Below are 144,179 nucleotides of genomic sequence, written 5' to 3'. Positions count from 1 at the left end.
TTACCTGCTCTCTCCTCTCTCCTGCCCTTTAAGCATCAGCTTCATTCTTCTCTCTTCTTTTCTGACAAACTACTTCTCGGTACTGTGTCCGCCCCAGTTCCATCACCACTGACAAGTGAACTATCATCTCTGTGCCTTAATTTCAGCTCATGGGAAAGACAGCCGGATTCACACAGTCCATCCAGTAGACTGGCCTATTCCCCTCCACTCCCATGACAAGATGTGTCCAAGGGGTGATGGAGTCAGAAACTATAAGGAGCTCATCTTGAGGGGAGGGGCATATGGAGAAAGGGCAGTTCTCAGAGGGAAGAGGGGACGTGCATTGAGCATATACCATAAAAGATGTATAATCCACATTTATCTACATTTTTAATAGTATTTTTATGATTTAAAATTTTCCATATATCTGAAATCAATCTTTGTGTAAGCCATGCTTTAGATCTATTGCTTTATTTTACACTTAATTGCAAAAGGCTAGTCACTTGTCCCACAAAATTTGATAGAAAAGAAGTTAAACTGGTGCCAAAATTGCTATAGAAGTGAAGCAGATGTCTTATATCTCAGATCACTTAAAGTACTTTGATGGCCACTGCTATTTAAATAATGTTTATCTCAATGTCAGAAATTCCTCTTGGTTATTGTTTTGTTGTTACTGTTCATTACCGACTCAAAAATAGATGAAAGGATAGAATCAAACAAACATGTTTATTCTACCTAAATCTACCTAACGGCTCATTGACACGAGGAGGATGGGAGCAACCACCAGGCTCTCATGCTTGAGGAATCCTTGTCCAGACCTTGGTAGAGAAACAGCTGCATGCAGAAAGGCACATCTTTCCAATCCCTTTAACCTTTAGTACTTATTATGTAGGGGCTTGTTATTTTTGTCCAGTAACATAATTTTTAAATTACTTATATCATGATTTTTATAAACCCACCAAATAACTACAGGTAAATTATTTTTTGATTCTCAATTTTTTCACTTACTATATGTCATAGTTGAATCAGGTGATTTCTAATGTTCCTACAAACAGAAAAATTCTGATTACTAATTTATTAGTTTCCTGTGTAGAAATGTGTTGTGCTGTATGAAACCTTTAACTAAATGCTGTATTCCCCCAAGGCCTTTCATGTCCACTAGAGTCAATACTTCCAAAGACTAGCTTACCAAAAGCACATTAAAAAAATTAGCCTACACTTAATAATTTCTCCAGTTGTGGTAATTGGGAGAGGAGGATTATCCTCTCTTTTCCAAATGTGTAATCAACTCTTTAAAAGAGAGAGCATTCTTAACAGCATTTTTTGAGATATACCTGACATGACAAACTGCATATTTAAAATACACACTTTGATACATTTGGACATATGTATATACCCATGAAACCATCACCACAATCAAAATTATAAACATAGTCATCACCCCAATTTTCTCGTTCTCTTGGGTAATTCCCTCCTCTAGCTGCTCACCCCAGAAAACCATTGATCTCCTTTCTGTCACTATAAATTAGCTTGCACTTTTTAGAATTTTGTATCAACTGAATCTTATACTATGTAACCTTTCTTGGCTGGCTGCTTTCATTCAGCATAGTTTTTTTAGATTGATCTATGTCATTGTGTGCATAAATAGTTTTTTCCTTTTTATTGCTGAGTAGTATTCCATTGTGGAGACATACTAGTTCATTTACCCACTCACCTTTTCATGGGCATTTGTGTGGTTTCCAGTTTGGGGCTGTTATGACCAAAGAGCTATAAACATTCATGACCAAGTCTTAGTATACACACATGCTGCCATTTCTCTTGGGTAAATACCTACTAGTAGAATGGTTGGGTCAGATGATAAATACATGCTTAACTCTTTAAGAAATAGCCAAACTGTTTTGTAAAGTGGATGAGCAATTTTACATTCCCAACGATGGTGTATGCGAGCTTCTATTCCTCCACATGCTCACCAACACTTGGTACGGTCAGTCTTTTTAATTTTAGCCCTTCTAATAGGTATAGAGAGGTATCTCATTAATCTTGACTGGAGAAAAATGAGAAGAACAAAGACTGGTGCTGATTTGTTCTAGGGAAGATGTTAATCTGTGCTACTAGGATACCTTAAGCTGCTCTAGTTCTCGTTCCTGATGAGCTTGATTCTTCAGCTGATTTTATGATTCTAGAAACCACCCCATGCCTTCTAATATATTTCCTTTACCTTTGAGGTAGCCAGAATAGACCTCTGTTGCAAAGACCTCCGTCTGCTAGAGGTGGCTTTTCTGTACCTCTGCTGGGGAGGCTTTCCCTCATCTGCTCTTGGTAGCAAATCCACCCAACCCCTAACCACAGCAACTTTGCCTCTAGATCTTATTGCCTTTCAACCAAGGTATATTCTTCCTGAACTTTGGATATAAGACAGTCAACACCCATTTTTGGCTTCATATAATTTGAGCCAGGTTTCTGTCACAACTCAAATCACTGTACCCCACTTTCCCCTCATTTGTCCCAAGTATGGGGCAGAAGGCTCAGTGAGGATGTGCTCTTTACTCATGAGGGCTGTCTGGGGATGCAGACAGCTGCCTTGCCCTTGACCCTGAGAGGATCTGGCTGAATGCAGCCTTCAGGACACATTAATAGAGAATCATAAATGTGGGAGAGAATGATAATTTCACATCCTAGAAATGCATGACTATTTTTATTGAGAGTTTGATTTTTAGATTTGAAGGAAGTTAGCCAACACCACACCAATGAATTGCAATTTTTGAAAAGTAGAAGCAGCTGCATCTATCGGATGCCTTTTGCTCTAAGGGTGGCATGGAAGGAAAAAGACCCACGGCTAACTCCCAGGGCAGATTGTCCCCAGCTAGTCCCATCTTCAGGACTGTATCCATGTAGTTAGCAATGAGCCTACTCTCACTATTCCTGACACTCGAAACCACAGTATCTGTAGGACCCAAAAGAAACAATGGTCCTGTCATCTGTGATGTTAAGATGAAACCCTGTGAATCCATCTGATTGTAGTTTTTCATTTTGGTTGCTTTCCTCAGTCCTGGAGGCGTAGAAGACAGAGTGGATAGTGCAAATCCTGTGCAAGTGTATTTCTTTGTAAAGAGGTGCCAGAATAGTTGCTCACAGAGCAACCACTGGCTAGTGGGGCCCATGCTAAATAAATACCAAGGAATTAAAATGACTCAGACGAGCAGAATTACTCTGTTTATTTCACAGTGAAAATGGTTGTGGGGAAGTTGGGGTTCCTATGGCCAGGATCCTCACTGAACTTAAACCACCTGATGATGTAACTGGCCTGTTGCTAGGCTACCGCTTCCACACCTTTAGGCAATAAGCTATTATTGCGCTCCATCGAGAGCTTGTCCCAGTGCTCTGGGCTGAGGCAGAGATGCTAGTGCTCGACCTACTGCCAGGAGAACAAGCTGGGTAATAAACCATTTCACCCCAAAGAATGTTTGTTGTCATTTTCTTTTGGTCACATTGAATCCATAGCGAACTTGCCCAGGGCTGAAACCCATTGGCAATACAGTAAGTCCTTACCACATAATAGAGCCTCAATGTCATAGTTACCACTTACTATGTGCAAAGACTAGTTATCTTGACTCATTAATCCTCAAAATAATTCTCCAATTATCATTATTGTTATTTTTCCCATTTTATAATTGGGGAAATTTATAAGTGATTCAAATCTCATTTTGGCAACAGAGCTAATGATTTTCCTACAACAACCTACTGCATAATAATCTAGCTATATTCTGCCTGAAGTTTTCTTTTTGACCTCTCTAAAATGGAGCAGGGAGATATTTGATATTAAGTTCTGAGGGTTATACTACAAAACAGAAATAATAGAATGCTGGCCCATGTCAGGGCCTTTATCTCTATGAAGCTGGGTTTTATTACTCATGAGGTAATAGTGTTAGTTCTAGTAATGTATTCCTATTTTTAACACATTTTTTTTGTTATTACCCATTGAAATCTTTGCAAAAATTACAAAGTAAACCCATCCCTATACTTTTACCACTCCATCCTTCTCCACTGGGTAAATATTCAGCTGTTCAAGGGAATTCAAGTCTTTCTTGCAGAGTGGGCCTCCCCTATTACCACCCCCTTCAAAAACAGAACGCGTCTACACTCAGCCTCTGCACCTCCTGCCCCTACCACCGAAGACAACCAGTTTTTTAGAATGCCAAAGGCACAGCCAGCATCTGTCAGAGATGCATGCATGTAGCATATTCCACTTAACCCAACTACCTTAGCAAAGGCATGACCTCCTGAGAAATCAGTTAATTAGTCGCATGTGACTCATGGAGGGGGCTTAGAGCACTGTCTTCTGCTTTGCCAAAAAAGGCAAGAGGTTATTTTGACCAAAATGTCAGTGTTTTGGTGGCTTGATAAATTGCACAGTTCTTACACTAAGGAAAAAAAGTATGAAAAGCACACATTTTAATTGCAAGCCATAATTATTCTAAGGTAGGGGACATTCCTTTAAAATCTCCACATCGTGGGCTTACAGCGTGTCTAACAGTTTACACTCTCCATGTAGATCCTGTGACTTTTTCCCAACTCCACATGACTCACAAACCCCCATCAACCTCTGTTCATACTGAATTAATTTTTCTTTTTAAAAAAAGGAGCAAGGGATGGATACATTAGACCAGGACTTCTCAACCTCAGCACTAAAGGTCCAGGTAACTCTTGTTGGGGAGGGACAGCTGTCCTGGGCATTGCAGGAAGCAGCATTTCTGACTTCTGTCTACTGAACAGAAGCAACCTGCCAGTTGTGGTAACCAAAAGGTCTCCAGATGTTGCAGAATATCCTACAGGGGGCAAAATCACCCCTGGTTAACAACCATGGCTTTAGGCTCAGTTATCGAAATATTTCAGGTGAAGCTATCTCTCCTGGGACAATCTCCTAATGATACCCACCCACTTTATTATAAAGTTGTACTTTTGTGGATTTTGCATTTCATTTTGGTATGTTGTCATGTTGGCTTGTGGCTTCTATACTGCATGGATATTTTTCTAAGATGTCTTATATTCTTTTCTAACCTTATAAGCCATGTAGGTTGAGCATCAATGAACTATTTCCTTATAGCCTAGAGTCATCACTAGAACCATCAGAAGTTATACTGCACCATAATGCAGTGAACATCCTCCTGGCCTAGGAATGGTGCAAAATGGTCATTCTTTGCCAAGGGGCCCTGGATTCTTATGCTGCTGAAATTCTTGTGTCTGCTTTTTATTGTTTTTCCATATCCCTTCTTTCCTCTGGCAGTTGAATACCCTTTCTCTCCCTCCCCTCCAGTTTCTTTCTTTCTTTTCCTTTTTTTTAAATGTATACAGTGTCTTCTTCCTACTTAGAGTGTACCTGCTGTATCAGGCATATTCTTCCCTTCCACTCACTTTTCTGAACCAGGTATTGACTTATTAACCAGACTTCTGATCAAAGTATATGCTGTTCTGGTGGGAATGTAAATTGGTACAGCCACTATGGAAAACAGTTCCTCAAAAAATTGAGAATAAAACTATGATATGATCCAGCAATTCACCTTCTGGGGACTTGTGCAAAGGAAATGAACACAGGATATCGAAGAGCTATCCGTGCTCCCATGTTCACTGCAGCCTTAGTCACAATAACCAATATGTGGAAGTAACCTAAGGGCCTATCTACAACTGACGAATGGGTAGAGAAGGCATTTATATATTTATATCTATATCCCTGTGTATATAGAGAGACTCAGCTATGAGATACACCTTGAAAGCATGAAACAAGCTGGACAGGGAAAAACAAACACTACGTGGTATCACCAGTGTGCAGAATCTAAAAAAGGAAAAAGTCAAACTCAGAGAAACAAAGTAGAAAGATGGCTGCCAGGGGCTGAGGGGTGGGAGAAACAGAAGTTGGTAAAAGGGTAAAAACAAAACAAAAACAAGCAAACAAACAAAGTTTATTTTGTTCTTTATTTGGATACCTGCTCCCTCCTCATTCCTTGTCACATTATGAAAGTTGAGTTTTCTATTTACCCAAGTTCAACAAAGGTAACTCTATATTACTATATAAGAATGATCATTATAATGATGAACCTGAATCATTACAAAAAATTGAGTGGACTTTATTTTGTAACTGAACTATTAAAGAATTTAAGTAAGAAAGTGACCCAATCAGATATCACTCTGGCAATAAATAGCATGTTAGAAGGTCCAAGGCCAATCTGAAGCCTGGTAAAGCATAGCCGCTGTCATCTCACATTTATATCCACCCAGGATTGTGTGCTGTGTAGTTGGTAGCATAATTTTAGAACTTAAGAAGATGTGTTTTATTCAAGGTTTATTTTCACTTTGGGGAGAAAAAGCAATAATGGTTGATTTACTAAAGACAGTAAAGCTTCACTGCAAAAGCAGCACATATCTGGGTGTGTGTGTGTACATCTCTGCACCACAAAGGGCTCCTGGGAGGGAAGCCTCCCTATGAGCTACATGGGTAGAGAGGAGATAGCAAGGGAAGTAAAAAACTTTGAGGAGGAAACCATGATATTTGATCCATAGATTCTGCTGGAAAGTTGTTAGCAGAGGTTGACTATGAAAAATCACTCAGGCTCTGATTTGCAAAGAGAGCTAGCTCTTCAGGAATGGTGTGTTCTGAACAAAAAGGGAAGCCATCAAGTACTTCTACCTGCACTGGAAGCCAGTATTTTGACTCCTGAAGATGGACTTTTATAATCACTATATAGAACTAAATAGAATCAATCATATACTGTAAGACATCTGGGTATTTTTTCAACAGTGTGTTCAAATCTTGGTAAGATTTGTTTATTCCACTTAACAAATATTCATGGAACACATTCTGAGCCATTATGCTGGGGGTGCCACTGACTGCGACAGGGGAAACGAGGAAAGATCTATGAGGGAGGATGATGGGTTCAGTTGATAAGCACAGTAAGTCTAAGGTGCCTGGGTGATGCTCAAGTGGAGGTGCTCATTAGGCAGTTAGCACTCAGGAGAGATCTGGGACAGGGATACAGATGCAGGAATCATCAGTATATAGATAATTGGAGCATTAGGGGTGGAAAAGAGCAACCAGGGAGAGTGTCTAGAAAAAAAAGAAGGGTCTCAGAATAGGGACTTTGGGAATATAAGAATAGAAGCCTATCAAGGAGACTTGAGAGAAGTAGAAGAACAGTAAGGAGAGTATAGTGATCTAGATATCAAAAGAAGAGATTGCCTTAAGAAAGGAAGGCAATGGTATGAAATGTTTCCAACACGCCAAGAGTAATAAAGAATGGAAAAGGTTCGATAGATTTAGTAACATGAAAGCAATTGGAAATCGTGGCAATGACAGGTTCAGTGGAAGGGTGTTGATAAAGGCCTGATTGGAGTGGGCTCATGAATATAAAGGGTGGATAATGGAAGATAGTAGAAGCAGATCCCTTTAAAGTTGTTTAAGAAGGGAAGAAGTAATAGGGTGGCAGTGGGTGTGGACACTACTTTGGGGGAAGGCTTTTTTTTGTTCAGGAAAAGAGAGAACAGGAATGATTTACATAATCAAGGGAAAGGATTGAGGATATCATCTAGCGGTCAGCCTACACGGGTGTTCACGTCACAGGAGCCAGCCTTCTTTGGGTGTGGAGCTGCTGTTCGTGCTCCCAGGGAGCACTGGGAGGTAGGCACGTGAGTGGAACACAGTGTTGGGGTTCTGCCAAGCAGGGCAGTAGCAGTTTAAGGCACACGAGTTTAGAAGAGTATGATAGAAGTGACAGATGCGGTGTCTTAGATAGAGAAGACAGGGAAGGCAGAGGAAGAGGGGGTGATGGAGAGTGCATAAGGGGACTGTATGTGGTCGGAATGATTGAAGTGAAGTGTGGACAGAATCTGAGTTTAGGGCCAGAGAGAAGGATTTTGAACATAAGAGTTTCAAAGTGGAGCAGTTTCAGGTAAGGATGGCCTACAGTGCGGCCAAGGAAGGGTAAACTGAGATCTCAGGTTGGAGGTAACTTCCCAGTTATCAATCTACACTTTAGGGTTAGAGAGAGAGAATCTTCAGGTCCCAAGGGACATAATAAAAAGACAGCCAACCTGGTACGTATGGACTCAATATTGTCCAAAGGCTGAAAGAGATACTGTTGTGTTGTACTGTGTCCCTCCAAAGTTCATATATTGAAGTCCTGACCTCCATTACCTCAGAATGTACCTTATTTAGAGGTGCAGTCTTTACAGAGGTAATCAAGTTACAATAAGGTCAGTAGGATGGAACCTAATTCAACATGATGGTGTCCTTAAAATGGGGAATTTGGACATGGAGAAACACACAGAAGGAAGAAAATGGGAAGACACAGAAAGAAAGCCATTTGAGCATGAAGCTTATGGTTGTCTGCATGTTGAGGACAGAAGTGTGAAACACATTCTCCTCACGGCCCGTGGAAGGAACCGACCCTGCCAGCATCCTGATTTTGGACTAATAATACCAGGACAATGAGACAATAAATTTTGTTATTTGAGCCACCCAGCTTATAATCATTTATTACAGCAACCCTAGCAAATGAATACAGATGCCAACCCTAAACTGTCCCAGGACTCCCAACAGCCCTTGCATTAGAGGTTAATGGACAGAATTTAGCCCATGGCTAAAATAATCACTTGCAAAGGGCCTGGGATTACAGTGATTGATTTAGGCAGGGGCCAGAGTTGCTGGGAGCACATGTATGCCTCCTACTAGCGAAGTCAGGAGTGAATGGACAAAAATAGAAGGGTGGGAACGCTAGTGGGCGGGCAGGACCATGTCTGCTGCGCCTCCGGAAGAGTCTGCTTCTTATGACTCACTCTGCTTGCTGGTTCCATATTGTCCTGATCACCCAGGTTCCTCTGAGGACCTGTGAGGAATACACATGCACAGATTACTTACACTGATGAAAAGTTCAGCAAGGATACTCTAGAACCTAAACTAGAAGGGGAGCCTAGTATTTTAGGAAAGGATTCAATGGACACTGAGAGGAGTCAGTCCCTTCTACTTTATTTTGAATTGTTAGATTATATCCAAAATGCTTTGTATTAATTAGCTTTTAAACTTTCTTTCTCACCACCCCAAAAGTACTTTTGACCCCCAATCTCCCAAAGAAAGAATAAAATGAGGAAAAAGCAAACACAACATGAACAGCAGTGGTGAGCATCCATTCCAGCTATTTTCTGGACAGTTGTCCATGGGGCTTTCTGTGACTGGAGACTCCAAAGCAGAAAAACAGGTCCAGAGGACATCTGGTGTGGGGAACTTGCCCATGGCCTGACAGTCCCATGCCTGGACTCTTACTCCCTCCTGACTTCCTCTCTCCCAAGCACCAGCCTGCTGTTAATTAGGCTTCTTTGGTGTGAGTGTTCCATCTTTCAGGGGATTTGCCCACCTCCATTCTGTTCCTCCCAAGGGACATTTTGACTCAGAGGGAACCTCAAATTACATCACGGCAACAATGAAGGATGGCCAAGTTTTTGAGCTGCCATCCTGTCTTTGCTGGCACCCCCTGGGCTCTTGACCCTGTTGCAGGCTAGAACCACCTGGCCTTTGATTATTGTCACAAGCTGCTAGTCAAGGGACACAATCACTTCAGTAAGGAAGGAATGACCACATGAAGCAGGTTTGCAGAGGCGGGTCCGGACTCCATCTGGTTGTGGAATGAATGGCAGATAAAGACTTGAGGACAGCAAGTGCAGACACCTGCAAGGCGGGAAATAGGACTAAAGAGAGAGGAGGCCACTGAGTAAGTCTAAGGTTTGTCTGCTTTTAGGGTGAGAGAGATACCTTAGGAAGCGGGGAGTGAGTCAGCAGGGAGGGAATGGAGACGCGCGTAGAGAGCATCCTGGCGGGCCTGCTGGAGACGCCCAGGTGCAGGGGGGATCATCGGGCTCCCGCTCAGACGGGAGGATAAGATCTACCCGGAGGGGAGGGCTGAGCTGGGCCCGGCTGTCAGAGCGCCTACTTGGTGGCAGAAGCCAGATGAGGTCCCAAACAATGGCTTCTGTTTTCTCTGTGAAGTAATAGGCAGGCTCACCTTCTTCAGAGATGGGCACGTGGAGAGAGGTCTGAGAAGAGCGGAGGTGACTACCAGGGCCATTCAGAGAAGGTGCGTTGCAGGCGTCTCCAGATAGCTACTAAAGCAAGCTCTCACCCCACGGTTTGAAAATGAAAAATCTGAAATGTGGTAAGGATATTTTTCTGGGCTTCAACGTGGAGACTATATTTCTCACCTTGGCTATACACACGGTATGTGAACACATGCAGTACGAAAGGAATATTCTGTGACATTTGGGGCGTGAGGATTTCTATCTGCCCGGCTTTTTACAAGACTCCAAACATGTAAGGCCTTTAATATTTTAATACAAAGTTAACTAAGAAAATAAATGGATAGTGAATCAATTCCAAATTTTCTACAAGAAAATGTTCTCTTCAGTTTTAAAATATTTTCAACTACCACTAGGTGGTGTTTTGTTCAATTAATTCAAAAGGGAAAATTTCTTTTGACTCCCATTTCAGAAGGAAATGTACTGAAAAGTAAACATGCTACCGCTGCTTTTCAGTCCTAATATTTACTTTCCAACTAATTCCAATTTTCTAGACTAGCTATGGTATAAATGAAAACTGCTTTTCTCGAGAGTTACACACTGTTCCATTTGTCTTTAAATGGAATGGAAATGAGAAGGTCTTTCTTTTTCTCCCCTTAAAAGGAGCCTGGGCCTGGAATGATGCAGGCGGCAAGTCCTATATGGGAGAGAAGTATGAATGTTTGTCTTATTGAGAAATCACTTTGTATTTACATTTCTCATAAAATTTCTTTTAAAATGTCGTTTTTGAAAATCAAATTCCCTTTTAAAGATACTAGCTTTTTTAGTCTCCTTACTTCATAGTGCCGACCACACCTATGCTAAACATACTAAGTCTTCTGCAAATTCATTACTAGAAACACTTCGTTAAAAACTAAAATTATGGATCTCTTATGAAAATACACCCAACAATGATTTAAGTAAATAAATACATTTTTTTCCTCTCATTAGAAATGGTAAAATAGGATTTTATGTGTCAACCTAAAGCCTTTCTTTCCCTCTATGTCCAACCTGGGTTTAAACCCTGATTCTGCTGCCTACCAGCTCTGTGACCGTGGACGAGCCCCTTTACCTCTCAACTGAGGCTTTCTCACCTCTAACACTGACACCTGCCTCCCAGGGTTGTTAAGGTGAGCAGTGGAAATCTTGTCATTTACAGATTGCTTGATAAACGGCAGATATTAAGTCTAAGGGCATTCTCTCTCTCAGATGCCAAAGCTAGAGAATGTCCGGGGATTGTGCAGGTATCTTGCCCGCTGTCCCTCCCTTGCCCCAGGTCTAGTGGCGACCTGTTTCCACCCTGTTTTCTGCTCAGGACGGTTGACTTGTATAGAGCCTACATGAAGAGGTTCCTTTGTCCTCTGGCATCTGGTTGAGTTTGGCCAGTGGACAGGAGATGGGAGGGAGGGTGGAGAAGGGGTTGGGTGTTTCTTGGTCCAGGCCCCTTCCTGTGGGGTCACTGGGGGCTGGCCACAGCTCTCAGCTGAATTCACAGGCTCTGCTGGGTGGTCCTCTCCACACAGCTCACTCTCTGCCTCTGGGTTTCGGTAACTACTCCTTCTCCTCACTCTGGATACAACCAGCCCCAGTAACTGAGCTTACACGATCTCTGTGCTTACCCCTTTTTATATAGTCCCTTTAATAAATTCTCCTCACATTTCCTAGTTTAAGTGTGTGCCATCATTTTCCTGCTTGGTCCCTGGGAGCTAATTTGGGGGCCCTTACAAGAAATATCCTTAGACTATTCATCCTTAGAATTCTGCGTGTCCCCAGAAATCCTGATGAAACTGGGCCTGAACCCAGTTCAGGGATCTGTGAAATTCAAAGGCCTCCTCACTACTTTCACCCACTGCTTTCTCCTGCTGTTATCAATGCTCTTGAATCTAGATCTTCTTGGTTCACTGTGGATCAGGGCCAGAGATGAAGCTCATCCCTTCCCCATTGTCCTAAGAACTCAGAGCCCATTAATATTTGGTGATGCTCTGTGACTTTGCTGAAGAGTCGGGGTGACAAGGGCAGGGACCCCAGAGCCCCACCCAGGCTTCAGACATCTTTACTGCTTTCCAAACGTGTTCCCCTCCCAAGTGAGCCCTGCTTGTCTGTCATCTCATGTCCTCCAACTCCCCGGCCCCATGTTCCCCCTGTTTCTCTGCTCACTTTCTCTTTCCACTGGCCTCCCTCTGGAATTCCATCTTGTCTTGTGACCCTCGGGGAAGCAGCCAGCTCAGCAAAGCCCCGAAGTGGGCCAGGGTGCTGCACATTTCTGCTGACTCCTCACCTGACCCGCCAGTGATGATTCTCCTGAGGTCCCACGGTGCAGGCTAGAAGAGTGGAAGGTTGGGAAGCAGTTGGCAAGAAACAAACCAGAGGACTTCAGGGGCCAGACGTTTGCCCAGGACCCTACCTGGGGAGACCGCAGGCTTGGCGGGCTGGGGCTCTCCCTCCTGTGTACCCAAGCGCCACTCTTCCAGTTGAAAGAGCTCTGCTAAGTCAATGATTAAGTACCAACACCAACACCCGCGTGGTCCCCGCACCCCAAAAAATGAGCAAAGAACAAGATCTGCCTATAAAAGGAGTTCCAGCCGAGGGCTGTGGGCACTTCGCCTGCTGCCCCGTCCTCTTGATGAAGAAGGTGGATTGCTGGTGAGCTCCTACACCTGGAGTCTCTGGCCAGGGTGATGGCAGACCCCTGCCCACCCCGAGCTTCAGGGCTAGCCGGTGACAACCACATCTGGTGACGGGGTCCAAAGAGGGCCCTGGACGGTGTGGGAGCTGAGCGGTTGCCAGGGCTCTGCAGGGCACTGGCCCCCTCAGGCTGCTGTGCTGTCCCTGCTCCAGCACCGCCCCAGACCTCCACAGCAAAGGCTGAGGCCAGTTGGGAACATTTAACAAGCCTTAATGACACTTTCCTGAAGGTCCAGGGGTAATGGGGAACTCCATACAGAGAAAACCCTAAAAGCTCAAGGCAGTAACAGCGGAGATCTTTCCTGAGCGCCCTCCCAGGCCCGCCCGCCGGGCCCCCTCACTCTCAGCCTTCTGAGCTGGGAGTTGATCACCCCGGCATTTCCAAGCCTCAGATCCCAGCCTCCCGTTTCCTGGGACACTTGTCCTTCCAGCCCATGGCCTTGTCTCTGTCCCTGGCCGAGCTCCTCCCCTAACCACTTGCCAGGCATGTTCATCCGCCAGGGAGCACCCCGTCTCCGCACAAAGACTCAAATAGACTAATACCCAATAATTGCTAAAATATTTCTCAAATCCTGGGTTAGTTTATCTAATATATGAGTATGTTTATAACATCAGATTGAACTGAAATTGGGTTGGACAACAAATAAGCTAAGTCTAATTCCTTTTGAGATTCTCTTCAAGAATTAAAAATTCTTATGATGCATTTTATCTATGGTTTGCTTTCTTACCACATATTTTGGTGATGTGTCATTCAGAATGAGAAGGCCATTTATATTTTTGATAGACTTTTACCATTTTTGATATAAACGCTTTTGTCTTCTATAATACTTTAGACTTTGAATGCCATTTTGGCCAATGTTAATTGACACGGTCCGGCCGCGCCAAGTCAAGCAGGTCCTGAAGTGTGGAAGGGGGGCGAAGAAAACAAAGAAAAACAGAAAGAACTGGGAGGGCTGACACTTCTGTGCGTCGCCAGCAAAGCTTTATTAGAGTTCAGAGTATTTATACAGCAAAGAAGCACACTATCCCAGGAAATAGCATTATCCAATAGACAATCAAGCACAGTATTGACGTCAGCGGTAGCCGGGCAAAGGTAGGCACAGCAGGGCTCCTTCAGTTGCTCATGGAATGCATAAATAGGATGTTCTTTGTTCTCCATTCCCACCACATCAGCAAATGGGGGAAAAGGCATAGCCTGCTCCCCACATCTCCCCTTTTTTTATTTTATAATATGAAGACAGTGCCTGTTGTAGGTGCCCCAAGGCAGCAACTCTGATCTTACCTGTCATTGGTACTCCCACTCCAATGTGGAAGCCCTGTCTTAGGTTGCCAGAGGCTCCAGGGTGCTTACCTGTCATTGGCTATCCTGTCTTTCTTCGATAGTACCATACGGGGGGTGTTGTTTCAGGTGAAACATGAATTTCCGAACCCAGATTTAAGAGGGATTTTAACCCAAGCTTGATAACACAAGGTATCAATAATATCATTATAAGAAGACATAGTAGAGCAGTCACAATGGATAACAGAAAATGGGGCAAGTATCCCAACTTGACGAAAGGAGAGGCTGCGTGCTTGAGGGTGGCTTGAGGGTGTCTAGGATATCTTGAGCGGTTTTAACAGGATCAAACCACAGTTCGGTCAAACCATTGACATAGATTGCAGTTTGTACATTCTCAGTTAATGCTACAGCTGCTACAGTAGAAGATACAATAAAGGAAATTAAAGATAACAACCCTACAATAATGAGGTCCACAGCTCTCTTAGGACGGTCTAGAGCTTTCTTCAATTCTACCAACACTTGCAGGCCCTTATCATCATACCAAGGTCCCGTGTGGTTCACGGGAATCAAAAGGAAAGGGGGTTGCTTAAGTAAAAGAACCATGGTATTGTTGGACACAGAAGAGATGCAGCTAGTGAGACTGCAATTTTTACAGGCAATGTGAAACAAATTTTTCTGATAAGTCATATTAATAGAAATAGACTCTACCAACAGCGCATGGGGGGGCGGGCAATGCAAGCCGCCACGTGTGTCATTGTTTACATTAACGCTTGTACTATTATCCCAATCTAACCCTCCCATAGCCACCCCTATTTTCCACCAAGAGGTTTGAGGGTACCCATCTGGAGTATACCAAAGTCCCATAGAGAGTCCTCTGTATTGTGGGGCCGGCGTCTTTGAATTTTGTCCTAAAGACCAGTCCACAATGTAAAGTTCTTTAGTGATGTTCATTTGCTGTGGCCATTCACCACCTGCACCCGCAAGTGAAGGGAAGCCCTTGCACTTTGTCCAGGGTAGTGGCAATGTGTCATTTTTAAGTGAAGATGAAGATGTAAGCACACTGCACACAGGGTGGTCAGAAGGCAAGGTGCTCCTATTGTTAGGTGTTCTGATGGGCCTCCCAAAATGTCGGAATCATTGGAGTAAATCTGTACCTCGGGAGACTTCCAACTGACTGGATGGAGCAGAGGAGGGTCAGGAACATACGCCCAATATATGCGCTGAACTGCTTGCTCCGCTACTTGCTCTTCAGCTGGGGTCCTCCAAAGCTGGAGCAGGATCAGGAGGAATATGTTCTGCATGACGCACCAGCCTTTCTGGCAACCACCTCGGGCCCTCAGCATCCTGTGGAAAGACACGAACGTGTCCTCGCCCCCAAAGAAGGACGGGATCTGGACCTTGCCACGTTCCGGTCAGAGGATCTTTCCATTGCACCTGTGTGAGGGGGGGACGACCGCCAGAGCACCAAAAGCGCTCTGCGGAACTGTGTCCCACAAGGTCTAGAGTTAAAAAATTTTAAATATAGAGTGCATGGGATAAATAATTCAAAGGTATAACGGGGTATAACTCCCCCTTCTTAATTTTATTAAGCTGGGCTTTCAAAGTGCCATGGGCTCTTTCAACAATGCCTTGGCCCTGGGGATTATAGGGGATGCCTGTCTTGTGGGCAATACCCCATTGCGCACAAAATGTGCAAAAGCAGCTACTGGTATAGCCAGATCCATTGTCTGTTTTAATCAGCTTGGGAAAGTCCATAACAGCAAAGCAAGAGAGGCAATGGCAAATAACTTGTGAAGTGGATTCTCCAGAGAGAGCGGTAGCATGCAAGAAACCTGAATAGGTGTCAATGGTAACATGAACATATTTTAATTTTCCAAATTCAGGAATTTGCATGACATCCATCTGCCACAGGTGATTTGGCAGAAGGCCACGGGGGTTGACACCAAGCTGTGGAAGGTTGAAATGCTCAGGACAGGTTGAGAATCATTTAACAATTTGTCTCGCAGCTTCTCTAGTGATGTGAAAATATTTGTGAAGACTATGACTGTTTTGATAATGTAATGAGTGAGAGTGCATAGCCTTTTCTATTTGTGTAAGGCCTACGCAGCGCGTGGCTGCATCAGCTAATTTCCATAACAGATAATCTCCCCCCTTAAGACATGCATGTGCTAAGGACTTCCAGTCTCCCACGGGCAAAGCCTCTGTAGTCATAACTTCTAAGGTGGTTAATGTAAACAGAGCAGTGGGGCCATATTTATTGCAGGCCTCTTTCAGCTCTTTCAACTGTTTGAAAGGAAATGGCCCATGTTGTCTGAATACCTCTCCGTTGTCACCTGGCCGTTCTAACACTGGATAGGCAAAAAATTCTTGTGTGTCCTCTCCCTGATCTTGAGCTTGTTGTAGTACTGCCTCAAGAGGAGTAACCTTTCTCTGTCTCTTCTGCATATTAACTGGGAGCACACAAGGCTTTTTCTTCCTTAGACTCTACGGGCTGTTTTTCTTTCTGTTCTAAACCCTTCTCTGTCTTTTGCTCCACTGTTTTCTCTTTAGTTTGTTCTGAGGATATAGGCTGAACAGGATCAAAACCTGCCCTTTCAAGGGGAGCTGTTTCAGCCTTACCCACAGGGGAGTCTCTTCTCTCAGGGTGTGGCTGTCCCATCTTTTGCTGCTCTTCTAAGGCTAAAGTAAGCCGCTTCAGGGTGCCCTGAATTTTATTCCACCGCTCTTCGAAAGGTAGTCCAGATGGGTCTGCAGCGACTGTCCGCGTTGCTGTGAGCAGGGATGGATAAACTTTCTTGCTAGAGCCTATGGAGGCTATCTCTATTGTTTGCATCTCCTTATCACAAAGTTGAACTAAAGCTTCCTCCACTAGAGGGCTCTGTTCCTCCTCCATCTCCCCGTCCAAGCTGCTGCCCCGTTCGTGATAAGATGGCTCCCGCCCTTCCGGCACTTCTAATGGTGGAGCAGATGGGGAGATTGCTGGAGAAGCAAGATTGCTTTCATTTTCCTTAGTGGCTCGACCCGTACCAAGGGCATGCTCTTTCACATTTTCTATCTTAAATCCTTCATGCCTAAGATCTAAAGAATCTCTAACCAAGGTCCACAGTCCAAAAGTATCTACTGGAACCTTCTTTGGTCCATTGGCAGAATAATAAATTTGTAATCCCTCTCCTACCTTATTCCATAAATCTATGCCTACTGTCCCTTCTCCTGGAAACCACAGGCAGACTTCCTTAATAAAGTCTAAAAATCTTTCTAATTGGGGCTTCCCTACTATAATTCCCCTAATAGCCAATAATTTCTTCAACCTGCAGACATAAAGCTGTTTGCTTCCTGCCTGTCCCATATTGGACTCCCAGAAAAATTACTTACCACGTCCATGTTGCTTGCGTGCCTCTTCTCTCGTGCGTCTTCTCTAGTTACCCTGGCCAGGGCTTTCTCTTCTCTACGTGGTAGCCGTCACCTTCTCTCTCTCTCCTTCAGGTCCCTGTTCGGGCGCCACTTAACGCTGTCCGGCCGTGCCAAGTCAAGCAGGTCCTGAAGTGCGGAAGGGGGGTGAAGAAAACAAAGAAAGACAGAAAGAACTGGGAGGGCTGACACTTCTGCGCATCGCCAGCAAAGCTTTATTAGAGTACAGAGTATTTATACAGCAAAGAAGCACACTATCCCAGGAAATAGCATTATCCAATAGACAATCAAGCACAGTATTGACGTCAGCGGTAGCCGGGCAAAGGTAGGCACAGCAGGGCTCCTTCAGTTGCTCATGGAATGCGTAAACAGGATATTCTTTGTTCTCCATTCCCGCCACATCAGCAAGTGGGGGAAAGGGCATAGCCCGCTCCCCACAGTTAATATTGCTTGACCTCTAGTTTTACTAGCTGGCATTTCCCTAGCATCTTTTATCATCTCTTTATTTTCAATCATTCTGTCTTGTTTCATATGCATCTCTTATATAGAGAATAGAGTTAGAGGCTGGTTGCTTTTTCACTCAACTGTGTGTTTATTATGTTCTATTGTTATTTCCCCTTTCACTCAATTTCACGATTTCTGCTGTATTTTTTTCCCTTTTCTCCTTTTCTAAATTGCCTTTAAGTTTCAACAAACCTGTATAAGTCTGTTTCTTCATCAATGTATGGTGACTCTGGGATTTTTACTCTGGTTGTTTCACTATTTGTTGAAGTGTGAGCCTCCCCTGCGTGGCCACTGGGGCTCACCTCCATGGTGGACACTGGTGAGCTCTCAGGGAGCCTTTGGTTCTAGAACTTGAGTTTCTGTTCATTCCTCTAGCCTTAAGAGTTGTAGCTGCTTCCTGAGGTTATTACCTGTTTTACCACAAAACTCCCTCTTTGATTTTTAGTTTTCCAATAATTGTTAAACTAATTCCCCCTATTAAATTCTCTCCACTTAAATACCTAGAATGGTTTTGGTTTTCCTGAATGACCACTGCCTGACAGATACATTAATCTGTAGCTAGATGGCCAATTGCCATGAAAATTTTTATTGCTATTTAAGAAGGGAAGAATGGATACTGGGAGCAACTATTAGTCCTCAGAACAAAATAAGAATTGAGTACAATTTAATTCTTCCCCTATGCCCCACCATTCCTTTGAAGATTTGTTGAAACCATCTTGAGCTTTTGCTCTAGATCATTCATTTTTATGCTTTATGCCCATAGCATTTTAAGACTTCCTTAAATAGTTCTACTTAAACTCACAAATACAGTATCATGAATTATTTGGACTTCACTGTACATTTTATTGGTTTTATTTGTCACAACTCTATCTGGTATAACATCTTCCTGTTTTACAGATTATTTATTCTGATTCTTTCTCCTTCCCTGTGTAATTTTTTAAAGACAGGTTCTATGGGGGTTGTGGGCATATATTCTAGGTTCCTGGGTGTTCCAGACACATTCTGAATAGGTACAGATATCACTAGTGCTGTGACACAGAATAAAATTATTTTGCTGAGAGAAAGCTACAGACAGAAGTAGCACAGGGCACACATGCCCTGAGCTCTCACTGTTCCACAGAAGGGTAATCTTGGGGCAGTATAGTTGGACCTCATGCCAGTGGACCAGTTTCTAGGAGGGGAGGTCCCAAAGTGCTTTCATATTTATAGGGAAGAAGGGAGTGAGGAACACAGTGGATTGTAACAGTTGGCTTCCCACTTGCAGAGGCTGATGAAGAGACAGCCTCTGCTCTTAACCTGTTCTACTGCACTGACTTAGACCTGCTGAGTGGGCCTCCTGCTAAGCTGTTGAAGGAAGTGAGGGAAGATTTCTGGTGTGTTTGGATTTTCATCTCCTCTGGGAGGTTTGTGCTAACAGAGAAAAGATAAAAAAGGATAGGCCTGGAGATCTAGGGTCAGAACACTATAAACATTACTTAGATAGTAGCTGGGGTTTCTTGTGTCCTTGAGAACTATATGAGATGAATCTGAATTCTGATTTCACATCTTGCACATCCAATGCACTGCCCAAGATTTCTTCAAATTCCCAGGGGATTTGTGTAGCCAAGCCAAACGACTGTACTCAAATTCTGACTCTGTTGCTTGTATAACCATGTGACATTGGTTACTTAAACTTTCATTGCTTTATCTGTAAAGGAGGAAAATAATACATCAACTCTGCTGCCTGAATCTTTGCAGCTCTCCACTTCTGGTCCCCTTGTGCCTGCATCGAGTTACATGACTAGTTCTTGGTTGTGCATAGAGACATTCATGGTCTCCGGAATTGCTGGTTTGAGACCTTCAAGAATTCTCTTCCCCCACTTTGATGCAATGACAAGCAACGTTCAAGGTGATAAAAATTGACCAGTCGACACACACAAATGAAAGGGAATGACGGGAATCTTGAAATTTGAGGCCTTGTAGGTAGGCCTGCCTATAACATTTCTGAGGAAAAGAGACAGAGTACAAAAAGGGGGTATATATGACAGCTGTCTAGATATTTGCAGCTTATAAACTGATAATAAACCATTAAATGAAATATGTTCTACCCTCCTGCCTTGACAAATACATTTCCATAATGGAAAAAATAAAGATCAGGTAAAGCTATTTTTTTATGAGCAGAGTCAGCAAAATATCAAAGATGCTATATTTAATAATTATTACACATATTTTGGGTGTTCTCTGATGGATCAATATTTATATGAGTAAGAAAATGACAAAATTTATGATATCTGATATATTTAGTCTTGCCTTCATTTTAATAACATCACTAATTCAGTGGCTGTAATGAGATTTTTCACATCATTTCTGTTCTCTTGACAGTAGTGACATAAAGGGTTAAAAACAAAGTATTCAAACTATGAAATTTAAATATAATTTCATCAAAATGGAAAATGATACAATGCAAAAATCAAAAATCAAAATTTTATTTTCAAGAAACACTTTCTCCCACAATAGTAAAATTATAGTAACTAAATTATAATTAATGAATATATCAAACTTACAAATCAAACTATTAAAACATAATTTTAATATATTGAAATTTTAATTAAATTTTATTGATATTTTTATCATTTTAATTGCAATCCCAGTGTTCTGTGTCCATCTAGTTGCCAATATAAATGAACTGGTAAAACTTGACATGTGCAGCTGGACCTGATGTTCACAAATTTAAGAGTAATGAGCATTATTAATATTGAAAAATGTTTCTCTGGCCCCCTCCCTGTGCATCTTTTGACGATACTATAAATTAGAACAAGAAAACAAAATGGGCATTTGACATTACTGGGAAATGATACTTTGTTGTGTGTTGAACCTATTGTGTTGTGGAAGAATCTATTGCATTCATGTTGAGAGGAAAGACTTGACAAGTTAATTTGCCTCTTTTCTTACCTAAGCATTTCCAAGTACTCCAATCTTGCCTGCACTACAAACTACTGTTCATCTCTGACGTCAGCAGTGACACAGCCCGCAGAAATTTATCACACTCCCATGCAGTCACTTTTGTTTAGATGACAAATGAAAGAGATGTGAAGAGGTGTTTTCCTTAAACCTGAATGGTCTGTCATGAGAGTAACTGGTTAAGTTTATGGGTTATACTATGCCAGGACTGAGTATCAGATATCTAGTAATAGAGGAACTCTCTAAAGTATGGGGCTCCAGGCGTGTCCCCTCCTGTCCACGTCTGACAGGACTAGGGTGGCACAGTTGGAGAAATCACCTGCTCCTAAGCTTTAAAGAAGAGACATTAAGAAAAGCTTTGAATGTCAAAGGTCAACCAAGACTGAAAACAGCAGCAAAGAATTGAGTTTTCTCACTTAAGTCTGATGACTTCAAGCTGCCATTTAGTAGAGAGAAGGAGGCCTGGGAGTGAGGCAATGTAACAAATCAGACTTGATCACACTTTTTCAGCTCTGGCTTTATAATGGGAGCCCAGTGGCAGCCCCTGGCTTGTGGCCTTGATCCCTCCCCCGTCTAATTGTAAGGTATGTATTAAAAATCTTTCCTGTAAGGTCAGGTGAGCTCCAAAGGACATCTAACTTCAAATCCAACTCTCTGCTGTGGGTGTCTTTTTTATTTATAGTGCTCTTCTTGTTTTATAGCTCAGCTATATATTAAAATATTTCAAATATTATATATAGCATTTTTGTGTATTTGGAGAAGGTAGGATTGCATACCACATGAGCTCTATTTGCCATCCTGAAGTTCTCCCAAACAACAGCTAATTTCCTAAAAGAGAACTCCAAAATTCCAAAAAGTAAATGTTTAATCACTGGAAAAGCAGAAGCCTTAGTTTTACTTTTCTTTTAAAATATATTTATTTCATCTTATCCTATGCATCTTTCTACATGGTTGTAATTAGAACATAAATCATGATTTTTTAATGCTTGCATAATACTCATTGAGTTCCCATGCAATATTTTTGCAGTGAATTTCTTAGTGGCTTCAGCTTATTATTCATCAAGTAGAACATAAATATAATCTACTAATTTACAGTTAGATCTGATGTTAACATCATAAAATTGTTTTTTGAATTCCTAACTATGGCTTTCCTTCTAAATATAATTTTTCCCAATAGACTTTGCATATAATAAGTCATGGTATTTGTTGTTCTTCTAAATTTTAGAAAGAAATTCTGTATTTTGAGATGAGTTGTTTAAATTGGGTCCATTTTAGTTTGTCTTGAAAGAGTGTAATGTAGGACTGGATCGGTATCTTTTCTCTGTTCAGAGGAGTATTTATATTTCATTTAAGTGAGCAGAACCTCAGAGGCATACTGAATATGAAAAAAACTGGTCAGTGATGATATTTTAGGGTAAAAAAAATCACTGGCCACTTGTTTTAAATACTAGTCAACTAAATCTGTTTTTGATGTAAAGATTTGAGTATATTTAAGATTACAAATAGCCTTAAAAAGAAGTGACACATGGGGTCTGGGACTTGGTCATGGTGTTTTAAAAAGCAGATTGTTATGAGGAAAAACTGGTAGTTAACCACTCAAAAAATTCAGTGTAATTTTGGTAAAATCGTTTCTTTCTATCATTGCTGAATATTTTCATTTTTAGATTTAATTTTAAATTATGAAACATTGGCAGATAAGGAAAATTAGATATGAGAAGTGAAATTGCTGAGTGGTAGTATGTGTATGTCTTCAGCTTCATAAAGTTTTGCAAATTTGCTCTTCAAAATCATTATACAAACTTATGCTTCCATCAGCAATATATGGGAGTCCCAGTTTTCTCATACTGTCCCCCAGTAATTGGCCACATCTGATTTATTTTTCTAATTTGATGATAAATTTTTAAGTCCTTTTATTTTTATTGATACTTCTCTGCTTATTATTAGGGTTAAATATTCTTGAACTTCCTGTCTTTATTAGCCTTTGGGGCTTCATTTTCTGTTTGTCTTTGTCCTTGTCTTTTTTTGTTGTTGTAATATTTGTCTTTCCACATTCATTTATAGTTTATAAGAGTTCTTTAAAGAGGATATTATTTATACCATTTTTTTAAGAGGTTGCCCTAGAATCTACAATATTCATCTTTCCCTAAACACAGTCTGTCTTTACATGATATCCTACTACTGCACCTATAGTATAAGAAACTTACACCGGTATTACCCCACTTTCTCCTTCCATCTTTTGTGGTATTGTGGTTATATATATTATTTTTGCATATGCTATAAACCTGCAATGCATTGCAGTTATTGCTGCTTTAGATAGTCAATGATTAGACATTTAAAATGTCTTTTATATTTATCTTCATTTTAACGATTTCTGGAAGTTTTTGTTTCTTTTTGTCAAGCCAAGCTTCTGTTATTATGTACCTTCTTCCTGAAGGACTTCCTTTGACATTTCTAGCAGTGCAACTTTGCTGGTAACTCTCTCAGTATTTGTCTATAAGAGTCTTTTTTCTTCAGCTTTGAAAGACATTTCATTGAATATAGAATTCTAGTTTCATCAATTTCTCTCCCAGTTCTGTAAAGGAATCATTAAGGAGGCTTGCTTAGTTTTTAGACAAGATGTCTGCTGTATCTTATCATTTTACTCTATGTGCAACTTGTTTTTTCAGGTTGCATTTAAGATTTAATTTTCAACAGTTTGTATATGCTATGTCTAGATGTGATATATATATATATATCTGCTTGGATTTCTCCATGTTTCTTGGATTGATGGTTTGTTCATTATTTTTGGAAAACTCTTGGTTTTTTTCTCTTCAAATAATACTGTCAAGTTCTCAGTATGGTCTTTTCCACAGCTCTTGGCTGCTATTTTTATTCTTTTTTATATTATTATATACAGGGTAGTATATCATGTATAGCATACTCCTCTTGAGTGTGAGTGGGACCTGTGAATGTGATGAGCTATTCCTCCCATGGTTGTATTACCTACATGGCAGATGGAATTTTGCATGTGCAATTATGGTCCCTAATCAGTTGGCCTGGAATTACTCAAAACTGAGATTACTCTGAGTGTTCCTGACCTAATCAAATGAGCCCTTAGAGGAGGTTGGATTCAAAGTAAGTGAGACTCTAGTACTGGAGTCTCCTTGAAGGAGCAAGCTGCCACACTGTGAAGGGGACCACGTGGCAGTGCATGGTGGGCAGCCTCTAGGTGCTGAGAATAGTCTCGTTAATGGCCATCAAGAAAGCAGTTTCCTCAGTCCTACTGCTGTAAGAGACTGAATTCCTTAGATAACCAGAGAGCTTGGAAGAGGATGTGGAGCCTCAAAAAAGACCGCAAGGCAAGCCAACACCTTGGTTTCAGTCTTGGGAGACTCTAAGCAGAGAAGCTGGGTATAAACGCCCAGACTTCTGACCTAACGAAACTGTGAGATAATATTATAACAGTTATTGCTGTAAGCTGGTGTTAACTTCTTGTACAGATAGAAACAAGTGGTTTTTTCCTTGTGATTTTTTTGAGGTACAATTGACAAAAATGTTTCAGGTGTAAAACATAATGATTTGATACTTGGATATATTGTGAAGTGATCACCACAATAACTCTAGATAACATCTGTCACAATATACAGAGTTATAAAAATTTTTATTCTGGTGATATGAACTTTTAAGATTTACTCTCTTAGCAACTTTCCAATATGCCAACAGGATTATTAGTAGTCACCATGCTGTATATTACACCCCCCCATAACTCATTTACTTTACAACTGGATTAGAAGTTTGTACCTTTAGACCACCTTCTCCACTTCACCCTCCAGCCCCCATAACACCCCCTGGGACAACCAATCTGTTTTCTGTATTTTTAAGTTCTTTGTTTTTAAAGATTCTACATATAACTGAGATTATATGGTCTTTGTCTCTCTCTGACTTATTTCATTTAGCATAATGTCCTGAAGGTCATTCTGTGTTGTCACAAATGGCAAGATTTCTTTCTTTTATGGCTGAATAATATTCTATTGTCTATATGTACTACATTTTCTTTATCCATTCATCATCAGTAGACACTTAGGTTGTTTCTGTATCTTAGCTATTGTGAACAATGTTTTGGTGAACAAGGGGGTGCATATATCTTTTTTAGTTAGTATTTTTATTTTCTCATTTTCTCCAAATATATATCCAGAAGTCAAATTGCTCGATTATATGGTAGTTCTAAATTTTTTAAGGAATCTCCATACTGTTTTCCATACTGGCTGCACACCAGTTTACATTCCCACCAACAGTGACAATGGTTCACTTTTTGCCACATCTTCACCAATACTTATTATTTATCTTTTTGATACTAGCTATCCTAAGGTGATATCTCATTAGTTTTAATTTTCATTTCCTTAATGAGTCATGATGTTGAGCTCCTTTTCATGTACCTGATAGCTTATCTATATGTTTTTTTTGGAAAAATGTCTGTTTCCTCTGCCCATTTTCAACTCAGACTGTTTTTTGCCATTGAATTTTATGAATTTTTATGTATTTTGCATATTAACCCTTTATCAGGTATATTATTTGGTAATATCGTCTCCCTCTTGGTAGGTTGCCTATACATTTTGTTGATCATTTCCTGTGCTATATAGAAGCTTTTTAGATTGATATAATCCCAATTATTTTTGCTTTTGTTACATTTTCTTCTGGTGTTAAATGCAAAAATCATCATTAATACCAATAAGGAACTTACTGCCTATGCTTTCTTATAGGAGTTCTATGGTTTCAGGTCTTAAGTTCAAGTCGTTAATACATTGTGAATTAATTTTTGTGTATGGTGTAAGATAGTGGTCCAGTTTTGTTCCTTTCTGTGTGTCTATTCAGCTTTCCCAAAACTATTTATTGAAGAGACTGTCCTTTCCCCATTATATATTCTTGGCACAGTTTTTCATAAACTACCTGACCATACATATGTGGGTTTATTTCTGTGCTCTCAATTCTGTTCCATCGATCTGAGTGTTTTTTTTTAACTTTTATTTTTTTATTTTGGTATCATTAATCTACAATTACATGAGGAACATTATGTTTACTAGACTCCCCCTATCACCAAGTTCCCCCGACATATCCCATTACAGTCACTGTCCATCAGCGTAGTAAGATGTTGTAGAACCACTATTTGTCTTCTCTGTGTTGCACAGCCTTCCCTGTGCCCCTCCACACTATACATGCTAATTGTAATGCCCCCTTTCTTTCTGCCCCACCCCCCTTATCCCACCCTTCCCACCCATCCTCTTCAGTCCCTTTTTCCCTTTGCTAACTATTAGTCCATTTTTGGGTTCTGTGAGTCTGCTGCTGTTTTGCTCCTTCAGTTTTTTCTTTGTTTTTATACTCCACAGATGAGTGAAATCATTTGATACTTGTTTTTCTCCACCTGGCATATTTCACTGAGCATAATACCCTCCAGCTCCATCCATGTTGTTGCAAATGATAGAATTTGTTTTCTTCTTATGGCTGAATAATATTCCATTGTGTATATGTACCACATCTTCTTTATCCATTCATCTACTGATGGACACTTAGGTTGCTTCCATTTCTTGGCTATTGTGAATAGTGCTGAGATAAACATAGGGGCACATATGTCTTTTTCAAACTGGGCTGCTGCATTCTTAGGGTAAATTCCTAGGAGTGGAATTCCTGGGTCAAATGGTATTTCTTTTTTTTTTCCCATTTATTTATTTATTATTATTATTTTTAAACTTATGTTGGTATCATTAATCTACAATTACATGAAGGACATTATGTTTAATAGGCTCCCCCCTTCACCAAGTACCCCCCCAACATCCCTGTTCACAGGGATGTCCATCAACATAGTAAGATGCTGTAGAATCACTACTTGTCTTCTCTGTGTTGCACAGCCCTTCCCATGCCCCCCCAACACTATCGTGCTAATCGTAATGCCCCCTTTCTTTTCTTCCTGCCCTTATCCCTCTCTTCCCACCCATCCTCCCCAGTCCCTTTCCCTTTGGTAACTATTAGTCCAATCTTGAGTTCTGTGCTTCTGCTGCTGTTTTGTTCTTTCAGTTTTCTTTTGTTCTTATACTCCACATATGAGTGAGATCATTTGGTACTTGTCTTTCTCTGCCTGGCTTATTTCACTGAGCATAATACCCTCTAGCTCCATCCATGTTGTTGCAAATGGTAGGATTTGTTTTTTTCTTAGGGCTGCGTAATATTCCATTGGTATATGTACCACATCTTCTTTATTTAATCATCTACTGATGGACATTTAGGTTGCTTCCATATCTTGGCTATTGTAAATAGTGCAGTGATAAACATAGGGATGTATCTCTCTTTTTCAAACTGGAGTACTGCATGCTTAGGGTAAATTCCGAGAAGTGGAATTCCTGGGTCAAATGGTATTTCTATTTTGAGCATTTTGAGGAACCTCCATACTGCTTTCCATAATGGTTGAACTAATTTACATTCCCACCAGGTGTAAGAAGGTTCCCCTTTATCCACAACCTCGCCAACCTTTGTTGTTGTTTGTCTTTTGGGTGGTAGCCATCCTTACTGGTGTGAGATGATATCTTGTTGTGGTTTTAATTTGCATTTCTCGGATGACAAGCGATGTGGAGCATCTTTTCATGTGTCTCTTGGCCATCTGAATTTCTTCTTTGGAGAACTGTCTATTCAGCTCCTCTGCCCATTTTTTAATTGGATTATTTGCTTTTTGTTTGTTGAGGTGTGTGAGCTCTTTATATATTTTGGATGTCAACCCTTTATTGGATCTGTCATATATGAATATATTCTCCCATACTGTAGGATACGTTTTTGTTCTATTGATGGTGTCCTTTGCTGTACAGAAGCTTTTCAGCTTGATATAGTCCCTTCTTGTTCATTTTTGCTTTTGTTTCCCGTGCCTGGGGAGATATGTTCAAGAAGAGGTCACTCATGTTTATGTCTAAGAGATTTTTGCCTATGTTTTTTTCTAAGAGTTTTATGGTTTCATGACTTACATTCAAGTCTTTGATCCATTTCGAATTTACTTTTGTGTATGGGGTTAGACAGTGATCCAGTTTCTTTCTCTTACATGTAGCTGTCCAGTTTTGCCAGCACCATCTGTTGAAGAGACTGTCATTTCCCCATTGTATGTCCATGGCCCCTTTATCGAATATTAGTTGACCATATATGTTTTGGTTAATGTTTGGACTCTCTATTCTGTTCCATTGGTCTGTGGCTCTGTTCTTCTGCCAGTACCAAATTGTCTTGATTACTATGGCTTTGCAGTAGAGCTTAAAGTTGGGGAGTGAGATCTCCCCCACTTTATTCTTCCTTCTCAGGATTGCTTAAGCTATTCGAGGTCTTTGGTGTTTCCATATGAATTTTTGAACTATGTGTTCCAGTTCATTGAAGAAAGCTGTTGGTAATTTGATAGGGATTGCATCGAATCTGTATATTCCTTTGGGCAGGATGGTCATTTTGATGACATTAATTCTTCCTAGCCAAGAGCATGGGATGAGTTTCCATTTGTTAGTGACTTCTTTAATTTCTCTTAAGAGTGTCTTATAGTTTTCAGGGTATAGGTCTTTCACTTCCTTGGTTAGGTTTATTCCTAGGTATTTTATTCTTTTTGATGCTATTGTGAATGGAATTGTCTTCCTGACTTCTCTTTCCATTAGTTTATTGTTAGTGTATAGGAAAGCCACAGATTTCTGTGTGTTAATTTTGTATCCTGCAACTTTGCTGAATTCCAATATTAGCTCTAGTAGTTTCGGAGTGGAGTCTTTAGGGTTTTTTATGTACAATATCATGTCATCTGCAAATAGTGACAGTTTAACTTCTTCTTTACCAATCTGGATTCCTTGTATTTGTTTTGTCTAATTGCGGTGGCTAGGACCTCCAGTACTATGTTAAATAACAGTGGGGAGAGTGGGCATTGCTGTCTTGTTCCCGATCTTAAAGGAAAAGCTTTCAGCTTCTCGCTGTTCAGTATGATGTTGGCTGTGGGTTTATCATATATGGCCTTTATTATGTTGAGATACTTGGCCTCTATACCCATTTTGTTGAGAGTTTTTATCATGAATGGATGTTGAATTTTATCGAATGCTTTTTCAGCATCTATGGAGATGATCATGTGGTTTTTTTGTCTTTCTTTTTGTTGATGTGGTGGATGATGTTGATGGACTTTCGAATGTTGTGCCATCCTTGCATCCCTGGGATGAATCCCACTTGGTCATGGTGTATGATCCTTTTGATGCATTTTTGAATTCGGTTTGCTAATATTTTGTCGAGTATTTTTGCATCTACGTTCATCAGGGATATTGGTCTGTAGTTTTCTTTTTTGGTGGGGTCTTTGCCTGGTTTTGGTATTAGGGTGATGTTGGCTTCATAGAATGAGTTTGGGAGTATCCCTTCCTCTTCTATTTTTTGGAAAACTTTAAGGAGAATGGGTAATATGTCTTCCCTGTATGTCTGATAAAATTCCGAGGTAAATCCATCTGGCCCGGGGTTTTTGTTCTTTGGTAGTTTTTTGATTACCGCTTCAATTTCGTTGCTGGTAATTGGTCTGTTTAGATTTTCTGTTTCTTTCTGCGTCAGTCTTGGAAGGTTGTATTTTTCTAGGAAGTTGTCCATTTCTCCTAGGTTTCCCAGCTTGTTAGCGTATAGGTTTTCATAGTATTCTCCAATAATTCTGTGTATTTCTGTGGGGTCCGTCGTGATTTTTCCTTTCTCATTTCTGATTCTGTTGATTTGTGTTGACTCTCTTTTCCTCTTAATAAGTCTGGCTAGAGGCCTATCTATTTTGTTTATTTTCTCGAAGAACCAGCTCTTGGTTTCATTGATTTTTGCTATTGTTTTATTCTTCTCAATTTTATTTATTTCTTCTCTGATCTTTATTATGTCCCTCCTTCTGCTGACCTTAGGCCTCATTTGTTCTTCTTTTTCCAATTTTAATAATTGTGACATTAGACCATTCATTTGGGATTCTTCTTCCTTCTTTAAATATGCTTGGATTGCTATATACTTTCCTCTTAAGACTGCTTTTGCTGTGTCCCACAGAACTTGGGGCTTTGTGTTGTTGTTGTCGTTTGTTTCCATAAATTGCTGGATCTCCATTTTGATTTTGTCATTGATCCATTGAGTATTTAGGAGCGTGTTGTTAAGCGTCCATGTGTTTATGAGCCTTTTTGCTTTCTTTGTACAGTTTATTTCTAGTTTTATGCCTTTGTGGTCTGAAAAGTTGGTTGGTAGGATTTCAATCTTTTGGAATTTACTGAGGCTCTTTTTGTGGCCTAGTATGTGGTCTATTCTGGAGAATGTTCCATGTGCACTTGAGAAGAATGTGTATCCTGTTGCTTTTGGATGTAGAGTTCTGTAGATGTCTATTAGGTCCATCTGTTCTAGTGTGTTGTTCAGTGCCTCTGTGTCCTTACTTATTTTCTGTCTGGTGGATCTGTCCTTTGGAGTGAGTGGTGTGTTGAAGTCTCCTATAATGAATGCATTACATTCTATTTCTTCCTTTAGTTCTGTTAGTATTTGTTTCACATATGTTGGTGCTCCTGTATTGGGTGCATATATATTTATAATGGTTATATCCTCTTGTTTGACTGAGCCCTTTATCATTATGTAATGTTCTTCTTTATCTTTTGTTACTTTCTTTATTTTGAAGTCTGTTTTGTCTGATATTAGTATTGCAACACCTGCTTTCTTCTCTCTGTTGTTTGCATGAAATATCTTTTTCTATCCCTTGACTTTAAGTCTGTGCATGTCTTTGGGTTTGAGGTGAGTCTCTTGTAAGCAGCATATGGATGGATCTTGCTTTTTTATGCATTCTATTACTCTGTGTTTTGATTGGTGCATTCAGGGGTGATTATTGAAAGGTATGTACTTATTGCCATTGCAGGCTTTAAGTTTGTGGTTACCAAAGGTTCAGGGTTAGCTTCTTTACTATCTTACTCTCTAACTTAACTCGCTTGTTGAGCTATTATAAATGCGGTCTGATGATTCTTTATTTCTCTCCCTTCTTATTCCTCCTCATCCCTTCTTCATATGTTGGGTGTTTTGTTCTGTGCTCTTTTTAGGAGTGCTCCCATCTAGAGCAGTCCCTGTAAGATGCCCTGTAGAGGTGGTTTGTGGGAGGCAAATTCCCTCAACTTTTGCTTGTCTGGGAATTGTTTAATCCCTCCTTCATATTTAAATGATAATCGTGCTCAATACAGTGTTCTTGGTTCGAGGCCCTTCTGTTTCATTGAATTAAGTATATCATGCCATTCTCTTCTGGCCTGTTGGGTTTCTGTTGAGAAGTCTGATGATAGCCTGATGGGTTTTCCTTTGTAGGTGACCTTTTTTTCTCTCTGGCTGCCTTTAATACTTTGTCCTTGTCTTTGATCTTTGCCATTTTAATTATTATGTGTCTTGGTGTTGCCCTCCTTAGATCCCTTGTCATGGGAGTTCTGTGTACCTCTGTGATCTGAGAGGCCATTTCCTCCTCTTGTTTGGGTAGTTTTCAGCAATTGTTTCTTCAAAGAAACTTTCTATCCCCTTTTCTCTCTCTTCTTCTTCTGGTTCCCCTATAATGCGGATATTGTTCCATTTCAATTGGTCACTCAGCTCTCTTAGAATTCTTTCATTCCTGGAGATCCTTTTATCTCTCTCTGCATCAGCTTCTCTGCGTTCCTGTTCTCTGTTTTCTAGTCCATTAATGGTCTCTTGCATCTCGTCCATTCTGTTTTGAAGTCCTTCCAGAGCTTGTTTTATTTCTGTATTCTCCTTCCTTAGTTCTTGCATATTTCTCTGCAAGTCCATCAGCATGGTTATGACTTTTGTTTTGAATTCTTTTTCAGGAAGACTGGTTAAATCTATCTCCCCAGGTTCCTTCTCAGGGGAAGATGTAGCAGATGCCGAAGCTGTCTGGGTTAGTCTTGTCTGGATCAAATTTTTTTGCCTTTTCATGTTGATATGTGCAGTGGAGTGCTATTGATGCGTCTATCAGCTTTCCACTTGGCTCCTGGCCTTTCTTTACTGGGAAAACTGCGAACCCTAGTGGCTTGTGTTGGGCAATTGCGTGTAGACTGGGTCTTTGTATCTTGCCTGGCTGATATGGAGGAAGCTTCCTTGCTGAGGGCATGGCCAGCCTCAGGCTGCTAATCTGCTAGGGCAGGGCCCCGGAGGGGTAATGGATGGGGGGCTATTTGGCTGTTTACCTCTGTGAGGGGTCTCAGAGCTGTTGCCCAGGGGTTAGTGCGCCCGGAGTGCCCTGGAATTTCCAGCTGTTGGACTGTGACCTGGGATGTTTCCATCCAGCTGTGGCATCCCTGTCCCTTTAAGACTTTCAAAAAGCACTCGCTTTTCTTTGTCACAGGGGCATCGGCTTCGGGACCCGGTCAGAGGTCTTCCTGGCCTGTTTCCCTAGTTTCCAGCAACCCACGCATGCCCTGTGTCTGCGCTCTGGTGCGGATGGCTAGGGCTGGGTGTTTAGCAGTCCTGGGCTCCCTCTCCCTACCCACTCCAACTCCTCTCCTCCCACCAGGAGCTGGGGTGAGGGGAGCTCGGTCCCGCCTTGTATCTTACCCCTTTCACCAGGCACTCGGCTCTCGCAGGTGTGGATGTAGTCTGGCTGTTGTCCTGTGTCTTCTGGTCTCTCTTTTAGGATTAGTTGTATTTATTGTATTTTCAAAAATATATATGTTTTTGGGAGGAGATTCCCACTGTTCTACTCACGCCGCTATCTTGGCTCCGCCCCCCTCAAATGGTATTTCTATTTTGAGTATTTGAGGAACCTCCATACTGCTTTCCACAATTGTTGAACTAAGTTAATTCCCACCAGCAGTGTAGGAGGGTTTCTCTTTCTCCACAACCTCACCAACATTTGTTATTGTTTGCCTTCGGATGGTGGCGATCCTTACTGGTGTAAGGTGATATCTCATTTTGGTTTTAATTTTCATTTCTCTGATGACTAGCGATGTGGAGCAGCTTTTCATGTGTCTGTTGGCCATCTGAATTTCTTCTTTGGAGAACTGTTCAGCTCCTCTGACCATTTTTTGATTTGATTATTTGCTTTTTTGTTTGTTGAGGTGCATGAGCTCTTTATATATTTTGGTTGTCAACCCTTTATTGGATCTGTCATTTATGAATATATTCTCCCATACTGTAGGATACGTTTTTGTTCTATTGATGGTGTCCTTTGCTGTACAGAAGCTTTTCAGCTTGATATAGTCCCTTCTTGTTCATTTTTGCTTTTGTTTCCCGTGCCTGGGGAGATATGTTCATGAAGAAGTCACTCATGTTTTATGTCTAAGAGATTTTTGCCTATGTTTTTTTCTAAGAGTTTTACGGTTTCTTGACTTACATTCAGGTCTTCAATCCATTTCAAATTTACTTTTGTGTATGGGGTTAGACAGTGATCCAGTTTCATTCTCTTACATGTAGCTGTCCAGTTTTGCCAGCACCATCTGTTGAAGAGGCTGTCAATTCCCCATTGTATGTCCATAGCTCCTTTATATTAATTGACTATATGTCTTTGGGTTAATATCTGGACTCTCTATTCTGTTCCATTGGTCTGTGGGTCTGTTCTTGTGCCAGTACCAAATTGTCTTGATTACTATGGCTTTGTAGTAGAACTTGAAGTTGGGGAGCAAGATCCCCCCCCACTTTATTCTTCCTTCTCCGGATTGCTTTGGCTATTTGGGGTCTTTGGTGTTTCCATATGAATTTTAGAACTATTTGTTCCAGTTTGTTGAGGAATGCTGTGAGTAATTTGATAGGGATTGCATTGAATCTGTATATTGCTTTGGGCAGGATGACCTTTTTGATGATATTAAATCTTCCTAGCCAGGATCATGGGATGAGTTTCCATTTGTTAGTGTCCTCTTTAATTTCTGTTAAAAGTGTCTTATAGTTTTCAGGTTATAGGTCTTTCACTTCCTTTGTTAGGTTTATTCCTAGGTATTTTATTATTTTTAATGCAATTGTGAATGGAATTGTTTTCCTGATTTTTCTTTGTGCTAGTTCATTGTTAGTGTATAGGAAAGCAACAGATTTCTGTGTATTAATTTTGTATCCTGCAACTTTGCTGATTTCAGATATTAGTTGTAGTAGTTTTGGAGTGGAGTCTTTAGGGTTTTTTATATACAATATCATATCATCTGAAAATAGTGACAGTTTGACTTCTTCTTTACCAATCTGGATGCCTTGTATTTCTTTGTTCTGTCTGACTGCCGTGGCTAGGACCTCCAGTACTATGTTGAATAACAGTGGGGAGAGTGGGCATTGCTGTCTTGTTCCCGATCTTAAAGGAAAAGCTTTCAGCTTCTCACTATTAAGTATGATGTTGGCTGTGGGTTTGTCGTAAATGGCCTTTATTATGTTGAGGTACTTGGCCTCTATACCCATTTTGTTGAGAGTTTTTATCATGAATGGATGTTGAATTTTGTCGAATGCTTTTTCAGTGTCTATGGAGATGATCATGTGGTTTTTGTCCTTCTTTTTGTTGATGTGGTGGATGATGTTGATGGATTTTCGAATGTGGTACATCCTTGCATCCCTGAGATGAATCCCACTTGATCCTGGTGTATGATGATCCTCTTGATGTATTTTTGAATTCAGTTTGGTAATATTTTGTTGAGTATTTTTGCATCTAAGTTCATCAGGGATATTGGTCTGTAATTTTCTCTTTTGGTGGGGTTTTTGCCTGGTTTTGGTATTAGGGTGGTGCTGACTTCATAGAATGAGTTTGGGAGTATTACCTCCTATTCTAGTTGTTGGAAAACTTTAAGGAGAATGGGTATTATGTCTTCTCTATATCTCTGATAAAATTCAGCAGTGAATCCACATCACCTGGGGGTTTTGTTCTTGGGTATTTTATTGATTACTGATTCAATTTCTTTGCTGGTATTTGGTCTGTTTAGATTTTCTGTTTCTTCCTTGGTCAGTCTTGATAGGTTGTATTTTTCTAGGAAGTTGTCCATTTCTTCTAAGTTTTCCAGCTTTTTAGCATATAGATTTTCATAGTATTCTCTAATAATTTTTCGTATTTCTGTGGGGTCTGTTATGAATTTTCCTTTCTCATTTCTGATTTTGTTTATGTGTGTACATTCTCTTTTTCTCTTAATAAGTTTGGCTAGGGGCTTATCTCCTTTGTTTATTTTCTAAAAGAACCAGCTCTTGGTTTCACTGATTTTTTTCTATCGTTTTATTCTTCTCAATTTTATTTGTTTCTTCCCTGATCTTTATTATGTCCCTCCTTCTGCTGACTTTGGGCCTCATTTGTTCTTCTTTTTCCAGTTTCAATAATTGTGAATTTAGACTATTCAGTTGGGATTGTTCTTCCTTCTTTAAATATGCCTGGATTGCTATATACTTTCCTCTTAGAACTGCCTTTGCTGTGTCCCACTGAAGTTGGGGCTTTGTGCTGTTGTTGTCATTTGTCTGCATATATTGCTTGATCTCTGTTTTAATTTGGTCATTGATCCATTGATTATTTAGGACCATGGTGTTAAGCCTCCATGTGTTCGTGAGCCTTTTTGTTTTGTTTGTACAATTTATTTCTAGTTTTATGCCTTTGTGGTCTGAGAAGTTATTTGGTAGAATTTCAGTCTTTTTTAATTTACTGAGGCTCTTTTTGTGGCTCAGTGTGTGTTCTATTCTGGAAAACGTTCCATGTGCACTTAAGAAGAATGTGTATCCTGCTGCTTTTGGGTGTAGAGTTCTGTAGATGTCTGTTAACTCCATCTGTTCTAGTGTGTTGTTCAGTGCCTCTGTGTTCTCATTTATTTTCTATCTGGTGCATCTGTCCTTTGGAGTGAGTGGTGTGTTAAAGTCTCCTAGAATGAATGCATTGCATTCTATTTTCTCCTTTAATTCTCTTAGTATTTGTTTCACATATGTTGGTGCTCCTGTATTGGGTGCATATATATTTATAATAGTTATATCCTCTTGTGGGACTGACCCCTTTTTTTTAATGTAATGCACTTCTTTATCTCGTTACTGTTGTTGTTTTGAAGTCTATTTTGTCTGATACAAGTACTGCAACATCTGCTTTTTTCTCCCTATTGTTCGCATGGTATATCTTTTTCCATCCCTTGACTTTTAGTCTGTGTATGTCTTTGGGTTTGAGGTGTGTCTCTTGTAAGTAGCATATAGATGGGTCTTGCTTTTTTATCCACTCTATTACTCTGTGTCTTTTGATTGGTGCATTCAGTCCATTTACATTTAGGGTGATTATTGAAAGATATGTACTTATGGCCACTGTAGGCTTTAGATTCATGGTTACCAAAGGTTCAAGGTAGCTTCTTAACTATCTAACTGTCTAACGTAGCTCTTATCAAGCTATTATAAACACAGTCTGATCATTCTTTGTTTCTATCCCTTCTTATTCCTCCTCCTCCAGTCTTTATATGTTAGGTGTTTTATGTGTGTCTGTTTTTAATGCAGTAACATACTGTTCTGATTACTATTGCTTTGTAGTATAGTTTGAAATCAGAAAACACAATGCCCCCAGCTTTGTTCTTTCTCAATTGTGTTGGCTATTCAGGGTCTTTAGTGGTTCCAACAGACTTAAGACTTTTTTGTTCTATTTCTATGAGAAATGCAATTGGAATTTTGACAGGTATTCCATTGAATCTGTAGATTGTTTTGGATAGTGTGGGCAATTTAGTAATAATTCTTCCAATCCATGAACATGGAATATCTTTCCATTTGTCTTCTTCAAATTCTTTCATCAATGTATTGTAGTTTTCAATATCCAGGTCCTTCTCCTCCTTGGTTAAGTTTATTCCTCGGTATTTTATTCTTTTTGTTACAACTGTAAATGGGATTCTTTTAATTTATCTTTCTGACAGTTCCCTATTATTTTATAGAAACACATCAGATTTTGTTTATTGAATTTTGTATCTTGTAGGTTTATTGAATTGATTAGTTCTAATTTTTTTGGGGGAGAGTCTTTTCAGTCGGCTTGTCAACTTACAGCTTTTCACCATTGACTGTGATGTTAACTATGGTTTTCTTATAGAGCCTTTGTTAATTATTTGTACCTGTTGAGGTACATTCCCCTAGTCCCACTTTGTTGGGAGTTTTTTTTCATAAATGTATGCTGAGTATTGCCAAATATTTTTTCTGCATCTATTGAGATGATGTGATTCTTATCCTTCATTTTGGAAATGTGGTGTGTAACATTGACTAATTTGCAGATGTTGAACCATCTTTGCATCCTTGGTGTAAAACCCACTTGATCATGATGTATAATCCTTTTAATGTATTGTTGAATTCAGTATGCTAATATTTTGCTGAGGCTTTTTGCCTGTGTATGTTCATTAGGGGGACTGGATTGTAATTTCCTTTTCTTGAGGCATCCTTGTCTGGTTTGCTGGATGATGCTGGCCTCATAAAATGAGTTTGTAAATATTTCCTCTTCTGTTTTTTGGAAGAGTTTGAGAAGGATCGGTATTAATTCTTCATTAATTGTTGGGAGAATTCACCAGTGATGCCATCCTGTCCTGGACTTTGGTTTGTTGGGTAGTTTTTGATTACTAGTTCAATCACCTTATGAGTTACTGGTCTATTCATATTTTTTTTCTTTATGATTCAGTCTTGGTAGGTTGTATGTTTCTAGAACTTTATTCCTTCTAGGTTGTCAAATTTATTGGTGTATAATTTATAATTGTTCACAATAGCCTCTTAGGATCCTTTGTATTTCTGTGGTCTCAGTTGTAATGTCTCCTCTTTCATTTCTGATTTTCTTGAGTCTTCTCTTTTTGGTGGTGAATCTAGCTAAAAGTTTGTCCATTTGGTATAGTTTCACTGATCTTTTGTGTAGTTTCTCAGTCTGTTTATTTCCACCCTGATCTTTATTTCCTTCCTTCTACTAAGTCTGGGCTTCATTTGTTTTCTTTTTCTAGTTCTTGGGGTGTAAGTTTGGATTATTTGAGGTTTTTCATTTCTTGAGGTAGGCACTTATCACTACAACTTCCCTCTGAGCACTCCTTTTGCTGCATCCTGTTGGTATGTTGCTTTTCCATTTTCGTTTTTCTCAAGGTATTTTTCTCTTTTGATTTCTTCTTTGACCCATTGGTTGTTCGATAGCATTTTGCTTAATCTCAAGGTTATTTGTGAATTTTAAATGTTACATTTTCCAATTACTTTATCGAGTTTTAAAGTTATTACTATAGAGCTGTTAATTTTCTTTTCAATTCTACTTAATTTAATCTGCTTATCCTTCCTTTGTTTTTTTTTTCCTTTTTTGGTTATAATTTAAAACCTTTACTTAAGTTTAACATTATATATAGAAAAACACACTAATCATATCCCTTCTTTTCCTTTTCCTGTTTACTAGTCTAAATGGACTTTCAAGGCCCTTTATAATTTAGTCCTATGCTAGCTATGCAACATTTCTCATTCCTGACCCTTCCTTTCTCCATTGTTCTAGGAACCTAACACATTTGTTTATCTAAGCTTTTGTCTCTACCTTTTTCTTTCTATCCCAATTCTATTCATAATTTAAGGTGAAGCTTAAATCTAATGTGCTTTATCCTTTTTCTGAACTTGTAAAACCTGCTTCACAAATTGTAGACTCTTATTTCCTGTCATAGGTATAAAAAGTATGTTGTCTTTCTAAGTGGATCCTACATTAAGGTAGGATCCTGGTCTTCACGTCTACTGTGGTCCCTACAGTCCAGCACCTCAGCACAGAGTAGGTGCTCACTGGGTACTTACTAACCAAAGTCTTCTCTGTCATTTATTGGACAATATTCTTAAGTATTTTCATCAGCAAGAAAAATTAGAGAAACATTTTTTAAGTGTTAGGAATTCTAGTATAAGATTGGGGGAAAGTTAAATAAGAGGTTAAATACTTCATAATTTTAAATTATACATGTCTATGCATTGCTACATATTGTAGGTATACAGTATCTTTTGTGCAACTTCTGATAGATCAGTGTCATGTTCAATAATAAGCTAACAACATTTGAGGCACTTATACAGCTTCTACAGATAAAGAGGACACTTAATGAAATATGACGCTGGAAACAAATCTTACATATTTCTGAAAATCATCTAATGTTGTCATAAATACACTCTAGTGCATAAAACAGAATTGTAACCAATTTTATTTGGTCTTCAATGTCATGAAAAAGATCTGAAGAGCTTTGTTTGCAGTATGTTGTTAGGCTACTGACATGGTTGTTTATGATTCAGCAGATTGCCTCATGGTGCTGGAACTCACCTCAGAAACCACTAGCTGAACTAAATAAATAATTTTCCTAAAAATTTAGCAACTGAGAAAAGTCAATAATTATTTGAGTAATTTTTTAAATGTCCAAATTCTAGGATAGTTTTATTACTTAACTCATTTTTCACTGATGTCCTAACAATTAATTTTAACAAGCACACCTCCCAGAAAATGGACAGAGGAACTTAGCTACATGTTTAAATTACAGAGATTAAAAAATTGATTGGTTAAAATAAGATAATACAGTATTAATGGATAATACAAAAGGGTTTACTTTTAAAGGTAATGTGGTATTGACAAATTTTCCCATTTCCTTATAAACATCACATCCTGCATGTTCCCAATTTTGAGAAACTCACAATAGATAACTCTTATCTTAAATTGTTATGCAAATCCCATTAAATAATTTTGCCTAATTTTTGTGTCAGCCTATGGAAAACAGCATTTCTTAATTTACAGGCTTTTAAAAAAATTAAGGCAAAAATAATCTTAAAATGTGCTCTAGGGATAACATTCTCCTCGTCTACTTTTACAGAAAGCAAAACCTACTGTAAAATTAAGTAAATAATGTAAACCCTTATTTGACATAATAAAAATGAGATTTAGAATCAGTAATACTTTCCCAAATGATTGAGGTAATGTGATAAACCTGTGGCAACTGTTTAACAAAAAAATTCTAGCTCAAGGAATTGTATCTTAAATGTAAAATCTAATGCGAGAGGCAAGAGAAGGCATTGTGACCATGGTATGGGTGCACGGATGACCTCCTCTCCTCAGAAAGCCAGTGCAAAAATCTCATGTGCATTTGAGGGAAAACAATGGAACTCACTGGCCCATTATTGAATAACAAAACCCTTCTAATTTGCTGTGACATATTTGATAATTTATTTTACAATTGTTTTATTTGGTGGATTGCTAACAGAAGCAAATTATAAAATACATCTATTTTATATTATAGATTTCAATGTCACATGGCCTTTGTTATTTCAGAACTAGGAAGTCCTTTTATTTTGAAAACATTTTCACTGATTGTACCTTTTCTATGGCACTCTATGTAATTGGCAACTCACAATTTATTTAAATGATAGGACTATTTATTTCTCCAGAAAGGTCTTTGCCTCAAAGAACATACAAGTTTATGGTTAGATAGTCCAGGAGGACTTGAACTTTTATAAAAACACATATGAGAGAATTACAGAAAAAAACTTGTACTTATTAAAAGTTTAATTACTTTTCATAGCTATGCCAGAAACAACAAAAATGGCATGTTTGTTTTAGAAATATTATCCTGTGGTCAAGATAACCTAGAAATGTCAAATTAAAAAGTTTTTTCTTCTAAACATCTTTGTTTTATAACTGTTTTGGTAAACTGTGTTCTCCAGGTTTTTTTTTTTTTTTACATGTGTATATTTATCTAAGATGAAGGTCGAGGAGTAAATAGGATTCTCCAATAATTACATTCTCACCAATTAGTGTCAAACATCAAACTCCAGTCTCAGAGATGCAGAATTAGCAAAACAACATACAAGCTAAATACAAGCCAGAGACAAGATTATCTTTCCTGTCTGAAATAAATCATAAGGTGAAGTCTAATGTGCTTTATTCCTTTTTCTGAACTTATAAAACCTGCTTCACAAATTGTACACTATTTCCTGTCATAGGTATAAAAAGTATGTCATCTTTCCAAGTGGATCAAACTAGTCTCAGAGATGCAGAATTAGCAAAACTACATACAAGCTAAATCAGATCCTTTAACATATAATTTGTCAAACTTTGTTTCAGAAATAAATCAGCTTGTCTTCATAAAATCTTTCATCTAATATCATGTGCTCTTAAGCTATTTGTTAGAATGTATACCTTAAAAAATAGCCATGTGATTCTTTTTGAATCTTTTCAGATTGGTCCAATCTAAGAAGACTGAAATGTCATTTAACTTGCTCTCCAGCAAAACTGGTATGTCTGTTTCTGGTACTTACTAGGTCTAACATAATATACAATATATTTTGTTAATTTTGTTTCCCCATACCTCCCCTTCCACCTTTGTTAGAATGTGACAAAGGCAGAGAATTTTGTGTTGTGGCTATTGGGGTATTCCAAGTGCTTATAACAATGACTGATACCCTTAGTAGCACTCAAACATGCACTGAATAAAAACTGTATAGGAGACGAGGTCAGTGATGTAATAAGCTGGGGATGGGGACAAGGTCATCTTGGAGGCCACGGTAAGAACTCCAGCTCTGAGTACAAAGAAGAGTCACTCCAGGATCAGGGGCAGAGGAATGCTGTCACCTGACTTCTGTTTGAAAAGCATCACTCTAGTTGTTCTGAGGGGCTGTAGTAGGCATGGGGGAAGCAAGGAGATAGGCAGATACAGTAATCTGGGTGAAGAATGATAAGGCACAGGTCAGGGAGATAATAATGGAAACAGTGGAAGTGACTGAATTCTGGTTTATTTTGAAGGTAGCAAACAGCATTTCCTGGAATAGGCTGGATGTTGAGAAAAGGGGAATCATGGGTGACAAGATTCTTCTGGCTTAAGCAACTGGAAGAATGGAATTGTCATCAAGTGATTTGTAAAAGATTGTGAGAGAAGTATGTTTGTGGGTAGGGTGGGGCAAGATAGAGTTGCATTAGGACATGTTTTGTTGAGCAGCCACCAAGAGACCCCAAAGGCCATTGGGTATGTGTATGGCTGAATGGGATGGTATGTGTGGTGCTGGGGACATAAATTATAAAGGTTCATTGCATAAGAATGGGGTTTAAAGTGAATGCAGAAGAGAGGAACAAGGCCTATGTACTCTGCAGTTAAAAGGTCTTTGAGAAGGAATGGATTGTATCACAGAAACATAAAGACTATCAGGTCCTTCTCAGGTAATAAATGCCCTGAAAGAAAGAACATTATCAGATAATGTTACTTTCTGACAGATAGGTAAGAACAAGCAAATTATGAACATAATTTAAAGATAGAATTTATTCTCTGATGGTTTACTCATGCAAACTGCACATAAAAGAAAACAGTACAGTTTGTGTAACATTGCAAATATAAGGACTCAAAATGCTAGGTACAGAAGTAGTGTGACATCCTGAAAGTCAAAATGGAATTTGTTTATACAACTAATAATGATTTTTATTTGCTGAGTACAGACTGATTTACAATGAAAGTTTTGCTAACCTTGGTAAGCTCATTAACCGTTTACATGACTTCTTACATCTATGTAGTTTTATTTTACAGTTGCAAGAATTCTTGTTACCAAAAACTTTAACTTGCATAAATAATAAAATAAAAATGCACTGAAGGACTTAGGAGAGTGAAAAATTGAGGCTTTTTCTAACCCATCCAAGCTACAATAAAAAATAGCCTTCTTGCAGAATTCATGTTTTGTGCCTTTGAGATCAACTCCTCAGCATAACTATGGCAAAATCATGATTAGACATTGATCACTTTAAAATTATAAAATCAGTTAAAAAAATTTAGAAGAATTATCAACTAAAATGCTCCCATTTTTAACAAGCCGGACAATAAAATTCCTATTATCTTCATACTTGAAAGTCCTGAAATGTCATTTGTATAATTGAATATTTCCCAGTTTGGAACTTAGGCAGGTGGGATATTTCCTTGAATTATCAAGGATATTCCATGTAGGTTTTTAAAATGTCAGTCTCATTACATGACGGCACTGAGACTTAAGCAAATAGTGTAGTATAGATGCAGAACAAACTGCACAACTTATTATAAATGCATTACAGATATTTACATAATGGAATCCTGCATGAATGCCAGAAGTTGCTACTGGGTAGGACTCATAGCTATTTTACAAAGTCGTCTTACACACACGTACTACATTTTAATTTTTAACAATTTAGTCTATTTTAAAATATTGTACTGTATTCTGAACATAACTGCAGAATAAAAATAGGTAATGGCACATTAGAAAAATCAGTGTCCCACAGATAATTGGATAATGAGAAAAGTATACCTACAATCATCTCATCAGAAACAAACTACATCATGGAATGTTAGTTATCCAAGCCTGCACAGTAATGACATTTTAAATTGCAATCATCTATTGGCCAGCATCACACTGAAGGCATTGTTAAACATTCAAGCAAAGATTGCTGGCATAAACTATTGAAAGATAAACACACACACACACACACATTCTCTCTCTCTTATTCACTCTTGCTTCCCACATTATAATTATATTGTTCTAAAGATAGATACTGATTTTTTCCCACGAGAAACATTATCAAAATTTGCTACTAAAAGATGACAGTGCTTTCACAATAAGTACAAGTTAGCTTGCAAGTACAAGACAATGGGGGTAAACAGTCTTAAATTTTATAAGTAGTAATTTTTAGACTTTTCTGGCAACCACACCATACTTGACTATGCATAAACCTCAGTTCGTAACCTGAAATCTGCAAAAAAAAGAAAAAAAACCAAAAATCCTAATTAAAAAAATTATTAGATATCTGATTAACCCTGTTATACATTATATCACTTCCTACTTTTTTTAGCTTCAAACATAGGGTTGAAAATACTGAATTTAAGACTTGAAAAATAGTCATTTTTGAAATGACAAAGGATTCCAAAATCCATGTCTACTGAAAGGAAGAAAATGCACTATTAGTAATGATCTTGATTTAGTTGATAAAGAGTGTGCATAAAAGCACTGTATGTCTTTTACCATGTTTCACTCTAAAAATGTTCTCTCATGTTCTTCCTTTTGCATAATGTGCAAAATAAAAGGCAAAAAGATTAGAAGCAAATTTCTATCTTTCTCTTGCTAGTGCTTTATGACCTTGTTTACATTACAAAGCCAATAGGGACTATCCAGAACTTTGGTATAAATGATAACAATACTACCATCACAGTTGAGGGTTAAGAGGTGGTTAAAAGAAATGGAAGTGGGAAGAGATTCAGTAACACCCCCATTTATTAAAACACCACCAAATTAAACGTGAAATAAACCACAATGAATTATAATACAATTTACACAGTGAGCACAGAAAAATTAATAAATCTAACAGTATTTATAAAAAAAGCAAAATCAGTCTTTTTCCAGAGACTAAAAGCTGTTGTTCAGTCTGATCATCAACTGCTGTTATACCAACTTTAGAGCCAAATTTGATTTCAAGTAAAAAAAAAATTTACGACCACAGATTTCGCATAAATGGAAACCAGTCTTTCCTTGATTTCCCTTTTAAGTCACTAATGAGTATCTAAAACTGCTGCACTGCAGACTTTTTTAATCAGCTTCCTGAGGGCTGTGCCTGGGAGCCGGGAGCCATGACAATCTGTGAAAGCGCGGGCTCGGAACTCTGGTCCGCCATCTGGGTGAGGACTGAGGTGGCTACAGCTTCCGCCTTGGAGGTTGTACTGACGCCATTGGATGTGCTCACGGAACTGTGCTGTATAGCTTCAGCATGTGGACTACTTGGCACTGACAGGTCTTCTGAACTATCATCTTTATCAGCAGCTGAGTGGGAAAAAGAAAAATTACTCAGTTTCTTAAAATATCTGTAAGAATGTATCAGTAGGTTCAGTCAATACACAGAGTAAAAGTTAGAAGGTATCTGACAAAATTATTTAGGTAAGTTGCAGTAATTGAAAGATGGCTGTTAAGTTGCCTAGTAGACAATTTTACCTGTGACGGGTCAAATGAACACATCTGGGTGCCCAGTGCCTCGTGAATAGAGCTGAAGAAATATTTGCTTAATTAGTGTTAAGAAAATGCGGTAGGAATTTGGGAAATAGCCTCTTACAGATGTAATCAAACATGTACCAAGCAACACATTTAACAAAACAAGTCTGTTTGCCTACATGCCATTCTTATTAAAAGACAAAAATATTCATAGCCACATGCTTAAACAGAATGAATTCTTACATTTACATTCTATCTTTCAAATTATTCCCTCTGCATTCTCCAGAACTATATTTATTCTGGCTGCTGAATTTCCATCTACTACAGCAATGGATGATTACAACACCTGATTCTAATGATGCATACACATGAGAATGAGCAATATTTAGAATCCAAATGCCACCAGCTGTTATAGTCACATGAATTAAGTGGGATTCAACTATAACTTCACGTAAAACTCTAGATACTGCTATTCAAAATATACCCAGGAAGGGCATTCTAAATATTTATGAAAATAAACCTACCTATTTTTAGGCCTGAACAATTAATCTCTTACATCTTTCTCATTTTAACAGAATAAAATTCAGTAATTTATTAAATGTGATATGTACAACACATACAAATAGTTATATTGTATGTAAGTTACAAGACCCAGTGATAAAATGAACACCTGTGACCCCAGCCCAAACTTAAGAGAACACTGCCAATAACACTTATGCTTCTTGGAGGTTCCCCTTCTCACCAAAGGTAATCACCATTCTGATACTTCTTCAAACCATTCCCTTTTTTCTTTGAAGTTTAACCAACCAGGTATGTATTCCCTAACAATACTGTTTAGCTGTATTTTTGAACATTCCAAAAACAGTATCACACCGGATGGATTCTTTGGTACCTTGCTTTTTTCACTGTGTATTAAAATAATTTTTATTTAGTGTTCAGAAGTGGCAATAAGCAGGCTTCTATTAAATCTGAGAATGCATGCTGGCCTGCTTACTGGTGGCCGGGTGCCCATTCTGAAAGTCAGTTATTAAAAGATTGCAGACCCTATGAAGCAGGACTTCTAGCATGATTTGTAATGAAGAAGATGGAGGGGGAGGAATTTGGCAAGCATGACTTTCATTCAAATAAAATGAGTTTTTAGAGTTTTCTGGAATACAGTAGTTCATACAGAATTTCGACACATTTGCCTCAAATCCACATGTTTTTGAAAAGTAGGTTTTAAAATAATGAGATAGAATCCCATATTCTCTATAAATCTGCTCTAAATGCAAAACCACATCCCTGGAAAAAATCTGACCTCAAGATAAAATTTAAAAATTATAATTGGTAATCCTCTTAAAATTATATAAAGCAGAAAGGATACTTTTCTGATGAAGCAATAATGAAATGTTATAAAATATTTATAATTCAGTTAAATAGCCAATATAATAGCTACATGTTCAAGGGAAGGAGAATACTGCAGTGATAGTTGAAGTGTAGGGAATGCCAAAAGGTCCTCTTTATTTCACTGCTTTTCTTCAACAGGAAAACAAACTGACCTTTTTCTCAATGTTAAGCTCTAGGGATACACCAGTTTTCAAAACTCAAGAGGAAGATCTGTGATATTTATCAGAAAATGTTAAGTATATAGTGGAGGCAGTGACTAAACAAAACTGTATTTTAAAGGACAAGTGCTTATCTTCAGACTTTCACAATTAGGTAAAGCAAATCTCTGGGCTACACAAAGACTCAGGTACATATACATAAAATACTTTTATAGTATGATGTATCTGCAACTATGTCCCCTTCTAGAGATAAGGGGTGGAAAACTATAATTACAAGCACTAGAAATACACAAGAGATCATCTTACTGCCCTCAAAGAGCCATTTTCAATCCTACTTAAGCTCAAAGAAAACAACTGTTTGACAACTCTGTCTAAAGTTCTTTACCTATGTTCATACATATTTTCCTTATTAAAAATAAAAACTCTCAGTTACATTTAGGGCCCAAGAAGCTTTCCTGCCCACTTACAGAAACAATTATAATACAATATTATGTCCAAAGACCTAAAAAATATGAATTAACAGCAATAAGCTAACTTGTGATTTATTCAAGGAACTCAAACATTAAAAATGTATTCATATTTTCATTCATGTTTTATGGACTATTTATTTGACTGTTAACATGACCAACTGTCATGGTTTTCCCATGACTGAGGGGTTTCTAGGGTGCCGGACTTTCAGAGTTAATACCAAGACCCTATGATTGTGGGACTTTATACTGTCACCTTTACCTGAAAGATTTGATAATATTCCTTAATTTCTATTAAACCTTAGTTTTCTTTCACAAATATTTTGTAAGAGTAGTAGTATAGCTCACCACCATTAGCAATTATTGTGTGCTACATACAACTTACTTGTTGTATGGTCTGAATTGATGAATACTGTTGTGGGTCTGAATTTCCCCACATTTCTTAAGGTTTAAATATTCACTTAGTCAATATACATATTTACCTTGACTATTAAACACAGAAGTCACATTTTTTCTCCAAACACTTCAAATTTGAAAGTAGAATTACTTTAAAATTTCTACAAAATTCAGTAATCTCCCAAAAGCTGAAGAGAACTAATTTTATGCTAGAACTATAGTTTACTTTAGTCAATTTGGTTAGATGACTAGACAGGAAAAAAGGCAGAAAATAGTTCCAAAAGCTGAAAATATCTGATTTCCTGCATTCTCACAATCTAGTATAATATATACTCACTAAAAAACATATTAATCTAGACTTTCAGTCAGTTTATTTAAAGGTATAGTACATAAATCCATGTACCTATACACACATACAAAATCTTTATGAAAAATTGCTTAAATTTTTTAATTGGCTTGTGTTTGCTGAGCACACACTGCCTGGATAATAGAAAGACATTGTGATTATCCAATAAATTACTAAGATTTAAAAAACTGCAGATAATTTTTAATTGAATGCAATTTAAGAGTTAATTTTCCTTCTAATTTTATATAACCATTTGTATATTTCTTTTAGAACTATCAAAATTCAAAAGAGCTGTCTTGTTAAGAAAATCACGTATGCATAACGCTGAACTCAGTAGCTTCTATAGGAAATTATGTTGTTAAGTCAGATGGGAGCCATAATGGCCTCATCCCTGCAGCGATCATTGTTAATACAAACCCCAAACATATTTCTATATGGTTCCAATTTACTCCACAATGTGTTTCACCATCCTGTGAAAATGACGAGATATCAAAGGACTGAGATTTATTTGTTCAAAAGTGACAAAAATCAATGTTCTAAGTATATATGGCAATAGAGAGTTGCTAAATCTACTGAATCTTTTAAATTAAAAAATATTGCCCATTCTGATGAAATGCTTACAATGACTACAAGTAAAGATGGTGGCCATTAAGTTTTATCGTGAGCACCTGAGGAACTGTTTGCATCCAATACAAAATGTTCCTTTCTTTTGAATTACTGACACTGGCAAATTAAAATGAAGTGGATACATATGGTTGAAACAATCTCCACATTTACAAATATCCTGAAATATCACTAAATCATAAAAACGAAAGCTGTGGGTTATATATTATGAATGTTGCCTAACACATTCCCAGCTCTGTTATTTGTTATAAATTTGTAGACAATGGACAAAATTGGCCATTTATTCAAGAGTAACAGCTGGTTCCAACATTGTGCATCTTATCAAAACAGGACATTATAAGAAGAAAAAAGCACAATTAACCTCTAAAATGCTGAAAACGGAAGAAACTCATTTTTGGGAAAAACATTTCAGAGTAAACATCCAGACAATTTAAATACCGTTCTAATTTAGCATTTTTACAACTAAAAGACTCTAATATAAAGAAAGGTTCACAACATTTAAAAAACTGCACAATGCTGATATCTAAGAACCATAGAATCTGATACTGTAAATGGATAATACATATTGTTAAGTGAAGACAGTTGATTGGAAAAAACATTACTGAATGTAGGCTAGAAAAATATTAGTGTTTCCCCCATTGATCTACAAACTGTTACTCTGGGAAGATAAAATATTATCAGTACTTACAGAATATTTTAAACTATTAGCTGGCCAATTTTGTTGATGTATAATAATCCCTAGAAAAAAGCTAGAAATGGGAAAATTCAAAAATTCTCTATATTCTAAGAAGTATAATACTCCCTATTTCACAATAACCTTGCAGAAGTTCCAAAATTTAATATTAAATATTAGAACTGCAGTCTCTGTTTTCTTAATGGTAGCTTGGTTCATTCTGGCAGTAGTTCACTGATGCAGCCTGAGGCTATAGGTAATGGACCATTACTCACTATGATAGCCAGATTTCTTCTGCATGGCGGTTACAGGGCAATCTTTATGAGCCAGAAGAAGCTGTTTCAGCTGTGCCACTTCATTTCTCAGCAGGGTGACTTCACTCTGGAGAAGAAACAACTTAAGTACCTTGCCAGCATCAGACTAAACCTTTCTTACTGTTTAAAACAAATGAAGATTAAGATGGTAAAACTCAGACATCTTTAACAGTACTGCAGAATAAAATATACTGCTTAAATATATTTAACCAGTATACATCAGTTTTTATATTTTAACATTTTACAAAAACTACAACTTCTATAAAAATTTAAGTAAGATAACACAACTGGATAGCATATTTCCAAGTTTTTATATTACCATTTGCCTTGGGACTATTTATATATCACAGGTTACCTGTTGAAGTTATTTTTTATGTTTAAAAAATGATAAATATCAGGGGAGTCAAGATAAATTATTACTCACTTTTTTCACTTGAAAATGAAAAATTTATCCTGGAAACTCAATTAATCACGTTTCTAGTTTTCTAGAAACTAGGAGAAATAACCAAAGAATCATGGATACCCAAAATGCACTGGACAAGGAACCAATGAAAGTCGATGTAATATCTAAAAGGCTTAGTTGCCTTTGACATAGGCAATCTGTACATACCTAAATTTAAATCTGATAAATCAGTGGTGATTTGTCCTACTCCTTATTACAGAATGAACACTTCAGCCTTTGTTTTGGGTGCATTAATCTGGTAGATTCTATGTAAAAGATCCAAATTGAGAGAGTCCAATTAATTCCTTTGGGCCACCCCCAAACATTAAAGACATGTAAATTAGTGATAATTACAAATACTTGAGTTACAAATAATATGAATTTAATAAATTGGTAACATTAAAAAAATCTTAATTTATGAATACCTTCTGCATATTTGGACTTACAACCGTAACCAGACTTCACCCCTGAACCCAAAATTAAATGAAGAAATATTGCAAACCAGGTACACATAAAAACTCAGATACTTCATTTTCCATCCTTCAGTCTCTTAACCAGAAGGCTGGAATGTAAAATAATTTGGCAGATTAGACTCACTAGGTCCCTTAAGTGATCAATGACAGAAACATAAAAATCTTAAGAGTACAATTTAGGCAATCTAAAGGCCAATCTATTGGGCCAAATAGTTCCTAACACCCCAATAACAACAAACTGTGACACTGTATTAAAGCATAGAACTAAAATTGATGCTCACAGGAATTTTGAACCATTAATAAAAACGTTAAATTATGTTTAGAATACTGTATTTGATTCAAGAATGGATGTAAAGTGATCAAAGTACAAAAGGGAAAATTTTCAAGTTTTGCTTTAAAAAAATAAGCTGTTATTTATAAAACTCATCTATCTCTATGGAACACTGCAGTCATTAGTGTCACTAATTATACCACTAATTATAACTCTTTATTAATGATACTGTTGTTGACAAATCATGTTATGAATAATCCAATATACATTATCCAAAAAAGTTTCTCATATCAACTTTATTTTGAGACTCATGTCTACAAGTTTCTCTCAATTTCTGTAGTATGAAATAGGACTAGATATATATTTTTAGTCAAGAATACACAATCTTTTATAATCTGGCACTTGTGACCACCCTTTCACATTAGCATGAACCTATGGAATAATCAATATTTAATCATTTTGAATTATAAAAATAAGCTTGGTATGGACAGCTAAATATGGTATTTGTTGGCTCTACCTAGAATACCTTTCCTTTTTGCCTTGCTATTTCACTCATCTTTAAGAGTCAACTCAGTACAGTATAAATTTGTATAGGAAAAGATGTTGGGTTTCCATTTCTGTACTCCCACAGCCACACACAGTGTGTATTTACATAGTACTAATCACAGGATTGTAATTTCTGGTTCACTTGTCACCTCAACCAGATTGGGAATTTCTTAAGGGCAGGGATTACCCTACCTACTTTGTATTCAAGTATGGCACATGGCCTGGCAGAGACTATTTATTTTAAAATAAAATAAAATGATTGTTTTAAAGAAGACATTGTAACTATGTGTGAGGGTAAAAAATACCAAAAAAGGTAAAATAAAATACTCAAATAATAATAAAACTGGTCAGAGATCCTTTTTTCATTATTTATGCCAATAACTTCACCAACATACCTACATTAATTTTCTCAGTCATGAAATGAAAATCGACATATTTACAGCATCATCTCAATTACAGAATTAAAAAATATAAAAAATGCATTCTCTCCTATAATTGTATACAGTCATCATAAACCTATAAATCTATATAGACAGTCATTATGAAACAAAATGCTGTATTAGATAAAATTCCTTCATGTTATGTTATGTTATGAGGTGAATATCTGATAAAATAGCTGATTTAAATAATTCTGAGGATTAACAATTAAAATATTCCTATGCACTCAAAATTAGTTACGTAAATATATATATTCAAAATCTGTTTTTAAAAAGGCAGGTTTGAAACTGATGAATGGAAAATCAGTTTCTATATTTCATATTTAACAGCTGGTGGGATTAGGACTATTCATCTAATTAACTACCTGGTCCATTAACAAATCAACAAATGTGAAGATGCCACTAGCTAACCATAAGTAGTAAACACTAAGGACTGAAGAGGTAAGGCATGGTAGTCCTTATGTAATACATGCATGTCCTTGTAAGTAACCCAACTTATGTCGTGTTAACTGAATTGTTAACTGAATTTTAATTGGAATTACACTTAACAGAGCAAACAACTGAAAGGACCAAGAGGAGAGGAATCGAAAACTTCTGAACATTTAAATATAATTTTCATATACTTAAAAGATATAATACACCAGTATGTTGCTCTTTATCTAAAATTCAAATAATTGAAATTTTTTGTATCTTAAAAGGACAGAAATGGTAAGAAAAAGAAATACCAGCAGGTTCAAGGTATGCTCAATACAAATTCAGTCCCATCTTTTACATCATCTGATCTAAGTTTTACAATAAAAGATTTTCCTAATGATGATGGTGAAAGCTGAGGAGTGATTTTTGACTGAAAGGTCAAATTAATAATTTGTATTATTATTCTATCCTAATATTTGATTCTTTAAATGCTGCTATCAGCACTAAACTGAAAGCAGCAAATGGGACACGGTTACTAGCAAGGAAATAGGAGCAAGAGAAATCCTGCAGAGCAAACACAGTTGTGCTGATTAGGAATGAGTGGACTGAGCCTTGAAGGAAGTGGATTTAGTTGAGCTGTGGAGTCAGAAGTGTAAAAGCATGTGCTAATGGTCAAGATCAACTTAAGCAGGGGCTGAAAATGGGAGGCTTATACAGGTAAAAGTTTTATGACTGAGTGAGGCAAAAAAGGTTAAAGCCCAGCAGGTTTTAAGTCATTATGATAAAGGTAGTAAAATTTGACAAATTATTCCAGACATTGAAGGACTGGAGTCTCATACCCGTACGTACATGGTAAAGGACTTAAACATAAAGACAAGCAGGACTGTACTAACAATATTTAGGTAAAATGGTTGCATACACCATGACTTTAATTCTGAAATTTTTCTGTGGAGAACAGAAGACAGACTCAGAAAGGCCTACATACATATAATGAAAAGATGCCTGAAAATTCTGGAGACCTTAGAATGAAAAAAAAAAAAAAAAAGTGGTCACACATGCACAAACACTATCTATATAAATAAATATATAAATATTATATTGGATAATTATTACTGTTATTTGGATTACTTTGGACTGGATTTTAATTGGATTCAGCCTCAAAGGCCCATCTGGTAGTATTACTACTATTTGTTAGTAAGTATATTTGCACAGTTAATTTTATCTTCCTCTTCGTGGGTCATTTTGAAGATGTGAAATAAGGGAGATGAAAACATTCTGAAAACATAAAAGTCCCATTTAAATGTGAGCAATTATTGATTTTCTTCATCAGAGTAAAACATAATTGGAAGATAAAGCAGATAGTGAAAAATATTATTCTGGTTTAAAACAAAATGTAAATTATTTTGGCATTATTTGTATCATTGCTCCACTCTGTAGCTACCCAAAGGTTAATCACATACTAATAATGAACAAATAATTTTTTTTACAGTTTATCTGAAGCAGATTAAGACTGATGAGATTGCCAATTAATCAATCAAATTTTTCATGGATATCCAGCCATAAATTGATGACCAGGTATTCCATAAATTTGTGATCTTTGACTCCTAGCTCAATTATTCCCAATAATTAAAGAAATAATACTGGATAATTTCTCCTTTGGGGAATTTCTCATTGCTAAAGATACTTCATGTTTAGTCGACCAAAAATCCATGATTAAGTAAGTATCAAGATTCCCGTCACACAGTTCCAAGGGTTGTCATGGATGCAACACCTTACACTTGAGAACAAAATAGTTCTTTATGTCTACAACAACAGAAAAAAAAATGACAAGGTTCTTAATATTTTGGAAATACTTCACAAAATAAATGGGAATGGCTCTTCTATTCTCATACTTTACTGCTTGTTTCATGTCTGTCTCCTCTGCTGGGCCACAAATTCTGTAAGTGCAATTTTTCACTTTTTCTCGTTATCTCCTGTGTCTAATAATTTTCCCTGCACAACAGATGCTTAAGACAAAATGAGTAATAAATAAGTAGAATTTGCATAGTGTTGTTACAATACACTTTTCTATACCCTTTCTCATTTGATCTTCAGAATAGTACTTTATGAGTTTGACAGACAGTGAAGTAAAGGCTCAGAAGGATTTTTAGCAAAGCCTAGTAAAAAGAAGTACTAGGTCTCAAACTCACGAGTAAAGGTGACATCATTATTAACCTTTCTCGCTCTAGAACACAGTTAAAAATTCAGGGGAAAAAAAGGAAGACCATTATATCACAGAATACTATTTTTTTTTCAGGAAGTATAAAACAAACAGGTATTGTATAGTTGCTATTCCTTTTTTATTTCAAGTGATACATACTGAAATAAAATATTTTTTAGGTCTGGGAAAAAAAGATTTGATCCTATTCCCTTTAAGTCAATGGACAATACACAAAACGTTTTCCGTGTCATTAACTTATGAGTTAAAACTCATGTATCCACCTACCAAACAATGCTTCTATTATTAATTTATTGAGCTTCCACAACACACACATTTCGCAATACCTAAGTTTTAAGACAAAATCCACAATAAATCTCCAAGTTTTATCCACAAGCCATTGTTATAGAGCTACTGTTAGTAGTTTTTGGTCATAAAGGAAACATGATGAAATTGTAAACTGAAAACTGAACTTCAAAATGAGTATAAATGAAAGACAAACCCATAAAGAGGTTAAAATCGTTTCAAGTAAAATACAACAAAATCATATATTACCTCTAAAACTATAATTATGTATAACCAACTGTATCCAATTCTTGGTTTAGTTACCATAAATGTCTCTAACATAATATGATGGAAAATTGCCATTTTAGCAACAATTATAGAAAGCTAAAATATAACTGAGCACTAAGGTTGAATAATTAATGTTTTCTTGAAAACCTAATATATATTTGGTAAAAATATGAAGTCTCACCTCACTCATTAAACCTTTTATTTTATATAATACATAAACAACCATAGGTCATCCCTGCCCACCACACTGATCAGACTAAGCCTGTATGTCACGTGATGATTAAGGAAATGTAGAACTGATGAATGTTTTCACATAAAGTAGAGTTTAATTATTTCTTTGACATTCAATTTTCTTCACAAGTCATTCTGTTCTTCACAGTTAATGGTTTTGCTGCTGGCAGAATGAAAGAATCCCCGCCCCCACCCCAATCTACTATAAGCATGTTAACTCTTCACACTGTGAAAACTAGAATCTGTCACTTACTTTTTAAGAACGGATTTTATTTGACAAATAATTAATAACAGTAACAAATTAAAATTGTACATCTACCTGAAACAACAGAAAGTCACAACTGAGGTATCCTTCCTTCCCAAACCATCCATGCTTCCCAATATCCTCCTTTTCACCACTGCTACATCCCGGTACATGTCATTCCTAAAATTTTACCTACATTTAGGAATTCATTTCTATACCACTTTCCACAACTACACTTACACATTTATCCATCTACATATAAAACTTTTCTTAATCAAAAAGAATTATGCTATACGTTCTAGTATGTAACTTTTTTTTTTGAGTCATTTGTTGAGGTAAAATACCTATAATATAAAATTAAACATTTTATCTGGGTGAATGTTAAAACCACAATGTTACTCATGTGGAACCTTCATAAGATTGTATATCAATACCTTAATTAAGAAAAAATTAACCATTTTAAAGTGAACAGTTCAGTGGCAGTTTAGTACATTTACAATGTTGTGCAACCCCCTCCACTAGTTTATAAAACAACTCTGTTGCTCTAAAGTGAAACCCTTTACCCATTAACAAGTTTCTCCCTATTTTCCCCTCCCTGCCAGTCCTCAGCAACTGCCAATTTGCATTCTGTCTCTATGGACTTATCTGTTCTAGATACTTTATATAAATGGAGTCACCTAAGTGACTTTGTATCTGGCTTCTGTCAGTTAAGCATATGTTCTGAGGTTCATCCATGTAGCATGTACTTTCACTCTTTTTAATGCTGAAAAAAAGTTCCACTGTTATGTATATATCATTTTATTTCCATTCATCCATTGATGACTATCTGGGCTGTTTCTAGCAACTTTCTTCTTGTCCTTAAAAAGACACTATAGATATTTTCCCAGGCTAATACAAGGACCTTATTAGTTTTTCGCTTAAGCGTTTTTAAAAAATCTCTGGTAAAACATCATTTCACCTATCTTTGTATTTTGATATGCATCTCTAAAACTAAGAACACTTACTAACAATGATGCCGTTATCGCTCAGATTTTAATCATTAAAAGTACTAATTTTACTTGTTCTGTTTGTAATTTGAGGTATTACCTAAAGTTATATTCAACTGTAGAACCTTTTCAGTGATCTCTTGAATTTGACTTCTATTTAAATTTTATGCCTTGAAAATGATGAGTTAGCTAAATTTACCTAAGTGATAAATCTTGCCTTTATTCCTCCAAGAAATTTCTACACAAATTAGGAAACATAAAAATGTAACACATTTTATAATATTTTGATTAGTCTGTATGGTGGAAAAAAATCATGAGATTAATGAAGTAAAGACTACATGTATTTTGAATACTGAATTTTTCCAAGTTTTCTGAAAAAATAAAGCACTGTTGCTATCAATAATGGTGACCAGTACTGCAGTATAATTAAAGAACTAGCCCTATCTCATTAAAAGCTGTTAGTATTGCTATAACTTGGGTCAAAGTAAAAACCGGTCCAACCTAAAAAGGATCTCCTGTGATATTATATATATTACTTTACAGTATTTAAGCATTTTCACTTCTTAAAAAGGTACAATAAGCCAACTTACAAAGGAAAATACTGATGTTTATATTATTAAAATAAATTTATGTCTTCAAAAATACTTGCACTCATTCCAAATCAACTCCTTTATTTAACATATAAATATGGATTTAACATGGATATGGATTTAACATATCCAGAGAAGTATGGCTCACAAGTATTATTTTCTCTAATTCACAGATGAGACAACTGAAGCCAACAAAAATGGCATGTTTAATGTCATACAGCTATAAAATAGGCAAGTCATTCAGAAGACTGATTTTGTTAGTTATAAAAAGAAAAACAGAGGTAACTAAATCACTTTGTTAAATGTAATATATTTGAAAATTTAAACAATAGTTAATATTCTAACAGAGATACCTGGTAAAGAACAGCTATTTTTATAGTAAATAAATATACTGGTACCTAAAATCTGTTTCATTTTATCTAAGAGGAAAAAAATTCATGTTTTTTTCCTAAAAAATTATGAAAATAGTTCTTGAATTAGAATTCATCTATCAGACAATAATAATAGTGTATATCTGACGTCTCTGTGATGTGGTACATCATGTTTAAATTTTTTCTAAATGGTGAAAAGTTTTGCAAGACAATTCATTTGTTATAAAGCTTGCATGTCAATATTCAAAGCAAAACAATCTTAAAAGATGTCTGACTCACCTATGACAAAATTTTAATCCAACTTCGAGTTAAAGCCATGCATGATACTAAAAATCTTTTCCTAAACTTTAAACATACATTTTAATTGGTGGCATCTTCAAAGACTGATTCACAAAGAAAGCAGGTGCCGTCACCAATTATGATTATACAGCAAGATTCACTTTTCCTCCCCTGCACCTATTTTTCCCATTTTTAACTATGAATGGATAACTCAGAGGATAACCAATAAAGACTACAATTCATTAACATCAATTTTCTAGTTGATGCTCATCAGTTGGTAGTTTAGAAGATTTTACTGGAGAATATTCACTACATTAAAAAAAAAACCAACAAAAACAAAAGAAAAAACAGAAGTAAGGAAATAGACTTGGTGCTGTCCAGTACAGTCACTGGAAATCTTACCTAAGGCTGAACGAGAAGGAGCCTCAAAGCGTTTATACCCCATGAGGTTCCTGAGAAATGTATCCGAGGCACACTGGCAGGGCATTATGAAGTGATTTCTACTGCCACTGGCCATATTGTACCTGTGCTGTGGATATTTAGAGTCCAGTTTCCAAAGCTGTCAATTTGGCACCTTTCCCAAGCACTACATTCACTTAAAATAAAACAAAACAAAATTTATAATTCAAAGAACAAAAGAACACAGAAACTGCTACTGAAGCAACTTCACAGTTGTGATACAAACCAAAAATAAATAAGAATAGTGAAAGACCAGTGATATTTTTTATTTTAAGATTCTTTGTTTAAACTTTATATCCAACTTTATATAAAGTTTAAGCCAGATAGTTTAGGTACTTTTGTACTACACAAGTAAACACTTCTGTTTAAAATGTCTTCATTGTATTTTATACTATTTAATCTCAGTATTCAAATAGATTTAAGAAACTATGCTTTACTAATGATTCCATACATACCCAATATTGTGCCCTGAAATATCTAAATGGCAAACTGGAAAAACCGGGAGAAGCTATGTTCACAATTATTAAAAATAAATTTAAAGAATTTATATACCTGTAGCTGACCATTTAATGAACTCAAGTCTTCTGCTTTCTTCTCTAAAGACTGAACCCAGACTTTCCTTTTTTGTCGGCATCTTGAAGCTGCTGCTCTATTTCGCTCCAGAAACTTCCTCCTTTTTTCATCAGGATCTTCATTAGCTGCTCTTCTTCGACGACCACTTGTATTTTGGGTCTGTGGAGTTGTGTGAGCTGGAGAAGCCTATGATAAACACAAATGGAAGCGTTTTATAAACCTGTAAAGTACTAAAGTAAAAAATTTAGTGACTTCTTATTTGAATTCACTATGGGAAGCCATGTTTTCTATAATATTTTTGAAATAAAGTGTTACATTTGTAAATTTTCTTTAAAAATTGATTTCTCTAAAATTAAGAAGTATAGAAGTTCCCTCTTATCTTCAAGGAATATGTCCTGAGACCCCCAGGGGGTCATGAAACTGCAGTAGTACCGAACCCTACCTATACCTTTTTCCTACATATATGTATATATGATAAACTTTAATTTATAATTTAGGAACAGAAAGAGATACACAACAATAAAAGAGAACAATTTTAACAATATGCTGTAATTAAAGTTATGTGAATGCAGTCTAAGTATCTTATTTTACCAAACTCACCCTTTTTCTTATGATGATGTGAGACAATAAAATACCTATGTGATATGAAGTGAAGTGAGTGAATGACACAGGCATTGTGATGTAATGTTAGACTACTACTGACCTGACCATTAGTCAGAAGGATCATGTGCTTTCAGACTGCAGATGACTGCAGGTAAGCCACACTGTGGAAACAAAACTGTGGATAAAGGGCAACTACTACTATACATCCTTTGGTATACTCAACTTTTAATTTTTTGAAATTTAGAATCAGTCTTTTTCTAAAAAGGTCAGATTCATATAATTATCAATACTCATTTCTTGGTGAGCAGAATCTCACAAGAGTCCACAATTTTCATTTTAATTGATGCCCTCTTCTCTGGCCCCTCAACAGATAACCTAAACAGATCAGTAGGAGACAGAAATCTTCAGTCACTAGTGATAGTGTTTATAGAGACATTCTGTTGACTACAGAACAGTAACTTTTTCCACACCTCTCATAAATTCCAAAATTGTGCCACAGAACACTTGACTATGGGAGACAGGAAATGCACCCTTGGAAATAGTGCAAAGGAAATAGTACTTTTTGGCCCCATGCACATGATCCCAAGAAGCTTGAAATCAGTTGTTCATATATAACTAGATTTAAAATAATTATGAACAAATAAAACTTCTATCTTCTAATCTATATGATAAACAATATCTTATATATAAGCTCAAGGTTAAGTTCTGCAAGAAAATCACCAAAGTAGTTCCCTACAAACTCCAAAAAATACAAAGCTATCATTTAATTCCTTTACCAAGTAACTAGCATTAAAAATTATGAGGGTGTTATTTCATTCATACTGTATTTTCATTATAATAAAGAACAAATATTAGATTGTTTATTTTACCTACGTAATTGCAAGTTAATTCTAGAAAAATATTTGGCTGGCTTCAAGAATCGCAACTTTAAAATATTTTCTTCTTTTCATCCTCTTATTAGTGGCAGGTTTTTTTCTTTTACTCATTTGGCTGAATAGGAGAGAACAGTTTTTGTTTTTAAATTTACGACTCAGTTATTACAACACAGGTTAATGACAAGTAGAAGCAGAAATTATTACTGAGTTACATGTGTATATTTTTTTGCCTAACAAGGATTTGAGGCTACTTAGAGGCATATATTCCTTCTCTCTGTCCTTCCATTGAGTCATTCATTCCACTTAATTAAAAAAGACATAGTAAAACTATTCTAGAAGCTAGAGAAACCTCAGTGAACAAACAGATAAAGTCCTGCCCTCCTGGAGTTCCCATCCAATACAGTAAAATAAAAAGATATCAATAAAAAATAGATCAAGGGAAACTAGAGCTAGTATAAGAAAATAAACTCTATTCATTTCTTTTCTTTTTTAAATTAATTTATAAAGGTGTAAAAGCCATAGTTAGCTTGCAGACCATGCAATGGAACAGCCATGGGCTGGCATTTGGCCCGTGAGCCAGTTTGCTAACCCCTGAATTATGACATTAAAATACATACTTACTCACTTTCTTTCTTCCTCTGTACCTACGTAAAGTTAAAGTTGTTTAGTGGATGACAACCACAGCTATGTTCCACTTTATCTTAAGTTTGTGAAATAAAATAGTTATCTAAATTTCTATGCTTAGGAGGCAATCTAAAACTTGCTCTTTTCCTGTTTCTCTAATTGTAAAGTTTTGCTTTAAAGGCCAATGCTAATATTCTTTAAGTAGAGAAAAGTTCTAAATAGAGTTCTGAAACATTTAACAGAAATATATCAAACCCTTTAGTGTAGAAATATACTAAGGACATATAGAAATATCAATCATCCAATAGGCAGTGACAAGCTAGAGATTGAATTAGAAGCACCTCTAGTATGAACAGCTCCCATAAAACATAACTGTTCCTTTGGTTACGTTTCACAAATTTTAACTCAAGAATCATTTGATTTATATTAGTAATATAATGCATAAATACATTACTTGTTGAATCCAATCAACAGAAAAAAATATTTTATTTAAAAAGTACTGATAGATATTGTGCGCCATCTCAGACCAACATACATAGTTACATACAGAATCACTTATAGGATGTCCTCAGCAGTAACAACTGCTTAACTACCTACATTTATTAACTACCTACATTTATTTATTCATTTTTGGGTATCACTATTTTTACACTGAACTACCTACCTTTCCTAAGGTTTCTGATATACTTTTGAAATAGCAATATGACCAGAAATTACTTTTTCAAAGTATATAAAGTAGTCATTTAAGTTACACTGTACTGTTTTTTTAAGGATGATAACAAAGTGCTGAATGACAAAAACAACACACATACCGGAGTTTCTGTAGTAGACGTGGCTGGCTGTTGTAATGACTGTGGTCGAGATTCCTCTGACTGAGTCCTAACCAATCCGCTACCATGACCTTTGACAGTATCACCATTAGTAACTGGAGGATGTTGCTGAGTCAAAGCAGCTTTTAATCTCTGAAATGAAAATACAAATTTTTCAAAAAGTTCCCTCCTTCCAACCAAATCCAGTTCCCAGCATGCTTTGGTTAACCAAAAAAGCTATTTGTTAAGGAGTACATAAATACATTCAGCTGTAAAATTCATTTTGACTTATTGTATTCCATTGCATTTCATAAGATCATTACAAATATCAATAAGAGAATACGACCTTTGGAAAGCTTCCCAAAGTCTTTTTGTCTAGTACTACTAGAGGATTCTAAAGATGGCTGTTCCTAATCAATTCTGAGAAAATAAAAATTTTCAATTTTTTTTCCTTCTCCAACAGAGACACTGTTGAGTGAAAATAACTAGCTTTGTTCAACTAAAATAATGACACAAGTTGATGATGGATACTTTTACCTTTTTCTCCCATTTTTACATTCCAATCTTCTCAGACTCTGCCTAGATTCTGAGACCTAAATCTCTTCTTCCAGATTTGGTCCATTTGGTTTCTGCTTGTAGGTTTGAGGTCAGTGCTTACTCGGACATTGACCTGAGGTTGCTTTTTTGGCCACTATACTGTCAGACTAAACCCCCTTCCTAGAACCTACAGCTGGGCTTGCTATCACTTAGGTCTTCCCTGCCTTCAGTAAACAGACCTAGTTCCAAGTCTATTCCTTCCACTATGTTCCATTTTGCGAGTTAACTGAACTGCACCTGACTGGATGTCCAAGTATGACAGGTCTAGCATTCAAATGAGGCCACAGATATTCACGACTATCTTTTTTATAAAGACATAATTTGAATAATGCTTTTTATTCTATCAGCAAACGTGTCATATGTGAGTATCTTACCTCCCCAATCAGACAGTAAGCTCTTTAAGTGCAGGGGGTTGTCTTGGATTGCTTTGTATCCTTTAGCAACTGATACATTGCTTTGCTTACAGTGGTGAAAACAAATATATTTGCTAACATAGAAAATGGTTTCTTTGATGAAAATGGCCCATGTGATCTTTGGGGGAAGTTTTATTGTAATGATCTGTAAATATAAAATAATTAGCAGAAGATAATCATACTACAATATCTTAGCAATGAAAAGGGACCTTAGGGACCCGAGAGACCTGGGGCTATTATTGTTGATATTGATCTTAGTAACTGAGACATAGTCCTTGAGGCCAAAATGAAGTTTTATCAGAAAATTTAATGCAGAGATACATCCATTACATTTTCTTAAGATCCACATTCAGGTGCGTATTTGTGGGGAGACAGACTACAAAAATGATAGGAAAACTATGCCAAAATCTACCCAATGCTTACCAAACTTCCCAGAAGTAAATAAAACTGCCTGGGTATTATGTATTAAAAACATATTCTTGTACAATCTTTCCTATCTTCCTTCCCTGGATACAGCAGAAAATGGTAGGTAAGAGAGAGAAGAGCTTTGAAAAGGCCCCCAACATGATTTTAGTACAACTGCTTTCATTCATTCCAACTAAGAACAATGTAGAAAATTCTACAACTATTCAAAAATTTGTAACTTCTTTTATTCTCATCTAAATATTATCTTCTTGTCATCTATAAAGTGGTTCAGATGCCTTAAAAACTGAAGCACACATGAAGAGGTCACCAAAATTTTCACTGAGGCAGTTAACTAAACCTAGACAATTGTTAGATATTTCTCTTCACTGTTAATCATCGCAGATTCTGTGTATGATTTTAAAAACAAAGTTGGTAGTTTAAGAAAAGTTTTACTGAAATATGTTACATACAGTAAGATCAACTCTTTTCAGTGTACAGTTCAATGAGTTTTAAGAAGCACCCCCTACAATCAGGATATATAACAGTTCTATCAGTACCCCCAAATTACTTCATGCTCCTTTTCTGTCACTTTCCTCCCATCTCTGACCCCTAGAAAGCACTAATATGTTTTCTGATCCCCAAAGTTTTGCCTTTTCTAGAATACCATCAAAATGGAATCACATGGTGTATATTAGCCTTTTGAATCTGGCTTCTTTCCTTCAGCATAATGCACTGGAGATGTGTGCTGTGTTTTCAGTAGTTTTTCAATGAGTATCCCTATTTTACAGGTTAGGAAAAGAAACCAAAGATCATCTGCCCAAGGTCAATGGTAGCTAACACACAGCTAACTGATGGGGTATGTGGAAATGGGTGGACTAAAAATAGAATTAGATAAATGACCAAAGAGGTAGTTGGCTTCAATCAGGTAGGAATATTTATGCTAAATGGTCAAAGAACTGAAAGTAGAAAGACAGGAAGTTTGGAAGTGTGGATCATATAGAAAGAACAAAGGAGGACAATCTGCATAATTATGTATTTTAAAAACAGAATGTTACAGACATCAAATTACAATGCACATGTCTCCCTCAATCAATTGTTTAACATTACCAAATCCTAGTTTTCATAACTGTCAAACCCAGTGCATGACCTAAGATTGCACTGAGTGAATTTTAGGAACTACAGAGTAGCAAAATGTAAGCTTAAATAAGGGTCTGGGAAAAAAAAGAAAATATAATGCACAGTGCCTAGTAGTCTACACTGTTAGGTTAGGACTTTTATTTCGGGGTCTAAAATGTACATAAATATAAAATATAAGCAGTGGTTGAGATGTGGAACTTGGTAAATTATGTATTGGTAAAACATTTTTAAGTCCTTAGGTAGAAAACATCATAGAACTGAAGAGCATTTAAAGTTTTATAGCGAAGAGCTTAACTCTCAGAATTAATGAAATACAGTAACTGCACATAGGGGAGTCTGAAGTACATAAACATCAGTCTCTTGAATAATCTTTAGTAGGGCAAGTTACTACCTTATAGAGCACTTAAAAGCAGCATCAGTATTCATTCATTATCCTCTCTTGACTGCCCTAGTGTATACCATACTCATCCAGTGAGGAATCTCTAATGTTTGCTCCATGCTGTTACACTGATTACAACCGGTCTGACTTGGAAAGCGTGCAAATGGGTACAAAATGTAAGAAAAAGATCTTCAAGGGTTAATTAACACTGTTCTGAATTGCATTTATTATAAACAAAAATAGATGTATGCCAGAAAATATTAGAATAAGATGAAAAAAGTTCACTAAATGATTCATGTAAATTTTTTCATTAATAGAAAGTTATTTAAAATATCCACCTATATATATTTGCTGGAGACATTTTATAGGAGGACAAATAGTTTTGTTCAAAAAACATTAATGAAAACATATATAAATGTAATGGAGATTTACTTTACAAAAGAATTTTGGAGCTTGCAGAGATATTGGAAATAATTAATCTACAGATACTAGGAAGGCCCAAAAAGACTGAAGTTCCTTCCCAGAATGACAGCGTTCATTAGAAGCAGAGCTAGGACCAGAAATTCCCTGTTGACTCCTCATTCGCTGAAAATATTTTAAACAAAAGTTTTGCTTCACTAGCGCTTTAATCTAATAATAGGTATTCTAAGTGTATTAGTAATCAAAAAGAAGAGTTATCAGATATTGGTGACTCCATTACTAAGATCAAAACTTCTCTTAATAGAGAAATTTAATATAAGTAAATAAAGATTGAGTACTCAGAGAAATAAAGATGTTAAAAAGATCTGAAGTCACCAAAAGGTACAATAAAACTTAGGCATAATTTTAATTTTAAACTAAAAGTATACATTGTTTGAAAGAAAACTAAAATATCTTTATTACCATATTTCTAAGCAGACTAGTGTTTTAATATTTGAAATTAACTTTTGGTGATGTAAAATTCAACATGTATACTGAAATTTGTTTTTTTAGAGAGATACAGACTTGTGTCAATTAATTAGAGGGTGAACAGTTTGTTGTGACCAATCTGACACACTCATTCTAATGGCTAATCTACAAAAACTGATTTGCTATCCAAATACTATGCTGTATGTTGCACCCTTGAAAACAAATTTTATCACATCTGTCAGAACTTAGTAAGAACAAACTACTACATCATAGTTCAAAGAAAAAACATAATGCTCTCTAGAAACAAATTATGAAAAAGTCAGATCCATATTTCATATGTGCCACAAAAGCTCATCAGAGTAATAACCATCCTTCTCCTGGGTGTTATCCTACCATCTGCTGCTGTATTACTTATCTTTATTTTGCAACTAATTAACAGCATAATCTTCTAAATTCAGCAAGTTAATTATCATTATTGTGGTCTTTGCAGCTTCATCAGTCCTCATGAAGTCTTGTCTCCCCACCCCCAGAGAACATATGAAAATGAAGTAGGTTGGGAGAGAGTCTGTTTCTTTAGAGTGGGCTCATTAGGTGTTTGCTGATTAGCTTGGCATGCAGAGGCAGGTCAGAAGAATTCTGCTGAACATGAGGTTCCATGCAGGGCCCAACTAAGTTAAGGTAGGTTTCTGAACATTCGCCAAGATGCCCTCTGTCAGCTCTCAGTAGAAACCCCCTGCAGAAAAACCTACTCACTACCCACTGTGTGCAAAGATATTTATTAGTTTGTCACACAAGTCTTGAAGGAATGATTCTGGAAAACAGTACTTAAATACATAACTAAATATTAAACAAAACTCCTAGATAATTAACATTTCCTTATTCAGAAGAGTTACTTTGGATATAAATATTACATAAGAAAATTGTTTTATTAGAAGAGTACCACAGATAACAAATATCTATGGTTTATGTGTTTAATGACAAACAAAACCTCTAAACCTAAATTTGGTAAGATCCAGTAAAATTATACAGAAAACAGCAGATCCTAGGAATTTTTTCTGTAGCATTAAAAAGAACCAGATAATTTTGTATCTGTGAATCCCCACCTACTTTTTAAACCACATTCTTACTTTTCTCCAAAGACTTAAAAGTTCTTTAAATAAAACAACAAGCTTGTTCTGAATTCTTTAGTAACAAAGAAGGATCTTTTTCATATTTACATAGTAGACATAAACACAATACATATATATCATCTCTAAGAACTGGGCACTGGCACTGAAAATCAGGAAACCACAAAAGCATCCTGGGTTACCTTAGGGTACGAATAACTTTCTCTTTAGCTGTATTGTGCTACTCATTCTTGTGTGTTCCAATGCTGCAATTTCTTTTACATTATTATTATTTTTTTTGGTATCACGAATCTACAATTACATGATGAACATTATGTCTATCAGACTACCCCCCCACCAAGTCCCCCCCACAAACCCCATCACAGTCACTACCCATCAGCGCAACAAGATGCCACAGTCACCACCTGTCCTCTCTGCGTTGCACAGCGCTCCCAGTGCCTCCCCCCACATTATACATGCTAATCGTAATGCCCCCTTTCTTCCCACACCCCCTTATCCCACCCTTCCCACCCACCCTCTCCAGTCCCTTTCCCTTTGGTAACTGCTAGTCAGTCCATTCTTGGGTTCTCTGATTCTGCTGCTGTTTTGTTCCTTCAGTTTACCTTTGTTCTTATACTCCACATATGAGTGAAATCATTTGGTACTTGTCTTTCTCCACCTGGCTTATTTCACTGAGCATAATAGCCTCCAGCTCCAACCATGTTGTTGCAAATGGTAGGATTTGTCTACTTTTTATGGATGAATAATATTCCATTATGTATATGGACCACTTCTTCTTTATCCATTCATCTACTGATGGACACTTAGGTTGCTTCCATTTCTTGGCTTTTGTGAATAGTGCTGTGACAAACATAGGGGTGCATCTGTCTTTTTCAAACTGGGCTGCTACATTCTTAGGGTAAATTGCTAGCGGTGGAAATCCTGGGTCAAATGGTATTCCTATTTTGACTTTTTTGAGAAACCTCCATATGGCTTTCTACAATGGTTGAACTAATTTACATTCCCACCGGCAGTGTAGGAGGGTTCCCCTTTCTCCACAACCTCACCATTTGTTGTTACTTGTCTTTTGGATGGTGGCGACCCTTACTGGTGTAAGGTGATATCTCATTGTGGTTTTAATTTGCATTTCTCTGATGATTAGCAATGTGGAGCATCTTTTCATGTGTCTGTTGGCCATCTGAATTTCTTCTTTGGAGAACTGTCCACCTCCTCTGACCATTTTTCAATTGGCTTATTTGCTTTTTGTTTGTTGAGGTATGTGAGCCCTTTATATATTTTGGATGTCAACCCTTTATCGGCTCTGTCATTTATGAGTATATTCTCCCATACTGTAGGATGACTTTTTGTTATATTGATGGTGTCCTTTGCTGTACAGCTTTTCAGCTTGATATAGTCCCACTTGTTCATTTTTGCTTTTGTTTCCCGTGCCAGGGAAGATATGTTCATGAAGAAGTCGCTCATGTTTATGTCCATGAGATTTTTGCCTATGTTTTTTTCTAAGAGTTTTATGGTTTCATGACTTACATTCAGGTCTTAGATCCATTTCAAATTTACTTTTGTGTATGGTGTTAGACAACAATCCAGTTTCATTCTCTTACATGTAGCTGTCCAATTTTGCCAACACCAGCGGTTGAAGAGGCTGTCATTGCACCATTGTATGTCCATAGCTCATTTATATTAATTGACCATATGTGTTTGGGTTAATATCTGGACTCTCTATTCTGTTCCACTGGTCTGTGGGTCTGTTCTTGTGCCAGTATCAAATTGTCTTGATTACTGTGGCTTTGTAGTAGAGCTTGAAGTTGGGGAGCGAGATCCTCCCTGCTTTATTCTTCCTTCTCCGGATTGCTTTGGCTATTCGGGGTCTTTGATGGTTCCATATCAATTTTAAAACTATTTGTTCCAGTTTGTTGAAGAATGCTGTTGGTATTTTGATAGGCATTGCACTGAATCTGTAGATTGCATTAGGCAGGATGACCATTTTGACAATATTAATTTTTCCTACCCGAGAGCATGGGATCCGTTTCCAATTGTTAGTGTTCTCTTTAATTTCTCTTAAAAGCGTCTTGTAGTTTTCAGGGTATAGGTCTTTCACTTCCTTCGTTAGGTTTATTCCTAGGTATTTTATTCTTTTTGATGCAATTGTGAATGGAATTGTTTTCCTGATTTCTTTCTGCTAGCTCATCATTAGTGTATAGGAAGCCACAGATTTCTGTTTGTTTATTTTGTTTCCTGCAACTTTGCAGAATACCGGTATTAGTTCTAGTAGTATTGGTGTGGATTCTTTAGGGATTTTTATGTACAATATCATCTCACCTGCAAATAGTGACAGTTTGACTTCTTCTTTACCAACCTGGATGCCGTGTATTTCTTTGTTTTGTCTAATTGCCGTGACTTGGACCTCCGGTACTCTGCAGTGGGGAGAGTGGGCATCCCTGCCTTGTTTCCAATCTTGGAGGAAAAGCTTTCAGCTTCTTGCTGTTAAGTATGGTGTTGGCTGTGGGTTTATCATATATGGTCTTTATTATGTTGAGGTACTTGCCCTCTATACCCATTTTGCTGAGAGTTTTTATCATGAATGGATGTTGAATTTTGTCAAATGCTTTTTCAGCATCTATGGAGATGATCATGTGGTTTTTGTCCTTCTTTTTGTTTATATGGTGGATGATGTTGATGGATTTTCAAATGTTTTACAATCCTTGTATCGCTGGGATGAATCCCACTTGGTCATGGTGTATGAACCAATTGATGTACTTTTGAATTCGGATTGCTAATATTTTGTTGACCATTTTGGCATCTAAGTTCATCAGGGATATTGGTCTGTAATTTTCTCTTTTGGTGGGGTCTTTGCCTAGTTTTGGTATTAGGGTGATGTTGGCTTCATAGAATGAGTTTGGGAGTATTCCCTCCTCTTCTGTTTTTTGGAAAACTTTAAGGAGAATGGGTATTATGACTTCTCTGTATGTCTGATAAAATTCCGAGGTAAAGATGCACCTCAAACCCAAAGACATACACAGACTAAAAGTCAAGGCATGGAAAAAGATATTTCATGCAAACAACAGGGAGAAAAAAGCAGGTGTTGCAGTACTAGTATCAGACAAAACAGATTACAAAAGAAGGAAAGTAACAAGAAATATAAAAGGACATTACATAATGATACAGGGGTCAGTCCAACAAGAGGATATAACCATTATAAATATATATGCACCCAATACAGGAGCAACAACATATGTGAAAAAGATACTAAGAGAATTAAAGGAGGAAATAGAATGCAGTGCATTCGTTCTAGGAGACTTCAACACACCACTCACTCCAAAGGACAGATCTACCAGACAGAAAATAAGTAAGGACACAGAGGCACTGAACAACACACTAGAACAGATGGACCTAATAGACATTTATAGAACTCTACACCCAAAAGCAACAGGATACACATTCTTCTCAAGTGCACATGGAACATTCTCCAGAATAGACCACATTCTAGACGACAAAAAGAGCCTCAGTAAATTCAAGAAGATTGAAATTCTACCAACCAACTTTTCAGACCACAAAGGGATAATACTAGAAATAAATTTTACAAAGAAAGCAAAAAGGCTCACAAACACATGGAGGCTTAACAACATGCTCCTCAATACTCAAAGGATCAATGACAAAATCAAAATGGAGATCCAGCAATATATGGAAACAAATGACAACAACAACACAAAGCCCGAACGTCTGTGGGACGCAGCAAAAGAAGTCTTTAGAGGAAAATATATAGTAATCCAGGCATATTTAAAGAAGGAAGAACAATCCCAAATGAATAGTCTAATGTCACTATTATCGAAATTGGAAAAAAAGAACAAATGAGGCCTAAAGTCAGCAGAAGGAGGGACATAATAAAGATCAGAGAAGAAATAAACAAAATTGAGAAGAAGAAAAACAATAGAAAAAAATCAATGAAACCAAGAGCTGGTTCTTTGAGAAAATAAGCAAAATAGATGAGCCCCTAGCCAGACTTATTAAGAGAAAAAGAGAGTCAACACACATCAACAGAATCAGAAACAAGAAAGGAAAAATCACGACAGACCCCACAGACATACAAAGAATTATTAGAAAATACTATGAAACCCTATAAGCTAACAACCTGGAAATCCTAGAAGAAACGGACAACTTCCTAGAAAAATACAACCGTCCAAGAGTGACAAAGGAAGAAAAAGAAAATCTAAACAGACCAAATACCAGCAAAGAAATTGAAGCAGTAATCAAAAAACTACCCAAGAGCAAAACCCCCATGTGAGATGGATTTACCTCGGAATTTTATCAGACATACAGAGAAGACATAATACCCATTCTCCTTAAAAGTTTTCCAAAAAACAGAAGAGGAGGGAATACTCCCAAACTCATTCTATGAAGCCAACATCACCCTAATACCAAAACTAGGCAAAGACCCCACCAAAAGAGAAAATTACAGACCAATATCCCTGATGAACTTAGATGCCAAAATGGTCAACAAAATATTAGCAATCCGAATTCAAAAGTACATCAATTGGTTCATACACCATGACCAAGTGGGATTCATCCCAGCGATACAAGGATTGTAAAACATTTGAAAATCCATCAACATCATCCACCATATAAACAAAAAGAAGGACAAAAACCACATGATCATCTCCATAGATGCTGAAAAAGCATTTGACAAAATTCAACATCCATTCATGATAAAAACTCTCAGCAAAATGGGTATAGAGGGCAAGTACCTCAACATAATAAAGACCATATATGATAAACCCACAGCCAACACCATACTTAACAGCAAGAAGCTGAAAGCTTTTCCTCCAAGATTGGAAACAAGGCAGGGATGCCCACTCTCCCCACTGCAGAGTACCGGAGGTCCAAGTCACGGCAATTAGACAAAACAAAGAAATACATGGCATCCAGGTTGGTAAAGAAGTCAAACTGTCACTATCTGCAGATGAGATGATACTGTACACAAAAATCCCTAAAGAATCCACACCAATACTACTAGAACTAATATTGGAATTCAGCAACGTTGCAGGACACAAGATTAACACACAGAAACCTGTGGCTTTCCTATACACTAACGATGAACTAGCACAAAGAGAAATCAGGAAAATAATTCCATTCACAATAGCATCAAAAAGAATAAAATATCTAGGAATAAACCTAACGAAGGAAGTGAAAGACCTATACCCTGAAAACTATAAGACACTTTTATCAGAAATTAAAGAGGACACTAATAAATGGAAACTAATGCCCATGCTCCTGGCTAGGAAGATTTAATATCACCAAAATGGCTATCCTGCCCAAAGCAATATACAGATTCGATGCAATCCCTATCAAATTACCCACAGCATTCTTCAATGAACTGGAACAAATATTTCTAAAATTCATATGGAACCACCAAAGACCCCAAATAGCCAAAGCAATCTAGAGAAGGAAGAATAAAGTGGGGGGGATCTTGCTCCCCAACTTCAAGCTCTACTACAAAACCACAGTAATCAAGACAATTTGGTAGTGGCACAAGAACAGATCCACAGACCAGTGGAACAGAACAGACATTAACCCAAACATACATGGTCAATTAATATACGATAAAGGAGCCATGGACATACAATGGGGAAATGACAGTCTCTTCAACAGATGGTGCTAAAACTGGACAGCTACATATAAGAGAATGAAACTGGATCACTGTCTAACCCCATACACAAAAGTAAATTTGAAATGGATCAAAGACTTGAATGTAAGTCATGAAACCATAAAACTCTTAGAAAAAAAGTAGGCAAAAATCTCATGGACATAAACATGAGCGACTTCTTCATGAACATATCTCCCCTGGCATGGGAAACAAAAGCAAAAATGAACAAGTGGGACTATATCAAGGTGAAAAGCTTCTTTACAGCAAAGGACACCATCAATAGAACATGAAGTTTTCCTATGGTATGAGAGAATATATTCATAAATGACAGATACAATAAAGGGCTGACATCCAAAATATATAAAGAGCTCACACACCTCAACAAACAAAAAGTAAATAATCCAATTAAAAAATGGGCAGAGGAGATGAATAGACAGTTCTCTAAAGAAGAAATTCAGATGGCCAACAGACACATGAAAAGATATTCCACATCCCTAATCATCAGAGAAATGCAAATTAAAACCACAATGAGATATCACCTAACCCCAGTAAGGATTGTCACCATTGAAAAGCCAAACAAGAACAAATGTTGGCCAGGCTGCAGAGAAAGGGGAACTCTCCTACACTGCTGGTGGGAATGTAAATTAGTTCAACCATTGTGGAAAGCTGTATGGAGGTTCCTCAAATACTCAAAATAGAAATACCATTTGACCCAGGAATTCCACTTCTAGGAATTTACCCTAAGAATGCAGCAGCCTAGTTTGAAAAAGACAGCTGCACCCCTATGTTTATCGCAGTACTACTTACAATAGCCAAGAAATGGAAGCAACCTAAGTGTCCATCAGTAGATGAATGTATAAAGAAGATGTGGTACATATACACAATGGAATATTATTCAACCATAAGAAGAAGACAGATCCTACCATTTACAACAATATGGATGGAGCTAGAGGGTATTATGCTCAGTGAAATAAGCCAGGTGGAGAAAGACAAGTACCAAATGATTTCACTAACATGTGGAGTATAAGAACAAAGAAAAACTGAAGGAACAAAACAGCAGCAGAATCAAAGAACCCAAGAATGGACTGACTAGCAGTTACCAAAGGGAAAGGGACTGAGGAGGATTGGTGGGAAGGGAGGGATAAAGGCAGGGAAAACAAAAGGGGACATTATGATTAGCATGTATAGTGTGTGTGGGGGCACGGGGAGGGCTGTACAACACAGAGAAGACGAGTAGGGATTCTGCAGCATCTTACTACACTGATGGACAGTGACTATAATGGGGTTTGTCAGGGGAGAATGGGTCAAGGGGGGAGCCTCGTAAACATAATGTTCTTCACTAATTGTAGATTAATGATACGCAAAAAAAGAAGAAGAAAGAAAACCGCTCACTTTTTTTTTGTCTCTGGAACACCGGCTGCGGGGACCCGCTCGCAGGTTTTACTGTTCTGTTTCCCTAATATCCAGCACACCACACACTGTGTCTGCGCTCTGGTACAGATGGCTAGGGCTGGGTAGTTAGCAGTCCTGGGCTCCCTCTCCCACCCTGCTCTGACTCCTTTCCTCCCGCAGGGGAGCTGGTGTGGGAGGGCGCTTGGGTCCTGCTGCTGGGCTGCAGCTTGTATCTTACCCCCTCCATGAGGTGCTGAGTTCTACCAGATGTAGATGTAGCCTGGCTGTTGTACTGTATCTTCTGGTCTCTCTTTTAGGAGTAGTTGTATTTGTTGTATTTTGAGAAATATATATAGTTTTGGGAGGAGACTTCTGCTGCCCTACTTACGCCGCCATCTTGGCTCCTTCCTCTCTTTTACATTATTTTTTAACCACCAGTCGTTTTAGCAGAATCACTATTTAGCATGTCATTGATAGACTGTGACCTCAAAATCAAATAAATCCTTAAGAGAGAAGCAGAACCAAACAGGGAGGATGTTTAAATACTTCCAAAGAGTTGAGAATAAAAATCCAACTGAAGCAGTGAAAGAAGAAATTGTAAATTTTCTTGGGGGACTGCAGACTAGTGAAAATCAGAAAAAGTATTTAATGTATGATAAAATGTGCTGGAAACCACTTGTTTGAAAATCATGAATTTGGAGTTCTGTCATTGATGGAAAAAAGAATCAAGTTCCATGATCATATATCTGGTTACTAAGAAACCTCCATGGACTATAATATGAACCCTGTCGCAATTTCCTTCAGTTGGGATGATATAATTATTTCTTTATTTGTTAAGTCTTTTTTGGCCCTTGAAGCTTAATAAAGTAAATCAATGACATTGACAGTTTAATTCAAATTTAGAAATATCAACTTGGTATTTTATGTTTTAAAAGTACCTAAGATAACTTGCCATATAGATTACCTTTGGATTTCAACTTAAAATATTTTAAGAAATTGATTTAGCCCTGTGATTATTTATTAACCTTTAAAAAATGCAGGAATATTTAAGAAATCCAAACCCTATTATATCTGTAAATTTAACTACATTTGAAAGTTACTGAAGTATTTGATAAAGTTGATTAGACAACTGAGGCACCTATAGGGGAAACAGGGTGTATTAAGTTTAAAATGAAATATAGCATTTTTAAGGTTTATATTATTATACTTTAAGTCCTTTAAAAGCAGTCACTTTGTAAGTGGAATTGTAAATTGGCCTTGAGGAATTAGGGACAAACTTAAGTGTTTTCATTTGTAACTGTAGTAAATCTAGTAGTTTTAAAAAGTAGCCCCTGAATAATGATTCTGTGCACAAGTCACCATGCAGGGCATCAAATATCAAGAACAAAAACAAACACCTCATTGATATGATGTAATCCTAACTGCTGTAGTGCCTGTTGAAAAAAAAAATCAGTAACAGCCTTCTTAGAAGGTAAGAAGACTTTTGACTCTCTTGATGATCACCAGAAACATTGTGCAAGAAAAATCCCAAAACTTAACTTCTCATTTGCTGAAATTTCTTAGTATCCAAGAAATTTTTGTAAAATAAGTAACAACCAATCAATAAAAATAATTGTTAAATGAGGCTGAGAGATAATATGTGAACATGAATTAAATTACTAAAGCCAAACTATTTACAGGTTACTCCATAAGGTCAGTTAGATGTGTTCTGTACTTATAACAATATATAAGTATAGTTTATGATGATAATTACATGCACTGAAAATTCTTGAATCAAACAAGTACTAAATAATGTTCATTCTATAACATATTAAGAAAGGGAAAATAGACTCGTAATAAAAATATAAAACCAATAGTCCAGTGTAGAATTTCTGTACAAGAAAAAAATCCCAATAAACCATAATTCCCTTAACATTCCAAGGCAACTGATATCTTGTTACCAGTTTACAATATCTGAATAGCATGGTAATATCTATTGTTTGCCCAAATGAGCTGAACAGCTATAATTAGAAAATAGACACACAGGACAATCAAATACGCTCACGGTGGTATGTACGAAGCACAACGCAATTTAAAAAAGGAAACAAAAAGAAAAAGAAAGAGAAAAGCCCCCAAATATTTGGAAATTGTACAACACACTTTTAAAAACCCATAGCTCAAAGAGGAAACCATGGGAAAATTAGAAAACGAATGATAATGAAAAGATAGCATATCAAAATTTGTGCATGAAGAGAAATATGCAGCTCCAAATGCCTGTACTAGAAAGGTAAAAAGATTCAAATTAATAAGCTTCTGCTTTAAGAAGCTAAAAAAATGTCAGCAAATTAAACCCAATTAAGTAGGAAAAAGACAATAAGAAAGATAAAAGTAGCAATCAATGATACTATAACTATACTATAAAGAAAGACAAACTAAAGACTAAGGGAAAAAATTGATTTTATATATATATATATATAAAACAAAAAATTCATATATAGTATATATATAAAGAATTCCTATACCACCATCATGAATGACAAGTAACTGAATTGAAAAATGGACAAAAGTTATCATAAAAGATTCTGGCCAAATCAGACATCAAATTAAAACCATAACATATTGCTAAATACTCCCAGAAGGTCTGCAATTAAAATGACACACAAAACCAAATGCGGGCAAATATGTGGGAATAACTGGAATTCCTATACACTCACTGCTGGTGAGAATGTAAACCTCTGGCAAAAGGTCAGGCAGTTTCTTATAAAGTTAAGTATATACATACCCTCTGACTCAGCAATTCTCTCTTTGGCAAACAAAGAAAATATATGTCCACAAAAAGAAACTGTACAAGAATGTGCACAGTAGGTTTATTTACGATAGCTAAACACTAAAAACCCATCAGTATCCATTCAATAGGAGAATGAATAAACAAATTGTGGCATACTTACACAATGTAATACTTATCAATAAAAAGACCAAACACTTTCTAAAGTAGAAAGTGTTAAATTTCTGGTTCTTTCATAGTGTATAATACAGTCCATAACATGGATAAATCTCACAGATAAATGCTTAGCTGGACACAAGAGTATATACTGATTCCATTTACAAAATGAAATTCTAGAATTAATTGCTGGTGACAAATATCAGAACAGTCAGGGAGGGTGGACTGACTGGGAAGGGAAATAAACTTTCTAGCTAGGTGTTAATTCTATACCATAATAGGGGTGTGAGTTACATGAATGCACTTATTTATCAAAACTGTACAGTTAAAATCAGTCTATTTCAATGTATATAAATTTTACATTAAGAAAGGCCTATTACAATATAATTGAGTGCAAGAAGGCAGTGGTCTGAGGTATGGATAAAACAAGAATGGCAGTTATATTGCTAATAAGTGAAGCTGGGTGATGGACACATGTGGGTTCATTATACTACACTTTGTGTATGTTTGACATTTTCCATAGTGAAAAGTCAGAAGAAAAAAAAAAAAGGAAATAGACTAATTTCTGAGTCCTTTTCATTAAAAACAGGACAATCTTATTTACTATCCCAATTAAAACAGGCAATCACCTAAATATTTTATATTAACAAAATTCTAGTAAGAAATCTAACTGGGTTGTTAAATTTAAACAGGGCAATCTGTGACTCCCTATGCTGTTTTGGGGTCTTCAACCAAAGATTGTTTTTCATATAAAAATCTGTGAAAGTTATACCACTGGTATTTTTTAACATACAAGCATATGAAACATTTTTATTTTTACTGATTAAATATCCTCATGACCTAAAAAAAAGTTATTCAGAAAAGTGTTAAATTTAATAGTTTCTACAAATGTGGTGTACTCTTGTAGCCAAAAGTATTTCTTTAAATCTGATTTGTTCCCTTTGAATTAATTTGTAGGACAAAAGTCCATTGAAGATGTAAAACTATTTTTAGATACAGCAGAATCTCTTTTTCTTCTTTACTCAGTTCTCACTCTAATTACTTCTCACTAATTGAATTCCTCAGTATTAGTACAGTGTGTTTAAAGTAGAAAGTGTAAAAACCATTCCAATGAAGCTCTTGTATTATCAAGTGAGTAAGATTCATCTTAGTTATCAAAGCTTTGACCTAAATAAACATGATGCTATGTAAAAAATTTCCCTCTTGGGTTTTCAAATTTTCTCCCCACAATCAATAACTATCTAATTTTTCTACCTCTCAACCAACTATTGTTAATCCAGCTGTTCATTTGTACATTCATTGTAAAAAAAGTCACATTCCAATTTCAGATTATTCACACTAGTAGAGAACACCAGTACAAAATTTCAAGGCTTACAATACATAATGGTTTTTATGCATCCAAATTTATATTGTTAGTAGTATACTGCCTAGCACAGAACAGATGCAAATAATAGGTGTCTAATAATTATTTATTGTTCCTAAGGATACATTCATTAACTGAAGTTAAGAAGAATTAGCTCTGAAGTGTGTCAGATGGTAGAAGGGGAATTACACTGATTAAAAAAAAAAAGCAGCAGCTTTAGGTCTTCTAGAAAGACCTCAGAAAATTAGTAAGTTTATAGGATTTGGGGCTAAGAGAGACCTCAGAAATCAAAGTTTAATCCATTTATTTTACCTATGAGGAAGCTGAGTCTCAGAAAAGCTAAAGTGACTTAATTAAGATTTGTGAGCATCAGAATTAGGACTAAAAAATACCTGTCTCCTGGCTCCTAGTCTATAGTTCATCTCTTAAAGAATACCAACTTCTTAGCATCTGAAACACAACTCAAAAATATGGTTTTCCTTTATATATTATGTACAATGTTTACTAACTTGTATGCGATTTTACAATTCTTGTTAATGCTGTTCTAGTAATTTGTGTCACTGTTTAAAACCACTCATTTTATCAGCACTGCCTTTAGACATTTACATAGTTTCAGCTGTAATATTCCTAGTCTCCACAAGGTGGAGAGTTTGTTTAAAAAGCCACAGCCAAAAGACAAACCAACAAGGACTAGAACATTACTCCCAATCTATTCATTTATTTTCAAGTTCCACTAAGTAGCCCCTATGTTAATGGTGGCGTTCCTCTTCCAAATTTTCTGGTTCTTTCATAGTGTATAATACAGTCCATAATTTTATAAAGTCTGATCTCAACTGTGCACCTGAAGTGGGTTTTAATAGAAAAAAAAAATTTAAAACAGGCTCAAGAAATATATAGGATAAGTAAAATCTTCCTTACCATTTTTGCTTCTGACTGTACTGGTTGAGGGGAGGAAGGACCTGGAATTCCTGGAACACTAGGCACCATGGTGACTGGTCTAACAAGCTATGTAAAATACACAGAAAAATAATTGCTAGATAATATATGCAAAACGAGACTTGTACTTTATTAACACAATGGATGCTATTACAATCTGGGACTTAACAATCAGAAAACTGTATCTCTACCCTGGACCCTTACTGATCTCAAATTCTGATTTATCCTTCAAATCTTCTCAATTTCTCTGAGACGCTTGCTTCTCTAATCTTCAATTTTCACAATTTCTTTTTTAAAAGTTCATTCTTACAGAAACTCCTAATATTCAAAGTGATGCAAAATTTCTCACAGATTTGTCACACTTCCATTTTTTAATGCGAAAGGAAAGAATGTCAAAACTTGTGACTACCAGGCATAAAACATAATTTCACTGATGAATTTTGCTTTTTAAAAAATATGTATATATAAAATTTCTAATATATATAAAAGTTCTTTGATCTATTTATACTGCATAATGACAAAGAACTTCATTACCTCTAATAATTTCTCTAATAATAATAATGATCTGGAACAGATTTTTCCATTTTTTTTTAAAACCTAGTATCAACGCTGGGGGATCAGTTATTGTATAATTTAAGTGTATTTCTTCTTTCATTTCAGTTTCTTTTATCACTACACCTAACAGGATAAGCCATGTAATCTCAAAATTAGCATCAGAAAAGAGGAAGTAGTCACCTTATATTTGAGTCCTCAAATAATGAATGCATTTTGAACAGCAAAGTTCTGTTTGAAGATAACACATCTTGAAATTATTTCAATCAATGTCCATTTTAGATACTTATAAAGATCACTTGGAAGAATTAGTTAACAGAACAGTATGTATTTAACATTAATTTTAGTAATATTCCTGGGGATATAATCTCACCAAAAGTGTTTAGATTGCTACTATAAGTAGGCTTTTAGAAATACTTGTTAAAAGCTATACAATAAATGATTATATTGTACTGATCAGAAATACCTATCTACAAGGTAAAAGAAGAAACTATCTTTTTATTATGAATGAGTATTAGGGCTTGGGATAAGATTCTCAGGAAGAAAATGACAGATTGAAAAGGTGTTACATTGAAATTACTCAGGTGAAAATAAAAATAACATGCTTTGGAATACTGTGTTAGATGTCTTAAAAGTTGTTACAATAATGAAATTTGAATGTTGCAGACTTATTTGTAGATTTGAATAATGTAGTTATATGAAATGTAAATAGGAAAAAAAGCATTATTTCTAACTTAAATTATTCCAATGTGCTTTTAAATATTCACTAAATTATTAAATATTGTAAGTAGATACTAACTGTTATCTTTCAAAACTTATATATTTAACATGCCCCTCAAAAAACTTCTTTTGGATATTACATTCCCATCCTTCAAAGGTTGTCAATTTCTCTGAGATATTTGCATTAGGAAAGTGGGGGACTATCATTTTAGACCATTTAGATTTTCACATGCTTGAGACAGCTAAGGAATTCTGTAAACCCAACATTACAGTAGAAGCTCAAGAATGTTTTTATAAACAATTTCTACAATAATCAAAATCCATGGAGTTACCTAACAAGTATTCTAGTATAAATATCTTCTTAAAAAATAGAAATCTGTATTAATTTTTGAATCTACAAATCTAGTCAAATTGAAACAGTTTGAATTAGGAGTGAAGTTCTTAATATTAAAAATACAAGGAAAACAGTTAATATTTTGGGAAGATGGAAAAATGTTTTCTATCCAATTATGTTTGCCTCCAATGGTATATGCTATCACTATAAATATAATGAGTAAGTACTTGTCACCACTAATAAGCGTTTTGTTGAATTCAGTTTCATAAAACAGGCAAGCAGCCTCAAGTATCAAAGATAAGTTTTACTATATAGAAAAGATTTAAATAGTCTAAATTTCAGACTTACTGGGACTGCAGCTGGAACATGCACATTAGAACTTGTAATTGATGCAGGAATAGCAACAGGCATGGTTTGTCCATTGGGAAGATGTAAAAGAAGAGGAAATGGGCCTGGTACAGGACTAAGAAAAACAAAAAGGAAGTTAAAGAAAAGAAATCTGTAGCAATTATTTCTAAATATACAATAGTTTTTAACTAATATTATGTGAAAATAAACTTTCTAACCACTGCAAAGCAAGTTACATTTTTAATTATTTCTTATTGCAACCTAAATGTATAATGTATGCAGCAGTGTGGAAAATATGAAACAAGTTATGGATTTACTTAGGACATTTCCTAATGTCCTAGGACATCTCCAATGTGCTAAATGAGAAAAATTTTTATCAGAGAGCTCTTGACAGCTACCTGAAATATCATGAAACTGAAAGAAATGTCATCCAGTGATGGAGTAATTTTATGTGTTTGTGTGAAATAGCATGAAAATAAGAGACCCCCTTAAATTCACATTCCATGTTGTTTTTAAAATTAAATTTTAAATAATTTATTTTCTAATCATTAGATAATATTTACATTAAAATCTACCCAAGTACCTTTCCCAAAATCAAAGCATGCTGAATATGATTCACACACACAGGCCACAATTTGAATAACGAAATGTCTTAAGAAAAAATCACAGTAAGGAAAACTTAATTCATAAACAGTTCAATGACTGGCCCAAAATCCTTACACAATTGGCCGGTTGGAGGATGGTGCCTGGGTGATTACAGAACTTGAGGTTGGTGAAGGTACTGCCTGCTGAATAATTACACTTGAGTCAGAACTTGTAAGCAGCACATTGGGAACCTGTAATGATGCTGGACGAACAATAGCTGACGTAGGCTGTGCAGGCTGTGCCAATGGTACTTCCTATTTAATAATGAGACAGAGAAAGGGTATTATTTAAAAATGCAAGTCAGTTCATGTATGCATACTTCTAAAAGCTCCCATAAAATACTTAATACTCTCTAAAGTAAAATTAATATCTAGAGTTATTTAAAAGAACATTTTAGACACAGCTATAAAGTTTCAAACGCAATGTTCATACTTTGATTTTAAAACACCTTTGTCGTTTTTTCAGTACTTGTTTTCCTATCAATTCAGAAGCAAGTCTGGGCAACTTAGCTATGATTCCATGAGAAGTTTAGTAAAAACTACAATCCATTCTCATGAAGTCATGTAACTTAAAATCAAAAAGGGATTGCCTAGTCCCACTCCATCATTATACTATAAAAAGAGGTTAATAAGTCCAGGAAGACTGTATTAGTGTTGATACAAATTCAGTAATAAAAATGTTTAAAATGTCTTTAAAGCAATACAACTGGTTGCTAATCTCACGTAGCTACCTCCCCCCATTACCAATTATTTCTCCGTATCAAAGGGCCAATCAATATGGAGTATCTCAAATGTAAAATAAGTAATTATTATATGAGATCTTTCTAAATTAAAGAAAAACAGAATTTGTGAATTAACCAGTACTTTACAGATGGTGTTTCCCCAGTTCTTGGTCTGAGTAGGTGGATGGAGAGAAAATTTGCTGAGACAGGGAAAATTTGGGGAAAGAATCAATGGCTCTGATTTAGACATATTAAGAGGTCTATTAGACATAAACTCCATTAAGATGGAGTCATATATGAATACGGAAATCTGCGAGATATGTGGGTCAACATAAATTTGAGTCATTAGTATGCAGATGATTTTTAAAGTTATGGGTCTAGATGAGATCACCAGGAAGAAAAACAAGAAAAAAAAAGAAAGTTGGATCTAGAACTAACTTACAACGTAGCTTTTACAACATGACTATGTCCTGCCCAAGGGAACTAATGAGTGACGAATGCATGGAGAACAAATACTTATAAAAGAGGCAAAAACTGCAGTAATCAGGGAAAGGCTCTTTAGGGTGAAGGAACCAGCATGCTCTCTAGGAAATCCAAGATTTAACAACATTTCTAATAACTGGTAATGTCAAAACTACCTTTACATCCAACAAGAACAGGATAGAAGCAAATGCATTAAAATAATGATAAAATAAAATGCAACAATGACCATTAAAAATTATGATTTTGGAAAATTTCTAATGACATGAGAAAATGTTCATTAATCTAAAGCACAATATAAAAGTAAACGAGGGGAAGAGCCAAAATGGCAGCGTAAATCTCCTCCCAAAACCATATATATTTTTGAAAATACAACAAATACAACTATTCCTAAAAGAGAGACCAGACGATACAGTAAAACAGCCAGGCTACACCTACATCTGTGAGAACTCAGCATCTCAACAAGTGGGTAAGATACAAGCCGCAGCCTGGCGGGATCAGAATGCTACCCCCACCCCAGACAACTGGCAGGAGAAAAGGAATCTGAGCGGGGAGGGAGTGAAAGGGCAGAGCTGCTAAATAACCAGCCCTAGTAATCTGCACCAGGAGCGCAGACACACATTGCGTGGTGCGCTGGATATTAGGTAAACAGAAAGTAAAATCTGCGAGCAGGTCCCCGCAGCCGGCTCCCGTGTGACAAAAAAAAAAAAACGCAAGTGCTTTTTGAAAGCCTTTAAGCAACAGGGGCCTCATGGCTGGACGGAATCGTCCTGGTACACTCGGCCCAGCAGGCTGGGAATCCTGAGGAACTTCAGAAACCCCAGGCCACTGGATGGAAATGCAGCTCTGAAGCCCCTCATGGCAATAAGCAGCCTGCCATTTGTTACCCCCAACGTGGCCCCGCCACAGCAGCGGAGCAGCCGGAGAGCGGCTGTGCCCACAGCAGCCACCCAGAGCCTCCACGCAGTGCGCAACCGCCCAGGCCAGACCCAGAGGCCGCCACCGGTGCACAGCTGCCCAGCGCAGAGGAAGCTGGGGCAAGGCATGAAGGGGCACCGTTCTCACAGGAGAGTACACCCGGTGCACCTGCCACACCCCGCATGGCTCTGGGCTGCACTGCATGCAGCAGCTCAGGGGATTAACCCGGACACTGCTCCTGTGTGCAGGTAACCAAAACAGGCAATGGAGAAGGACAAGGCGACCAGCAAGCAGGAAGGGACTCTGTTCTCCCAGCTGATGATCTCTCACCACCAGCCTGCGACTACCTCTATTGCCATGAAAACACAGAAGAATTCTGTCCAGTCCAGAACTACCCAGACAACCCCTGAGGGAGGGCCTGGGGAGATAGATTTAACCAATCACTCTGAAAATAATTCAAAATAAAGGTTGTAACCATGCTGATAGACCTGCAGAGAAATATGCAAGAGCTAAGCGATCAAGTCAGGAGGGAGAATACAGAAATAAAACAATGTCTGGAAGGACTAAAGAGCAGACTGGATGAGGTGCAAGAGACCGTTAATGGAATAGAAATCAGAGAACAGGAATACAGAGAAGCTGAGGCAGAGAGAGATAAAAGGACCTCCAGGAATGAAAGAATATTAAGAGAACTTTGTGACCAAACCAAATGAAACAATATTCGCATTATAGGGGTACCAGAAGGAGAAGAAGAGAGAAAAAGGGATTGAAAGTGTATTTGAAGAAATAATTGCTGAAAACGTCCGCAGATTGGGGGAGGAAATAGTCTCTCAGACCATGGAAGCCCACAGATCTCCCAACAGAAGGGACCCAAAGAGGACAACACCAAGACATATAATAATTAAAATGGCAAAGATCAAAGACAAGGACAGAGTATTAAAGGCAGCCAGAGAGAGAAAAAAGGTCACCTATAAAGGAAAATCTAACAGGCTATCATCAGACTTCTCAACAGAAACATTACAGGCCAGAAAAGAATGGCATGATACAGTTAATGAAATGAAACAGAAGGGCCTTGAACCAAGAATACTGTATCCAGCACGATTATCATTTAAATATGAAGGAGGGATTAAACAATTCCAAGACAAGCAAAAGTTAAGGGAATTTGCCTCCCACAAACCACCTCTACAGGATATTTTAAAGGGACTGCTCTAGATGGAAGCACTCTTAAGGCTAAATAGATGTCAACAGAGAAAATAAAATCACACCAAAGAAAGCAGACCAACCAAATACTAACTAAAGACAAAAAATAAAATCATCTGTTCACAAAAGCAGTCAAAGGAAACACAAAAGAGTACAGAATAAAACACCGAACATATAAAGAATGGAGGAGGAGGAATAAGAAGGGAGAGAAATAAAGAATCATCAGACTGTGTTTATAATAGCTTAATAAGTCAGTTAAGTTAGACGGTTAGATAGTAAAAAAGTTACTCTTGAACCTTTGGTAACCACGAATCTAAAGCCTGCAATGGCAATAAGTACATATCTTTCAATAATCACCATAAATGTAAATGGACTGAATGCACCAATCAAAAGACATAGAGTAACAGAACTGATAAAAAAGCAAGGCCCATCTATATGCTGCTTACAAGAGACACACCTCAAACCCAAAGACATATACAGACTAAAAGTCAAGGGTTGAAAAAAGATATTTCATGCAAACAATAGGGAGAAAAAAGCAGGTGTTGCAGTACTAGTATCAGACAAAATAGACTTCAAAACAAAGAAAGTAACAAGAGATAAAGAAGGATATTACATAATGATAAAGGGGGCAGTCCAACAAGATGATATAACCATTATAAATATATATACACCCAATAGAGGAGCACCAACATATGTGAAACAAATACTAACAAAATTAAAGGAGGAAATAGAATGCAATGCATTCATTTTAGGAGACGTCAACACACCACTCACTCCAAAGGACAGATCAGCCAGACAGAAAATAAGTAAAGAAACTTAGGCACTGACCAACACATTAGAACAGATGGACCTAACAGACATCTACAGAATTCTACACCCAAAAGCAGCAGAATATACATTATTCTCAAGTGCACATGGAACATTTTCCAGAAAAGACCACATACTAAGCAACAAAAAGAGTCTTATTAAACTCAAAGAGATTGAAATTATATCAACCAACTTCTCAGATCACAACGGTATAAAACTAGAAATAAACTGTACAAAGAAAACAAAAAGGCTCACAAACACATGGAGGCTTAACATGCTCCTAAATAATCAATGCATCAATGACCAAATTAAAACAGAGATAAAGCAATATATGGAGACAAATGAAAACAACAGCACAATGCCCAAACTTCTGTGGGACGCCACGAAGGCGGTTCTAAGAGGAAAGTATATAACAATCCAGACCTATGTAAAGAAGGAAGAAAGATTCCAAATGAATAGTCTAAATCCACAATTACTGAAACTGGAAAAAGAGAAAAAAATGAAGCCCAAAGGCAGCAGGAGGGACATAATAAAGATCAGAGAAGTAATGAATAAAACTGAGAAGATAAAACAACAGAAAAAATTAATGAAACTAAGAGCTGGTTATTTGAGAAAATAAACAAAATAGATAAACCCCTAACCAGACTTACTAGGAGAAAAAGAGAATCTACACACATCAACAGAATCAGAAATGAGAAGGAAAAAACCATGACGGACACCACAGAAATACAGAGTTATTAGAGAATACTATGAAAACCTATATGCTAACAAGCCGGACAACCTAGAAGAAATGGACAACTTCCTAGAAAAATACAACCTTCCAAGACTGACCAAGGAAGAAACAGAAAATCTAAACAGAGCTATAACCACCAACAAAATTGAATCGGTAATCAAAAATTACCCAAGAACAAAATTCCGGACCACATGGATTCACTGCTGAATTTTATCAGACACTTAGAGAAGACATAATACCCATTCTTCTTAACGTTTTCCAAAAAACAGAAGAGAAGAGAAGGCAATACTTTCAAACTTACTCTATGAAGCAAGCATCACTCTAATACCAAACCAGGGAAAGACACCACAAAAAAAGAAAATTACAGACCAGTATCCCTCATGAACATAGATGCAAAAATACTCAACAAAATATTAGCAAACCGAATTCAAAAATACATCAAGAGGATTATACACCATGATCAAGTGGAATTCATCCCAGGGACGCAAGGATGTTAAAAAAATAATAATAATAACATTCGAAAATCGATCAACATCATCCACCACATCAACAAAAAGAAGGACAAAAACCACATGATCATTTCCACAGATGCTGAAAAAGAATCTGACAGAATCAACATCCATTCATGATAAAAACTCTCAACAGAATGGGGATAGAGGGAAAGTACCTCAAAACAATAAAGGCCATATATGACAAACCCACAGCCAACATCATACTTAACAGCGAGAAGCTGAAAGCTTTTCCCCTAAGATAGGGAACAAGACAAGGATGCCCACTCTCCCCACTTTTATTCAACATAGTACTGGAGGTCCTAGCCATGGCAATCAGACAACACAAAGAAATAAAAGGCATCTAGATTGGTAAGGAAGAAGTCAAACTGTCACTGTTTGCAGATGACATAATATTGTACATAATAAACCCTAAAAAATCCACTCCAAAACTATTAGAACTAATATCTAAATCCAGCAAAGTTGCAGGATACAAAATTAATACACAGAAATCTGTTGCTTTCCTATACACTAACGATGAACTAGCACAAAGAGAAATCAGGAAAACAATTCCATTCACAATTGCACCAAAAAAACCCAAAATACCTAGGAATAAACCTAACCAGGGAAGTGAAAGACCTATACCCTGAAGACTACAAGACACTTCTTAAGAGAAATTACAGAGGACAATAATAAATGGAAATTCATCCCATGCTCTTGTCTAGGAAGAATTAATATTGTCAAAATGGCCAACCTGCCTAGAGAATTTTATAGATTCAAAGCAATCCCTATCAAAATACTGACAGCATTCTTCAACGAACTGGAACAAATAGTTCTAAAATTCATGTGGAACCATAAAAGATCCCAAATAGCCAAAGCAATCCTGAGAAGGGAGAATAAAGCAGGGGGAATATCACTTCCCAACTTTGACCTCTACTACAAAGCCACAGTAATCAAGATAATTTGGTACTGGCACAAGAACAGACCCACAGATCAGTGGAACGGAATAGAGAATCCATATATTAACCCAAGCATATATGGTCAATTTATATACAATAAAGGAGCCATGGATATACAATGGGGAAATGGCCTCTTCAACAGCTGGTGCTGGCAAAACTGGATGGCTACATCTAAGAGAATGAAACTGTCTAACTCCATACACAAAAGTAAATTTGAAATGGATCAAAGACCTGAATATAAGTCATGAACCATAAAACTCTTAGAAGAAAACATAGGCAAAAATCTCTTGGACATAAACATGAGCAACTTCTTCATGAACATATCTCCCCAGGAAAGGGAAACAAAAGCAAAAATGAACAAGTGGGACTATGTAAAACTGAAAAGCTTCTGTACAGCAAATGACACTATCAGTAGAACAAAAAGGCATCCTACAGTATAGGAGAATATATTCATAAATAACCTACCCAATGAGGGATTGACAACCAAAATATATACAGCTCACGTACCTCAACAAAAAAAAGCAAATAATCCAATTAAAAAATGGACAAAGGATCTGAACAGACACTTCTCCAAAGAAGAAATTCAGATGGCCAAAAGGCACATGAAAAAATGCTTCACATCCCTGATCATCAGAGAAATGCAAATTAAATCCACAATGACATATCATTTCACACCAGTTAAGATGGCCACCATCCAAAAGACAAACAACAACAAATGTTGGAATGATGTCGAGAACGGGTAACCCTCCTATACTGCTGGTGGGAATATAATTTATTTCAAACATTGTGAAAAGCCATGTGGAGGTTCCTCAAAAAACTCAAAAGAAAAATACCATTTGACCCAGGAATTCCACTCCTATGTTTATCGCAGCACTATTTACAATAGCCATGTAATGGGAGCAACCTAAGTGTCCATCAGTAGATGAATGGATAAAGAAGATGTGGTACATATACACAATGGAATATTATTCAGCCATAAGAAGAAAACAAATCCTACCATTTGCAACAACATGGATGGAGCTAGAGGGTATTATGCTCAGTGAAATAAACCAGGTGGAGAAAGACAAGTATCAAATGATTTCACTCATCTGTAGAGTATAAGAACAAGAAAAAACTGAAAGAACAAAACAGCAGTAGACTCACAGAACCCAAGAATGGACTAACAGTTACCAAAAGGAAAGGGACTGAGGAGGATGAGTAGAAAGGAAGGAATAAGGGGAAAAAGGGGCATTACAATAAGCACACATAGTGTTGGAGTGAGGGGGGCATTGGGAAGGCAGTACAGCACAGAGAAGACAAGTAGTGATTCTATAGCATCTTACTATGCTGATGGACAGTGACTCTAATGGGGCATGTGGGGGGGACTTGATGATACGGGGAGTCTAGTAACCATAATGTTGCTCATGTAATTGTATATTAATGATACCAAAAAATAAATAAATAAAAATAAATAAAAGCTAGCTATACACCTCTACAAAGAGGGTCTTCCTGCCTTGAAATTTCTATTAGTATTCACAGGCTTTCACATTTAAGACTTACAATCTTACATTGAATTACATAGAATTTATTATATTATCGTTTTATATAGATCAAATATTAAACTTTTCTCCAGGTACTGACTTTGTCCACTTGGTTTGTGTTTCTACCCAAAACACAAATTTCTAACCTTTTCATCACTGGTTGTAGACTCTGGGTGAGGTAAAGGACTATCCTGGTGAGTTGTTTCTACAACAGAGGGCTCCTCAATTTTGCTTCTTATGATGGGTGTTGCAAGAGGGGATAAATCTAGAGGCATCTAAAACACAAACATAAAACAAAATTTTAGGAGTTAAAAAACAGCCATCAGTACATCTAAAATAAGAAAGTAGTAAGTGTAATTATGATTATTTTTCTGTCAGAGTACTTTTTTAAAATTTCAGGGTTAACTCATACTTTTTTAATGTCATCTTCTGAAGCTTTCTTGAATTCATTCTCAAATGGACTTGCCAACTCATTAAACAAACCCACTTCTTCACAGTTTTTCAAGAATCTTGTTGGTGTTGGGGTCTGATCTGAAATAAATGTCAAGAAGTAATCACGTAGATTTAAATGTCACACAGAACCCTAAAATATAGCTAGTAAATTAACAAATTAGCAGGACTGGTTCATTCAGCTGTTAATTCTCTTTGGAAAGACCTTTTCCTTTAAAGCAAACAATATCTGGTTAAAGATTTTGTTGCAGTTCAGGATATTTCCTCCAACTTTATGAAAAATGAAAGAATGAAAGAAACCCTTCTTGTTCCTTAGTCCATACCTTCTCTGTCCATAAGCATCCTCTACCCACAGATCTACTATCCTCATTACTAACACAGTAACAATCTTTTAAAATTTATATTATTAAGAATAACAATTGTTTAAAATACATGCAATCTGGGGAAAACTAGGACAAGAGCATGTATATTTACTCTAACATGACCCTTCTACTAATGTTCATAATCTACTATGAAAGCAACCTTAAGTTATAACAATCTTTAGTAGGTAGATTAAACTACCCAAGGAAGAAAAAGTTTAAAACAAGAGCCTTAAAACAAAAATAAACCAAAAGAAAACTCAAAACTCTTCTTACTATTATCTGTTGAAGTTAATTTTGTATTTTCATGCATTTTTCAAGTTTGGTATGAGGGTTATGTACGAGTTACTTATCTATGGATGTCTTAGCTTAAATTCCAGGCAGCAGAAAATAGTCAACTCTACTTTCTCACACCTTGAACTACTTTAACTACTTGAATATGTATTCATGTTATGTGCATTAACACATGAATTGTGTGTACATGTATTGGTTATAGAACAATTTGCCAGTTAAGGTCCATGTTGAATGAAAAATGGGAAATTTGTGAAGTGTGTCTGTTTAGTCTTATTATGTTTAAGGCTATTTATTCATACTGATCAGAGCTGGTAGCACATTCAAATTATATTTATATTTTGTATATTTTAGAGCATGAATTTAATATATATCAGGGATCTAGCCCAAGATAAATAAAAGTATAATGATAATTCCTAGTTTAAGATTAAATACTCATTAAGTCTTTTGTTGAAATTAAAATTCATATATTAAGTACTGTGTTCTAAGAATAGGCACTATTTATTGTTTTATCTTTGTCCCCCTCCACATATATCCAGAGTATTACATGTTTACTACATATAAATATATTTAACACTTACACGATCTACTTGACATATACATTAGATACAATGTAGGCCTATCTCAGACACTATTAGTATTATCAGAATTACTGAGGGGACTCTATTGTGTCATCATTTTACCTATTAGTCTGCAACATACACACTCCCTACTCCCTAGAAGACTTCCAAAATCACACTATATTAAGGTCCCAGTATACATGTATTTATTGCTCAGGTTCATCATGACTGAATTAGCAAAGTGAATATAAATCTGACTTTCTGATCACACCCACAGTGCTTATCTAAGTTCAATGTAGGCTCCTAATTTGTACTAAAGGGAGAGAAAGTCTTAAAAATAAAATGCATATGCAAAAATCACTTTTATTGGTAAGTATTGGAATGATTAGGCTTGAGAAAAGGCAACTACACACAACAGTATAAACACATAGATGGCTTATGGCTATTGATCATATATACCACACATATCATGCACTGTATTTATACAATAATGCTGAACTACTCATCTCAACACGTTATTAAAAAAAAGGTCAAGTGCTGTATTTGAATGTCTTCTATTTTTCTGTTGTATTAAATGTAAACAGATAGGAAAGTAATTTCTAGAAGCCAATCTCAAAATATTTTTGAGTTAATAAGTTATAGAGATATTGCTCTAGAGTACTAAATTTCAAGAAGCAAAGCCCTTCATGCTGTTTTGCTTGTTTGACTGTTTTTTGTTCAAGCTCTTATGATGTACAATATTCTAAAGGAATATATCCCTCACTCATCTGTTTCCTTTTACTTACAGAACTGAAGATATGTTGAATTTGCCCTTATAGTTTTCCTAAATAGTTTTTGATAAATGATGAACTACTTATGATGTCCAATATTTTCACTACAAAAATTTTGATACTGAAAATACAGGAAGAACCATCTAATATTTGCCTCATCATCTCTCCAAAGTATTGCATATGACAATTTGATCTCTATGTTGGGTGATAATTTAAAAGTTATTTAAAAGAATATTAATTGGTATTCAGGTATAATTACAAACTTACAAATAGTTAACCTAAGTTTTACAAGAGAAAGATTTTAGGGTTGATAAGAATATTGATGATGTGTGAATCTGCGGCTGAACTTTAAAAGGGTCTGAAATTTATGTAAATATATTAAATTTTATAAAAATTGTTTTCTTATCAACTTACAAAATATAAAATATGCAGTGAAATTGTATATATTATGTATGTGTGCATATACATAGGTCTGTGTATGTGTATATATTTAAATACCAAAAAAGGGGCAGCTAATATAGCATGAAAGGACAATAAATCAATGATGAATTGGGTTTCTTATTTCACATATGGTAAAAATCATCTGCTTAGGTGATATAGTGTACCGTCACAGGATCAACATACAAAAAAAGCACTGACTGAACTTAGGCCCCCCTTATTCAGAGTACTTTACTAAAACAGATGTTTAGTCCAAAAATAAATAAATAAACAAAATCCTAATGAACAAGACTGCTAATTGCTCTTTCTCCAACAGGAGGAGCTTGATCATTTTCTATCTTCCCACAGCATTGTAAATCAGGTGTAAATAGCTAAAGGAAACATTGACTAAACATCACATTAGTTCAATTATCAGTTAAATGTAGGAGATGGTATGAATGCCCCCAGGATTCTAATTGACTTCCACAAAAGTGACATTGAAAACTACATTTGAAAAATACACAAAGAAGTGAAATGAAGGGTCAGAAGGAAATATGGAAATGTAATGGGTAAAATACATGTTGTCAACATTTACTGTACATGAAAGTCATTGGATTATCACCAGACTATATTATTTACAGAGAATACACAAAAATTGTGCACATTCCAGGTGAAATATGTATATAAGCTATTAATAAAAGCATATACTAACCAGCCACAATGACACTGTCATTACGTGCTGGACCAAATTTCAGTGTCATCTCATGTTTATGTTTATGGACAGCCAAATGATCCTCGTTGGTAAAACGCTGTGGCAAAAAGTTTTAAAATATAGTTAAGATTTTCAATTTGATCAAATAAATAAAATGATAAGGAAATTCATTTCCACAACATGTAAAAGCACCATTAACAATGAAATAGCAGTATAACTATAAAAGAATCTATTGTTAGTACAAATAAATATACCGGATTTCAAATAATCAAAGAGAAAACCATTACCCAAGGATAAGCAATACTGCTATACTACCAAGTGCCAAACTTGAAAGTATTTAAACACAAAACCTGAGGCAAAGAAACTTTATATAAATGTCATTTGGACTAAAAATAAATCACTATTAATTTCATGCCATATCATAGTAGAAATATATACTCCATGGTACCATCACTTTCGAAGAAAGTACTATATTTACACAGACTTCAGGTTACTTACCATATTTTAAATGAGAATTTTGTTATAAAAATATTACTCCTGGACAAATTAAGAATAGTATAATTAAGTATATGAGGTTCCTTATATTACCACATAAAAAAGAGTGATATAATCCAGCAAAAAAAAAGCAACCAATACAATAAGTGAACATTAAAAAAAATTTAACTTAAAATAGTTGGAGTGATTTTATCACTTTGTTTCATCATAGTTCTTACATGCTTACATGAAAAAAATGAAGCACAATTATTTTTAAAGCTGCACTTAATTTGGATAGGTCTTACATGCCAAAAGTGACATTTATGATTACAACATAATAAATGCACTGTTTAAATACTTCCTGACTGCATCTGGACATCAAGTTCTATGAATATGCTCCTTATCAGAGAAAATTTATAAATGAAAATAGGAGCACTTACTTTTTTGTTATTTCAAAGCCAAAGTAAGAGATCTAAACTCACTTTCTAGGTATAGATTTATAAACAGGGATGTTAAAATTATAGATATTTGAACATGGTTTCCCTAAGTCATCAAAATAGATCCCTTCTCTTGTGGAAATATTACTCCTAGACAAATTAAGAAGTCAATCAGATTCTTTAGTTACCACATAAAAAAAGAATGTCTCTGTCATAGTCCAGCAAAGAAAGAGCAACCAATCCAATGACAAAGCAGTTCATTTTAAATGATTCTGCTTTTCCCCATTCATGCTGTTTTCCTATTGCTTTATCATTTTAGGAAACCCTTCCAAATTTGGAGGAATAGCAGTCATCCTTTGACAGATTGCTGAATAATAAAGTTCTTGGAGAATTAACATATCTGTAGTGTATACAAGCATTATTTCATTGCTTTTTAATTTACATTGCAGAGTTAAATGTAGGTGTCTTAAATTCGACCTAAAGGTACCTTAAACCAAGATTCACTCTACATTCTAAAGAACTTAACAATGTGGCTTCTCCAGGCAGCTACTAAACATTTGTGGACGAATGCATTTTGGTAGAGGTCCTAGATTAAAAACTGGCAAAATTAGCATAATTAATAGATAAGAAGAATTTGTAAAGTTATCTTCTATGAATTTTATTCTACCAGTATCCTCTGCTTGGACTGGTTTAATCACAAATATCCAAATCAAAGAGCAACTACATTACAGAATAAATGGCACTATGTTTTGTACAAAACATGAAAATGGCACCAAGATTGATCCTAAGTGAAAAGGAGCTTACAGGACCCTAAAAAACATTTAGGATCATATGAATATCAAAAGGGGAAAATGCATGGAATATGAATTCATGATATCTCATGTAGGGTCTACAGATCAAATCTACCTAAACGCTATTCATAAAGGTACTGTTGATCATATAATGGTATTCTTTATACACATGATAAAATATACTTAAATTGGCACTTGATACAGGTGAGTTTAACACTGGCAGTTATCTAAGAAAAATATATTAACCTCGAACAAGAAACTTAAAAAGAGAGTGTCAAAAGGAAATCTTGTCAAAAGGCAGTCACCAGGAAAAGGTATGTATGTGTACGAATGAAATTCATTCTTTTTCAACTAATAAATATTATGTGCTAAAATAAAACTTATTCAGAATCTACTTGCTTTCCCAGCCAAATTTAACGATTTATTTTAAAAATAAGTTTTGGAGAAAAATTACAATGACACTGCGAGCAGTAACAGCATGTTGAATTCATTTGTTCTTTTTTCCAAGCAATTGAGGACACAACTCCAAGGCACAATTACAACTGTAGATGTGCACAGTATTTTGTTAAACAACAGCTTTGAGAATATAGCCGAAAAACAATGGGAATGGCAGTCAAGACAGGACAGGATAACCATCTCTCTTAAAAGGTTAAAAAGGAAAGGCATTCTGACAAATGGGATGGATACAGGTGAACCAGTTGCTTCTGTAATAAATTAAGCTCTGATACCTGAGAATGTTCCAAGCTTGAACACCCACTAGAATTAACTTAAGATATCACTCTGCATTCAATAAATGCATTCACATCTATGATACAGATTATTATTCCTATTTAACTGATTAAAGAGGTACAACCAAGTTAGAAAGCCATTAGGCCAATAGTTCATTTACTACTACTGTCACTAGCTGAAGGTTTCTATTTGTGATATAATGAGTTATAAGAAATACATATTTGGTCATTCAGGTGACCAAATATGTATTTCCCAGGTATATCTGGTCTTCATCCACAGTTCCGGAAAATACTGCAGTCTTAAAGGTGAAACAGGAATTTTTGTCATGTTAATAAGAGACTTTTGGACATCCACCCAAGGACAGGGGCTGGAGGCTGGATCAGCCAATGGTCAGTAATTTAGTCAAGCATGATTATGCAATGAGGCCCTCACAAAACCCATGACAAGAGTTCGCTCACTCACTGCCTTGCTCTCTGGTCTGCCTGCTCTGCTCGGTTCGATCCTGCTTCTTGGTTGGGGAGAGCTTCCATGCTTGGGGAACCAGAATGCCTCCACGTGCCACCAAGCCTGGCCCCATGCTCCACCAGGATAGAAGCTCCTTTACTGGGGATCTTGCCCTATGTCTCTCTTCATCTGGCTGTTAACTTGTATTCTTTATGGTATCCTTTATTAAATTAGTAAATGTAAGTGTTTTCCTGACTTTTGTGAGCCACTTTAGCAAATTATTTGAACCCGAGAGGGAGGTTGTAGCAACCTCCAATCTATAGGTGGTAAGTCACAAGCACAGGTTGCCTGGGGCTTGCAATCAGCTGGTGTTGGGGGTGGAGGGTGGTCTTGTAGGATGGCACCCTTAACCTGGGAATCTGCTGCTGTCTCCGGGCAGACGGCATCAAAATTGAGTTCTCCAACATCCTACTGGTGTTCAAGAATTGCACGGTGTGTGTGTGTGTGTGTGTGTGTGTGTGTGTGTGTGTGTGTGTGTGTGTGTGTGTGTGTGTGTGTGTGCGCGCGCGTGTGCGTGTGCGTGTGTGTGTGTGTGTGTGTGTGTGTGTGTGGAACACCCCTCCCACATATTTATACACACTGGAATTGGGTCCAGGTACCTGAATAAAGTTATACTACTTTACTGCTGTGTATAATATTGTTACTGTTTTATATATATGTAGGGAAAAAATACACCATTGCTTTTGGTGTTAGAAGAGTAGGAATAACACTGTTTTGAACATCAAGAAGTTACTGATTAACACATACACTTCTTAAACTTAAAACTAAATAAAATGAATCTTTATCTCCTTTGCAAAACAGCTCACAGTATAAACATTCTACCAAAGAAACAATTTTCAATGAAAGCATCACTAAATGCAAAGATATTATCAATATAACAAGAATTTCAATGTTAAATGAATCTTTCAGTAAAATATCTCTTTGTATCTTCCACTGAATTCAATGGAACATCACTAAAACAAGTGAAATTAACTAAACTGAAATATCTAACAGTAACTGAGGCGTGTAAAAAAAGATTTAATAAGAGCCAACAATTAAAATTCTTTACATTGATCTCTACAGGTCTTTGTGAAATGACATTAACCACAAATATATTTTAAATTAAAATATTCTATCTGAAAATTTAAATTTAACTAAGTCTGCTAAGTATATTAAAGCTAAAACTCACATTTGGAATGATACCATTAGTTAACTTGTTACAAAGATAACTTGTACTACCACCACTAAATTAGTGCTTCTAAAATCAGTTCTTATTAAAACTTGATCGCCCAGGAAATACTATTTGCAAAGGATTCTGGGAACTATAGGGTTTTTGTTTTGTTTTGTTTTGTTTTGAGCTCTTTTGCTCTTATAGAAAAATATATCAAATGTATCTCCAAAATATGTCAAATCAGTCTATTTCTCTGTATGTCTACTGTTATCACCTATACTCAAAGCAACCATTACCTCTCATCTACAGCTGCCAGTCTCTACTCTCCCTGCTTCAACTCTTTGCTAAACCCAAACATCTCAGCTCATTTTACAAAGCCCTACAAGGTATAGACTCCCTTCTTTTTATACCTTTCTGATCATATTTCTTACCCATATTTCTTTATTGGTCTCTGTATGTTACAGCCACAAGAGCAGGCTTTCTATTTTTAAATACACCAAACCATTCCCCTCCTCAAGGCCTTTCTATTTGCTGTTCCTTTGGTCTAGAAAACTTTCTCCAAGGATCTGCTCCCACATTTTCATGTTTTTGATATATGTCACCTTATTAGAGAAGCAATCCCTGACCAACGTACCTAATAAAATAGCAACTATTCCAGTAACTCCAATCTTTACCCTGATCAACATTATTAGACATCATGTAAACTAAGACCAAAATAAGATACTACTACACCCTCATTGGAATGACTTCAAAACAATCTGAAGAAGGAGAACTAAACTGGGAGAACTAACCCTACCTGACTGGAAGGCTTACTGTAAAGTTAGAGTAATCAAGACAGGGTGGTACTAGCATAAAAGCTGACAAATTGATAAAGGGAACAGAATAGAAATGCTCCGATTTATACAATCATTTGATTTTTCAATAAAAGCCCTGAAGCAATTTAATGGAGAAGGAAGATCTTTTCAACAAATGCTGGAATATCTGAAAAACCAAATGGAAAAAAGTGAGCTTCAACTCTACCTCATACCATATACAAAAATTAATTCATGATCAAACAGAGACCTAAATGAAAAACCAAGCTTTCAGAAGAAAACAAAGGAGAGTGTCTTTGTGACTTGAAGGTAGGCAAAAGTTTCTTAGACAAGTCACAGAAAACAAAAATCATAAAAGAGAAACCAATAAATTGATTTCATTAAAATTAGAAACATCTGTTCATCAAAAGTTATTAAGAAAACTAAGATGCAAACCATGGACCTGGGGAAACTATTTGATAATGGATTAGTATTTGGGATATGTAAAGAACTCATACAGTTAAAAAAAATTAAGAAAGGCAACCAATTTCTAAAAACGAAAAAGATTTCAGAAGACATTTCACAAAAAAATAAGGTACACAAATGGCCAATAAAGCACATGAAAAGTGCTCCACTTTTCATTAGTAAAAGTGCAAATTAAGACCACATAATATATCAAAATGCACAAAATGAAAATGGCTATAATTAAAAGACCAACAACAGCAAATGTTGATGAGAATACAGGACAGTAAGACCTCTTAAACACTGCTGGTGGGAATGAAAGTGGTAAATCCATTTTGGAAAACAGTTTGGCAATTTTAACAAAGTATATATACAGCTGACCCTTGAACAACATGGGCTTGAAATGCACAGGTTCTCTTATATGTGAATCTTGTCCAATAAATACATTGGAAAATTTTTTGGATATTCGTGCCAACTTGAAAAAAACATTTTCTTTTCTCTAGCTTACTTTATTGTAAGAATATAGTATATAATAAATGTAACATACAAAGTATGTTTTAGTTGACTTTTCATGTTATCTGTAAGGCTTCCCAGTCAACAGTAAACTATTAGTAGTTAAGTTTTTAGGGAGTCAAAAGTTATATGTGTATTTAAAACTGCATGGGGGCATCAGAGCCCCTAATGCCTGTACTGTTCAAGGGTTAACTGTATATATCATATGACCCTAGCAGTACACTCTTAGGCATTTACACAAGAGAAAAGGAGCATGAATCCACACAAAGACATGTACATAATATTCACACCAGCTTTATTTGTAGTAACTACAAACTGGAAATAAGCCAAATATCCATAATTGTAGAATAATGAAATCCTACTCCTCAATGGAAAGGAATTGCTATTGATCACATAACATAGAGAAATCAAATTAATTACATGGAATGAAAGAAGCCAAACAAAAATACATACTGTGTGATTCCACTTATATAAAATTTGAGAAAATGCAAACTATAAGGACAATGCAGAATGGTTGGCAGCAGCGGGAGGGATTACAAATGGGCATGAGGAAACTTTTGTGGTGATGAGTATGTTCACTATCTTAATTGTGGTGATGGTTTTATGGGTAGATACATGTTAAAATATTAAAATAAGTGTGTGCAGTTTACTGTATATCAATTATACTTCAATTTAAAATACCAACTAAAGAAAATGGAACACTTTAGTGCTTATCTGTGACTTATAATTTGTATATTTAAGTACTCTAATTTCACTGTACATAAAATTTATTTTCATTCCTTAGTGTCTACAATTACTTTAAAATTAGAATTATAATAGCAATAGATTAATCATTTAATAGCCTATTAAGTAAAAAACACTGAAATACTATTTCCTGAAACAATGCTGAAATATCATTTTTTGGAAAATGCTTCCACACATGCTCTGTATTAAAGATGTCAGACTTAAGAACATTAATATATTAATGATATCTGATAGGTAAATATTAATTGTAAGAGTCCAGCAAGTAAAATAATTTCATACAAAACAATGTATATATGATTTTCAATTAGGCAATTTACAATGATTTTCAACCAAGAATGGTCAAATGAAGATACTTTTAAATTCTGGGTTTTGCCCAGGTTTTCCACCTTTCCAGTACTAAACTTAGCTTCCCCCTCTTCTTGGATTGTGTTTTTTAAAACTCAAATATGCTATTGAGGAAGAAGAATTTCTTCCCTAAAATTTTCTGGGTTTTCATTCTAAATAAAAAACTGTACAAAACATTGTAAGAGAATCCTTTTAATGATAATATAAACTGTCAGAGTGTTTTGATAAATGTGAATACACAAAATGATTTTTTAAGTAATGTGTGTATTACCTGGCCACATCCAGGGGCAGTGCATAGAAATGGTTTGTCATCACTCATATTCCACAGGTCCTTGTATTGCCTAAATAAACATTAAGGGATGGCTAAATGTTTTACAGTACAGCTTTTTAAATAAAGAATAATTTAAAATATAATATTATTTGATCTTCACTAAGCTTATTGTCTTTTCAAATGTGAAATAAAGCACTTTTATGAAAATTTTAACCTTATCTTCCTTCTTTCACTATGAGTAGACAAGTACATACAACATGCAGACTTTACCCTGTAGAAGAAAAAGTTAGGAACCCTGGTCTATCAAGCTAAATATTTCCTGTTCAACAGTATACATGACAAAAGAATGAAATAATTAGAAAATCACCACTTTAATTCCCAATGAAATGGTTCTAGTCAGTTATCATCAATGTCTGATAAAACCGTTAGAAGAAAAGATAATGGGAACTTTGTAAATGGCTGGATCAGGCTGACAGCACCTGAATTCAAAGTCAGTCTTAACATCACTAAAAGTAGGAGAAGTGGATATACAGTGCCTCCCAATATGCTGCAACAGAAAGCACATGAAGTGTTCTTGGTGAAAAAAAGTCAAACCTGAATCTCATTGTATCTGGAAGCCAACTACAGGAAACAAGAGATGTCAAACACCACCACTAGGATGCAACTGGCTAAATTCTATAGGACAGAACACCTGGTCTTTTTTCTTTTTTTTTTAACTGGCATTTAAAAAAAAATTAAAGTATCATTGAGATACAATCTTACGAAGGTTTCACATGAACACACTGTGGTTTCAACATTCACCCGTATCATCAGGTCCTCATCCTACCCACTGCAGTCACTGTCTATCAGTGTAGTAAGATGTTACAGAGTCACTATGTGAGAAGATCTGGTCTCTTCAACAAATAGATGTCTTGGGGAACAAAAGAAGAGAGGAGGTGGGGGTTAAGAGAGGCTTAATAAACATACTAACCAAATGCAATATGGAGACATTTTAGGATCCTGATTTGAATAAAACCAATACAAAAAGAAATTTTTGAGTCAAAATTATTTTCTTACTTTTTGATTTAGACTTGGGAAGTTCTCAATCATTCCTTCCACCAATTTGTAGGATTTAAATTTGTTTTGGCTATCTTTCTAGAAATTATATGTAACTGTATTTGACTCAACTAAAAGACATTTGTAACATTGTTCCTTTTTCAACATTAGCTTGTTACCGCTTCAGAGCAATGTTTCCCAAAGCATTTTAAAAAGGGATGACAAAAGGTATTATAGAAAAGAGGTATGTGACTAAATAAATTTGGGAAATGCTGAAATACTTTTTTTTGTAGGACTTTTCAGAGCCTTAATAGCTTCAGGTGAAATGAGCACCTATAATATAGCATTTTTGCCATATCCGTTTGCCATCTGAACCCACTTTCACAGAACATCTCATGACACTATTATTACTTGGAACTCATTTTAGGAGAAATCAAAACCCTAAAATATGTTTGTCTTGGTTAAGTATATTTTGATACTCCTATTTACTCATTTAAAAACACAACAGAAGTGTCAGCTAAACTACATACAATATAAATGTTTTCTTACATATAGAAAAAATACCTAGAAACAAGTTGTGAAAATTTTTATAATCTGAAGTATGTAAAATGGCAAATATACCAAATATTGCATATATACCTGGCAGAATTCCCATGTAACTTGAATTTCATAAGTCGAACAACTTATCACGTCCTCTTTCCCATGGCAAGGATACTGAAAAACAAAGTTGTTTCACATGGGTAAGAATACTTTTAAAACATCTCTTGGAAGAGCAGAAAACAAGAACAAATAGTTATACTACATAACACCACTGTTATCCAAAAACCAGTCCCTATTAACAATCTTTGTAACAGAAAACTGCTCCTGAAATATGAACACCCATACAAATGCCTCAAACATAGGCATTTATATATCCAATTCCACAACAAAGAGCGTTAAGGACAAGAAACATTTAATTCAGCCCCTGGGGCTGTGGTTGAAGGGCAGTCATTAAAAGAGAGAAAATCCTGACTTTTGAAGTCTGATGAGAAAGATGAGATCTAGTATTTCAAAATATCTATTCAGAAAGCTTTTTTTTAATAATGACTTTTTCATTGAAATATAGTTTACATACAATATTGGTTTCAGATGAACAACATTATTAAATGCTCACAATAACTGTAGTTTATTTAAAAAACTTAATGTTTAAAAAAGCAGTCAGTGGTAGTGAGGTTCTCAGCCTAATTCATAAAAATCTATCTGTCCTATTAGGTAGTTGATCTATATAAGCAGCACACTTTTCCATAACTTTACAACTTACTTAATGTGATATTAGCTTAAGGACAAGTACAACATATATATAAAACTCTCCAGGATCAGCAGCCCATTTTTAAAACTCTGCTAAAACTTCATCTTACATTCACTGAAACCCCATCTAGTGGTTAACAGAGTAACCAAATGCTTGTCCATGTAAGCCACTGGTATACAGAAAAGTTTTATTTTTCATAATTTTGCTTTTTAAAGGTGGTGCCAAGAATGTCTTCTTTCTCAGAAAAAAACTGGATAATTCCTGTGGGGGAAATGTGTAAATAGGCATAGTTCTGAGTCCTGGAGTCAAGATGATTTGGTATAGGAGAGCAGAAGCAGAAAGTTTTTTTCCCTGGCCCCAGGAAAATCTTGTATCTGTTAAGAGTTCTATTTCTTCATTCATATCCAACTTTACCATGCTATCTTTAAGAGGGAAAAGAACACTAGAATAATCCAAAGGAAATGTATAAAAAGTTATGCTCCTATTATTACCAGAAGAATGTGAGCTCAATGAGGGCAAGGAACTTACGTTTGTGTTAATTACCTAGAAGAGTTCTTGGCTCATAGCAGCATTTACTTACTAAATATTAAGGAATGAATAAGTAGCTATGTCAGTCTGGGGAGAGGAAATCCTGGGGCAAAATACCTCTAAAAACCAAAATCAGTCAAAAGGAGAAATAAAAGTTTAAAATCCATTTATTGCTCACAAACTGCAGTCTGGGGCCATCCTTCTTTCCTGCTCCAGCAGAAGCAAAACTGGCCTTTTCCCTCATCTCTCAGGTACAGATAAACCCTCAGTTGCCCAGGTAATTACCCACTGATATGGAGATGAATCTCTCTCCACCCCTGAGGAATGATGCAAATGCACTAAAGCAGCCACACTTCTCTCCACCTCTGAAAGCTCATTGATATGCAGATGTACTAAAGCCAGGAGAGATATTCTGGACATGCTACAATTTTACCCACAAGCTATATGATATGAACAAGTCGGATAAGTTTAGTTTACTTAATCTAACTCAAAAAAATCTTTTAAAACTAGTAAAATACAGTTCATAATGCTTTGAAAAATCAAAGCTGTATTTAAACTCATCTAGTTAAGTTCAAGAAACACTTAAACACCAAATACCTGCCAAGAAACAAAGATTTTTTAAAAAGTCCTTACACTTAAAAAACTTCCAGTTCAGCAGAAGAAAGGAATACAGAAATACAATTTCAGTTCCTTGGGTAAGAATAAGTGTTAAAGTACTATGAGAATATATAGTGCAGGGACCAATCCAATAGTCCTAGAAATGCTTTCTGAGGGAGTTTACCCTTCGTACCTGCGATATACTGAGTTATAAGAAATACATATTTGGTCATTCAGATGACTAAGTATGTTTTCCCAGATATATTAAGCCTTCATCCACAGTTCTGAAAACACTGTAGAGCCTTAAAGGTAAAATGGTGTCTTGTCATGTTAATGAGAGACCTTTGGAACCCACCTGAGTGCAGGGGCTGGAGATTGAATCAGCCAATGGCAACGAATCCCTCACAAAAACCACAGAAGAGCGTATCGCTCTCTCTCTCTCTCAGACCCTGCTTCTTAGTATGAGAGTGCTTCCATGCTTGGGCAACCACAACACATCTGCGGGCCATTCAGTCAGGGCCCAAGCTCCAAAAGCACAGATGTTCCTGCTCCTTTATTTGGGTCCTTTCCCTATGCATCTCTGCATATGGCTGTTTACTTGTCTCCTTTACAGTATACTTTTATTAAACTGGTAAACTAAGTGTTTTCCTGTATTTTCCCGAGCTCTGTGAGCCACTCTAGAAAATTAATCAAATTTAAAGGGGAGACTGTTCAAATCTCTCATCTGTAGTGGGTAGGTCAGAAGCACAGGTAGCACAGGTAATTGCCTTGGATTTGCAACCAGTGTCTGGAGTTGGGGGTGGAGCGCAGCCTTGCAGGACTGAGCCCTTAACTTGGAGAATCTGGTGGTGTCGTCTCTGGGCAGACAGCGTCAGAATTGAGCTGAGTTCTCGGGACACCCTGTCTGGTATTTGAAGGCAAATTCTGGTGCGCTAAGACCCCCCCACCCCTTAAGATCCAATCACCAATGACCAGATGGTCGCCCACCCCTTAAGATCCAACCATCAACGCAGAACACACCCTACCCCTACTCCTTAAAAACGCGCTTCCTCACCCATGACCTGCTGCTCCCTCTCTCTGGGGGAAGCCATTTTCTCTTTCAGTTAATAAAATCTCTTGCGTGGGCCTGTGTCTCCTGAGTCGTTCTGGGGTAAGGAGGGTCACAGCAAGATACCCTTTCATTGGTGCCGTGACTTCGGATGAGGCCCTCCCATTGACTTTGCTCTTCCTCTGGGAACCTGAGCTGCTCTGGAAACCCTCACTGCCCGATCCTCCTCCAAGGGCTCACCATCCACTTCCCCGGTCACTTGTCTTCTCGCCTAACACTGGCCTTCAATTTGGTAAGTCTCCCCTTCATGGTGGTCTTAAATGTCCCTTTGGAACCTGGGAAGTGACCGCTGAGTGTCTGGCACCCCCAAGGGATCCTCCGGGACAGGGGAACCCCCAATCATGACTTTCAGAGTCACTGTTGATCCCCACAGTCGACCTTTCCTCGCCTTCCACCTTTTCCCACAGTGAGAATCTCTACCCCTTAGGGTTTGATATCCTTCTCATCTAACAAAATCCTGGTACCAGGTATCAAACCTCCTTGGCGTTTTCGCCTCGACTTCTTGGTTAGAGGTGGTGACGACCCCCTGTGTCTGGTCTTCTCTGCAACCTTCTCAATTGCTCAGGGACGCCTCAGCGACTTGTGAACGGTCTCATTCTCACCATGGGATCTGGCCCCTCCATTCCTGCAGATTCACCACTAGGGTGCTCACTCAAGACCTCAAACCTTTTGAGCTTACTCGCTACTGTAATGAGATCTGGCCACAATATTCCTTGGACAATCAGTCTAAATGGCCTCCCAATGGCTCCTCAGATCCTAAAATTCTCCACAACTTATACAACTTCTGTGAGCGTACGGGCAAATAGAAAGAGATCCCATATATCCAGGCTTTCTCCTACCTCCAAACCGAGCCTGCTCTGTCTCCCTTGCAATCCTAAACATCTTCTCCTCGCTCTAACAAACTTCATCCCACCACCCACCAATTCCCACCACATCCTCTGACTTTGACCCTGCTGATGAACCTCTTCCCTACCCCTACAGCTCCCCCTCAACCACCAGTTCCTCTCCCACCCCAACCTCCTTCTCTGCAAGATCAAAATCCCAACCCTCCCAGCTTCCCTAGTGCCGTTACAGGAGCCACAGCACCTCCTCCTCCTCCACAACCAGTTCCCCTTCCCTCACCCAGTCCCGTGGCAAGCCCTCCAGTCACTCGCTCTTGAACCCAGATCCTAGCCCCACCACGGGAAGGAGCCGGTACAGAGGGTGTTATCTGGGTCCATGTTCCTTTCTCTCTCTCTGACCTATCTCAAATTGAGAAAAGATTAGGCTCTTTCACCTCCAACCCAGCTACTTACATAGAAGAGTTCCAGAACCTAACTCAGTCATATGATCTTACCTTTCATGATATTCACATGATCCTATCCAACACACTTTTGCCCGAGGAGCGTAGGCAAGTCTGGGAACAGGCTAGAACTCATGCCGATGAGGTTCACCAAACTACTCCAGCTCATCCAATTGGTGCTGAGGCGGTTCCTGACCGAGACCCTAAGTGGGACTATGATACGGCAGGGGGAGTCACCAGTGGAGATTAATTCATCACCTGCCTCGTGATAGGCCTCAGGAAGTCAGCCACTAAGGCCATTAACTATGAAAAACTCCAAGAGGTTATTCAGGATAAAACTGAGAATCCGTCTATGTTCCTAGACCACCTCACCAAAGCTCTTTTACAATATACAAACCTAGACTGAGACCGCAGGTGGGAGACAATTATTAATGACCTACTTCTTCACCCAGAGTTTCCCTGACATTAAGGCTAAACTTAAATGTCTAAAGAAGGGACCCTTAACTCCTCAGGCAGAAGTCCTGGCAGTGGCCTTCAAAGTATATAATGGAAGAGATGAAAAGGCCCATCAACAAAATCTTTTTTTTTTTAAGGGGTTCCAGGTCTTTACTTTTCCCTGCTTTTATCTTTTTTTTACAATCAAATTGGCAGAAAAAAATGGCTAGGGCTGGTGGGTACTAGGAGGGAATCCATTAAAAAAATCCCCCCAATTCACACTGAGGTTTCAGGTCATGGCTGCTGTGGTGGGGGATGAGGTCAGCATTCGTAGAAACTGCCCAACTCACCCTAGAACTTTTTTCCCCAAATGGCTGGGGAAGAAGTCAGAACTGGTCCCCCATTATTACAGATGAGGGAAGTCAAAGTATATAATGGAAGAGATGAAAAGGCCTGCTAAGGCCTTTCAACCTACACTAACCACTGGTGCTTGGGTCTCCTCACTTCCTAAGAAGCAGCCAGCAGGGCCTCCTGGTCCATGCTTCAAATGTGGTCAAACGGGTCATTGGGCCAGAGCCTGCCCAAATCCCCAGAGGCCCCCCGGTCCATGCCCTAAGTGCCATCAGGAGGGACACTGGGCTGTTGATTGTCCTCGCACACTGAGAGGTGCCAGGCCATCTAGCTCTAACACTCCACACATAGACCTCTGGGTCTGGCAACTGATGACTGAGGGGGCCCGGGACTCCTCCACCTGACCACTACCATCAGTGTACAGGAGCCCAGGGTAACCACTGTGGTAGTGGGTAGGCCCATCTCTTTCCTTTTGGACACTGGGGCCACCTACTCAGTCCTGAAGGAGTTTTGGGGACCTACCTCCCTCTCACAGTCCTCTTTAGTCAGGGTAGAGGGCACACCTCATCAACCTTTACAAACTCCCATGCTTCACTGCATCTTTAGAGGCATTGACCTCTCTCACTCCTTTTTGGTGATTCCCCAGTGTCCCATCCCCCTTATGGGAAGAGACCTATTACACAAGGTTGGAGCTTCCATTACTTTCACTCCCGGACTGCGCCTCAACCCTGACTCGCCTTCAATCACACTTTTACTCGCCCTCCAACCTGCTGCAAACCCACTTCCCTCTCCTTTCCCTCTGTCACACCATGTGGTCAACCCTGTAGTCTGGGATAAGCTCACCCCCTCTATCGCCACCTGCCCCCCAGTAATTATCAGACTTAAAGACCCTGCCTCTTTTCCCTCTCAACCTCAGTACCCGCTGCCCCTCAAGAGTTTAGTGGGCCTGCAGCCAATTATCCAGGAACTTTTATACAAATGGCTACTACGACCAGCCAATTCCCCTTAAAACACCCTGATAATGGTTATCAAAAAACCTAATGGCTCTTATAGGCTAGTTCAAGATTTAAGAATTATCAGTGTAGTTGTTATTCCAATCCATCCAGTAGTCCCTAAGCCCTATACTTTTTTATCCCCACCTCTTCTACTTGTCCATCCTTGACCTCAAAAATGCATTCTTCACGATTCTCCTCCATCCCAATGGGACCACTTATACCTTCAACTCCACAGACTACAAATCCTCCAGTAATCTACTCTAGAACCTAAACAGGAACTCCTTATAGCTACATAAGGCGGCATATGCATCCTACTCCAAGAACAATGCTGCTTCTACACCAACAAATCCAGTCTCATCCGGGATGGCGCAAAACACCTCCGTGAACAAGTCTCCAAACTCCTAGAAAACTCCCCTAACAACCCATTCCCTTACCCCTTCAGTTGGCTCCTGCCCCTCCTAGCCCCTATTACCTTTATTATTATTTTTATTCTCCTTTTCCTTCCCTGCTTCAGTAACCTATTCCAAAAATTCATTCAAAATCAAATTTTGAACATTTCTAACCATACTGTTAACCAGTTACTCCTCCAGGGCTATCAAGACCTTCTCATGAAGAGTAACGAAACCAGCTAGATGACATCATGAATCATCTCAAGATGCCTGCCCTTCTCCAACTCTACAGCACTGACCTCGCTAACCCCAGAATCTGCGTTCCCTTCCAGCAGGAAGAAGCTATAGAATGAGATTCTACACCCAGTTCCCCAGAAGCCCAACTAAGAAAAGAAGAAGATGGGAATGAAGGCAAATTCTGGTGCGCTAAGACCCCCACCCCTTAAGATCCAATCACCACTGACCAGATGGTCGCCCACCCCTTAAGATTCAATCACCAATGCAGAACACACCCTACCCCTACTCCTGAAAAAACACGCTTCCTCACCCACAAGCTGCTGCTCCCTCTCTCTGGGGGCAGCCATTTTCTCCTTCAGATAATAAAATCTCTTGTGTGCGCCCGTGTCTCCACAGTCATCCTGGGGTAAGGAAGGTCATGGCGAGATACCCTTTCAGTATTCAAGAACTGCTTGGTGGTGTGTGTGTGGGAAGACACACACACACACTCTCACTCTCTCTCTCTCTCGAATTGGGTCCAGGAATCCAAAAGGAGTTGTATTTTTGCTGTGTACTATGTGTAGAAAAAAAAGCGCAGCACCCTTCTCTCTCCTATTTTCCATTCCCCCACTTCAACTGTTCCGGTCTTCTACAAAAGAAGTTCTTTATCTACACATCAGCCTATTTTCTAGTCAACCAATGAAAATTCCCAGTCCTATTAGTATTTTCTAATACGTAGCTGAGGTACCTGTAAATTTAACAGTTCAAGCATCTTGAGACATAAATGATAATTCCTCTGAGATGCTTAAATGCTATCTCTTTGTTAATCTAACTGAATCTCAAGTCTCTAAATCCAGGTTTATCTCTCTCTTACAGCAAGGAAGGGAACACCTGTTTTTACAGGGAAGTCTGGAAGAGAGGCTTTGTTCAACAGTGTTGGAGAAATCAAAGCCTGCAGATATAATTTGTTAACATACCACACCACTCTGGAAAGCATCAACAACCTATACTGGTAGGTAAATCACTCTCATGAAGAATACAAGGAAGGTTCTAGGCAAAATTTAAAAGAAGCCAGCTTCTTTGGTTTCTCTCATCTCTCTCTCTCAATAGTCCTTTATTTTCCATGCCCTCATGATCTGCTGTCATCAACGTCTCACCCTTTCTTCTTCATTCGAGTGCCCACTTTATGCTTGGCACTATGCTAGATGCTAGGGATGTAATGGTGAATTAAGATAGATACCTGCCCTCAAGAAACTTCTAGACTAGTGAGGAAACTTATATCAGCTAAACAAGCATCCAGCTCAGAACAACTCCTCTTTCCAGTTTTCCAAAAACAATTCCACATATAAATATGTATATGCTCATCATATTTTCTCTATTTCATTGCTACAAGGCATTTTTTTTTTAGAATCTCAAATTTTCTTAAAGGTATACTCTGAATTTTGGTATACTGTATTTTGTTTGTTACAACACAACCAAAGCAATTTCCACTATTAGATATCCCACATAAATGATCAATCTTATATAATTCTAAAAAGCCCTTAAAGTTCAAGTTTTAACTGGGGTTCAGAAGGAGGTCATTGTTATTTCCTAGAATATGAAATAAATAAATTATACCTTCTGAACTAAGAGTTGTAAAGAACTTTAAATTTGCTCCCAGAAAAATATAAAAGAGTGAAGAAAAAAAAATAAAAATTACCCCAAATACCACCATTCAGAGATAATGACTGTTTAATACTCCATATTCCAGTCTTACCAATGTATGGAGATAACATAACTTTTTAAAAAGTTGTAAAGACAGTATTACAACTTTCTTTAAAATGCAATTATATAAATTCTGCCACATCATTAAAGAGTAATATCATTAAATATTAGATGTTATTTCTAATGACCCTATAGTATTCTACCATATGGATATAACATATTTATAACTATTAATGGATTTTTATCATCAGTGAATATCCTTGATGACAAATCTTTGTGCAATACCTGTAATAATTTCCACAGAATGAATTTCTAGAAGTGAAATTGCTTTGTCAGAGTGAGGAAGAATTTTTAAGGGCTTTAATTTATATTGCTAAACTGCCCTCCAATATACTGTATCGATTTCTATTTTACCAGTATTGTACAGAAGACCTCATTTATCAATACCCACACCAACAGGGTACATTATCTTTTAAAATTTTTGTCAGATTAGTGAAAAAAAATAAGCAAACCCTAATTTTAAAGCTGCATATCTTGACACACTAATGAGGTTGAACTTTTTCATATACATAATGGTCATCTGTGGTTACCTGTGAAATGTTTCCTTTAACCAGTCTTAAAAAACTAAAACGTTAGTCCAAAATTCTCTCTCTTGAATACAGGCTCTCTCTTTATGACACAGATTTCTGACTATGCACCTCATTGTGTTCCTGGTCTAGTCCTAGCTATTTTACCTACAAATGAGGTCCCAAAGGATGAAATGACCTACTCAAGGTATAAAATGGGAGAAGAATAGAACATTTATCCTGCAAACTGCCTACCAGCTGCTATGACTTGCTACACTATGCATATCAACTACCATGTCTTGCTATTCTATGCTTACCAACTATACAGAAATTTTATGTAAACAACCTTTTAAACAAATAATATAGAAAAATCCCTTTGTAACTCCAAGGGTTATTTGACAAGCTCATTATCAAATTAAATCACACATAACATGAAACACCAATAAGAAAGAGAACAGTAAACAACACTTTAAGACGGTTAGAAGAAAATGGGTGAAATTAATTGGCAAACCAGTTCTTACAGCTAAATATTAAAGCCAAGACTCCAGAAAAAAAGCAGTATGAGGGTGTCCTCATAGGAAGCAGCTTAGACAGGCTATTGAGGGACAGAGCAGTGCAGTGTGGCAGAGAGAGAAAGGTACCCATGGTGGAAAGGGGATGGGCTGGATGAGTGTCTGAGTTGGGTTAGGAAAGTCTATGTGTGGAAGGGGAGGTAGTTGGATGTGGTATGTTAATGCCCTAGTAGGGTGAGGAGGCAACCACATGAGGCAAGGGATAGAGATGGCACAGGACATCAGGACCCAAGCAGAAGGACATCTATTTGATGAGCAGGAGCAGGACTGGTGGTAACAGATGATTCATTATATACACACAGAGGGATTGACAGAGTAAGTAAATATGTCAAGGATGTAGTAGGTGAAGGTAAATTCACACTGTAAGTGAAGGTAATTATATAGAATGAACGTTGGTATTCAAAGAGATTCGGAGATACTGGTGTGTACTCATGACTTTCAATATAGACATAAAGATACTTTGTCTACGTAGATAGCTATGTCTACCTAGAGGGCCTGGAAACACTAATATCCCAACAGCAATAAGTCCACTTAGCACCCACATCTCAATGTCTAAATACAATTCTCCACCAAAAGGAACATGGGCTCATTCAAGAACTGTCTGACTCTAGGGCTAGGGCAGGGAAAGTACAGGATGGGCCTTGAATACCTTATGTAAGAAAGTAGAAAGGACTTACTTACAGATTCGGCCACTTTGTGGAAACAATCTGAGATTTGGCCAAATCTGAAGTAATTTGAGAATCAAAATAATAATGACAGCATTAGATCGTGACTAAATGAGGATTTCATTAATCCCTACTGACATAGAATAAACTGAAAATTTGATAAGACAAAATATTATATCCTCTCAAAGTATCTCCATATAAAATATATTTAATTACTAAAGCCAGAAGAGTAATTACAGTACAAAAGTCTGGCAAACATCACCTTCCTCAAGTGATCCGAAGTTTACAACTCAAGAAATAGGGAAAATCAACATCCTGTGCCCTGACAGAACGTAATGAGGATGCAGAATCACCTCCCTGACAGTCATGCCAGAGATATATAACCTGAATCTATCATAAAGAAATATTCCAAAATGCCAATTGAGGTAAACTGGCCTACAGTATTCAAAATAACTAGCCTACAATTTTCAAGTGTCTCAGTCATCAAAGTTAAGGAAAGCCTGAGGGGCAGTTTCAGAGTGAAAAAGACCAATGAGACATGACAACTAACTGCAACATGAGATTCTAGACTGAAATATGCTACAAATGACATTATTGGAACAACTGGCAAAACTTAAATGTTATCTGCAGATTAAGGGGTAATTTCTTGATATTTGTGGTTGTATTGTGGTTTTACGTAAGTATGTCTTACTGTAGAAAATAAACTATTTGGGGGTAATGGACATCATGCTAGCAGCTTACTTTAAAAGGTAATAAAAAGAATTTTAAAGAAGGAGCAACTTACAGAAGGAGTTCAAATTATATATACATACTATGCATTCTAATGATTCACTATACAACCATTATGTAAATAGTATCGTAGTTTTTTAAGCAGTAGTTATGAGAAAAATACTACAAAATATATGGATTCTCTAACAATTCTCTGCTTGTTTCTGGTTTCTAACTTACATGTTATAAGATATCAACAGAAAAGCTATGTTCTATATGGCCAGGTTAAGAGCAAACAGAATCATATAATCATAGAATAATTTCAATATCTAAATAAAGACTTCAGGGGTGATATTAGACAATTATTTGTCCTATCAGACAGTTCCCTTTTTTTTTTAAATGAAATGTGGGTTAAATCTGTTTAGCAAGATAGGTAATCCTTTAGGCTGTAATATCAATATTCCCATGCCATTTTGAATTCTAACATTCAAATGTATCAGCTGATAAAAATATTTGCTTTTCTTACATCTTTATCAAAAACAAAAAAGGAAACCAATTCACTTCATAGAAAATAGTGTGGGTAAATGAGTCTTAAAAAAATGGGAGGGAGAAGAAAACAAATCCTACCATTTGCAACAACATGGTTGGAGCTAGAGGGTATTTTGCTCAGTGAAATTAGCCAGGCAGAGAGAGACAAGTTTCAAATGATTTCACTCATCTGTGGAGTAAAGGAACAAAGAAAAAAACTGAAGGAACAAAACAGCAGAAGACTCACAGAACCCAAGAATGGACTAACAGTTACCAAAGGGAAAGGGACTGGGGAGGATGGGTGGGAAGGGAGGGATAAGGGTGGGGAAAAAGAAAGGGGGCATTATGATTAGCATGTATAGTGTTGTGGGGGAATACGGGGAGGGTTGTACAACACAGAGAAGACAAGTAGTGATTCTATAGCACCTTACTTACTACGCTGATGGACAGTGATTGCAATGGGGTATGTAAGGGGGACTTGGTGATGGGGGGAGTCTAGTAAACAATGTTCCTCATCTAATTGTACATTAATGATACCAAAAGAAAAAGAAAGAAAAAAAATGGGAGGGAGTAAATCAATTTCTTGTGACTAACTTCAGAAATGTAATATAAATAAATGTAAATCCAGCTTTTACATTCTAAAATGTGAATCTGACTGATCTTCCAGTTAGTTGGTTATGAAACTATAAATGTTGTAACCTCTTATCTTTAAAGTATGTACTCAAATTTTGAAGTAGATTTCCAAAACAGCAATAATACTAGATGTTACATACAATGCATAGCATTCCTAAACATTTCTAATACAGATAATTAATTTTATGAAATTTATTTGGAAAACAGTTGTCTATTTTACACCCAATACCATATTAAGAATATGAGATATGGTCCCTGTCTTCAAAATCACATTAGTAAGGAAGAAAAACAAGTGAAAATAATACTAGTACATCAATGATTTACATATGATAATAAAGATAAGCAAAGGCACAAAGGAAACATAAGGGAATAAGGATTATACTGGAGCCAGTCATCTCTCCTCAGCACCCACCCTCCTTAGAGAGCCTGGTTGCTAGTAAAAGGCAATCCTATAGATCCATGACCCTGACCCACCTGCCTCAGGTGAACCAGGGAGACACCCCTCCACACACACACACACACACACACACACCCTCCCCGCCACCAACACCAAGTTAAACCAATCAGATTACCTCTTCAGGAAATTTGTGAAAAAAACAACAACAACAAAGAATCAACCACACAAAGGTGGACACTCGAAATACAAAAATCATACTCAGGACTAGTGGACATTTCCTGTCATGTTCATATGAGTAAGACATTAATGAAAGCCAGAATGGAGAAGGAACAGAAAAACAGGAGACACCATGCAGCCAAAAGGAAGACAGCAGTTTCTGTGATACCTGTATATGCTATCTGTATCCCAAGTATGAGCTACTTTTCTTTCTAAACTTGAATTTACTTAATTAAGTTTCTTTCCCCTAACTAATATAAATACTTAGCCAACCCTGGAGAGAGGGTTTGGGAAGGAGGCTACTGGAGGAAATGACAGCTTAGTCTTCTCAAAGAAAGAGGCATCAGCCAGTCAGGGATAATGTTTTGGGCAGAGGAGACAGAATATAGAAACACAATAAAGCAGAGTACACTGAGGGATCTCTAAGAACTCTGATAGCTGAAGCATGCGATATAAGGTTAAAGGGAAGAGAGGTGAGGCCAGCAGGGCAAATCTTCAAGGGCATTTATTACCCTGGCAAACAGTTTGGATTGTATCCCCACCGGCCCCATCACACCCCAGACCTGAGGTTGTAAGTGATGGCCTTGGGTCGAAATGTTGAGCTAAGAACATTTTTCAGATTTTTATATGGTTAGGGGGAGGGGGCAGAACAGGCAGTGGAGACGTTATGTAGCCCCCATAAAGCTTGAAATATTTACTATCTGGCCCTTTAAAGAAAAGGCTTGCCTAACCCTGCTATTAAAAAAAAAATGGAACAATTTAGATAGGTGAAGTAGATAATCAAAGGGGCATTTTGTAAGCTCACTAATAGGAGTTTGGAGGATGAATGAGAGAGAGCACCACTATGCCTAAGAAAACCAATACCAGCTACTACTAAATTCAGGGAAGAGAATGATGGTTTGCACTTAAGCAAGTCAAAATGAGAGGAAAGGACCAGTTATGGAAAAAAAATGCTCATAGGATAATGCCTTATGTTCATAAAATTGTCTCCAGACCTTTACATGGACTGACCCCTGCCTCCCACCCCAGTCTTATGCTACTCCTTGATCTCTTAGCTCTAGTTATGCAGGCTTATTAATCAGTTCTCCCTGTTAGCCTAGAAGGCTCCTCCCACTCATCCATCCCTTAGTTACACCACTCACCTCTGATTTCTCTCCATCCACAATCCCCCTACCCTGAAATTCAGATCTCTCATTTACTTAGTCATTCAGTCAATATTTATTGAGCATGTGCAAAAGGGCAGGAATTATGCTAGACTCCAGGGTACGATCATACAGACATAGTCCCTGCCCTCATGGAATTTATATTTTATGGAAAATACTTCTAAATGTATCAGTAGACTTGAACATTTAAGTTGGTTAAGCACTTCAAAATTACTTAATGTATGTACCAATGTGTATGAAAAAGTTACCAAGTGTTGCCATCCTTTTCTCCTTAGAAAATTTCCTGTTTAAAATGTTTACTATTTCAAATATATATATGTATGTACATTTATTTTCTAATTCTTTTGGTCAAAATTAGAGTAAGTGAACATTTATGAATACTTTCTCCTTTGAGCTGAACCTCCCAATTTAGGTACAATAGCATAGGAAAATTTGCTTATGTATCTTGATATATATGACAAAGTCTATCACTAGATCACCATATTTTAGCATTCTGTATACCAAACCACATTTATTAAATCAATATTTTCCTTCTATTTTTAGAAGGTACATCCCCAAACTATAAATGGCTTAAGACCAGAAACCATTATACTTTTATATCTTTAACATCAGCACACTGCAGCTGGCACACAGTAGACGTTCAACAAAAGCAAGTTTAAAGCACTGTATAACCTCCTATTAACATTTCTGATCAGCATGAAATAATAATGGTACTAAAACTTAGTTGCTATCATTCAATCCAGAAGCAAATAAACTTAGTATCTTAGCTTGTATAGCCTCAGAGTGGTTAATACTTTTTGTTCAAAATATTTTTGAAATACAGAAAACACCTTATGGATTAACTCCTGTTACTATCCCTATAAATTTCTAGGAGAACTGGGATGTTTATTTTGGAACTGTTTGCTGTAGAGGGCTCCTTAGTAAGTTTAGGAGCCTCTGTGTTAAACAAATTAAAAACTTTAGTTTTCAGTGTACTTTTACATGCTGATATGCATCACAGATCCAAAGGACATTTCCAAATTTGCTGAACTTCAGAACTTTTTTTTTACTAAACACTATCAATATAGGATGACACTAGCATTTTGAGGACTACTGTCCGGAAACACCTGTTGAACTGTGATATCTGTAAGACAATCACAAAATAAAAGACCACTTTTGCATTAGAAATGTCAAGTATCTTACCTTTCTAGCTGGTGGGCCATGAGCTTTATTCACTCTGCAGCCAGGAATCCCTCAGCTCTAATCAAGTAAACAGTGCATCTTAAGTTTCCATCTAATTATCTCTATGGTGAAAGAGAGGCAGAAAAGAATGAACTCATTACTCTGAGAGATCTAAAGAAATAGCTTCATGCGGTTCAACTCCATTATAAAATTTTTTAATGTTTATATTTAAAAATGCATGTGAATCTGCTTCCATTTCATTATTTTTAATATAATATTAAAGTTCCCTCCAAAATCTTCAGTGCTCCAGGAAGATGTTAATCCTGTGGCCGCCCATTAACTCCTGGCACACTGCCCCCTAAGGAAGTATAAGTTCCAAGTATGGAAGTATGGCAATGGAATTTTGGTACAAAGAGAAAAATGAAGCTATTTACCATAATGGAAGGTAGAGATAGTCCAGAACTATGATCATTAAGAACCCAGGCTCCTTCTATTTTGTTTTGCTATCCTCAACATGTGGCATCCCCTTCATGGTTTAAAATAACTTTTCAAGGTCTAGCCAACACATCTGCTGATCAGACAGCAGGAAGGAGAATGGGGAGATGAGCAAAAGCCTCTCTTTAGGGAAACTTTTCAGAAACCCCACAGGAAACTTCTATTTACATTTCATAGGCCAGAACTTCAGTCACATAGTTACAACTTGCCAGGAAGCTGGGAAATACATTATTTCACCACATGCTCAGCTAAAAATTGGAGCATCCACAATAAGGATAAACAATGAATACTGGTCAACAATTAGTAGTTTCTGTTACCTCATTTTAAAATGGGAGATAGCTGGTTTCCTTGTAGAGATGCCTTAGCAGTCTACCAAAGGGAAGAAAAGCAGGAAGTCCTGTCAATAGCCAAGCAGGAAGACTAATGTTCATACAGATTACTCTAAATATGCAAGGCCAATCTGTAGGTGAAAGGAAAAAGGGAAAAATCTGAAGAACAGAATAACAATGCAAGAGTAAAGAAATAACCTAATTAGCTGTAGTCTGGAAGGAGTCCACAAAACTTAGAAATAATTACATGGGATCATTATGAAAGCGATGGGGTTTGGGTAAGAACTTGGCACAAAGCTGAGTCACCAACTGCATTTTAAAAAAGGCAGTGGCCCTGGAAGCAAGATGTTAAAAGGGAAAGTAGACTCTCCTCTACCATTATTTGCCACCTGAGTTCCTGTTATTAGGCCATGTATGAACTTGGAAAATTTCCCTATTGCACAGATTGTTGGAAAGAAGAGTTGCACTTTACCTTAAGTAAGGAAGGTTTACACAGCCTTACTATGTTTAAAACTTCAATGAGAAGCTAGAAAGACTCATTTCAAAGAATTCTATTTTTAGCTAGACTTTTCCTTAAAGGGAAAGGGACCTGAAAAGGATATTCAGCTATACAAATGTAAAAAGGGCACTATAAATGGGGCTGCAATTCAAAGGACAAATGGCTCTGTGGGATAACGTAAAGGTTCATATCTTCTAAGCAGAAATAAATTTCTGCACATTGTTTCTTTCAAGGAAATGTTTATTTTTAAGTATGGCTTTAGATTTTCCTATGAAGTGTTTGTATTTTTGTTTCAGCAGTGGCTCACAAAAGACCAGGAACTAACATCCTATAAAAGAGCAAGATGGGGAGAACCAAGATGGCAGCGTGAGTAGAGCAGCAGAAATCTCCTCCCCAAACCATATGTATTTTTGAAAATACAACATATACAACTATTCCTAAAAGAGAGACCAGAAGACACAGGACAACAGCCAGACCACATCCACACCTGCGAGAACCCAGTGCCTCGCGAAGGGGGTAAGACACAAGTCGCGGCCCAGCAGGACCCGAGCGCCCCTCACCCCAGCTCCCAGTGGGAGGAGAGAAGTTGGAGCGGGGAGGGAGAGGGAGCCCAGGACTGCTAAACACCCAGCCCTAGTCATCCGCACTGAGAATGCAGACACACAGTGTGTGAGGTGCTGGATACTAGGGAAACAGGACAGTAAGACCTGTGAGTAGGTCCCCGCAGCCGGCGCCCCAGGGACAAAGAAAAGTAAGTGCTTTTTGAAAGTCTTAAAGGGAGAGGGACCCCACAGCTGGATGGAAGCGTCCCGGGACACTTAGCCTAGCAGCTGGGAATCCCACGAAACTCCGGGTGCCCTAACCCCTTGGGCAGCAGCGCAGCTTGGAGGCCCCTCATGGGGATAAACAGCCTCCCACCGGTTCCCCCTCCAACGCGGCTCTGCCATATTGGAGAAGCAACCTGAGGCTGGCCACGCCCACAGCAACTGTGGAGCTCCACAGAGGCCGGGCAAGAATTAGAAACCCCGCCTGCACGCAGCTACCCAGAACAAGCTGCTAGGGGTCGCTGTTCTCCCAGGAGAGGAAGGCCACAAACCAGCAAGAAGGGACTTTCTCTTAGCCAACACATGCACCAGCTCCCCACAAATACCTCTATCGCCATGAAAAGGCAGAAGAATTTGATACAGACCAAGATCGCAGATGCAAACCCTAAGAAGGAGATAGACCTAACCAATCTCCCTGAAAAAGAATTAAAAATAAAGCTCATAACCATGCTGACGGAGCTGCAGAGAAATATGCAAGAGCTAAGGGATGATGCCGGGAGGAAGATTACAGAAATGAAACAATCTCTGGAAGGATTTATAAGCAGAATGGATAAGATGCAAGGGGCCATTGATGGAATAGAAACCAGAGAACAGGAACGCGTAGAAGCTGACGCAGAGAGAGATAAAAGGATCTCCAGGAATGAAACAATATTAAGAGAACTGTGTGACCAATCCAAAAGGGACAATATCCAAATTATAAGGGTACCAGAAGAAGAAGAGAGAGAAAAAGGGATAAAAAGTGTATTTGAGGAAATAACTGCTCAAAACTTCCCCAAAATGGGGAAGGAAATAATCGATCAGACCACGGAAGTGCACAGAACCCCCAACAGAAGGAACCCAGGGAGGACAATACCAAGACACATAATAATTAAAATGACAAAGTTCAAGGACAAGGACAGAGTTTTAAAGGCAACTAGAGAGAGGAAAAAGGTCACCTACAAAGGAAAACCCATCAGGCTATCATCAGACTTCTCAACAGAAACATTACAGGCCAGAAGAGAATGGCACGATATATTTAATGCAATGAAAGAGAAGGGCCTTGAACCAAGAATACTGTATCCAGCACGATTATCATTTAAATATGAAGGAGGTATTAAACAATTCCCAGACAAGCAAAAGTTGAGGAAATTTGCCTCCCACAAACCACCTCTGCAGGGTATTTTAGAGGGACTGCTCTAAATGGGAGCACTCCTAAGACTAAATAGAGGTCACCAGAGAAAATAAAATCACAGCAAAGAAAGCAGACCAACCAAATACTAACTAAAGGCAAAAAATAAAATCAACTACCCACAAAAGCAGTTAAAGGAAACACAAAAGAGCACAGAATAAAACAACCAACATATAAAGAACGGAGGAGGAGGAATAAGAAGGGAGAAAAATAATCACCAGACTGTGTTTAAAATAGCTCAATAAGCGAGTTAAGTTAGACAGTAAGATACTAAAGAAGATAACTTTGAACCTTTGGTAACCACAAATCTAAAGCCTGCAATGGCAATAAGTTCATATCTTTCAATAATCACCCTAAATATAAATGGACTGAATGCACCAATCAAAAGACACAGAGTAATAGAATGGATAAAAAAGCAAGACCCATCTCTATGCTGCTTACAAGAGACACACCTCAAACCCAAAGACATACACAGACTAAAAGCCAAGGGATGGAAAAAGATATTTCATGCAAACAACAGGGAGAAAAAAGCAGGTGTTGTAGTAGTATCAGACAAAACAGACCTCAAAACAAAGAAAGTAACAAAAGATAAAGAAGGACATTACATAATGATAAAGGGTTCAGTCCAACAAGAGGATATAACCATTATAAATATATATGCACCCAACACAGGAGCACCAACATATGTGAAACAAATACTAACAGAACTAAAGGAGGAAAGATAATGCAATGCATTCATTTTAGGAGACTTCAACACGCCACTCACTCCAAAGGATAGATCCACTGGACAGAAAATAAGTAAGGACACAGAGGCACTGAACAACACACTAGAACAGATGAACCTAATAGACATCTGTAGAACTTTACATCCAAAAGCCACTATTTACAATAGCCAAGAAATGGAAGCAACCTAAGTGTACATCAGGAGATGAATGGATAAAGAAGATGTGGTACATACACACAATGGAGTATTATTCAGCCATAAGAAGAAAACAAATCCTACCATTTGCTACAACATGGATGGTTCTAGAGGGTATAAATAAGCAAGGCGGAGAAAGACAAACACCAAATGACTTCACTCATACGTGGAGTGGAGTATAGGAACAAAGAAAGACTGAAGGAACAAAACAGCAGCAGAATCACAGAACCTAAGAATGGACTAACAGTTACCAAAAGGAAAGGGACTGAGGAGAATGGTAGGGAAGGGAGGGATAAGGGTGGGGAAAAAGAAAGGGGGTATTACCATTAGCATGTATAATATGGGGGGGCATGGGGAGGGCTGTGCAACACAGAGAAGACAAGTAGTGATTCTACAGCATCTTACTATGCTGATGGACAGTACTGTAATGGGGTTTGTTGGGGGGGAACTTGGTGAAGGGGGGACCCTAGTAAACATAATGTTCTTCATGTAATTGTAGATAGATTAATGACAACAAAATAAAATAATAAAATAAAAATTAAATTAAATTTAATTAATTAATTAATTAAATTAAAAAATAAAATAAAATAAAATAAAATAAAATAAAATAAAAGAGCAAGATGGACTTCTCACCTTACTTCAATCAAAAGGCAAGATTAAGCTAGCCAGCTGTACCTGGCCTATACAGCTTATGTTTTACACATGCAATCTTAAGATAATCATCCAGACTTTGACATTAAAAATATTTTTGTTTTCTGGTGGGGTTTTTTTTTGGTAACTTGAGAGGCACAGATCCTCTTTCCTTTACCACTACTGCCCTATCCTAGCTACTGTTTATGTATTTTTTATATTTGGCTATAATTAGCCTGTGGGTAAAGGGTAGAATCTCTGCTGAAGGGGGCAAACGCTGTTAATGGCAAGTATTCTAGAAAGAGACAGATACTGTGTCAGGAAAAAGGGCCCCAAAAGTACACATAGTGTGTGAGAAAGGAATTAATTTTCTCTTGGACATGGGCTCAGAAGGGTCTAAACACACTTAGGGGAATCCTAGGCAGTAGAGAAAAGTTGGCTTCTGGCCTTGTAGGAGGACGGTAGCTAGGCAGTAGAGGGACAATCCTTCAAGGCAGCAATGTTCAAACAAGTGTATTACTGAAGGTACATTAGGCTTTCCAAGGGGTACCTAAGTGGGATAAGTTTTAAGAAAATCAATTTCCCTGTTTGTTTTTCTAAAAACGATCTGCCTACTATCCCTATAGTCCTCCTTCATTCACATTTCCAAAGAAACCCATACTTCTCTCCCATACCAAATCTCATCATAATGTATTATTACCCCAGAGTATAAAAACCCCCAATGGAACAAAACAAAGGGAGTAAGTGTGTCTTAAAGCCTTCATTAATCAAGGCAACATTAAACCTCAGGCTTATGTCTTGTCCTGTCTTATAAATAGTGCTGTTAAAGCATAGCACAACTTTAAGGATGGTGTTTTGCCCTATGTTTGGGAATGAATTCAGATTTGTTGTACAGTGTGATGACAGGAACAGTAAGAAATTTCATTTACTGACTGTCTCCTCCATTCTCAAAATACTGTCCAAAATGCACTGTATTGAGAGCTCCATGAGAACAAAGCAGAGAAAATCAGTAAGAAGCTTAGAAATAAGTTCAATTTAATTTGTTGCAGGCTAGTATGATAAAGTGACCAATAAAAGATTTTAAAACATCAAAATAAACTGGGCTCAAACAAAATTATGTTGGAGAAGTGGAAATTAAATAAGCATTTAGTAAGAAAAAGGAACAACAAAAATTTCCAGCTGTTAAAGATGAATTAATTCAAGTTCATTTCTTAAGAGCACTGATAGCATTGGAAATTAAGTACTTATCAAAGAATGGTGTTAGTGTCTAGGAAAGCCAGAAATTATACTATTTTCAACTATTTAAATTTCTGATGAAGAATTTTAGGATTCAACTTAGAAATGTGCAACAGTACACAGTTTATCAGATTTCTTTTCAAGAATATGTGTGAGCGTAGTAGTAGGCAGAATGGCCTCCCAAAGATGTCCACACCTTAATCCCTGGAACCTGTGAAAAGGTTAAGTTACATGGCAAAATGGACTTCGTAGATGTAAAAAGGTTACAGACTCTAAAACAGGAAGATTATCCTGAGCTATCCAGGAGGCCCAATGTAATTACATGAGCCCTTAAGAGCAGAACTCAGAGATTAGAAACATAAGAGAGATTTGACCTGCCACTTCTGGAGGGGGCAGCACTGAAGGTATCTCAGCTTCTAGGAGCAAAGACGAGCCCTAGATGACAGTCAGCAAGGAAAGAAGAGCCTTAGTCCAACAACTGTATTCAGCCAACAATCAGAATAAAGTGGATTCTTCCCCAGAAACTCCAAAAAGGTAATGCAGCTCTACCAACATACTGACCTTGGCTCTGTAAGACCCCAAGCAGAAGACCCAGATGAGCAAACCTAGACTTCTGACCTACAAAATCTGAGATAAATCTGTGTTGTTTTTAGATGTAAAGTATGTGGTAATTTGTGATGCAGGAATAGAAAATTAATAGAGTGAGCAAAAATGTTAAGGTACCCTCAGATAGGTTTGTGTTCCAAGGCTTCAAGGGCAGTAGCACCTTAGACAGTTTTCTCTACACTATAATTTCCTTCTTTTATCTCAGTCAAGTGCCACAAAATGCAAGAAATGATCCCAGAGCTCACCTTGGGACAGCCAATATGGTCAAACCTAAGAGTCTGAAACATAGCTATGGGCCAGTAGGCCTTTACTCCCCTTTCAAAGTTAAACTAGTTCCGAGTTTCTATCTCAGTCAAGTGCCACAAAATGCAAGAAATGATCCCAGAGCTCACCTTGGGAACAGCAATATGGTCAAACCTAAGAGTCTGAAACATAGCTATGGGCCAGTAGGCCTTTACTCCCCTTTCAAAGGTAAAGTAGTTCTGAGTTTCTATAGTAGGAAAATTTTAATAGTATGATTTCACTATAACTTTCTTCAGTAAGAAACAATATATCAGTTTCAGGGTTGTCAAAAAAATAAAAATAATAAATGTAAAGGACATATAACAGAGCAAGGCACTCATACAGTATCAAGTTCATTAGAAGTTTTACTGTATTTTGACTTTGTACATTTTCATAATGCTTCACTAATCCTTATTACTATTTTAAAGATAGAAACTATTAAGAGTACATCAATAATAATTCCTCATTATGAAGAGGGCACAAATAAGATAGGGTACAGATTATTACAATCCCTGCTACAACACTGGTAAGCTCACCTTTCTTCTGTGTCAAAATTCAAGTAAATGAAAGAATTGCTATTATAGGAATAACCCACAGCGCAACATCTGTACTTGAATCATTAAAAGCCTTTACAAATGATGGAAGATACCACTGACTTTCAATACTGTGGTTCAGAACTGATGGTGTAATTCTATTCGCTGATAATTAGTATATTCAAAAGCACAGAAATGTGGTATTTTAACTTAATAATCATCTCTTCCGCTATGGAAAAGAAGAAATGAAAGGTCTCATGGAAATGTTATACTGGGACTGGTGGAATAGAAGGAAATGATAATTGGACGTGATGGAAATCATAATACCACAATTTTATCACCTCAAAACATGGATATGCTATATAGTATCAGTTTTATAAAAAGTCTGCACTGAGAAGGGATGTATATTGAAAAATATACAATATTCTCTCATGAATTTATGAAAATTCTAAGGTAGTAAGTTCTATCACAAATTATAAGTTCCGAGGGGAAACCCAACTTTATTGCCAAAGCTACTAAATGGATGGTTTGATGTACTGCCTTCAGGCCACATCACATGCATGCCTGAAAGGGCTGTGGCAGATGATTATCATTTCTGAATCCCCCCATCCTGAGTACTCATACACTGAGTACTCACCCTGACACTGTTTTAAGCATTGTATATACATTATTTGAATGCTTACGGCAAGGCTATGATTAAATTATTACTATCCTTAAAGATAAGGAAACTGTGGCACAGGGAAGTTGTATTATTCCGCCAAGATGGCACAGATAAATAGGTGGTTCATAATGACTACTCTAAAACATTGATTATATACTACATGCCAAAAGATGATACTGAGGAAACAAAAACTCAGTCAGTTTGGCTATAACATACACATTCTTTATATCAGGGGTTACCTATATGGAAATAAATGCCATCATGAATTTTAATAACTAATATATCTGTAATTCAGAAGGTAGCTTTTATATTAAAACTAATAAGACATCCAATGTGTAAACTATATTAGAACTAGTAAGACATCCAATGTGTGAAACTGCATAAAATTTAAGGATTGCTACTAGACTATAAAAAACTTCAGTAACACTTAAGAGGAACAAAGTCAGTGCAAAGACAGAAAATATGAAATATACACTCTGTCCCAGCACATAGATCACTGGCAGACAAATAACTACAGATTGATATGGTCAACTAAATACAACAGCGAAATAATACAACTTATTCCCATTAGTAATTCCTAATTAAGTAACCCTACTTTACTAATAAGCACAATTCCAAAGTTGGTAAAATTATGACAAAGTTGATGCTCAACTCTTTAGGGAGGCAAAAATTTGGCCAACTGTAGAAACATTTATATCTTTTGACCTAGTAATCTCATTTAAGATTAGAATCCTCTGATTCAAAATAAGAAAGATATATGCACAGAAACGCTCAATCCATCTTAAAATAGGCCAAAACTGAAAATAAGAATTTTTCTGTTGGGCATTAAAAACTAAGGAAATTTTAATAGTCATTTGGCAAACTATCATGTAACCACTAAACATCACAAAGGTTAGCTAATGTGGAAAAATGTTAATGCTATAAAAGTAAAATAAGCATCAAAACTGTTCTATGATATTATAATTCCATAAAAACTATAATGTATATGCACAAATTAGGCAACAAAAATAATGAAAACACTTGTTAGTAAGGCAAAAGAACTGATTTCTAGTAACACCATTTTAAGAGGTGTTCAATAAATAAAAGGAAACATGCTAGCCCAAATTGTAGAATTAAGAAAAAAAAAAGCTGTACAATTGGAAGAACAAAGCTATAAAATTGTAATGACAAAGGTTTAGATACAGTTAAGCAAACTAAAGAACATTTAGGGAACATATTTATAAATTTAAGGTGCTATTACAGATGAAGATAACCACACTACCAAAATAAACAAAATACACTTGGTATTGTCAATTGGCTTTTGCCAATTACAATCATTCCCACCCTGTCTTTCCCTACTAATCTTGTGAATCTCTGTGGTAATAAGATACTACTACTACTGGGAGTGTTTTCTATTCTTTGGGAATTAAGACAAAAAACGGCTAAGAACCACTATCTTTGTTAAGATACAGAATGCAGACATGGCTGAACAGGCCCAGCCCCCAAAGCATTTTATTTACTTTCTTTTTGTTTCAAAAAATGTTTTTAATCACTTTACTTGCCATTGCCAAAATGCCAAAAAGGAAAGACAATTACTAAACATACTTAAAAATGTAAATGAATAAATCAATTTCAAGGTTGTTTAACAGACCTGGGTGATGGTTACATGAATGTAAACACACATCGAAATTCATCAAGCTATACACTAAGATTTGTGCATTTCACTGTACGCACATCGATTTAAAAAAGAAAATGAAAATAGTACATATAATACATATGTATCTATAATTATATAAGCATATGATATATATTTATGATAAAGTATAAAATAATTCCAACTATTGTTGGCCTTAAAGATCCACAAACTTGCTTAAATTTCTTTGACATTACCTTACTCTAACTTTTTAACCCTGAGCTTAAGAAAGAGAATAAAAGAAATGTTCTATGGAGTTTTCCTCTAGATATAAATAGGTGAATACTATCACTACTGCTTCATCATGAAAATTTACATTAAGAGTACATGAAGCATTTTAGTTAAGTTCTTAGACTCAAGAAATGTTTGTATAGGATAAACCCAAAAACAGTAAGTTAAATATTGACTATAACAATGAAAATTTTTTTACAGTACATTTTAGAGACTAGGATAACAACTACTACATGTATTGATTTGTATAAGGCTCAAATGAATATCCAATCATTGCTATTCACAGGGTTTTAAAGAAGAGATTTTATTATTTGCCCACGGTAAGACAGATAATTAAATGCACAAACTTGATCTAACATGATCTAACAATTTTTACCAGCAGAACATATAAATCACTGAAATTCAACTTTTCCAAAACACAAAACTTAGGTAGAAAAAATGAAGATAGTTTCTTGAGTTAATACGATCGATAGTAGACATTGATGTACAGCATTATCATTTATTAGGGGTTTTCATATAGCTTTAAATCCCAAATGCCAATAAAATGCATTCCTCCACATTATTTGTTAAAGAGCTAACATAATCATTTTTACTGTAATCTCAGTTTCAAAATAGAAAACAAATACTCAAGTAAAAAAGTAAATGCAGGGATTTCTGGATTACATGTTTAAATGATTATAAAACAGTGCCCCAAATATGAAACATTCTAATAAGATATTAAAGAAGAACTGTCTTTTAGGAAATGCAGATCTTAAAAACACACACAAAAAGTTCCTGAAACCTCTTTCATACTGACAATAAAATACAAAACACCGCCGTTCTAAATTACAAGGTTGTATTTTAAGTAATTAAAAGCTTAATGGCAGTAGCATCTTCTCAAAACAAGATTAAATACGTCTAGGAAAGCAGCATACACACCCTTGTAAATTTGGAAGATACTAATTAATAGTAAAGACAGGAACTTAATTGTTACTCAGTTATTGATGGCCTTAAAGATCCACTGAGCTTCCTTAGTTATGTTGGAGAAGGCATCCCTATTTGTTTAACATACTTTACAATGAGTTTCCTGCAGTTTTGAAAAAGTGTTTACAGTGGATCCCTCAAGTAAGTGTAACAAATTTAATTACAAGATATAATTGCTACTGTATTCGTCTTTCAGAACTCTTAACCAACCCCGAAGAGTTGGCTTTTATTTGAACAAGCTTCTCACCTTCATAGTTTTGGTACAAAGACCAATGATACAGGGCTATTTAAAGATTACACCCAGAAAGGCTATTACTAACAATGCCAGTGGTTACTTTTATCTTCAAATAGAACAGAAACTGTGCTCTGAGGAACAATTTTTGCTGATTTCAAATACATATATTAAATGTATGCATTCTTCCGTCTCCATAATTTAAAATTCCTAAGACAATGTTAACTTTCACATTATAATTTAGAGATTAGTTACTAGGCCTAAGGTCCATCAAGAGTAACCCTTTTCACTCCATCATATTCATAGTTGTGCTCTTGGCCTCACCAGTTGTAAGGTTCCCCATTAGGCAAAGACAATTTTCTACCTAAGGGCATAAAAATAGTCTTCTCCTCCTCCCTCCCCTTCCTCTAGCGTCGACACACACACCACACACCACACCACACCACACCACACCACACCACACCACACCACACCACACACACCACACACACACACACACACACACACACACACACACACACACACACACACACACACACACACACACACACACACACGATCCCTAGGGCATTAATAAAATGCACACGTTATTTCCCTACAGAAAGGATCAATCTGCACCCACACCCCAGCCCCGCCCCACTGGGAAAGAGTAGGGGGTGGCCGGAGCGTGAGGGGGCTGACAGAAAAGGCCAAGACTTCCCAGCCTCTCTCATACCGTTTGTTCCATCATGTTCCACCGCAGTCAGAGACCCTGACCCTATTTTCAGCCGTGCTTCCCAATTCTCTTCCCCGCCACCATCACACACAGTCCCCAACCACTGAGTTCTGGGTGGGGAAATCAGCGGCAGTCCTCTCCCAGCCAGAGCCAAGGACTGAAGGGGGGTGTGGGCCTGCGCCCTCGGCAGACCCGACGTGCGGCCCAGGGACCTGTGAACTGACCAGAGAAAGGGAAGATAAAGCGGGGGGAGGGGTCTAAAAGGAGCCGTTATTCCTTTTTCCTTTTCGTTAGGAAAGCGCGCGAGTGGGGAGGAGCCGAAACAACGAATGCCAGTTACCTAACGGTGCGGCCCGGCCGGTTAGGCTCCTGAAGCCGAAGCCGCGCGGACCGCTGAGGTGGGTGCACAGCCACAGTCGCCCGAGGGCTGGGCACCGAGGCAGGAGCGCCCGAGGTGATGAGAAGCGGGGGGTGGGGACTGTCAGGAGCGACGTCGCCATGTTAGTGCTGTCTTTCTCCGTATCCCTACAGCCTCCAGTCCTGCGGCCCTCTGCCCACCACTACTCACCTTTCCAGGTCACTAGTTCCTGCTTCTTTCGGTCGCCGGGGAGCCCCGAGCTCAGCCGTGTTTACAAACTACCCCTGGAGAAACGGGCTGAACCGCACTTTAAAGGCCACGGGCTCCCACAGGCTTCCGTCCTTTCTCGCGAGATCGGAATGACAAACCCCCCGCCCACACTTCTCCCCTCCCCGCTCCCGGCATCCCCCCTTTTCTCGAGTCCCTCCCCTCCACGCACACGCCCCTTCTTGTCTTCCTTCAGATGGAGCGCCTCCGGGTCAGGTGATTCCTCCAGGTTTAAGGGAAGGGGCGGGACTTCATGAGGGATTTCGCGGAGAGGGGGCGGGAACCAAAGAACACTCTAGATGATGATTGGACAAGGAGTCCGAAGGGCGGGAAGCCGTTCCGGAGGGGGCGGAAGCGGAGATCCTACAGAGGGGTGTCTCTGCAAGCTTGTGATTGGCAGCCGGCTGGAAGCACGCGTGGTGTGCGGTGCTGGAGCCGGTGGTTCCGCTCGCGAGCCGGGGTTGACGGTGTGCGGGGAGGACAAGTGAACTGTGGAAAGGCTGCGAGCGGCGGGAGAGAAAATGAGATGAGTTCTGTAAGCCCCGCCACGGGAGCCTGGTATTGCCGTGGCTGTCACTTCCCGGCCTTGGGTAGGAAGGAGGGTAAAGCGTAGGGACCTGGGCTGTACGCCTAAACCCACTTTCCCATTTACCCTGAAGCCTTTGACTGGAGCTTCGGTTAAGCTGAGGTTTGAACAAGGCGGAGTTTGCGGGAAATTACCTCTCAAGCCCGTTACACGCCTAAAGCGGGAAGACAAGATAAGTCAGTTTTGAAAACAAGAGAAAAAGCCTTTAGTCTGAACAGTGTTCGAGTTTTACTAAGCTATCAGTGGAACTGATTCTACGGGGTCCTAAATGCCCAGAACAGTGTATGATATTAGCATATAGTTATGTTCTAAGTAACTTAGAAAAAGGAAATACAATGCCTTCCACTGTATCACCATAATTTAAAACTGCACGGACTTGTTTATTGGAAAAAATTTACCATATTATGGTGTATCCTGTTTTATGAATTTTCCTTTATGTAAATAATATATTTTGCATGCTATATATATATATTATATACTGTATTCTCACAAGTAAGCTAGAGAAAAGAAAATGTTCAAATCCCAAATCTCCAAAATTTTTTTCAATATATATATTGCAAAAAACCCATGTATAAGTGGATCCGTGCAGTTCAAACCCGTTCTTAAAGGTCAACTATACGATCCTTCTGCTTAATGGGTCCCTGTAATGCCAAAGAAATGTCTGTCAAGCTTTGAAAGTAGTTTTAAAAAGGGGAATGGAGGGAGGAGATCATTTGAATGATTTACTTGAGGATCAAAGGAGACCATATTTACTGTTCCACATTTGACAGAGATACACTTCTAACAATAAAAAAGTACATTGCTAAAAATATTTATTCCTGATATTGCTCTATGATTCTCTATACAAGTTAAATATTTCAATATTAAGTGTAGGGATATTGTTTGTCCAATAAATACACATTGGCACAATTTGAAAAATATCAGAGCCCTTGTGAAAATTTGTATAACTATTAAAGCAGTTTTTTTTCAGTGTTCTGTTCTTCCATTTATTAACAGCTGTTGTTAGTCTATAGCAAAATTATGAATTAAGTTTGCACTAACATAAAATGCACCCTCAAACGTTATCTCCAAACCAAAATGAAATTGAAATTGCTAGAAGATAGAGGGGAGTAGTATTTGAGAGTTAATGAACCTGCAGTTCAGTAACAGTATCTGGCATAAAAATGAAATTATAATAGCACTGGACCTGGCCTGTATACATGTATGTGAGCCAGTTCACCTCTGTTAAAATTAATTTCATTCCTGAAGAGACGAGAAGGAAGCCAATTATTAACACTATTCTCAAATTAAAATGAAAGTACCATCCCTATATAATATCAGTAACATTGTAATAGTGTAGTGTAGCACCAATTCTATCAATAAAACTTCAGCAGCTCAGATGACTGATGATGGACAAAAATGAGTGATTGGCAAATCACAAATTGTTAGGTCTAGAATACATTCACTAAAATGGTGTGTAAGTCTGGGGAGAGGAAATCTTGGGGCAAAATACCTCTAAAAACTGAAATCAGTCAAAGGGAGAAATAAAGTTTAAAATCCGTTTATTGTTCACAAACTGCAGTTTGGGCCCTTCTCTCTCTCCTGCTCCAACAGAAGCAAAACCGGCCCTCCCCTCACCTCAGGTACCGATAAGCCCTCCTTGCCCAGGTTATTACCCATTGATATGGAGATGAACTCTCCACCTCTGAGGAATGATGCAAATGCACTAAAGCCATACTTCTTTCCACCTCTGAATGTCTATTGATACACATATGTACTAAAGCCAGGCGAGATATTCTGGAAATATTACAATTTTACCCACAGGCCACCCCTCCAGAAATCTCACCTTACAATTTACTTGTTCCCCCTCTTCCGACCAATCTGATAACATACAATAGCAACAGCAATAAAATCTTGATAATCCTCAAGCTAGAGAATTCAGCCTATGCAGGTTAAGTAAATGTACTTTACAGCACAATCACTAAGCACAAAATATGTTTCTACACTCGTTTACTCATTTCTAACAACCAATGGGCTAGATTGCTCACAAAACATTACCAAACATCAGACAAAGTCAAGTCTCTCTTTAAGCATTTTTTCTTGACAACAGCAACACAATTATGGTAATTCTCAAGCCAGAGGATTCAGCTAGGTTCAAAGTACCATGCAGATTAAGTCCAAAGCTCGTTCATTTCAGCCATCACGCAGCAGCTGCAGCAGCGGGCACATCCAGGACACAAGGACTGCAGAAGCAAATAGCCGTGATTGTGGGGAGCCACTTTGCTGTTATTTCAGGAATACACAGGAGCCAGCTTCCAGGCCTTTTCCCCAAGGTGCCAGAAGGGCCAGCCATCGCTGATCCATGTGTTGAAATGTCCAAGGCCACGTCCATTTTATTTCTAAGTGTTGCACCCATCCTTGCAATGCATGTCCAATAAAGTGGGTGCCTTGATAGCTCTCAATCACTGGCAACTGGCCATAGGTTGAAAAGAAACTCCCTAGGCCCCTCTTGGTGGTTTGCTGATCTGCACAACGTGCAGAGCACTCCTTCCAGGATCAGCTGACTTATTCAAAGGTCAGTGGCAAGCCCCACCGATGGGCTATAGCCCACATTGTCTTTTGCCCCACGTGCAACAAAATGCTGATGTAGCCATTGGATCACATCAGTGGCAGGCTTTCCTTCTAGCCAGCACACCTGGGATAATGGGTCTGCTTCACCGTTCCCTGGGGATGCCATAGGCAAATGGCTGGTCACATGATATACAGTAGGTGTCTGTGCCACACCTCTCCATGGCCTTTGGGTCCAGTCTCTCACCCACCTCGTGATGGGATAGGTGGTTATTACCTTGGTCAGAGCTTTTCCAGCGATGGGCTCCATAGCCAACAAGGCATGGTACACAGCAGCCAGTTACTTCTCTATTAAGATGTACTGGACCTCTGCTCCTTTCCATAGTTGTGACCAGGCTCCAGCCAGCTGCAGAAGCAGCAGCAGTGGCAGAAGCAGTAGCCTTAGGCTCAGGCCACAGGCTGGGGTTGGTGCAGCCAGCAATGGTGGCAGTGACTCCATGACCACGGGAGTGTAGACACATATCCCTTGGTGGGAGCACCATCATTTCTTGGGGCGGCCCTCCCAAAGGTTGCACCCATTGTAACAGATTTCAAGTTCAGAGGAACCTGGCTGACTACACCAGATCTAAGTCTGGGGAAAGGAAATCCTGGGGTCAAAGTACCTCTAAAAACTGAAATCAGTCAAAGGGAGAAATAAAGTTTAAAATCCATTTATTGCTCACAAACTGCAGTTTGGGCCCTTCTCTCTCTCCTGCTCCAGCAGAAGCAAAACCGGCCCTCCCCTCACCTCAGGTACAGATAAGCCTTCCTTGCCCAGGTAATTACCCATTGATATGGAGATGAACTCCTCTCCACCCCTGAAGAATGATGCAAGTGCACTTAAACCATACTTTCTCCACCTCTGAATGCCTATTGATATGCAGATGTACTAAAGCCAGGCAAGATATTCTGGAAATGTAACAATTTTACCCACATGGTGCTTCTCCCCATACCCCAAAATGTCTAATGTTAGAAAAAGAAGTATTAGTATTAAGGCATTTCAAAAGAGGTTTGCATCAATTAGATATTTTTAAACAATCATTTTCCATTCATTCATATCAAGAATTTGAAAATTCTTCAGTTTTAATTTTCAATTAGCAGTAGGTTTCGTTTTAAATTTCTCCTCCTCATCCCTACTTGTCCAGGCTGTTGGTGAGTAGTTAATTGTAGACACAGTGCACTAGAGGAGCATGTTATTTTAGAGAAAGTCTTTCAGTAGTCTCTAGATGAGAAAAGAATCATCTAGTAATAAAAATAGTATTCTGAACTATTGTGAGAATGTAGTTGTAGTTAATTTTCTAAAGAGAACATATATACCTAATGTGAAAAAAATTAAGGGGATCAGAGGAGAAAAAACAAGTGGAAAGGATGCAAATCTGTTTTCTACGCATGTTGGCAGCCTGGCAGTGAAGAAAGGGTCTCACTTTATCTACATATTTATAGTTCCACAACAGTTCTTTTGCAAATGGAGAAAATATTCAGTGTAGATAAAATGAGTATAGTTACTAATTTGGATTCTGATCTTGTGAATTTGTAAGTGTCACTATCCATCCATAGCCTAATAAAATGCTGGCATTTCCAGTTATTTCTCACTTTCTCATTCCTCAATATCCCCCAACAACCCTAAAGTTTTCTAGAATCTTTTCTCACAAATGCATGAAGCTTCTTGTGTGCCCCTTCTTTGCCTTTTTTTTTTTTTGTCATTTTCCCATATGTACATCTACCCTACGTAGGAAAATTAGTGAGGACCTGGTGAACCTCCTTTAAAAACCCAGCTTGATGACTGAACAAAGCTAATATCCCTTAGATACAAGAGGAGAGCTCATTTTGAAAAAACTCATTTCTTTCACAAAAGCACCCATTACTAAATACTGCAAAAAACATTGGTGGTCTCAAAATGCTCCCAAACCTTCCAAATGCCACAGAATGTGGTGTTTCTCCCTTGTTGAGAAGACTGTTATATGGTTGTTAATCCATTCATCTTTATTGCTCATAAGAATTCTACTAAAAACCCTGCAAATTAAATAATAATTTAAATAATTATAAAAATGTATTTAATAAATAATTTAAAGAATTAAATAATCAGATATTTTTATAATTATATTAAATATTTAGTGATGAGAAATTATATATTCATATATTTATATTTCTATATAAGTATTTATATATACATATAAATGTTTTATATAGAGAGAGAAATATTTAATTTGTAAGACACAGTTTCTGTTTGTAGCTAAATAAAACAGCATACCCCAGGGCAACCCTTATGTCTGCCTTGGACTCGGAACAAATCTCTGCATTTTCAGTTATCCTAAGATGTAGCTATTACAGAGCGATGTAATGATGACAGCATAGCCCTAGGCATTTCAGTTGGTTTTTTTGGTAGCTTATACATCATAGCAGGTATTTCCCTGTCTCTGGCAGCCCAGGGTTTTCCTGCATATTGCTAATATGGCCTACGTTATAGTTACTTCTCAGCACCTATTCTCACTATGGAAATTACCATTCAGAACATTTCAAGTGCAAGGACGATCATTTTCTATTTTCCCAGTCTTTGGTTTCTCAAAAGAATTTATAACTGTGTATAGCATTGTGGGGAAAAGAATTAGAGGGCTTTATTTATCTTTGAATCATATCAATTAGCTTATGCCAGCTTCACTGAGACCAGCCCAAAGAAAGGCTGGAATTTAAGGGCCTTGCTTTCATAAATTACTCTCTCATCCCACTCACTAGAAAGAGGGCTTGTCATCATTATATTCATCCACACACTATGAAGTTACCAATAAAAGCAGATAGAAATACTACTATGGTAAAAAAAAAAAGTATCTGGCATTCTAGTGTTCATCCTTCATGGCTCCCATACCTAGTCTATGTGTCAACTGGAGGCCCACATAATACCAAAGCTGTGAAATTCCTTATGCCAGAAACCAAGGAAGTTCTGGTCATATGATCCTCATAGGCCCTTAGACTACTACTTTGTTCTTTCCGTTTACTTTCTTACCTTGAACACAGACTCATAAGTTAATTGTAAGCCAAATGCTCTGTCTCTAAAGTTTATTACTCAGAAAGCATCAGTATTTATTATGAACATGCCAGGCACTGTTCCCAGCCCTGAGGCAATGACTATAAACAAGACAAAGTCCCTTCAGAAGACTCTAGTGGGGAGGAGAGGAGACACAATACATATATAAACAATAAGATAATTTAAATAGTGACAAATACTGTGGAGAAAATAGAGCGGGAGTGTGACAGCACACAGTATTATGAGCTTGTTCCTTTTATACAACTTTAGAAGACTTGAGAGCTACAGACATTTTCAACCTCTAGGATGGTAGATAAATGCTTTGAGCTGCTCTTTAGATACAAGTCCTGAGGAAATAATACTGAACTGCCCAGCATCTGAGAGACTCGACTAACCTGTATAGCTATTTGAGGAAGCAAACCCTAGTACTCTCATAATAGGAGCAGATCCTGGAATCTGTGGCTGAGAAGCGCTGACTAAATACTTTCTGTTGAAAAGCAGCCACTGCCAACAACCGTGGGTCCTCTTAGGAGTCTCTGCCAAGGTCAGTTGCAGGATGTTAGCTCACACAAACTGGTGGAAAAATCAAAAGCCCTTGGAATTACAAGTCCTTATTGGTTTTAAGTCAATTCCTCTCTTCAATATTGAAAAAGAAGCTCAAGTTACCAAACATCTAAGAGGAGATAGACTACTTGCATCTTTCAGAGAAGTACAGATTCTTAATTGAACCTGGGCCAACTTTTAGAGATTATTAGCAGATTGATGACTGAAAGGATGTGACCTAGGGAGCTAGGGATATCCTTGATTTACAAACTTGACGTGTCTATAGGGTTGTCAGTGACATATCATATTGGAGCCTGTCTTCCCACTTATAGATTAGACCAGCGGTTCTCTAAAACTTTTGTTTTGGGATCCTGCACCCTGTAAAAACATGTTAACATAAATAACATTTTTTGAAAAATGTATTTTCCAATACAAAAATAGAAAAATGACATTGCTTTCATTTTTGTTAAATCACATGTCATGACTAATAGAAGATAGAGTTGTGTTCTTGTATCTGCTTCTGCATTTATCTGTTGCAGTATGTTGTTTGGGTTGAAGTATATGATGAAAATCTAGCCTCACACACCTGTGTAAGTAGAAAAAGGAGGACCTCAGGAAGCCCTGAAAGGGTCTTGGGGCCGTCAAAAGTCCTCAGACCACACTTTGAGAATCACTGGGTTAGCAGTACATTCCAGTGGGAAAGGAAAAAATAATCTCCCTAAAGATGAGTTGACAGCTTTTTGAAAGATAAGGAGTCTGAGTTATGACATGCTGGAAATTACAGTGTTCTAGTACAGTACTTCTCAAAGTTTAATGTATTTATAATCACCTGAGATCCTTTTTAAAATTCAGATTCTGATTCAGAAGATTTGGTGCGAGGCTCCAGCAGCTCTAACAAGCTCCCAGGTTATGCCAATGCTGCTGAACCATGGAACTCACACCAAGTAGCAATGCTCTAGTTTATTATGATACACACATCACAGAAAACCTATGGTAGCATGCACAAGTGAGCTTGCGTGTGCGCATGCGCGTGTGTGGAGGAGGGTAGGATAGGGATGAGTGAAGGTAAGAGAGGAGTATAAACTCTACTTTTCAAAAATTCTATAAAAAGGAATGATGCTATTGTTTTCTTATAAATCCTATACTACGACAAGTTTTGGCTACTACTAACTGTCTCTACATTAAAGCAAGCTAAAGCATAATGTTGCTATTGGCAAAGATAGAATCCAACTGCTGTGTTTGTTGAGGCAAAAGAGGATGATGGTATTACATATGAAAAAAAAAATTGGGGGGCCCTAAAGAACTGGGCAAGTAATTGATATACTGTGTTAGGGTCTTAAGTCCATAATATTTTTGGTAGAGTGATATCATGAAATTACTAAGTTAATATATGCTCACTTTGTAGAGAATTCAACAACTCTCTTATATTCATGTGTAGAAATCACATAATATTTTAAGCAGCTTTGCAGAGGATAGTACTGCAACAACACAAACTTTTCCTCTCCCAAATACTTACCACTCAAACCATATTGGCTAAAATTACCAAATAAAACTTAATCTTGAGTAGCATAAGCAGTTTATTTGGTTCCCAAATGGTATTTCCCATTTGTCTCTAATCCTTCTATTTCAGTGACATTCATTTCTACCCAACCCTGCTGCTTAGCAACTTGACCGTAAATTTTTGTCATTCCTTGGACCTACCTTACATCCAAAACCTTGAACTCTGAAATTTTTTAAATGTATCATCTAATTTTTGGCTCTTACTGAAATGGATCTTCAACCTTATTATGACCTCTGGGCCCTGACACCTCCCCCCACTGTTTTAATAAAATGCACATAACAAAATTTGCCATCTTTACCATTTTAAGTATACATTTCAGTGGTATTAAGTACATTCACTTATGCAACCGTCACCATTCATCTTCATAACTCTTTTCATCTCATAAAACTGAAACTCTACTTGCATTAAACTATAGCTTCTTACTCCCCCCACCTTATCCCCTAACAATGCTTTTTGTCTCCATGATTTTGACTACTCTACCTCATGTAAGTGGAATCATACAGTTGTTTTTTTATACAGGTATAGTTGACTTAGCTTAATGTTCTCAGGGTTCATCCACGTTGCAGCATGTGTCAGAATTTGTTTTTTAAGCTGAAAAATATTCCATTGTATATGTATACCACATTTTGCTTTTCTAATCACCCATCAATGGACACTTGGATTGCTTCTCTAATTTAGCTATTGTGAATAATGCTATGAACATGACTGTACAGGTATCTCTTCAAGACCTTGCTTTCAGTTCTTTGGGGTGTATAACTAGAAGTGGAATTGCTGGGTCCAACTTTATGCTAATAGTTATTTAATTGTAGTAATGGTGATCCTTTTTGTTTTGAGGAACAACCATACTGTTTTTCACAACAGCTGTACTATTTTAGTCTTAACAGTGCACAATTCTATTTTGAGTTTTAGTTACTTCCATACATGTCTAGTGTTATATGGCTAGATGATAAGTTTCTCTTTAATTCAAACATAGGTTTCATATTCAAATTTATATTTTGACTTAATCAAAGGCATCAGTTTTTGCATTAAGGAAAGGTAACAACATAATACCAAATAAAAAATATGTCTAGAAATAAGAAATGCCTTTAGGAACAACATTCTGAATAAACATAATTGAATTGGCACTCTACCACTCTTCAGATGCTCTGGCCTTTTGGAACTTTTAAACAGGTCAAACTATCAACATGGAGAACTCATTTGATGTTTGGTATGAAAATAACATTTTTATTGGCCTCTGTTCACAATCTAGTAAGTTAGTGAAAAGCATAGACCATTAATATTTGTTTGTAAGACTCATAAACTGAGGGAAGTGGTACTCCCTGTAAAAATGATGCACAATAAACATTTCTGCTATCAGAATAGATGTATTCCAGTGACATACTTTCAATGTCAGAGAAGTGTTACTGGAAATAACAAGTTAAATAGAGGGATATACTCCAGGATATTGATCCTTTGGGACAGTATGTCCTTTCCCCTTCTAGGTAAAAATGCCTGTGGTTATACTTCTCAGTTTTACTGATATTCTAGACTTTATTTGCTTAGTAACATGGAAGCCAGGCAGCCACAGCCAGGATGTTTAGTTTTTATTCTCAGGGGAGTTCCTCAGCTGGGGGCATCTCCTGCAAAAAAATCTGTTCCAGAATCAAAGTTTTGGACCTCTTCAACAACCAAATCAGCACTAAAAACAGGTCTTTTTTAAAAACAGAAGTTGACTTTATTTAAAAGAACTTGGAACAGAGGACTAGTTAATCTAAGTATTTCCCTAGGTTTTAAAAGACTTGGTATGATTTATAGTACATACTTTATGCTAATAGTTTTTTAATTGTAGTAAAGTACATGTACTTACTATTTTAAAGTGTACAGTTCAGCAGTATTTAGTATTCACAATGTTGTCCAGCCATTACCACTTAGTTCCAGAAGAAACCCCCATATCCATTAAGCAATCACTCCCTATCCTCCCCTACCCCCATCCCCTGGTAACCACTAATCTGCTATCTTTATGGATTTGTCTATTCTGGATATTTCATATAAATGGAATCATAGTGTATGTAGCCTTCTGTGTCTGGCTTCTTTCACTTGGTGTTTTCAGTGCTCACTCATGTTGTACCATGTAACAGTACATAGTTCCTTTTTATGGCTGAATAATATTCCATCATATGGATCTGAACACTATACAGATATATGCCATTTTGCTTATCCATTCATCAGTTCATGGATATTTGGCTGTTTTCACCTTTTGGCTCTTATGAACAGTGCTATGAATATTTGAATGCCGGTTTTTGCTTGGACACTTTTTTCAATTTTTAGACGTATACCAAAGTGTGAAATTGCTGGGTCATATAATACAGTATTTTTTATTTACATTGCTGAGTTCAAACACTGGATAGTACTATTTAAGAAAATAGTGAAGGCTCTGGGAATTTACTTGTTATAGGCTGGATGATTAACCAGAAATTGGTAGTAGCTCTAGCTCTTCAGCTTTTTTGGGGACATCATTACTTTTATAGGTGGTGGGAAAGATATGTTAATGATTCTTCTACTATGCACAAAATTACCTGAAAACCTTTAAAAAATGCAAATGGCTGAGTCTCATGGCCAAAGACTCTAATTCAGTAGGTATTGAGCCTAGGGATTTGTATTTTAAACACACACCTTAGGTGATTCTGATGGAGGCCCTGTTAACTGAGGGCTTTATCTCAACTGAAATCAAATTAGGTGAAGGGCATTAAAGGAGTAAAATGCAGCTTTAACTATAATCTTAACCTTCATAGAAACCCTGAAACTCAGATGAAAAATGATATAATGGTACAATTTATTTGCTAAAAGAAAAACCCATTCTTCTATAGTAGCACCACTTTCTTCCTTTTAATAGGAAAAGTGTGACCAAGAAGCATTATGTAGTTAAGAAACAAAATACTGTTGAACCCACCATCATTCTCAAGATTCCTACTATAAACATGTTAGCATTAGTGATAAGTAATGCTTAGCAACTTTTGGGTTTAAAGATATCGCCAATTTTAAGTTTACTTTTGATATTTTGTTTTTAATAAGAGCCTTGTTTAAGAAAAGACACCAGGTGCTGGTCGGATGAGTTTCTTCTTAGAAAACAGATTCACTACAGACATTCAACTGCTTAATGTAAGACTTACTAAAGAGCAAAAAATCACCTCCCCTACCCCAGTTTAACAAGACTTCATCCAATTCCTAAAAAGCTAACATGACTTATTTTTAGATCCACCTGTTTAAAAAGAGCCAAGTTAATCTTGGAAGGTAACTTGGCTTTGAACCATTAGGTTAGCCCTTAAAAACACAAAACCATTTTGAGCAATTAACTATTTTGGTTTAATTGATTGTATTTCATAGATGCTCAAAGCACTCAAATATTTCTCCTTTATATGAATAAACAGAAGCCTATATATTACAGCATGCAGAACACTATATAAAAGAATTCCCATAAAATTACATTAGGAACTTTTTCATCAGTGGAGCAACTGCTGTAGTTTCCTCTGACTTGTATAGCATCTGCCTGAATGCATGTTTTTCTTTGTGACGATCTAAGTTTAGGTAAGTACAAATCACAGCAAAAATTAAAGTTTTCATCTTTAATGAAATGACCTTCGAAATAAAATACATTTCCATGACCCCAACACTATAGTTTTTGGGGTCACAGTAAGATACACAGAATTACATCCATAATTAATATGAACACCAACATTTCAAGCACTAATTTGTTACATGGCAAACAAAATCAAGAAAGCAACCATCAAACAAAAGAGACCCATAGCTTCAGACAAGGCAAATCCCAGGATGGCATATGAGAACAGCTGCTGCTTCAGTGAAGGGTTTCTAAAAGAGACACAACACATATAACTGTTACTTTGAAATATTATTTGAATTTCAATATATTTGGTCCATGTTAAAGAACCAGATTCTTAGCATAGAGACCTTCGTAAACTGCAAAGTTTCACGAAAGTATTTGCCTACAGCTCTTTTGCTTCTGCCTTTAATACTTCTTTCTCCTCAATCCCAGTCACATAAGGAAAAGGTAAGGGGTTCTCTCTGTATATCAACATAAATGGTTAGTCTTCTTTTGAGGTTCAGACATTCTTGTTAACTCTGGGAAAATATGTTCTGTATTTTTTAAGATCTGAATTTAGAAATAAGGTCTCAATAAAATGGAAACCGGTATTTTTAAAGATTGTGCTGTTAATTAAAATTTATTTTCTGACCTTATAAGCTATGACCTTGGGTTAAGCAGAGAAACCCATGTCTCTTGTCCTTCAAAAGTAGACGAGAGTATACCTCCAAGGAATGTTGTAAGGATTAAGTGAAATAATGCATGCAAAGCCTTCAAGATACAATGCAAGGCAGAGTAGGTACTTAATACAAAGTGGCTGTTATTATTTTATTACTTTTCTAAATTTCCAACTATTTCAAGCATGCTCTTAAAACTAGCATATTTGGCAATAGAAATTACCTGGCATAACCAATGATAAGGCTGCCAAAGACTGTTCCAATACCAGCACCAGAACCAGCTACTCCTACTGTTGCAGCACCTGCACCAATAAATTTGGCAGCAGTATCAATGTCTCTGCTGATTGCACTGGTCTGAAACTCCCTTTGGATTAGCTGAGACATGCCATTCTGGGCCCCATTAAATACTGTAGAGCCCTAGGGAACAGGAAATAAAGGCAAAAATCACATCAGTAATCACAATTAGCTGTTTTAATTACTGTACTGTAAAATGATAACCAGTTCTCTATTTTGTAGCCGAGTTTGAATAGGAGGTGATGTGGCACAACAAAAAAATCAAGGGCTTACAATAATTCCAATCTTATACAACAGGGGTAACAATATTTATACCTTATAAGGTTGTTGAAAATTAAGAAACAGTTATATGTATGTTTTTTAATAGAGTAGACTTTTCAACAACAAAAGTTAGTATAATCTTAAATATGAACAACTCAAGACTATATAGTTAAATATACAAACTATACTACTTGGTAAACTTAGGTAGAAAAGTTTTGGATACAGAAGTTTCTTTCATTGGTTCATCCTCTGCATATTTTTTGGGTAAAAGGGTGGAAAAGGATTGTCCTCAAACCATTCACTAATGAGGTTTTATTTCCTTTTCTTTATCAAAACTGTAAGACTTTTCTTAATTAAGTTTAAGACCTACTTGCTTAATTAAGCAGTTTTACTTAATTTCTATTATTACTTCTATTACCTCTCCAGTCCTAGCCTCTGGTCGAGATAACACTGATGCAGAAATTGGTCTGTATGCAACTCTGGATCCAGCTCGGATCTAGTAACAAAAACAGGATTCCAAGTATTAAGTAAGAATACAGATAAGATTTCAATAACCGTTCTTGTACCATGAGTCTAAAAAAAGCAAGCAGCAAAAAGGAATCAAAAAGCTCCTGACTTTTCTTATTGATTCTTAATGTTGGCTAGTCATTTTCAATACGTGAAGCGATTTTAATAGTTTTAAAGTTGCCAATAACATTTTAAAGCATGCTACATAATCTACTGTAGTTATTTGAACACAACTTTTAAGAACAATTAGTTAAGAAGAAAATAAATATTACTTAAAAAATTTCAATTATTGTAGTGCCACAATTCAGATAAGAAAAACAGCAATGAACATCCCACTTCTTTTGTTAAGTTTAAGTGGACCAACAAGTATGTCATGAACGTCACTATAAATGCTTGTAATTTTAAAAAGCCCATCAGTTAATACGAGCTCCCACAACTTCCAAGATATTCCTGTATGCCCATTAGTCATAAAATAAAAAACCTTTAGCAATTCCACATCAGTGTAAGAATAACTGGGTAAACACTCTGATTACAAGTACATATTCCAGTCCAGCTTCTCTGCCCTTGAGTGTCCACTAAACTAAGGTCACAGGAAATCCCTTCAGAACCAAGACCTGATAAGACAAATCCCCCAGATCTTCACCTAAAGCCTCCAAAAACAAGGGAATAACATTCCACAGGCAGGGGGAAAGGCTTTCGGTGTCTCCCAACAATTGCCTCCGCCCACAGAGTGACGCAAAGGCCCTCCCTCTACCCAGCGAGTCTGACCTACGGAGTGGTAACGGGGAGTCCGCTACGGTGAACTTGGCCCCGGAGGCCCCCTACGTCCCGAACAGAGCCCAGCCTACACGTACCCCCAACACACCCGAGTGACCGAGATGGTGGGGGAGGGGGCCGCTCCAGAACGGGCAGCAAGGAGATTCCGACCTACAGGGAGCGGGGCGGGACAGCCAGGCCTCGGCTGCTCCCGCCGCCCTAGCCCGGGGAGGAGCGGGCTGAGACACCCCAGGACAAGGAGAAAGGAAGGAAAGGGCAGAGTAAGTGGCGAGGGGAGAGCGACCCCGAGAGGCTGGTGTGCTCCGCCCGGGGCGTCCCATTCAACAACGTGGCCGCCCCAGGCCAAGAGGTCTGGCTCTCGGTCCCGCCGCCCAGCGCCGGCTACGCACCAGAGCGGGGGTGCAGGCGAGCTTGGCGCAGACGAACATCTTACACTCTTCGGGGCAGTGAGGCTGGACGACGTGGGTGACAGGCGACACGGGCTCCTCTCGCGCTTCCTCTCTGAAGAAGCAAAGCGGCTTAAGGTCAGGTGCCCTCCAGGGGCCTGTCCTTCCCGCCTACGTCCGGCGGCCTCGGAGCACGCCGTCAGTGTGGGCCCCTCGCCCACCAAGACGCCAACAGAATGAATGGGTCCCTACTAGGCGCTGCTCCGCCCCGGCCAGGCCGGGTTCCTGCGCCCTCCGCTTACCTTCCTAGACGGCGGCGGCGGCGGCGGCAGAGGTCGAAGGAATGGGGTTGGGCGCGCAGGCGCGGTCCAGCTCTTACCCGCGTCGCGGCACCCGGATGGAGAAGGCGGGGAATCGAGTGCGGCGGGAAAGAAGCTCAAGGTCACTTTGTAACAACTTTATTGGTAATTAGTTTGGAAGGACAAGGACAGCTCCCCAGTGATGGACTGGCGGTCAGGAATTGGTAAAGGAGAGACAAAAAGAAGAAATTGGACATTAGCCCTGGCAGAGAAAACAGGGTTGTTTCTTGATCTGTGCTGGCTGGAGGATGCGACTTTTTCTTTCAGGTGACACGTTCTTGTGAGATTTGGCCTTTTTCTGTTGCTACTTATCTTTAATAGAGAGGCCCCCGTCCTGGTCATTCTCGGTGAAATAGGACTCTTTTGGGGGTAGGTGTGGGGGTTCATTTCACTACTTGTCAGGAAATTCGGGT

The 144,179-nt window shown here is 37.3% G+C and overlaps 2 protein-coding genes across 4 annotated transcripts; both read right to left on the bottom strand.

Moving 5' to 3' along the window:
• Nucleotides 1-42,033: 42,033 nt before the first annotated feature.
• On the bottom strand, nucleotides 42,034-128,730 carry ATF2 (activating transcription factor 2). Of its 3 annotated transcripts, none has more exons than XM_036876941.2 (14): nucleotides 128,574-128,730; nucleotides 116,032-116,132; nucleotides 101,148-101,222; nucleotides 99,474-99,543; nucleotides 92,263-92,359; nucleotides 89,116-89,234; nucleotides 88,850-88,978; nucleotides 80,956-81,134; nucleotides 80,236-80,350; nucleotides 78,264-78,350; nucleotides 61,090-61,239; nucleotides 58,155-58,361; nucleotides 49,051-49,156; nucleotides 42,034-44,560 (listed from the first exon to the last, which is right to left on the bottom strand). In XM_036876941.2, the coding sequence occupies exons 3-14, from the start codon at nucleotides 101,177-101,179 to the stop codon at nucleotides 44,334-44,336; spliced, it is 1,518 nt and encodes a 505-aa protein (XP_036732836.1). In that variant the 5' UTR covers nucleotides 101,180-101,222; nucleotides 116,032-116,132; nucleotides 128,574-128,730; the 3' UTR covers nucleotides 42,034-44,333. The 3 variants fall into 3 exon arrangements, 2 of the variants coding, with proteins under 2 accessions (XP_036732836.1, XP_036732837.1); XR_008998258.1 differs by lacking the exon at nucleotides 42,034-44,560 and adding an exon at nucleotides 57,546-57,738; XM_036876942.2 differs by lacking the exon at nucleotides 78,264-78,350.
• An 11,785-nt stretch (nucleotides 128,731-140,515) lies between these two features.
• ATP5MC3 (ATP synthase membrane subunit c locus 3) lies at nucleotides 140,516-143,840 on the bottom strand. The gene is made up of 5 exons (XM_036876943.2): nucleotides 143,710-143,840; nucleotides 143,411-143,522; nucleotides 142,156-142,233; nucleotides 141,406-141,599; nucleotides 140,516-140,774 (listed from the first exon to the last, which is right to left on the bottom strand). Exons 2-5 carry the CDS (start codon nucleotides 143,447-143,449, stop codon nucleotides 140,660-140,662), a joined length of 426 nt encoding a protein of 141 aa, XP_036732838.1. The 5' UTR covers nucleotides 143,450-143,522; nucleotides 143,710-143,840; the 3' UTR covers nucleotides 140,516-140,659.
• Between the last annotated feature and the right edge of the window lie 339 nt (nucleotides 143,841-144,179).

This window comes from Manis pentadactyla, chromosome 6, assembly GCF_030020395.1.
Source record: "Manis pentadactyla isolate mManPen7 chromosome 6, mManPen7.hap1, whole genome shotgun sequence".
Classification (NCBI taxonomy): Eukaryota; Metazoa; Chordata; class Mammalia; order Pholidota; family Manidae; genus Manis; species Manis pentadactyla.
This window is presented reverse-complemented; position numbering and strand designations above follow the sequence as displayed.

What these genes read in the sequence shown, in the direction of transcription:
- ATP5MC3 (XM_036876943.2), bottom strand. Translation starts at nt 143,449, where the DNA reads ATGTTCGTCTGCGCCAAGCTCGCCTGCACCCCCGCTCTG. An exon ending in TCGCCTGCACCCCCGCTCTG is followed by an intron (nt 142,234 to 143,410) that starts GTGCGTAGCCGG and finishes TTTTGTTACTAG; the next exon opens with ATCCGAGCTGGATCCAGAGT. An exon ending in CAGAGGCTAGGACTGGAGAG is followed by an intron (nt 141,600 to 142,155) that starts GTAATAGAAGTA and finishes CCTGTTCCCTAG; the next exon opens with GGCTCTACAGTATTTAATGG.
- ATF2 (XM_036876941.2), bottom strand. Translation starts at nt 101,179, where the DNA reads ATGAAATTCAAGTTACATGGGAATTCTGCCAG. An exon ending in CTGCCCCTGGATGTGGCCAG is followed by an intron (nt 92,360 to 99,473) that starts GTAATACACACA and finishes TTTTTGCCACAG; the next exon opens with CGTTTTACCAACGAGGATCA. An exon ending in CAGAAGATGACATTAAAAAA is followed by an intron (nt 88,979 to 89,115) that starts GTATGAGTTAAC and finishes TTTGTGTTTTAG; the next exon opens with ATGCCTCTAGATTTATCCCC.